At 47.2% G+C, this 132,206-nt stretch overlaps 25 protein-coding genes and 1 pseudogene across 36 annotated transcripts in view; 12 read left to right on the top strand and 14 right to left on the bottom strand.

Annotated features, from left to right (window-relative positions):
• Positions 1-1,092: 1,092 nt before the first annotated feature.
• Positions 1,093-5,257, bottom strand: LOC117836759 (uncharacterized). The gene is made up of 8 exons (XM_072290821.1): positions 4,682-5,257; positions 3,475-4,072; positions 3,281-3,363; positions 2,910-2,998; positions 2,688-2,761; positions 2,275-2,325; positions 1,921-1,997; positions 1,093-1,803 (listed from the first exon to the last, which is right to left on the bottom strand). The coding sequence occupies exons 1-8, from the start codon at positions 4,881-4,883 to the stop codon at positions 1,355-1,357; spliced, it is 1,623 nt and encodes a 540-aa protein (XP_072146922.1). The 5' UTR covers positions 4,884-5,257; the 3' UTR covers positions 1,093-1,354.
• Positions 5,258-11,558: 6,301 nt separating this feature from the next.
• Positions 11,559-13,532, bottom strand: LOC117835887 (uncharacterized). The gene is made up of 7 exons (XM_034715209.2): positions 13,197-13,532; positions 13,065-13,104; positions 12,868-12,938; positions 12,323-12,417; positions 12,084-12,151; positions 11,881-11,991; positions 11,559-11,794 (listed from the first exon to the last, which is right to left on the bottom strand). Exons 1-7 carry the CDS (start codon positions 13,387-13,389, stop codon positions 11,653-11,655), a joined length of 720 nt encoding a protein of 239 aa, XP_034571100.1. The 5' UTR covers positions 13,390-13,532; the 3' UTR covers positions 11,559-11,652.
• A 1,403-nt stretch (positions 13,533-14,935) lies between these two features.
• Positions 14,936-15,649, bottom strand: LOC117835888 (uncharacterized). The gene has a single exon (XM_034715210.2). It carries the CDS (start codon positions 15,489-15,491, stop codon positions 15,168-15,170), a length of 324 nt encoding a protein of 107 aa, XP_034571101.1. The 5' UTR covers positions 15,492-15,649; the 3' UTR covers positions 14,936-15,167.
• Positions 15,650-18,385: 2,736 nt separating this feature from the next.
• On the top strand, positions 18,386-21,561 carry LOC117835989 (GCN5-related N-acetyltransferase 6, chloroplastic). The gene is made up of 9 exons (XM_034715334.2): positions 18,386-18,714; positions 19,324-19,591; positions 19,815-19,867; positions 19,982-20,018; positions 20,247-20,312; positions 20,536-20,634; positions 20,709-20,868; positions 20,949-21,025; positions 21,118-21,561. Exons 1-9 carry the CDS (start codon positions 18,617-18,619, stop codon positions 21,178-21,180), a joined length of 921 nt encoding a protein of 306 aa, XP_034571225.1. The 5' UTR covers positions 18,386-18,616; the 3' UTR covers positions 21,181-21,561.
• Positions 21,562-22,078: 517 nt separating this feature from the next.
• Positions 22,079-25,629, top strand: LOC117835988 (E3 ubiquitin-protein ligase SPL2). Its single transcript, XM_034715333.2, has 7 exons — positions 22,079-22,450; positions 23,065-23,166; positions 23,253-23,423; positions 23,523-23,647; positions 23,827-23,946; positions 24,150-24,433; positions 25,333-25,629. The coding sequence occupies exons 1-6, from the start codon at positions 22,133-22,135 to the stop codon at positions 24,430-24,432; spliced, it is 1,119 nt and encodes a 372-aa protein (XP_034571224.1). The 5' UTR covers positions 22,079-22,132; the 3' UTR covers position 24,433; positions 25,333-25,629.
• A 134-nt stretch (positions 25,630-25,763) lies between these two features.
• LOC117835990 (uncharacterized) lies at positions 25,764-27,097 on the top strand. The gene has a single exon (XM_034715335.2). It carries the CDS (start codon positions 26,229-26,231, stop codon positions 26,883-26,885), a length of 657 nt encoding a protein of 218 aa, XP_034571226.1. The 5' UTR covers positions 25,764-26,228; the 3' UTR covers positions 26,886-27,097.
• A 1-nt stretch (position 27,098) lies between these two features.
• On the bottom strand, positions 27,099-33,460 carry LOC117835987 (copper-transporting ATPase PAA2, chloroplastic). The gene is made up of 17 exons (XM_034715332.2): positions 32,472-33,460; positions 32,279-32,356; positions 31,935-32,032; positions 31,805-31,858; positions 31,458-31,544; positions 31,094-31,258; positions 30,896-31,006; positions 30,348-30,416; positions 30,148-30,257; positions 29,943-30,048; positions 29,632-29,698; positions 29,336-29,415; positions 28,779-29,233; positions 28,343-28,517; positions 27,906-28,037; positions 27,673-27,823; positions 27,099-27,584 (listed from the first exon to the last, which is right to left on the bottom strand). The coding sequence occupies exons 1-17, from the start codon at positions 33,124-33,126 to the stop codon at positions 27,466-27,468; spliced, it is 2,712 nt and encodes a 903-aa protein (XP_034571223.1). The 5' UTR covers positions 33,127-33,460; the 3' UTR covers positions 27,099-27,465.
• A 2,179-nt stretch (positions 33,461-35,639) lies between these two features.
• Positions 35,640-37,272, top strand: LOC117838126 (ylmG homolog protein 2, chloroplastic). The gene is made up of 3 exons (XM_034718027.2): positions 35,640-35,916; positions 36,011-36,216; positions 36,651-37,272. Exons 1-3 carry the CDS (start codon positions 35,686-35,688, stop codon positions 36,934-36,936), a joined length of 723 nt encoding a protein of 240 aa, XP_034573918.1. The 5' UTR covers positions 35,640-35,685; the 3' UTR covers positions 36,937-37,272.
• On the bottom strand, positions 37,072-41,857 carry LOC117838127 (guanine nucleotide-binding protein alpha-1 subunit-like; annotated as a pseudogene).
• LOC117838124 (uncharacterized) lies at positions 41,099-48,727 on the bottom strand. Of its 4 annotated transcripts, XM_072291153.1 has the most exons (5): positions 47,635-48,727; positions 47,386-47,478; positions 47,140-47,207; positions 46,354-46,753; positions 45,833-45,973 (listed from the first exon to the last, which is right to left on the bottom strand). In XM_072291153.1, exons 1-4 carry the CDS (start codon positions 48,445-48,447, stop codon positions 46,357-46,359), a joined length of 1,371 nt encoding a protein of 456 aa, XP_072147254.1. In that variant the 5' UTR covers positions 48,448-48,727; the 3' UTR covers positions 45,833-45,973; positions 46,354-46,356. The 4 variants fall into 4 exon arrangements, with proteins under 4 accessions (XP_034573916.1, XP_034573917.1, XP_034573915.1 ...); XM_034718025.2 differs by lacking the exons at positions 45,833-45,973; positions 46,354-46,753 and adding an exon at positions 41,099-42,602 and having other exon boundaries at positions 47,635-48,722; XM_034718026.2 differs by lacking the exons at positions 45,833-45,973; positions 46,354-46,753 and adding an exon at positions 44,197-44,626 and having other exon boundaries at positions 47,635-48,721.
• Positions 48,728-49,368: 641 nt separating this feature from the next.
• LOC117836061 (uncharacterized) lies at positions 49,369-52,858 on the bottom strand. The gene is made up of 4 exons (XM_034715421.2): positions 51,944-52,858; positions 49,917-50,009; positions 49,751-49,818; positions 49,369-49,645 (listed from the first exon to the last, which is right to left on the bottom strand). The coding sequence occupies exons 1-4, from the start codon at positions 52,613-52,615 to the stop codon at positions 49,495-49,497; spliced, it is 984 nt and encodes a 327-aa protein (XP_034571312.1). The 5' UTR covers positions 52,616-52,858; the 3' UTR covers positions 49,369-49,494.
• Positions 52,859-54,397: 1,539 nt separating this feature from the next.
• LOC117836040 (uncharacterized) lies at positions 54,398-58,391 on the bottom strand. Of its 3 annotated transcripts, XM_034715392.2 has the most exons (5): positions 57,530-58,381; positions 55,567-55,662; positions 55,362-55,429; positions 55,136-55,282; positions 54,398-54,751 (listed from the first exon to the last, which is right to left on the bottom strand). In XM_034715392.2, the coding sequence occupies exons 1-5, from the start codon at positions 58,250-58,252 to the stop codon at positions 54,592-54,594; spliced, it is 1,194 nt and encodes a 397-aa protein (XP_034571283.1). In that variant the 5' UTR covers positions 58,253-58,381; the 3' UTR covers positions 54,398-54,591. The 3 variants fall into 3 exon arrangements, with proteins under 3 accessions (XP_034571283.1, XP_034571287.1, XP_034571284.1); XM_034715396.2 differs by lacking the exon at positions 54,398-54,751 and having other exon boundaries at positions 54,784-55,282; positions 55,567-55,729; positions 57,530-58,391; XM_034715393.2 differs by lacking the exon at positions 54,398-54,751 and having other exon boundaries at positions 54,784-55,282; positions 57,530-58,350.
• A 1,407-nt stretch (positions 58,392-59,798) lies between these two features.
• On the top strand, positions 59,799-66,354 carry LOC117839395 (uncharacterized). Its single transcript, XM_034719718.2, has 15 exons — positions 59,799-60,170; positions 60,703-60,960; positions 61,341-61,465; positions 62,128-62,329; positions 62,427-62,552; positions 62,832-63,088; positions 63,331-63,438; positions 63,515-63,656; positions 63,766-63,937; positions 64,548-64,705; positions 64,843-65,166; positions 65,263-65,337; positions 65,501-65,570; positions 65,639-65,796; positions 65,977-66,354. The coding sequence occupies exons 1-15, from the start codon at positions 59,877-59,879 to the stop codon at positions 66,124-66,126; spliced, it is 2,619 nt and encodes an 872-aa protein (XP_034575609.1). The 5' UTR covers positions 59,799-59,876; the 3' UTR covers positions 66,127-66,354.
• A 137-nt stretch (positions 66,355-66,491) lies between these two features.
• On the top strand, positions 66,492-67,590 carry LOC117839396 (germin-like protein 3-1). The gene has a single exon (XM_072290873.1). It carries the CDS (start codon positions 66,752-66,754, stop codon positions 67,436-67,438), a length of 687 nt encoding a protein of 228 aa, XP_072146974.1. The 5' UTR covers positions 66,492-66,751; the 3' UTR covers positions 67,439-67,590.
• A 7,348-nt stretch (positions 67,591-74,938) lies between these two features.
• LOC117837169 (serine/threonine-protein kinase RIPK) lies at positions 74,939-80,360 on the top strand. The gene is made up of 5 exons (XM_034716754.2): positions 74,939-75,439; positions 76,435-76,570; positions 78,498-78,634; positions 79,324-79,447; positions 79,550-80,360. Exons 1-5 carry the CDS (start codon positions 75,002-75,004, stop codon positions 79,990-79,992), a joined length of 1,278 nt encoding a protein of 425 aa, XP_034572645.1. The 5' UTR covers positions 74,939-75,001; the 3' UTR covers positions 79,993-80,360.
• Positions 80,361-80,517: 157 nt separating this feature from the next.
• On the bottom strand, positions 80,518-82,670 carry LOC117835806 (protein LURP-one-related 6). Its single transcript, XM_072290822.1, has 3 exons — positions 81,347-82,670; positions 80,958-81,200; positions 80,518-80,842 (listed from the first exon to the last, which is right to left on the bottom strand). The coding sequence occupies exons 1-3, from the start codon at positions 81,626-81,628 to the stop codon at positions 80,711-80,713; spliced, it is 657 nt and encodes a 218-aa protein (XP_072146923.1). The 5' UTR covers positions 81,629-82,670; the 3' UTR covers positions 80,518-80,710.
• Positions 82,671-83,157: 487 nt separating this feature from the next.
• LOC117837170 (uncharacterized) lies at positions 83,158-85,338 on the top strand. 3 transcript variants are annotated; one of them, XM_034716755.2, is made up of 4 exons: positions 83,158-83,404; positions 84,089-84,331; positions 84,507-84,662; positions 84,880-85,338. In XM_034716755.2, exons 1-3 carry the CDS (start codon positions 83,158-83,160, stop codon positions 84,524-84,526), a joined length of 510 nt encoding a protein of 169 aa, XP_034572646.1. In that variant the 3' UTR covers positions 84,527-84,662; positions 84,880-85,338. The 3 variants fall into 3 exon arrangements, 1 of the variants encoding a protein (XP_034572646.1); XR_011897100.1 differs by having other exon boundaries at positions 83,268-83,404; positions 83,777-84,331; positions 84,880-85,265; XR_011897099.1 differs by lacking the exon at positions 83,158-83,404 and adding an exon at positions 83,464-83,603 and having other exon boundaries at positions 83,777-84,331; positions 84,880-85,266.
• Positions 85,339-88,294: 2,956 nt separating this feature from the next.
• On the top strand, positions 88,295-94,747 carry LOC117837168 (probable lipoxygenase 6). The gene is made up of 9 exons (XM_034716753.2): positions 88,295-88,815; positions 89,640-89,923; positions 90,676-90,913; positions 91,933-92,256; positions 92,376-92,461; positions 92,561-92,668; positions 92,761-93,065; positions 93,189-93,455; positions 93,569-94,747. The coding sequence occupies exons 1-9, from the start codon at positions 88,434-88,436 to the stop codon at positions 94,326-94,328; spliced, it is 2,754 nt and encodes a 917-aa protein (XP_034572644.1). The 5' UTR covers positions 88,295-88,433; the 3' UTR covers positions 94,329-94,747.
• A 2,051-nt stretch (positions 94,748-96,798) lies between these two features.
• Positions 96,799-99,044, bottom strand: LOC117839346 (cation/calcium exchanger 4). Its single transcript, XM_034719656.2, has one exon. The coding sequence runs from the start codon at positions 98,819-98,821 to the stop codon at positions 96,905-96,907; it is 1,917 nt and encodes a 638-aa protein (XP_034575547.1). The 5' UTR covers positions 98,822-99,044; the 3' UTR covers positions 96,799-96,904.
• A 4,072-nt stretch (positions 99,045-103,116) lies between these two features.
• LOC117836247 (uncharacterized) lies at positions 103,117-104,170 on the bottom strand. Its single transcript, XM_034715637.2, has one exon. It carries the CDS (start codon positions 103,869-103,871, stop codon positions 103,485-103,487), a length of 387 nt encoding a protein of 128 aa, XP_034571528.1. The 5' UTR covers positions 103,872-104,170; the 3' UTR covers positions 103,117-103,484.
• A 3,449-nt stretch (positions 104,171-107,619) lies between these two features.
• Positions 107,620-113,114, top strand: LOC117837082 (polyadenylate-binding protein-interacting protein 7). Of its 5 annotated transcripts, none has more exons than XM_034716655.2 (8): positions 107,620-107,857; positions 108,022-108,149; positions 109,107-109,717; positions 109,793-109,878; positions 110,600-110,993; positions 111,091-111,161; positions 111,743-111,864; positions 112,568-113,114. In XM_034716655.2, the coding sequence occupies exons 3-8, from the start codon at positions 109,123-109,125 to the stop codon at positions 112,842-112,844; spliced, it is 1,545 nt and encodes a 514-aa protein (XP_034572546.1). In that variant the 5' UTR covers positions 107,620-107,857; positions 108,022-108,149; positions 109,107-109,122; the 3' UTR covers positions 112,845-113,114. The 5 variants fall into 5 exon arrangements, with proteins under 5 accessions (XP_034572546.1, XP_034572543.1, XP_034572544.1 ...); XM_034716652.2 differs by having other exon boundaries at positions 111,740-111,864; XM_034716656.2 differs by having other exon boundaries at positions 107,622-107,857; positions 110,603-110,993.
• Positions 113,115-113,509: 395 nt separating this feature from the next.
• Positions 113,510-117,040, bottom strand: LOC117837083 (proteasome subunit alpha type-6). The gene is made up of 8 exons (XM_034716657.1): positions 116,857-117,040; positions 116,652-116,746; positions 116,403-116,484; positions 115,650-115,746; positions 115,513-115,571; positions 115,301-115,383; positions 115,077-115,172; positions 113,510-113,861 (listed from the first exon to the last, which is right to left on the bottom strand). Exons 1-8 carry the CDS (start codon positions 116,930-116,932, stop codon positions 113,709-113,711), a joined length of 741 nt encoding a protein of 246 aa, XP_034572548.1. The 5' UTR covers positions 116,933-117,040; the 3' UTR covers positions 113,510-113,708.
• Positions 117,041-117,686: 646 nt separating this feature from the next.
• Positions 117,687-119,413, top strand: LOC117840630 (protein NEGATIVE GRAVITROPIC RESPONSE OF ROOTS). The gene is made up of 3 exons (XM_072291051.1): positions 117,687-118,913; positions 119,042-119,195; positions 119,276-119,413. Exons 1-3 carry the CDS (start codon positions 118,605-118,607, stop codon positions 119,293-119,295), a joined length of 483 nt encoding a protein of 160 aa, XP_072147152.1. The 5' UTR covers positions 117,687-118,604; the 3' UTR covers positions 119,296-119,413.
• Positions 119,399-123,498, bottom strand: LOC117840629 (UDP-glycosyltransferase TURAN). Its single transcript, XM_034721146.2, has 16 exons — positions 123,084-123,498; positions 122,756-122,789; positions 122,586-122,641; positions 122,372-122,506; positions 121,774-121,922; positions 121,555-121,644; positions 121,401-121,467; positions 121,272-121,335; positions 121,075-121,180; positions 120,789-120,955; positions 120,600-120,710; positions 120,462-120,523; positions 120,334-120,386; positions 120,165-120,240; positions 119,855-119,983; positions 119,399-119,770 (listed from the first exon to the last, which is right to left on the bottom strand). The coding sequence occupies exons 1-16, from the start codon at positions 123,189-123,191 to the stop codon at positions 119,759-119,761; spliced, it is 1,419 nt and encodes a 472-aa protein (XP_034577037.1). The 5' UTR covers positions 123,192-123,498; the 3' UTR covers positions 119,399-119,758.
• Positions 123,499-127,268: 3,770 nt separating this feature from the next.
• On the bottom strand, positions 127,269-128,262 carry LOC117836946 (protein TIFY 11a). Its single transcript, XM_034716476.2, has one exon. It carries the CDS (start codon positions 128,220-128,222, stop codon positions 127,602-127,604), a length of 621 nt encoding a protein of 206 aa, XP_034572367.2. The 5' UTR covers positions 128,223-128,262; the 3' UTR covers positions 127,269-127,601.
• A 2,648-nt stretch (positions 128,263-130,910) lies between these two features.
• LOC117836106 (protein TIFY 11c) overlaps positions 130,911-132,206 on the top strand; it is a 1,583-nt gene continuing 287 nt past the window's right edge. Inside the window, exons 1-3 of the mRNA XM_034715477.2 lie at positions 130,911-131,551; positions 131,681-131,850; positions 131,973-132,206. The exon at positions 131,973-132,206 is cut by the window's right edge and continues 287 nt beyond it. Of these exons, the coding sequence (XP_034571368.1) occupies positions 131,298-131,551; positions 131,681-131,850; positions 131,973-132,148 (600 nt within the window). The 5' untranslated portion in view covers positions 130,911-131,297 and the 3' untranslated portion in view covers positions 132,149-132,206. The remainder of the gene's footprint in view (positions 131,552-131,680; positions 131,851-131,972) is intronic.

The following is a 132,206-nucleotide window of genomic DNA, read 5'->3' as shown; positions in this document are numbered from 1 at the left end:
AGGTGCCGCGTGCTGCCACTTTTGGGCGCGCACATTGAAGCAGGCTGCAGCCTGCAGACGCCCAGCGCAGCCGCCGGATTCCCGCGTAGTACTACTACTCCAGCTGCGACTGCGAGCCCGTGTGACCTCTCGCTTTCGGCTCTGGCTCTTCAAGTCATTGCGTTGGGGCGGTGGCAGGGTCGGGCAACGGCGGCAGCCGTCAACGTTTTGTGTAATTGTGTTTGACGTCATCTGTTCTCGGGAAACGTTGTCCGCCTGCCAGCTCAGGCAATTTAAAGATGGCTAAGCAAGTCAAAATTTGACGCTCGACGGCACGAGTCAGGGCTAGACGTGGACTAGTTCGCCATTGCCGGCTCGCAAGCGACTCGCGTGCAGTATATCCTTTTCCTATCCAGCGACCCGCCGCCGCCGAGACGGCCAGCACCGGCTGCACCGCATCACCGCATGCGTGCTGCGGTGAGGTGGACGGAACGCCCCGCCGAGTCTGCCCGGCGCGCTGCATCCCCCGCGCGCAACCCGACCGGCCGTGCCCCCGCAGGAGGGACCAGCCGAACGATGTCGCGCACGCTCGGCGGCCTGAGGTTAACTTGGCGGTGCGCGACGGCACGCCAGGACGTACCCGCTTTCTCTGCACGCGAACGTGTTGGAGGCCAAAGTTACTAACGGTTCGATCGGTTAGAAGAGTCGAAGAAACTGCCAAAGAGCTGGCAAGATTAGTTAAGGTAGCGGTAGCGTACCTTGCCAGCGTCATCACAGAGAGATTCAGATAGCTACTCGTACGAAGGGTTCCACCCAACTAAAATTTAGCTAGCTAAAGTTTAGAAATTTTCTTTTAGCTAGCTAAAATTTAACTAAGGCTGTTTGGATCCTCTAGCTAAATGGCAGTTGAAAAGTTATTTGTCTATCCTATCCCTCACTCCTACTTTTACTTTTCCCGAGAAAAGTGGAGGGGCAGTTTAGTCTTTTATTACTTTAGTTGGATTTAACTATATAAGGAAATTTTTAGCCAGCTAAAATTTAGCTAGGTCATGTTTGTATCCATAGCAGTTAAACCAGATAACTGGTTGGTTCAGACAGGACTTTAGCAGGATGTTTCGGTGAACAAATAAGAAAGATGCATGCGTGTCGAGCCATTACATATCGCGGCAAAATTGTCGCCACCTCGCAAGGTAGACGGCGACCGTGCAACATGCATCTCGATCGGCTGCACCTGCACAGGGGTCCGGACTTCCACAACGCCATCTCCCACGCAGTCGCAGAAGACTGGCAATTCTTCACCACTACTGCAAAAGACGTTACGCTACACCTCATGCACGGACCCTAGCTAGCAGCGTGCGCGCGGGCTTGCTAACGATCAGTCGTTCCACAGCGCGAACACCGGGAGCTGGTGCACGCTGGGGACGCCGGCCACCGGCCGCGACGCGGCGGCGGCGGCGGCGGCAGCGGCCATCCAGCCGGTGCCACCGCCGCTGCTCTCCCCGGCCTCGAACTTCATGGGGTGCGGCTGCTGCTGCGCGTACTGGAGGCCGTGCAGCAGGTGCGCGCCGCGGTGGCCGTCGGAGGTGTCCGAGTTGTCGGACGCGGCGCCGCCGCCCTGAGACGACGGCAGCTCGGCGGGCGCCGGCGCGTCCGGCAGCGCGCGCGTCGGGGAGCGCCTGCACGCGGCGTCGTTGCCGATGAGGTGCGTGCTGGCGCAGATGCGCTTCACGTCGTACTTGCTGATGTCGAAGTTGGTCACCGCGTTCAGGCCCCGGAACTTGATCGCCGCGATGTCGTACGCCTCCGCCGCCTCCTCCTGCGTGCCTGCAGGTAATTACCGGAATACTTAAGAAAAATCACAGGCTCATGTTCACGATCGAGATGAATTCCCTTAGGCCTTCTGGGCCAAAGAAAATTACTGCACAAGTGACAAAAACTTACTGAACGTGCCGAGATACAGGTCCTTGTTGCCAGCGACCCTCCCAATCCTGGCCTGCCATCTCCCGTGCTGGTGATGCCTGCGTTTGCATGGGGAAAGCAAGCGCGACAAGAAAATGTTATTACACCATCCATCAGGCCGATGCGTGGGTGCGTGTCCGTGTTGGTGAGATCAGAAATTGAGGACTCCGAGGGAGCTCAGCTCAGGCTCAGGCCCTCAGCTCTGTTCACGCAGACGAGTGAGGTGCAGCTCAGGCTCAGTCCTCAGTGCTTCGGAAGTTTTGGGTGTTGGAAAAGGCAGCAGGTGGGGTGCAAATATGGGCGAGCAGAGCAGAGAGCACAGCACGGCACACGCACCTTGTCACTCCTCTGTACATGGATGCTCCCCTCGAGAAGCCGCTGCTGTTCCTGCAGGAATAAATTTGGCATTGTGAGAGAGGCTGGCGTTGGCGTTGGTGAGCGCGCCAGGTGTTTGATGCAGTTTTGGAAGCATGTGAAAAAGGATTCAGAAACAATAGCGTGCAGGCAGGGAGGACTTGTTTCTAGTGCTATGTTCCAGTACAAGGCTTCTGAAAATTTTGGCACGTGAAAGATTCCATTCAGAAAATTCAACGGGTTCTGGTAAGCTAAATTCGATATGCAGCATTTCTATTGAGTTTGTTCCGTGCATATCAACTCTTCTAACATGTGCTGAACTGTTGATTGTTCATTCAAACTTAACATTATTGCGTAGAAGTGCAAGTGCGAATAAGAACTGCATGATGCCGTACCTCCTCAAATGTGCAATGAACTCCTGCCTTGACATGTGCTTCATCTCCTCCAGCTCCTTCTCGTAGTGGCTCAACTGTACATGTGGCAGAGAGAGCTCAGCGGATCAGGAAGCTAGCATAGAATGCAAATTGTACTAACCATTCATCAAATGCAAAATAAAGAGACCAGGAATGAACCAGGCCGGCCCCCTACTTGGACTGACAGGGAAGCAGTAAACGTACCGGGAAATTTATGTGAGTTGAAGGACCCCAGTACTTGAGCGCTGCCAGATCGTAAGCCCTCGCAGCCTTCTCCTCCCTGTCATACCCGCCTACCAAGTAGCAACAGTGATAGCAGCAAGACACAGTGAGCATGTGGAGTAACAGCATTGGTCACAGTTCTACCCATGGAAATTCCAAAACTGCAGATGTTTTAGGCCAGGGAGGGTAGCTGTAGCTTACCTAAGTAAACTGCTCGTTGGTCAGCACGGCAATGCATTGCAAGAACAAAAGAGAGGTCTAGCTCAGTAAAAACTCGAATGCAGTTTAACATTCAGAGTAGACATTTGAAGGTTTCAGCAAAAAGTTCATGAATGGAATTGTCCCAAGCTCACCTTGACGTCCCTTCCTAGTCTGGCCTTCCTTCCTGCAAGTGTTGTCCCACAAGTGAGCCTCATACCTCCCAGTCCATCTGTGCCTGCGGCAGATCGTTTAACACATATCAGGATCAATCTAATCAACGGCAGGAACACGGCCAACCAAGCGCGAAATCTTGATCATGCATTGCATGCACAGTTACGACACCAACCTGGTGACGCCCCGGAACTGCGACGTCCGCTGCCCGAACGTCTGCGCGGGCTTGCGGGCGACCGGCATTGGCGCCGGCAGCAGCTGCGGCGGCTCGGCCGCCGGCACGTCCGCCACGGAGAGCGACAGCGCCGCCGACCGCTCCGGCGGCACGTACATCGCTTCCCGGAGCCAGGACTTGATGCCGGAGATGGACATCGATCCGCCGACAACGCCGCCAGCCGAGGCGGCGGCGGCGGCGGCGTTGTACATCGGCGGCATCGACTGCATCGCGCCAGGCGTCGGGCTCGGGTTCGCTGGGGTGCCCAGGAAGTACTCGCCGTGGTGGGGCAGGAACTGATGGTGGTGGTGGTCCGGGAAGCCGTTGCTGGGCGGCGCGTTCATGTTGATCCCCAGGCCAATGCCGTGGCCGTGGTCGTGGAAGTAGGAGCCGCCCGAGAAGGGTTGGAGGTCGTGGACCTCGTGGTACTTGGCCTGGTCGGCGGCGTGGTTGCAGCTGTCGTAGAGGCTGCTGCTGCTGCTGCTGCTCTTGTTGCTGCAAGTGATGCTCATGAAGTCCTCAAGCTTGGGGCCTTTGGCTTCTGCGGCGTGCTCCCAATCTGTACAGGAACGGTACAAAGAAGAGACAAACAGAAATGATGCGTCCTTTTTGGGAGGATGACAAAGAGAGAGTGCAAGTGCAATGGACCAACAAGGCAACAAGCAAGTGCAGTCTTGCATTCAGTAACGTTCTGAACTATGCAACTACTGGCCTGGATAGAATACTAGTGTTACAAGGTGAACAATGGAACATGAAGATCTCACTTCAATTAGCATGTTGGCAAGGAAACAGATGCCAAGCTAAGTGAATTCCATAATTCAGATTTTTAACCAGTCATGACTTGTATCAATACGGTATACGTGGAAGCATGATGATAATATAAGATAAGCATGATTTATAGGTCTCAATCTATGATTAGCCAAAAATTGGAAAACAAAAGCTACCTAAGCTCACAAAAGTCTACATGGAAAAATAGCGAGAACAAGAACAGTTATCTTCCTGTGTCTATAACATGAACGGCAATGATAGATTAAAAGAACATGCAAAATAGACAGCCTTACAGATGATTAGCAATCAAGAAAATTAGAAATAGAACTCGATCACCTGCCAAACCTAATTGAAAAACCAAGTTCCCTACAGATGATATGTGCAAGCACCAAGCAGTTACCTGGTGTAGTAGAGCTATACTGCAGAGGGACACCATCAGCCTGCAGCGGCATGGCCACGAGAGGCGAAGCTGCGGCCGGGGACGAGCAAGAGCCCTCTCCATCGCCGCTTCCGCTCCCTCCACCGCCGCCGCCATCGCCGTAGCCGCCTCTCCCCGCCGAAGGCGACAAGGAGAAGCCGAGCCACCCGTTGTTCATGTCCATCCCCCCCACCAGCTCACAGACAGAGAGAGATCAGAAGAAGATGGAAGGGACGATCAGGAATCGATGAGCTGCTGGTGATCTTTTCCTCTCCGGAGTCAAGAGAGGCTGTAACTTGCAAGCAACAAGAGAGCAAGCGAGGGGAAGAAGGTAAACTAGAGTGGTGCAGCCCCGGAGACCCAAAAAAAGACGCTCCTTTTGACGTTTATGCGAGCAAGCTATATATGGCTACGGTGGAATGATATGAATGCAATTTGCAAAGGGCTCAAGAGGCTGGCGTAGGCGAGGAGAGAGAGAGAGAGGGAGGGAGGGCCTGAGGCCATGCAAAACAAAAGTTTCGGTGGGCGACTATGCAGTGCATGTACATATGCGAGCGTGGACCGGTGTTTCCTTTTGTCTTGGGGGCCGTGCCATGTCCATGCCACCCATCAATAGATACGTCTTGCAGCGTGGCGGCTAGCAGCTGGGGTTTGGGGCCCGGCTGCCAGGGCACTGCGGCACGAGGAGCTACCAGCGATAGCCTCTAGTCTCTAGCTACAGCGTGTGTGTGGTTGTGTGACGACGCCTCTCATCGATCTCTCTCGCTCTATCGTTGGGCTTGGGTCTCTTGACCTCTTGTGCCTCGTCTCTCTCTCTCTCTCACGTGCCAAACTCGATCAGGGCCGCAGATGCATGCCAGGAAATGCGTGGAGATCTCTTCTCAGGTGATTTGGTGATCCAGAGATCAAGAACAACCACTCTCCCCGATTGACACATTTGATTGCGCATGGGGCTGCATCGTTGTTAGCATACGCATGGGTTAGCACCTCGCCCATGCATGTTTGATGTTTCATTGGTAACGCAATCGTTACTGACCAACATCCAATTCTTATGCTGCTCCCAACACACTTCTTTATTGGACCAAAAAGAAACAATTTTTAGTGTATGTTTAAGCAGTCTTGTCAACCATTTTTATCCGCTCGCAGTTGCGAGTTGACATTTGCTTTTTCGAGCCGCGCTTGACGACGGGCGATTCACGCGGATCGAGCCACAGGGAGTACGCGGCTCCATGCAAGTGCTCACGTGAAAAAAACCCGAGCCCGGATAGGGGGGAATCCCTTTGTCCTGCGAGCCTGCAGCAAGGCTGCCGAAAGCGTAGCAAGGCTACAAGAGCAAATGGTGTTGGTATTTTTGGAGGAACAATGGTGGTGGTATCTCGAGGCACATCCTGAGCAAAAATCTACGGAAGATACTCGATTGGACGGGCCTTCGTACCACGCACCTCATTCGGGTTCGATTCCCGTGTACTTGACGCCTCCAATTGGCCAGGTGATCGAGGTTTATTGCCACACTGAACAAGAAGGCGGTAGCCTTTTCTTTTCTTACTTACTCCTACTTTTGATATCATCGTGTTTCTATCCTTCCCTGTTGAGATAAAACACCTTCTCGTAAATTGCAGTTCACTCCATGTAAAAACACAACTAGCGACAAAACATTTATTTACTGGTGACAGCCTCTTTGATTCATCGTACTTTACGGTGCGTGATTTTTCATGGTCAGGCCAGCCAATTTGCAAATCCACTTCGCTGTCTCCACCGAAAAGAGCAAACGACTCGCAGGGACGGACGAACACCATGCGCCGAGGCTCGCGCATCTGAGGCGGTGCGGCGGATCGAGGCGAAGCAGTCCTGCACAGACGTGGGCACGGGTGCCGATGTGCGCTGCCCCTGCCGCTGCTGCGCCAACCAGCCGATGGGGAGGGGGGGACGGGGCGACCGTATAGAGTTTGCTCTTTTCCACCGTGCGCAGCGCACACAACCATACCAACAGTGACGCGCGCCTGGATTTCCTTGCTTTCGCGTTTCCCGAGAGCAAAAACAACAACACACAGCGCAGAAAGCCACGGAAACCGAGTTCACGGCCCGTCTCAAGTTGGGACTCTATTAAACTGTTTAAAATGGGCATTTTGTATTATCAAAATATCAACAGGATGTATATATTTCGGTTAATTTAATCTAATTTGGTACCCCAAGCATTATAATACAGTTGAGCAAGCAAGGTCATAGCTTTTGACCATCAATTTTAGTCAAATATACAATTTTAAATAGAAAAACCAACTGTAGTATTTTTGACAATAAATTTAGTGGCATCAACCTTTATGTTCTAAAATATTTGTATATTTATTTCTTTAGCGATCAAAGTAAACAAGTTTGATTTAGAAAAAAATCGTAGAACTAATAATTTTTGCGATCCGAAAATTAACAACGATGAGATACACCATTTTATTGTCGGCACGTGACCTTAGGGAACGACACAAGGTAGTAATATGCTTATTGGATTGTTGCACTGCTACTACTACTACATTTTTTCCCCAATGATTTAAACGAGAGGTGGCCAGGTGAGCTCGTTCGCTTCCGAGTTCCAACAAGATAGCGTGTACAGCTATACGGAGTATTTTTCCTACTACTAGTCTCTGTATGTAGTCTCGAGAGATAGGGGTGACGTACCCTACGCTACGGATTGGATGCACAGGTACGTGAGGTCCGGAGCCCGGACAAGGTCACAACTCGCAGGGGGAGGTGCCACGGTTTATCTCCCTCGGGGGATGTGCCGGTGCCACCCCCGTAATCTATCTGACCCTCTCTCTCTACGTACGCCTCGCCTCGTTTGTCCTGTTGCATGCACGCGACTTCCCGGAGTCACCTCACGTCGCCTCTCCCCCTCGCTTCCCTTCCATGCGGCCGGCGTCCCTGGTGCATGCCTTGGCTTTGCTGGTGCACGCGACTTCCCGGCGTCACCTCACGTCGCTCTCTGCGGATTCCAACGTAGGGGCACAGTCGTACCCTCGTAGGAGTAGAGCGGTGGTAGCAGCATAGCGTAGCGTAGCTGATGCGTCTGTTACGCTTTGTTTTCGCGTTGAAGGCTGCCGCGCTCGCCGTGACAACTGACAAGCATCAGGCCGAAGCCGAGGAGGTTGCGGCCGATTATTTTGGGGGAGGAGATGGATGGGTTCCCTTCCCTTCCCTCACGACTGCATTGATTGATTTGATTGAAAGGATTGCTTGGTATCCGTGCAACTTGGCTTCCGGTTCCCGAGGCTGCAGCATCTGCAATTGCGCGGCAACCAGACAAGCAGGTCGCGGAGGAGAGCTGGGCATGGTCCGCTCTGGAGAGGCTTCTTCGTCCGTGTTCCTTCTTCAGTTCTTCTGTTCTTCGTTCGTGGACTCGCTCCCTCGTCTTCAGGAAAAAAAATTCCTCTCTGTCTCTCCATCTCACGCACACACATGTCTGGAGCAAAATGACTCCGTCCTCATGTGTTTGTTCATGCGATCCTGGTCTGGGCCAAACATTTATTTTTTGAAACGGGCCAAACAGTTTGAGAGACCTGCCTGAGATGGCCCGAGAAAGCAAGGCCCAAATCTGAAAGTTCCACAAATAGAACCGCGGTGCTCCGAGCCCAGCCCAGCTCAGCGTAACAGACTACTACCAGCCAAGCACCCCCGAACTGAGGACTCTGGTTACCACATCAATTTCCTGGCGTACCACATGGACTCTGGTTCTGCAGTAGGCGCTCCTCTGCTCTACTTCACTGAGGCAATAATTCTTTCTTGTGATGAGACTGATATCCACCTGTGTGTGCCAGTTGATCTGGTCACGGATATTGGTAAACCCGCCGCCCCCTCCTCTGTGTGTGTTTGAAGGCTGCATTTCAATCTAATGCGTACATGAAAACACACTGCTGAATCAAAACATGGCTGGCAACCACCATCGTAGAGTTAAGTTAGATTGGTCTTTGTAGTTGTGTATTACAGATATGCCTGAAGGAAATATTCATTATCCTTATTAGAGTTGAAAGAAGCCATTGGGATAGTAAAACTACTGCATAATTATGCAATGCTCCACCTCAGTCTATTCCAAGTACCACCATAGTTTAATTTTGGTCATATCCTTGTTTCTGTACAAGTTGCCCACTTGTTCTTGCATGGGGATGAATACCCACCCATTTTCTCTGCTGCCTTAGAGGGTTTGTTGTTCCTTCTATTATTAAAGCCCGTATCACAATTTTGTTTGTACTACTCCCTCCAGTCATAAACGTAGCTTTGACAAGTGTTTGTTGTTCCTTTTATAATTAATGTCCGTATCATAACTTTATTTGCACTACACCCTCCAGTCACAAATGTGATGTTTTGGACAAGACAGTCGCCAAAACGTAGCTTTGACCAATATTTCTTTTAGAGTACATCCGTAAAAAGGATAATGATACTATGAAAGTTATTTTGAAGACTTACATTGTTTTGCACAAGACAGTTTAAGTTCAAAGAGTTTGACTGGATATTGCGTGAAGCCTTAAGTATTTGTGATTGCCTAATTGGAGAGAGTATGTATTTTTATTAATTGGTTATGGTTCTATCTATTTGAGTTGTCAGGAGCATTTACTGTCTGTAAAAAAATGATGTTCTTGGTTGTAAAATCGTAATTCACCATGAAGTGCTTTTCAGCGCGTCTATCTTACCGATGGAGCACACTGATATTTTTCTTTGTCCAGAATGTCCACAGTGAAGTGATGTTCTCTTATTCACTGAACACCTGAAAGCTTTCTGGTCTGAGTATTCAGTATTCACTCACCAATTAGCATATTTTCTGGCATGTAAAATTAGTTAAATGAGATCTCCTTCCATATTTCAGTCTTACTTTGGAGCAGCTGTGTTAAATGCTCTGATGCTGTCAACTGATTGACCCCACTAACAGCTTGCTATACCATCATTTTTCCAGCTACAAGTAATTCCCTTGAATATGATATATCCATTTGAATAGCACCACACTGTAAGCTTGCCTAAATATTACGCTACTATATTGTCTTCCCTTCCTGAGGTCCTTCTCCTTAAATTTTTTTTGTGTGCCTGTAAGATTGATTTGATCATGCACTTGCTGACAGTTCACACATCCACTTGACCGATGATCAGATTCTAATTTCATTCTCCATTTGATCGCTGCTACATATTCATATTGGCGGCACGTTTTGTACTTACCTTGTGCAAATATGGTTAAAGGATATTTTTCACCGCCGCTTCCTTTCCTGCTTTAACCCATGACTGAGAAGTTGTAACCAAACAACACTTACTACTTGCTGATCTTTCTTTGAAATTCTGCTTCAGGTTCCTGCTTTGCTTGCGAGATCAACAGGAAGAAGGTTGTGCACCCCACCTATGATGAATACCTTGGTGGCCGTGAATTTCAATTGGATGAAGTCAACTATGGCAGTGATTTTCCAAATCCCTTGGATGTGGACTACATCTTTTTTGATGCTGGCAGAGACAGGACCTTTGCAAATTACTTGTGGAGGGAGAGCACGGGTCATCGAGGTCGGCTGTGACCTGTGACATGCCGTGTCATGCTGTAAATCTGTTGAAACTTGGAAGACTAACCGTAGGGACTGGTCGGGAACTGTGTAAGCAAGCTTAGACTTACGGGGTTGTGTATACTGCAGCCAACACTGTGCTTATCTCTGTATGCCATGGCTACGTTGGTTATGCAGACTGTTGCTCCGATCATGTAGTAAGTAATGTTTGGTTCTGCGCCCAGTTTTCTGTTCCCCTTCTTTTGAGCCAACTTATCGTGAGTGAACTTGGTATATTCTCTAGCATGAGGTTGGTAAGCGTATGGATATGTCTTGCATGTTCCTTGGAATACATTCTGGCGTTCGTATCTTGTGGCGAAAATCGAAGCGTTCCTCTTAATATACATTCATTTTCTGACCCTTATTTTCTTTCCTTGCGAGAATTTGTATGCACAACCAGTAATTCGACCTGGTTGCCATTGCATAAAGCGCATGGCAAAAGATGGTGCAAAAGGCGTAGATGGATGTTTGGTCACCTTCATGTGACACTCGTTTCAAAATATACATCATTTTAGTTTTGTCCTACCTTCATATTAGAATATTTGATGTTGGTTAGTTCAACAACAAATATTTTAATACAAGGTAGTACTAAGTCAAAATTCTCTTATTTTAATCAAATTTATAGAAATATATATTGATAACATCTATAAAATCGAATAAATACACTAACAGAATATTTTCGTGGTGAACTTATAAAGAACTAATTTAATATTATAGGAAGACCGAAGGCTCTCGTGCAGCTGAAAGCCTCCCATTTGTTTTCATGGCTGGCCGGTGAAGTGTGACCACCACAGACTGAGGCAACCAGTTGCTCTGCTTGGCAAAATCTCACCGTGCAGGCTGTCTGGCTGGCTGTAGCTTGCATGAGCGATGGCCCGGAGACAGACTGATGATTTCAGCTAGTTAAGCTAGCTCTTGAGGTGATTTGTCATCTTTTTAACTGCACATGAAGCTAGGTTCTGAACTTCTGATAGAGTAAAACTCTATGGCCTCCAGCTTGTGCGCATTTGAATTGTTGTTGGATTCCGGTCTGCAGGACTAGTGCAGGATCCGTATCGATCAATCGTACGTCTCGCATCGGCATCGGCAGCGGTTGGTCAGTGCAAGGGCCGGCGCCTGGCAGGCTGGCAGGCAAATCAGCTTCATTTGATTCCATTTTTATTCAATTTGATTTGGTGACGGACGTGAACTAAAGCTACTAGGAGTGTAAATTTGCTGTTTTCTAGCCTGACAACTGGCGTGGCTCGAGGTATGAAGTAGTATAAACGTAAGGAAGTAAGTATTGCAGAAAGACAGTGATGTGCCAAAACTTTTCCTTCATTTCACTCTACAATATAGTCACGTTGTCAGACGTTACTAGTTAGTACATGAGGTTGACCTTAACAAAATTTAGCCTTAAAGAATATCCTCCAACTGTTTGAGCTTGGGATCCAACACGGTAGCATTTTCCTCGATATAATCATCTGCCGGAGTCCGGTATGCATCAGCAATCGCCTTTCCTTTATCCAGGACTGCAGATGGCACAGTTTGCAAGAGACTGGAAAGGCAGAAAAAAAGGGGTGAGATGTGAGTGATGATCCCTATTGATTACAAGATGTAGAAGGGCTTTTCATTTGCTAATACTTGTCTAATGCTCCAAGGGCGACAGTGATCTTGCTCCTCATGGTTTCAACGGATGCTGAGGGGTCATTCCGTGATGCATGTAGTAGCAGCGAGTCGAGATCTTCCAATGCTCTAGGAAATCATAGGCAACAAATCTCACAACCTCTCACAGTTTATTCAGAGAAGAAGTGCATTCAGGAAAAAAGAACAAGAATTATCTTTACCGTAAGCATTCGTCCACAGCGTCCGATGCAGCTTTGCCTTGACCATTGCTGGAAGCATATTGTGCCACCTGCAATTAAGTTTTTTCGTCACATGAATTCAGTTGGCATCATTTGGAATCAATAAATTGCACTATGGTGTACAGATGTTCTGTCAAGATATCAGCCCATCACCTTGGGCATGAAAGAACATGAATGGTTTATGATGATCTTGACTAACATTCACCAGAATAGAAACTTACTGCCCGAATGTTGATACGTAGAGATGATGCTGGTCCAGAGCGAAGTAATGATCTGGTCTCATCGTACCTTGGTTTCTCAAATTCTAAGGATTTCTCTGCAATGAATCATATATAGGAGAATCTCTCATGCATAGGTCGTATCATTTTAAATAACCTACTAAGATATTGGCAGACTTAATAAAAGTTAAACAAACGCAGAAGTATTTTTTTGAGTCAAAATAAATGTGCTCCCAATTTTAGTGGCAAATAAGAATGGTCTGCTTGTGTCAAGTTTCAACAGATCATTTGCACTATGAGAAACATTCAAGCAGATAAACAATCCCTGATGGGAAATTGAAATACTCGAAAGAGGAGACTTGTGTGACTGAATAGAGCTCGTATGTATGTGCTGACGGTTGTGCAAAAGATTCTGAACTTTCGTGTCAATGGTTGAGTGTAGTTTAATTTGGCTCCATGCACTTATTGTGCATCAGTCAAGGTTGCCAAAGTGCTAGTTAAGACGATATCTGGGATACTGATTACCCTACTTATCAGTTGTGAATTACCTAGATCAACGAACTGGTCTATCGTCAGCAGCACAGCCGGAACGTAGGTCTCCAGAGGCTCCAGCTTCTTCCTGGCAGATGCAATTCAAGGACAGCAAGAGGCAATGAGGCGTTCTGCAAATCTAATGTCAAAGACAGTGTGCAGCAATCCAATGCAAAATTTCCACGGTGAGAAAAGGGACACGGTTAGTTATTACCTCTTGACGTACTTGTCCAATGGACTGGCCGCGTCTGCCCCTGAAACAATTGGCAGTTCAGAGTTCAGACAAGCAAATCAGCCACACATGACACACCCGCACGGAACACATGAAATTGAATGGAGTACTCACGTCCGGCAGTAGTGGCGAGCCATGCGGCGACGCCGGCCAGGGAGACGGCGCGGCGGCCGACGCCGTCCGACGTCGGCGGGAGAGCGGCGGCCGTGATTACTTGGCAGCATCGGCGCCGGCGCGGCCGAGGCGGGGACGGGCAGACGTGAAGGTGAAGCCCGGCGGAGGTGGTGGGGAGGAGCGAGGAGGACATCTTTGGAGGAGGCGGCGGAGTGAGCTGCTGGGAACGGGCGCGCGACGGCGCGAGGCAATGCTGCTTGCGGCGGGCAGCGACCGCCGCGGTCAGTTGATTAGTTGGGTTCGTTGGCTCGGCGCTTCGAGCGACGCGATTGCACGAGAGCCACTGGTTCCGTGCCCCGCGAGCAATTTCTAGCGCCAGAGCCCAAGGGCCCGCCACGCGGGAACAGATTGACGTGGGCTCTCTTTTGCCAGTAGCGGAGCGAGAGGCTGAAGAAGGCTGAAGCGCACGTTGACCAATGGAAGAAAAAGTCCATCGTTCAAAAAAGAACGAACGATTTAAAAAAAAGGAAATGTACGTGGTCACTAGCATAAGTCCATGCAAAACTCAAAGAGTGGCAAAACTCTATAAATCCTCGGGATCCATACTCTACTTTCAAAAGTTTGTCCTCCCTTCATTTTCCGCTCATTCGCGTACTGTTTCCCGGCTGACCAAATACTACCGTACTAGGGAGACTTTTAGGTTCACTTAAACTTTCAGAGTCAACGCCCCGTTCTTTTAATTTTTTATTAAAAATGGCCGCTTCATGTAACCAATTACACATTAATTTGACATGTGACCAACAACTACACATCATTCGGACACACCCAATGATTCGTACTAATACAGTAGTACTCCTCCGATCCTGTTTTTTTTTTTTTGAGAATTCTTTTTTTTAGACTACGGCAGGCAAGTAGCCGGCTTGAACTTTGTATTAATATGCCAGGTTGTTGCATATAGGATTTGTGAAGGAGGGGGGTGAGGGGGAAACATAGCTAAGTGAGATTACATATTGATGAGCTCCACATCCTGAGGTAGATAGCATCTTGCTGGTTCCTTGCTCGATGAACCCAGAGTTCAACGTCTGTCACAATAGCAAGGAGGCAGTGCTTCTGTGGAACACCAAGTCGTTCCTCCTTTTCCAAATGGTCCAGGCGATGGCCGTGACAATGGTGGAGCGTGCTTTGAAGGAAGCGTCGTCGGGGAACTGTGGTATATGCCAGAGGTCGCGGAAGGACGCCAAGTGTGGGGCAGTCCCAGCCAATGACGCGCCAGATGATGCGGCTCACCTAGCTCCCTGCCAACACCTGAAGCATAGAAGCATTGAAACCATCGTTGCCACTTGGTCGATGGCGGCTGGTGCAGCTTTGCACTCCTCCTGTACCTGTATGTGTGTCAGTGGAGCACCAGTTGCGACTGATCAGACCGCAGGGATCGACATCAGCGCAGCAGCAGTAATACGATGAGTGCGTATCGTTTGATCGGAGGGACGAGCACGAAGTCCGAATGGCTAATGATGATGATAAGTTGATGACACTCGAGATCACGACGCGCGCGCTGGGTTCCGGTTGCCAGCGGCGAGAGAAGCCGAGGCCACGGGCTGACTGCCGAGCAGAGCAAGCTGCGGCGGCATGTTGCAATCGGCGCCCCGCGCACGGGTCCGGCATCATGGCAATCGTCTCTTTGCCGCCAAGGACCTCCGCGCCAGTGTCAAATCTTTCTTCGCTTTGGCACCGGAAGCTTGGTAACATCATAATCATCTCAGGTTACGCACTTCTTTTCAAGAGAGAGCGTAGCAGAAGCAAATTTTTACATGCGTATGTAGAGCCCGAACAAAGGCCAATACATGACTTGCTCAGGAGCCAAGATCACGGATACACTTGTGTGGCACAGCATGCGGTTCCGATCCTGACGCACCCCTCCGAACAAAAAAAAACCCCGAGCGAGAGACCACGGCGGCGGTGACCGATGAGCTAGCTGCTGAACAGGGAGGCCTTACACTTGAGCACGAAGCCGAGCAGCATGAGCATGGCCAGGAGGCCGCCGGAGGACCCCCACACGCGGTGGATCCAGTAGGGGTCGAACCTGACGACGCGCCGGTCCATGAAGCACGTCACGTTGATGGCCAGGATGAGCGTCACCAGCAGCGCCGGCAGCCACAGCGCCGACCCGGCGCCCTCCTCCTCATCATCATCGCTCTCCGCCGCCGGCCTCCGGTCGATGTACAGCGGCGACAGCACGGCCAGCACCGCCACCACCACGCACACCAGCTTCTCCGTGGAGGAAGACCTCCCCATGGCGAGCCGGTGAAGCCTGCCGCTGCGTCTCTGAAACTCTGAAGGCTATGTCTGTAGTGTGGCTTGGTTTCTTCAGAATATATCTCGAAGCTAACTGTTTGGCGGCCGAACCAATCTTCAGAGCCAAGGAGAGAAGGAACCTTTCGATCGATATATCTATCGCCAAAACTTTTGACTAGCTACCCACTGATTCCCTTCATGCAAAGGAACATGTTCAGATTGTCCTGCATTATCATCCAAGGATTGGTGGTGGGCATTGGACCGTGACGTAAAGGAGATTCTTCAGAGCTAGTGAGCACGGAATCAGATGCCGGGAGGATAAAGAGGGCTCAACAGCCAAGTCTCTCAATGTAGTGTGGCTACGGCCTACTACTACGGACGTTGCAGGAGGATCGAATTCGAATCGGACGGTTTGATCATGTTGCTGGAAATAAAGAAAGAGTAAAATTATCTCTATGATCGTGCGATCATATCATGCTGAACTTTATCGTTCTGGAAGCTGCAAAGCAGCAGCAATTCGACGTCATAGGTTCCGCGGGATTAGTACAGCGGATTTAGGAATCCGTACGGCGGCATGAGGATGCTTACGCGTGTTGGCGACTTGGCATTAGGGCAAGAAGTGGTAAAAGCAGGAGCATCACTTTTATCTTATCTGCTCGTTTGCTGTTTGGGGATGAGTAAACAAGCGTGAGGATTAAGGTTGGTATCCCAGTACGATTGGGTTGGTTTCTTATGAAATGGGAAGGCAAGCAGCTATGGAAAGCAAGTATGAGATGACGACTTCCTGAAAAAGAAGCGAAGGTGTGTCAAAGTCCTACAAGCTAGCTTAACGTGCTGCAGGAGGTACTTAACTGAGGTCCGCAAGCATTTGTGTGTGTGAGAGAGAGATTTTGATACTCGGGACTCAAACTACGTGCGGTCGCCGTGGGTGAGCTGATTCCCAACGTCACACGTTGACAGCTCCCATGGCAATAAAGCGAAAACACGTGTTCGTATATGAACATAGCCCTCTTTGGTTTCACGACCAAAATTTGCTAATGTCTACTTTGCCAAAATTTGATGGCGAGTTCAAAAAAACATTTCGCTTGTGAACAAACAAACTATAAAATTTTCATAAGTTCTGGCAAGCAATTTAGGAATCGAACCCACATTTTCATAAGTTTTATCAACATGAAAATCCAATTTTTCAAAGTTTTTTGAATTTATGTAAATCGACCTCACAATTTTGGAGACATACTACAATCCAGTGATTCACTTATTCACTCAAATAATCCAGTGCCCCTCCCCTAATGATGCAACGAGCCTTTAGAAGCTTGCTAATTACAACGTAAGTATTGTTCATTTAGGTCTTCTAGTGATAATGTTTTTCTAGGCCGTATCTTCTAACACCTATAAGGGTATCACTAACCTTTAGTGTTGGGGAGTGTTGATTACCACCAAATAGATTGAGTTCAGATGATTTTCCGATAGTATCGTGTTTCACAATCTTTTATATGATTATATGCATACATTATGCTATAAAAAGATGAAGATACCCAATTTATTCCTGTTTTGACCATTTGTTGATATCATTAAAATATTTTATCCGTTCTAAATTAAAGTGCAGACAAATGCTATTATTCTCTATACAGTTTTTCATGATACCACTATTGTCTATCGCTTTGGCTTTGCCTGCCCCCCAGTTTGATCATGAGCATTGCCCCTACATGCTATGCTACTATGCTACCACGCACACAAAAAGTGCCTCCAATAGCACATAACAAAAATCACCATGTGAAGTTGCAAGAGTCACGGGTCCAACACATAAATAGTAGCACCAGCAACATTTATACATCAATTTCACTTTTTTTCCTCCTCGTTGCATAAGCTTCCATTCCACTTGTCATGATGTTAGAAGTTTGCATGGTCTACTTATCTATATTTTATTGTCTGAATGCGATATCATGCATTGCTAGGAGTTTAGGTAGCACCATGTACGTTCTCTTATATATGCGCGTGGATCAAAATTACTCGTACATATTTGTAAACGAAGGGAAGTATTATTGAGAGCCAATATAAGGCCATGTTTAGTTACCCCCAACTCCCAACTTTGATACTATGCAAAAAGAAGATTTCCCATCACATCAAACTTGCGGTACGTGCATGGAGTACTAAATGTAGACGAAATTAAAAACTAATTGTACAGTTTTGTTGTACTTTGCGAGACGAATGTTTTGAGCCTAATTAGTCAATATTTGGACAATAATTCACAAATACAAACGAAACGCTACAGTGTGCTACAGTGCTGGCACAGTAATTTTGCATCTCCTAAATACGCTGAAAACTTTTCTTGACCCTTGTTTACTTCCCAAGTTGGGAGGTGCCAAATTGACATTTTGCCATAAATGCGACACTGTAGCGTTTCGTTTGTATTTGTGAATTATTGTCCAAATATTGACTAATTAGGCTCAAAAGATTCGTCTCGCAAAGTACAACAAAACTGTGCAATTAGTTTTTGATTTCATCTACATTTAGTACTCAATGCATGTACCGCAAGTTTGATGTGATGGGGAATCTTCTTTTTTATAGTGTCAAAGTTGGGAGTTTGGAGGGAAGTAAACAAGGGGATGAATACATTTTGCTACCTGTGAATTGTCGTACGGAGTACACTGAAAATTTATCCATATCTGGTAACACATGGCCCATCGTTTAGCCCAATCATGTAGCCAGCCTAGCCGCCGTATGGAAGTCGGCGGGACCAGAGCGAGCGTGACTGGACTGGGGCGCGTGCGGACGAAGCCTCGCCCTGTATGGAAAATTGGGAAGTGGCCATCCGCCCATCCGCCTCCGGCGAAACACGGCCATCAAACCACACCCGGCAGGCCCACAGATCAGGGCGAAGCGGATAGAGGAAAAAGAAACAGAAAAGGAAAAAAAATAGAGGAGTGGGAGGGAGACGCGGCCTGGAGGCAGGCAGGTAGACCACGCCGCGCGTCGGCATTTCCCCTCCCGTCCCCGCCGCCACTCCTGGCTCCTCCGTCCCATTCGCCACCGACCCGCGCTACCTGCCTCTTGTCTCGCGGACTCCAGGGCTGGTGCTGGCGTGCTGCCTCCACGTGTTCCCCGCGGGGGCTGCTGCCGCGACCATGGCAACCGGCGCCGTCACGCCGCCGCCCCTGGCCGCCGCGCGGCGTGGCATCCGTGGCCGGGGAGTCCTCCACCGGCGCCTCGCCGCCTCGCCTATGTGAGCGCTTCCTTCGGTTATTGTTGTGATTCGGTTAATTCTGTCTCTGGTTGCGGTTGCCAGAGGAATTTCCTGGTCTTAGTTGCTGATTGCAGTGAAGGAAAGGGAGATTCCTGTCGGGTCAAGTTAGAAAGGAATCAGGAGAATATTAGGGAATCGTTTGAGTATTTGTTAGTCAGATTGCGTTATGCTAGCTAGATTTTCATGACTAACCGATCAGTCCAATGCACGATCACAACTGCTATTGCTATCGTCCCTTTTTTGAAAATTTGGCTGGTACTGGTTTATTGTGCTGATCCTCATGACACGTGTTCCTTCAATCAACCAGAAGCAGAAACATAATATACTGTGGTGCTCTTTTTTTTTGTGTGTGGAAAGAACAGAGAAAATGTAATAAAGATGTCCATTGTGGTTCTAATAAACATACAAAATGAAGAGAATGGTCTTATGTGTTTTTGGTGATACTTATGACTAATTGGTATGGTGAAGTTAGAATGGGATACTGAACATTACTAATGATAGTCATAGAGCTAGGGTTGAGCATATCGTTCGTAGATCTTACGCCTGTTGTTCCTGTATTTTTCACGCACGGTCATTTCTTTCTCCCAGGAAAGATGAACCTGTGATTTCCACAAATGGCGGAAATGAGGAAACGGTCACTGACAGCCTCAATGTTGCCAGAGGATTGTCTCACCCTGGGCTTTCATCAAGTTTATCCAATAAGGCATCAGTGGTCCCAACTCCTTTGCTTCCTAACGAACCATCTGATCTCCGGTTCAATCGTCTTCGACCCTCAATTGATGAAAGTGATTGCAAATACAAAAGATTATTTGGCTGCTATGTTGCTCGTGAGGCTTTAATCGATGAGGAATACTGGGTATTGCTCTTTCTAGAACATATTAGACATTGGTTCTGATTAGCAGACATAGCTTCCACATGTATTTGCATTGGGCTGATTGCTAACTATTGATTACTAATGATAGTGACTGCAAGCTATTTAATGCTTGCATAACGACACCTTTTATTCAGTGACATGGAATTACATTTTACTCTACCACTATGCCTTACAAGTTACATCCCTCCTTACTAATGATTGGTAGATCGCTGCATGGTTAAGAGCAGAAGATCACTATGAAGATCAGTCAGGCAACCGGTAAGTCTTTTACTTTCAAGAGAAAACTGTTGCATTCTCTTCCTTATTGTACTGCTATATGTTTACTGTTAGCATGGTCCTTACAGCTACTTTATCATTATTTTTTTCCTGCAGCTATGTCGAAAGCTTTAAAAGAAAGTTTGCATCACAGGTAATTGCGTGAACAACTTAGTCATCTTTTTTATGTGCTTAAACACAACTAAGATAAAATGCACACCTTATTTCTAAAAGGTGAATGTTAAGAAATTATAATGACCACTGTTCAAATAGCTTTCTTTAGGCCATTATGTAAATTGTTCTAATTAATTTGTCATATGCTGATCATTCAATAGTTCCTTTTCTGGTTCACATGTAAACAAAGTTTGTCATTTCATTGCAGGAATTTCATGCATTAAAGAAGCGATGCAGCAAACAGCATGGAGAAAAGTATATATGTTTTGTTGCGGTATGAGATAAAAAGTTCTGCTATTTGTTCATCAAATTTGTTAGTAGATCTTGATTCCAGCATGCTTGGTTCATAAAATATGTTCCAGGGAATGATGAATAATCAAAATTAGCTCTCTTACAATTGGCTAATGATTCGTGAAAGCTTAATTGTCCAATTATTTCAGTTTACATTCCATTAAAGCTGTTTTACTGATATTTTCATCATATGATTAATATTGCAGGTGAAGAATGATGACCTGAGGCGGACTGTCCTGAATAGCGTTGTTGGTACCTTAGATGTATGTGTAAGGCATCCTCTACACGGAGAGAAATTTCCTGAGGTGGGGTATGATAGCATATTTATTATGTTTTTATGCTGCTGTCTCTAGAAGTTACATCTATAAGTTATTCACAGGAGCCTGGAAGTGGAAGGTCATCTCTTCACTGTAGAATCTATCAGCCAGATCAGCCAAAATTTGGGTATTTAACAAATGTATGCGTTGCTAAATATGCAAGGCGTCAAGGGATCGCCAGCAACATGTTGTTGTTGGCCATAGATGCTGCAAGACTCAATGGTAACAACAATGACCTATTCCGGATTAGCATGCCCTAGATGATAATGCATGATCCACTGATATCCTCAACCCTATTCCAGGTGCTGAAAATATTTACATTCATGTGCATAAAGATAATTTACCAGCGTGGAGGCTCTATAATCAGATAGGATTCAAGGTATACGCCTTATTTGTTTTTTCTTGAATCCTGAAAATTTTGTTAAGTTACAGAAGTCTAAATTGAATAACACCAACTGTTTTTACTTGTAGATGGTTGACCAGGATGGTGCTCGTCATTCATCAGATCTGTGCTTACTCTCCTTCAGTTCATAGGTCTAGCTGACTAGGATAGGAATAGAAGGACATGCTCTCACCAGTTCCATCTTGCTGCGCAGAGAAATGCCACTGGTCCTCGTGATTTGGAAAAGCAGGAGGGTGTGTGCCAACGATACCTTTACCATCTTGTACATGATGAAAGTTGTTTTCATAAGTTTCTGAGTTTCGAGATTGTCACTAGATCGGTGACAGTTCTGATGCCCCAGAATGTTGTGGTATCTGAATACTTCAAAAGGCTTCTGTCATTGTATAGTTTCCGGAGCCTTTTTTTTTTCCTTTTTTTTTCTTTTTGAGGTTGAAGCCTGCAAATGTTGTAGGTTGTTCCTGTGACACTGCAATGAAAATACAGTCTTGGCCTCTTGGGCACGGGGCACCTGATACCGTATCTGTGCTCTTGTTGCTGATGATACAATTGTCAGGTAATTGATCACCAAATGGACATCAATGAAAGCACTGCCGATAATCAAAATTCAAGATGGTATATACTATACTATATAAACCGAACCTTGCAGTTCCAGTGAGATGTGAGGTTTCTCTACTTGTCTGGAGCTGTGCCGAGTTCTTGTATCCTGGTAGGATTACAAAAAAAAAAGGAAAAAAAGAAAAGAAGATACTATGAATCCCTGGTACATTGTACGTGTTCGTGAAATCGAGAGTTTGACCGATTTGCAGGCGGTAATTGGCCCTATTCAACGGCCTACTTATATTTTTTCTCTGAAAATTCACAAATTTGAATCGAATTCGTACTCATGATGAAGAACGACTTTAACCTCGAAGGTTCCAAAGCCATACATTATTGTACTATACGTGTGGTTTTATTATACACGGCTGAGAACCAGCCTTATCTCCGGCTCGAACCCGAACCGACCCGCACCGCACCACGTGAACAAGACAAGAAGTCGCGTCGCCGGCGGAAGGCGACCCGACCCAACACAACCCAGCCACAGCCATGTCGGCGCGTGACCGCGAGACGGCCGAGGCGCTGGTGCGCCTCGCCGCGTCGCTGGACGGGGCGGTGCTCGGCCTCGGCACGGCGGCCGTCGCCGTCGCGTCGTGGGTCAAGTACCTCGCCGTCTCGGGGCAGCTGCGCCTTGTCGCCTCCGCGGCGACGGCCTCCATCGCCGACCTCCGCTCCCTCCTCCCTGGAGACGGCGGCGAGCCGCGGGTCGCGGCGGTGCGGGGCTACGTGCGCCCCAAGCCGGGGGGCAACATCCTCCGCGTCCCGTGGTCCGGGGAGCACGGCGTCGTCACCAAGCACACCCAGATGGTGAGTCGCGCCGTTGCATCCATTGATTAGATTAGGGTTTATGCCCTTAGGCGATAAGGATGCTTAGGTGCTAATTTTGTTTTTTGTCTTAAAAACACCCTTCAAGGATTGGGTGTGCTTTCGTGGATAATAAGCCGATGCATGGGGGCGATTTGACCATTGGAGCGGTCATGATACTCTGTTTTAGTGTAATTTCTGCAGCGCGAATTAGGTAGATGTCTCGAATTATTGTACGAATCTTAAACGCAGAGACCCCCCGTCTGTAATGCTATTAGCTTTGGCTACCATTAGGTGTAGTTTCCAGGAGTTAGAAGATAAGTTGGGAGTTTTACAACTCCCATCTGCCAGAATGTGTACTTTGGCTAATATTTGCTAATTTGCTAATTCCCCGATTGGCTTGTGTGTTCCAATCTCTGTGATTTGAGAATAGTTAAGAAAGCTTTGAGAACACCAAGTCTTTATATAAGTATCTGAGGTTTAAAGCTTCTTTAGAAAACCATTGAGAAGAATACTTAACCTTTTTTCCCTTGTTATTTAAATACACATATTATGCCTGTTTATTCTTCCTCTATGTTGATGTCTAATCAGTGTTAGGTGATCTTGTACTTATGTAGTGCTTGTTCACGGAATGGAGAGGCATCTTTGGATGGACCTTTGATCTGCATGCTCTTCTTTTCAGATCATGGAAAGAGCAGATTGTAACATATTTTAGATCGGTATTCCATCTGCACTCAATACTCATACACTGTTGTTACTAGGATCACTTTTACCTCAATTTTGACAATTCTTCTCTTTTCGCAAGGTTCCGTTTGTTCTTGCTAGTTCTGAGATTGGAAACCCTATTGGGATGGTTTACATCGATGTAGAGAAGGCGGCCCAACCATTACCTCTTACAACTGTGTTTCATAAACTTATCCCAATCGAGACGACTCCTTACACATTGTTTCAAACTATCATTGGCAATGGCTATCCTGTAAGTTCTCTCGATTACTAGATCGAGAACGAATACTAGTCTGTGCAATACTCAGCCCTGGAATTTATCTCTTAAGCTGTCTCATTGTTTATTCTATAGATCGCATTATTGGATGAAGAAAAGATACTACCTATTGGAAAGGAACTTACAGCAATAGGACTATGTCGAGCAAATGACGAAGGAAGTGTTGAGATCAGCTCGTGCCCAGAGCTCCCCTTTTTCTTGTAAGATGTTATGTGACCATATGTTTTTGCATTCTTTCTTTCTTGATGACGCCAAGCACCATGTTTTCCAGAAGTGTTCATGTCTAAGAAATTCCTCATGAATAAGGGAAGACGGACATGCACAGTGAGGTATTCTCTTGGTGCAGTTCCAAGCTTTTTAATGCTTTGCCTTTACTCAGATCTGAGCTGACCAAGGATGAGATGCAAGCTCAGCTGGCTTCGCGTGCTAGGATACTCTTTTGGGGTAGTGTTGTTTTGGGAACCTTGTCGGTTTGCTTAGTGGGGCATGCCATTTACAGGTAATTGTCATGAACTCATTGTTCAAAACAATGTACTGAGATACTTTGAAAATTCTTGCGTTCATCTATAAAATTATGTCATTTTCTCTATCACTTGAGTTATGCTGATTGATACTTGATTAGTTCTAGAGACCATCCTTTTGAGCAATTTCGGTTTCTTGCAGTCCTATGTGTTTGATTATTTGAAGTTTGTAACGTTGCAGGGGCTGGAAGAGAATCAAACTGCGGAGAGAGGCTAGGCAAGCACAACAGTTATTTGAGGAGGGTGAAGACGCTATTCAAGAAGATGACTCCAGTGATGAAGAAGTAGGAGATGGGCAGCTATGTGTTGTGTGCTTAAGGAAGAGAAGGAAAGCAGCTTTTATTCCTTGTGGGCATCTTGTTTGCTGTTGCAAATGTGCATTAAGAATGGAACGTGAGACTGAACCATTGTGCCCTATGTGTCGGCAAGACATCAGATACATGATGAGGATTTATGACTCTTGAGGTACGTGTAAGACTTCCTTTGGTATTTTGAAGAGGGTGACTCGTTCTTTTTGTCTCAGTGCTTTTCTTTTAATAAATGACTGCATACTATTTGGGACTGATACATTGAGGCCATGTTTGGATCTTCGGGCTAAAGTTTACCCCTTGTCATGTCGGATGTTCGGATGCTAATTAGAAGGACTAAACATGAGCTAATTATAAAACTAATTGCAGAAGCACTAGGCTAATTCGCGAGACGAATCTATTAAGCCTAATTAATCCATCATTAGCAAATGGTTACTGTAGCACCACATTGTCAAATCATGGACTAATTAGGCTTAATAGATTCGTCTCACGAATTAGCCTCCATCTGTGCAATTAGTTTTGTAATTACCTTATATTTAATACTCTTAATTAGTATCAAACATCCGATGTGATAGGGGCTAAAGTTTAGCCCCTGGTATCCAAACGGGGCCTGAATAAAATTGCTACCCTGTTTTTCTTGGTTGCATTAAGTAAGGATAGATTTGGTTCGGGACGCGGACATGAAAACTCGACTTTACAAGGTCATGTGACAAGTGAACTAAATTGTGTTTGCTTTAATTGGCAGAAAAAGTCAGCACCTCTTCAATCTAGGAACAGTTTGTATTAAGTAAATAAATACCTTGCAACCATCTTGAATAGTGTGGTTGTTGCAGTGATTGTTCAAATTATGCTTAGGATGGATTCTGTCCGATGGCTGCCTATGCAGTGCTTGTACTATGGATTACCCTGAGTCACTCTGTGTTTATTAATCTCTTCACGGACGGAGCACATATTCCTATCCAATTTGGCTGATTTGCAAAAAAATCGAAGTAACATCTGCCACAAATATTGGAGTTAGAACTTTGGGAGCTGATTGGTTTGTTCTTATGATTGCAGGTCCCTTGCTGATAAAATCTGACACTAGCAGATCCTTTTACTAGCTCTCCCTGCAAACATGAGGAGCACAACTGCTTATCCTCCATGGCATTTCCCCAGTCTAGACTACTAGCTAACTGGCTACCATGGATTTGTGAATATATAATGTCTTAACCCTTCCAAATCATGCTCTTGGTCGCTTGGGACTCTAGCTTAGTTGAACTCACCAAGAATTACATGTCTTTTTGTTAGCATTGCACATATGTTTGCCCTTCATGTAAGCATTGAGTTGGCTGTAAAGTACTAAAGATTTGGCTATTTGTTGTCCTGTGATCTTCCACGTCTAGTGGTGAAATGTGTGGGTTGCAAAAATTTATGGTGCTCGTCCTGGATGGATAGCTTATCGCTATTATTTATCCTTATGGACCTAGCAATATTTGATTGATCACGATTCGCTCGCAGCTCCAAGGTAACGTGACACCGAATGGCCAGAGGGCGTGCGGATTGGTTCGTTTCGGTGACCAGGCTCGTATTAAACGTAGCGCAGAATAAACCATTCTTCTACAAGTCAGGCAAAGCTGCAAATGTCATCTACAAGTCTACCTAGATTCACAAACTTTCTTGTTTGAGTCGTTAGCTGCCTGGATGCTTTAAAATTTGAACGCCAGTGAGCCCAAAGAGAAGCCAAAGCTAGCTGTAGCGTCCAGGCTGATGGCAGAAGCGCTCTCCTCCACCACGGGGAACTGGAGAGCAGATACAGTAATCCCGCTCAACGGTCACTCCCGCTATGTATTTAAACCTCCCCCACGCGCCACGCCGTCCCCCTACTCTGCTCAGCTCAACGCCACCTCACTCGCTCGATCACTGTCGCAAGCACAGAGAACAAGCACACCGCGCCACACGAGTCACAAAGGCAAATGGCGTCGGCCGCCGGCAACTCGAGCCTGCGGAGCGGCTGCTCCCTCCCCAACCTCCTCGTCTGGCTTCTCAACCTCTCCCTCCTCGCCCTCGCCGCCGCGGCGCTCGGCCCGGTCCTCCTCCTCCTCCTCCGCCCGCGCCCGACGCCCTTCGGCTGGGCGCTCGTCTCCGTGCACGCCGCCACCCTGCTCTCCGCGCTCGCCGCGCTCGGCGCCCAGCTCACCACCCACCTCTGCCTCGCCACCGCCCACGCGGCGCTCGCGCTCGCCGCGCTGTCCGGCCACGCGCTGGCGTCCGCGGCCTTCCTCCTCCGCCGCGACCGTACCCTCGCGCTCCTCGGGTCCGCCAGGGACCGCCGGGAGCAGCTCGTGCTGACGTTCCTCGAGGAGGTGCTGCTGCTGGGCATGCTCCTGGCGCAGGCCGTGGCGCTGGCGGCCGCGTGCGTGGTGAGCCGGCGGTGGAAGCGGGAGTACCAGGCGGCCGAGACGGAGAAGGCGGCCGTCGCGAGGAAGAGGGGGAGGAAGATGGCGCGGGTGCAGGCGGAGTCGGCGGCGGCAGCGGAGGCAGGGGTGAAGGCCGTCGACGAGAAGGTGATGAGGAGCAGCAGTGGCAAGAAGGTGCATTGGGCCAACAACGACGGACTCGAAGAGTGCTAGAGAAACAAGGCAATTGGACGCAAGAAAGTAGAAGGATCAGTGATAATCTCATGTGTTATTGTTCACAGATATGATGGCCATTATAGTGTGGCCAGATGCAACTAGAGTTGCTATTTGTTCTTTGGGGTTACTATATGTACTAGTATGAGAGAGTAGTTCTGTTTACTTAACTTTCTTCCAGTGTGAAATAAAGCTTAGCTCGTTGCACACTGCTAGACCATGAACACTAATCATACATTCATAGGCCCCAGTGATCTCAGTTAATGAACAATAATCCAATTTGTTTACAAATTTACAATGATATGTTCGAGGGTTATGGCAAAGGCAATGGCTAACCTTATAGGCCTTCTGGGCGACTAGTATAGTTGCTACTCTAGTTGGCTATATAAACTGTACACGCACCAACATGCTACAACTGGCAAGAATTGCTTGCTACTAGTTTTAGTTCGACTAGTTTCAGGCTTTCAGCCCGTCTGTCTTGAGCCGGAGCTGGAAAACCAGTACCAGCGTCCTCTATCATCCAGCAGTACCATCTTGTGGTACTATCCTACGGCTGGGGGGTAAAACTGAACCGAACAATTTAATTTAATCTTGAACTCAAATCACTCTGCCGTTTCTCTGTGTTCTGGAACGACCCATGCAGCTGCAGAAGCAAAGAATTGCAGACAACAAAGATGGAGCTCAGGGCCATCAACCCCCCTGCACCATACACCACCAAGATAGTGTCATTATCAAAGCTGAACGCACAAATATTTGGGAGAGTATGGTAGTCCTGGATCAACATTACCTGAGAGAGATGGCGTCATGGCAAAATCAAATTGAGGCAGCAACACACCGGCGGCAATGGGAATGGCTACGATGTTATATGCCACTGCCCAGGCCAGATTTTGTTGAACTTTTGCCATAGTTGCTTTCGACAGGGATAGTGCATCTACAACCTGAGCACAGAGAATGTTCCTGATCACAATCCATACCATTTGAGTTCCTCTGATAAAATAATCATAAAGGGCAGAACCTTACCTGAGAAAGTCTGTTGCCTAACAGAACAACTGAAGCTGCATCAGAGGCAGCATTCTCTTTTGAATGAGTTCGCATAGCTATTCCAACATCTGCAGCTGCCAAAGACGGCGCATCATTTATTCCATCACCAACCTGGACAAGTAGTACAAGTCAATGCTGTTAGGAACCAATGCAGGTTAAAAATACATTAACAAATACTTTCTATTATCTCAATAATGTTAGCAAGCAACTTGAAACTACATTTTTTTTGTCATAAATGATGAGTTTGTCAGGCTTCTATTTTTGGAGCCCACAACACTTATTTTACCATAATTCAAAACAAGAGGGACAACTAGATAGAACAATTTTACGGTGCCCATTTTGGAGGTCTATGAATCACAAATGACTAGATAATTGCACTATGCATTATACATCAATAAAGCATCGAAATACATTACCATTGCAACTCTGTGCCCTTCCCCTTGCAAAGTTGATATAATGCTTGCTTTGTCCTGCGGAGTTAGGGAAGACTTTATGTTTTCGTTCCTGATTCCTACAATTCTTCCAATGCTTGTCACTGCTTCTTCCCTATCCCCTGATAGTAGAAATGTTGTAATGCTTTCCTGCTGCAACCTGATGATTAACAAGAGAAGACAAGTTTAATATGCTGCACTGCTTGAACTATACAGATAAGGCAGCAATAGTTGCAAAACTTGCATGATACTTCAAAAATAGCATTAGCAATATACAAGGATCTTTTTTTTTTCTCTCGAGCACGCAGGAATATACAAGGATCTAGCAGCAGCATTTCTGGCACCTCTGAGGATAATCCTATTAGATAAGAGAAATATATCTGTATACCATGGAAACACAGTTAAAATGAAAAGAAAGCACCTGTCCACGGTTAATTTTGCATCTTCTCGCAAAATATCTGATATAGCAATAGCACCTATAATTCCTTCTCCTTCACGACCAACATAAGCAATTGACTTCGATTGATTTGATGATGATGCTTCACTAGACAACATAAACTCCAGATGGTTTCTAAGATCTCTCAGTTCAGTTGGTGATGCTTTAGTTTCAAAACGGTTGTGTACCCAATCCAAAGTGCCTACTGCAACCAAACACCCATCTACTTCTGCCAAACAGCCAAATCCAGGCTCTGTAAGCTGACCACTTGTGATTGGAATATCCAACTTGAGCAGTTCAGCCTTGTTCATTATAGCATTTGCAATTGGGTGCAATGCTGTTTTCTCCACTGCAGCAGCGAGACGAAGAACCTCTGCCTCCTCATATGCCAGAGAAGCAATAGAAGTAACTACTGGTTTTCCTTCTGTAAGTGTCCCTGTCTAGAATTGGAATACTGTCATTGTTTGCAATAACAAAAGCGTAACTTTAAGAAATAATATTTTACCATGAAAAATAAAAATGATAAATGAAGACACGCATACCTTATCAAGCACAAGAGCATCTATTCCAGCCAAACGCTCTAAAACATCACCTCCTCTAATAAGTAATCCTCTTTTAGCTCCTAGTAAAAGGAAAAGGAAGTAACAGGAAGTTAGGACTTTGGACTAACAAAATATACAATCAGGAAAAGTTGCTTTACAGAAGTATAGTGAGCAACTGGATTTTAGAATAGTGAACCAAATTTGCTCATCAAAGAGTCTAAAAATGTAGCTAAATTCCTCATTGTTTGATCAAACATCAGAACAAATGGATTGAAACGGATAGTATAGAAAGTTACCCAGGGAAGTTCCTATTAAGATAGCTGTAGGTGTAGCTAATCCGAGTGCACAAGGGCAGGAAACAACCTGCAGGTTTAAGTTCACAAAATTAGCCCAAACAAACACTTCAGGAGTGGTTTTATGAAAGAAAACTATTCAACAGCTTTGCAATGAAATTTTAGGTCTTGCATGTGCAATGACCACACCATACTAAGGTTTACTCGTTAGTTGACAAATGGTGAAATTAATCAATGTGATAAGTTTCCAAGCATTAGGATGAAACGCTAAATTTTTTCTTCTGATAAAGAATAACTATAGCAGGACCACTTACTAGTACGTCAACAGCAAGCTTTATACTCAAAAGTAATGAATCCCCATCCGGGCCAGCAATATCATTCAGAAGAACCTCCGGAAATAAGTGTGTGCCAATGTAATACCTAAGGGAGGGAGAGGGTTAGAAAAGCAATATTTACTAGTCACAACAAGGTTTTCATGTATATTTCATTGAATAGAAGAAAATAAAAATAAGAGCACACCAGAAGGAAAAGGTTGCCGCAGCCAATGTCATAACAGTATACACAAATGGTCCTGCAATGGAATCTGCGAGTCTTTGAACAGGAGCTTCACGTGCTTGGGCATCCTCAACCTGTTCGAGGATAAAACATATACAGTCAAACATCCTTTCCCCCATTCGTTTTACTGCCAACAGCAAAGGACAAAGGGTGTGTTTCACAACCATGCGGACTATCTTAGCAATTGTTGATGACGGTCCAGTACATGTTGCTCTGATCTTTAGCGGCCCATCCTTCAAAACAGGTCAGATAATGGGTTGTTAGATTATCCAGATAAGAAGACTGAAAGGCATTGGAACTTATGAAGGTAGGGAAGTATCAAAGTTGAAGGGAGATAATGTACTGTGCAGAATTTTGTGAAGTGTATCTAATTAAAGCATCCTTTGGACATCAATCAAGACATGACGCAATGAGTGAAGAATTTATGAAAACTCCAGTGACAAGTAACTTTGAATTGATGAAATAAATATGGATGAGGAAAATACATGGCATAGAAGGCAACATTTTAAAGTAACGTTACATTTATTTTTTTAAGCACTGAAAACAAAGCTGATTAGAAACATCTTGTTTAATTACATAGCATGAAAATTGACCAAACTTTCAGGCAAGAAGTTATATTTTTTTTTAGAAAAGGGAATATGTATTAATATTCCAGCCTCTGTATCGATTGATACATGTAGCTGTCCATTATTACAAGAAGTTATATACATACCCAGTTCACAGTTCCTGCAAATACAGGAAGCCCTGTCTCCTTGGCTACAGGCAAGGATTCTCCGGTAAGCATTGATTCGTCAACAAAACTTGATCCACCAATGACATTGCCCTGCAAGAATGGGTGCCAGATGCTTCAATGGATTCGTCAGATAATACTAGCAAATAAGAAAAATGAAACTATGGAATGGCTCCATACATCTACAGGTATAGTTTCTCCTGGTAGGACCAGTATTGAGTCTCCAACACGGACATCATCAACAGGAACTTCAACTGTGATTGCATCAGAATTCAAAATAGTGTCTGAAGAAGGGTCATCACTTGATGAAGTAACAATTAACCTCGATTGAGGTGATAACAGTGACTGCCATAGAACACCAGACATCATTAGTTTTCAATGAACAATAATCTTGCATGAAAGGATATATGTCATTTCAAAACAATCATTTCTGTATAGGGTTCACGGAAAATGGAAGTAAAGATTATCCATGTTATCCGGCGCCTCCAGCAATGTAAGGTAAAAAAACTTGCTTCTCATTAGTTAGGTATAAATCAATACTTACAATGAGCTCATTCATATCGCTGGATGCCTTAAGCCTTGCACTTTCTTCAAGAGATCGTCCAAGAAGTACAAATCCAAGAAGCATGACCTGCATGCTACAAGAAAACTTTCTTTAACAAAATTTTGCCATGCAAAGCAGAACTCACAAGTCAACTGTTACTCAATCAACTACCAAGTTGGTTTGATAATGTGTGAAAAGCAAATTAAGTTTCTAAGTTCAGTGAATTGACACAGGTTTCATCAAAAGTATTGCAAGATCCAAGAGTAAAGCAACAGTAATCATAAAAAAACAAGAGCCAAAGATAAAAGTTGCAATTCAATTAATAGGAATTAAAAAAATTGACTCACCGGTTCGTCAAAAAAGGTTGAATTCCACTCCAACTCAGGGTTCAGCAAGGACATCTTAAGAAATGAAAAGCTAAATCAGCATATACATATATGGCTGGACAGAAAAGTTGAGCACTACAGACCCACTTACTGCACTGATAGCAAATGCAGCTGCAGAGCCGAATCCTACTAGAGAGTTCATGTTGGGGGAACCTTGCTTGAATGCTCTGAAGCCATCAAACAGTATATCTGGAGGCGCATTGAAATGATGTGAGGAAGGGAGAATGGAATAACTGGGGAAGCAAAGGTGCTGAAAATGTGATAAGTTTCATTCAACTTCAGTTTTGATTCTTAATTCTGAGAAATCGGCGCTGTTGAGATTCCTAACATTTTAACTTATGTGAAATTGATTGCATATAGAAAAACTAGTAGTCATTATCAGGTTGGTACACGATTAAACAAACAAATGAGGAAATGTGTTGGAGCCAATTATACCTCTTCCAGGCCCAAACAAAGCCGTGGTAGCAACGCCACATTTCACATATGAATTATGCAACAAATCCAAAAACGTTCCTGCACATGCACAGACCGATCGTAGGACACTTTCACGCCAAATCAAATTAAGCTTGACTTTTGCCTTAGCTGCAAAATCAGATCACGCTCTGATCTCTCATGGTTTCCAACTCACCATGGGCGACATGGATACCGAGCGAGTGGAGGATGTGGGAGGCGTGCGAGCCGCAGCAGAGCGCGACGAGCGTCCACGCGAACGCCACGCGCCCCCGGCTCCGCGCCAGGAGCTCCTCCTTCCTGGCCGCCATCTCCCTCCACTTGCGCGCGCTCTCCCCGGCCCCCGCGGCCGCGCCCCCTCGGCGCGCCGCGGCCGGGAACCCGCACTCGGTGAGCCTCGCCGCGAGCGCCTCCCCGGCACCGGGCGGCGCCGGCGCACGCAGCCGCACCGCCGCGGACTCGGCGAGGAGGTTGACGGCCGCTGTCTCCACCCGCGCGTCCGCCGCCAGGATTGCCCGCACCCGCGCCGCGCAGCCGCCGCACATCATGCCGCTCACGTCGAGCAGGACGGCGGAGCCGGCGCCGCCGCCGGCTCCCTCATCCTCCGCCGCCGCGTCGACCGCGCTCGAGGCGGATGGCGGGTCGGCCGTGGCGCGGGTAAGGCCAGCAGCTGGGCCGCGCGCGGGGAGGTGGATATGGAGGCGGCGCTGGGAGTGGGAGGTTGGTGCCGTGCGGCGGAAGTGAATCGGGGGGAGACGCTGCAGGGATAGAGGCCTACAGCCCGAAGCCGGAGGCCGCATGTGTAGGAGGGAGTAGGTGCCCGCGGTGGCCATGGAGAGGCCGGAATCAGAGCAGGAAGTGATCCACCGCTTAGCTTAGGGTCTGGCGCCGAGAAGGGAGGAGGCTGCCATGGGTGGGGCGCGCCCAGCTGTGGTGATGCGAGATGAGGAGGGGTGGTCAGTGGTGGTGGTGGTGGAAGCCGGAAGAGGGAGGTGGTGAACTGGTGGTTGCTGCGCGCCGGGATTTTCACTCGAAGAGGGAGGACGATGGCGACGCGTCGGACGGATTTCTTCTGGACATCAGCATTTCAGCCAGTTGGTGGCGAAGCTTTTGCCGTGATTGGGAGAGAGAGAGCTCTGCGGATCAAGGATCCGTATCGGTTGCACGCATTGAATAGAGGCGTAGAGCCAACTGCCAAGGAGTACTAGTGGTCACATGTTCTAGCTTCAGCAAAAGTCAATTTGGGTAGGCATTCCCACAATCCCAATCAATTGGCCTCCTACCAATATCAAATAGCATATCTAATTGATTTCACGTCTCATTTCCGTACCCCTTGCCCTAGATAGATTAGGCTTATCGTACACCGAGTCAACAGTATGCTCGATTTCTCTTGATAGAACTTGATCGGCCATCCCGTTATACATGGACACAGGGAGTAACCTAAAATTTGTGGGCACATTATCCACCTGCTCGTGCCCCGAGCGAGTCAATCTATCCTACCATGTACCGTGGCGGAACTGGGGGCCGGCGGGGGCCATGACCTCCCCCAACAAAGGAAAAAATTTCTACTGCTCGTTGCCAATTGCCAGCCCAGCACTTAGCAGGTCAAAGACAGCAGGGCCAAACCCAATTGGCATTCTGGCAATGTTACGTAGTGCTCAACAACGCACGTATGCAGTGCCTGTTCACGTACCTAATCACGTGACGTTGTATTCCAATCTCGCAACGCGTCGATGCCACCAAAACCTCACCGATGCCCGGTCGCTCACCGCCTGTGGTCCGCGGACTGCCGGAATCTTGCACTGCCATTGCACCATCGACGACGAGCAAGCCAGTGACCGCGGTGGCATGGCTGCAATGGAGGGCAACATCACGGGCGACCCTCTTGCTTCTGATGTTTCTCCTCCAACTCAAACCAATGTAAGAAAACCCTATTTCCCTAAGCCATATCGGTATATCCCCTAAATTGTTTTTAATTTTATTCCTGGTCTCATAATATCATAGGATCTTTTTGATGAAATTAGGCCAAAGTCTTGTTCTTACTCTACTAGTTTCAACTGCAACTACAGAGCGCACATTTTCTGCAATGAAATTGGTTAAGATTAGGCTACGAAACAAAATGGAAGATGGATTTTTAAGAGATTGCTTGTTACTCTACGTCGAGAGAGATTACGATGAAGGTCACGATAGATTCAATTATTGATCATTTTAATATAGTGAAGAATCGCACAGTCAAATTGAAATAATAAGGTATCTTTTGCAAACTATTCGCTTTATGTATTGCCATTGCATAATTAACTACAATAATCATAGCTAGCTATGGCTCGTTGAACCGGTAAATGTTTGTCTAGCCCCCTTTATTTTCTCTCTAGTTACGCTACTGACCATGTAGTTCTACAAATTCCAACGTGAAAAATGTATTACATGATCGACGTGTGATTTCCTTCTAGATTCTTCTGCTTGTCTTTTGACCATCGTCTATTTATCTATCTATCAAGCTTATGCAAATTGTCTTTCCTTGAAATTCATTTGAGTTTATCTTTCGAGAAAAAGAAATTCATTTGAGTTTTCTTGGGTCCACTAGGTGCATAGTTGTGATATTGATTTTTTTTTCACTCAAATGTTGCATGGACAATATCTTTTGCTTATGTTAGTTACGCCATGTAAACCAGGTCGGAATTATTGCAAATTCAATACCGCTGCAAAAACATCTAACAAGAACCGCATTGTTAACCATAAGTCGATTAACGACTTTTTGAGAAGGTTCTTTAATACTACTCCCTCCGTTCCAAATTATAAGTCATTCCAACTTTCTTGGAGAGTCAAACATTTTTATGTTTGACTAAAATTATAGAGAAAATCATAAAAATTTATGGCACCGAATAGATATACTATGAAAATATATTTAATGAAGAAACTAATGGTACCTATTTGATATCATGAATGTTAGCACTTTATTGTATAAATTTGGTCAAACTTGAGATGCTTTGACTCTCCAAGAAAATTACAATGACTTATAATTTGGAACGGAGGGAATACATGATACAGTTATCTGGTGAAAGAAATTCGTAAAGGGTTCCGTTGTCAACGCTGTCACCTCCCGAAGTTATTACAAGCTTACAACGCACTCTAGTCATGCTGCTTGTGTTGGTGTCATCGTGGTTTAGAAGTTGAATTGCTCTTGGAAGTACGGGATGCAGTTTGACATTGGTCGAAATCCTATCAGCAATCAACAATTTCTTAATAGCTTTTGCTAATTTCCGAATACTCCATGGACCAATCTAAAAAATAACACCATGCCATCTGATCTGTCTCGAAACGTTATCTGAAATCTGAAACCTCTCGTCTGCCATCCGCCTCGACCCGCTTGAGCGCCGCACCGCACCGCACCAATGGCCTCCCCCAACGCCGACCCGCCTCAACACCACGTCTCGACGCCGCCACTCCTCCTCGCCGTACGCCACATCCCCTTCCCCGGCGTCCACCGGCCACGCGCGCTCCCCGCCCCCGACGTCCTCACCCCTATCGCCCGCCGCCTCGAGGAGCTCGCGTCCGCGGCCGCCGCGCACCCGCTCCTGAAGCCGCTCTTCGCCGTCCACTCCCACCTCTCTTCCTTCTCCCAGGTAGGGCAAACACATGCACGCCGTCTTTGTTGAGCTCGATCGCGATACATGGTTGACGAAAGCTAACGCCGTTGTGGTCTGATGGAATGAGCAGAGCAGGAGGCTGCTGGTGGCGGCACGGCGGGACGCGCTGCTGTCCGGGGAGCACTGCTTCGCGGCGGTGCTGGGGGACTCGGTGGCCGGCGTGGTGGTGGCCAATGGCATCAACAACTTCCTCAGCCTCTACAACACCGTGCTCGTCGTCAGGCTCGTGCTCACCTGGTTCCCCAACACGCCGCCCGCCATCGTCGCGCCTCTCAGGTAACAAACACCACTGCAGCTGCACGTACCGTATCGTCCACACTACAATTCTTATCGATGTTGTACAATATTTAAAATTTGCTCCTGGATCGCTAGAAAACTATATGATTTGACAGTAACCCACATTTCCTAAACTAGCTACCACATTTGAGACTACGATGTGCCATTCCCCATCAAAAGATTGAAAGTAAGGTCAGTACTGCAGTGATTTCTGCTCAGCAATTTCACGCAATTTCGCTTGCTCCAGTAAGGGCCAATGAAAATCAATACCGCAAGACAGAAAAGCTTCTGCCTTGCACGTTTCTTCAGATAAAAGAAGAGGTTGAGCATGACGAACCAATAGCTGGATTTGGATGCTAATGCATTGACCCCCAAAGTCTCAGAATATGCAGCTTTCCTGATGTGTATATGACCATGATGCTAATGCAATGCAGCACGATCTGTGACCCGTACCTGAACATCTTCCGGGGCATCATCCCGCCGCTGGGGGGAACGCTGGACCTGTCGCCCATCCTCGCCTTCCTGGTCCTCAACGCCTTCACCAGCACCGCCGCCGCGCTTCCGGCAGAGCTCCCCGACTCTGCGGCAGCTCCAGAGCATCATCGCCATAGCAGCGCTGCTACGTCCAGCTGCTCCGCGCCCCTTGACCTGACGGCCAACCAGAGGAAATGGATGCAGAGAATGCAGTCCCGGAAATCGCAGGGAGATGGTGATCACTAGGCGTTGTGTTCGTCAGTGCCTTGTTACCGGCTGGACAGAACATAGCTCGGATCGGACGCTCGCATAATCTGCACTCCAACTTGAGCATGAAAAAGCAGTTCTGCATGCAGGCCCTGTAACCATCGAATCACAAACTTCTGGCAATGTAGCATGCAGAATTATTTTGGTAGATCACGTCGCTTCAAATGTTTTTTTTTTGGTGTTGTAATGCGTTGAGGAACTCCTTCCTTGAGGGCTGTGCTTTCTGCATGTATGTAGAGGAACCTGCTTGACTGTTCGTATTACAGTTTATCTTTCAGACACCCGATGCAAACGAATGCAAATTTTCAGCCATAACACCTGAATCGAACTTTCAGCTATTTCTGGTCAACAAATTCAGGATCACAATCTGCACTAATGAACCTGACTGCGACATGGTAGAGAGGAACCAATTTTTCCACAGGCCACAATGCGCAGCAGGTATCTTTACCAGCTTGTGGAAGAACAAAATGATCAATAAATGTTCCCCATGCAAAAAGAATTACAATAGGCAAAGTTGTGACACTGTAAACTCTCTGTTCCTCTCACCATCCTAATTACTTTTCTTGTGACTTACAACAACACATACTCGTTCAAGTTCCTTCTCTGGAGCGCCTCATACTCTCATCGATCAATTTAAATGTCTTCTTTACAAGTTTCTGATCCAGGGCAGTTGTTCTGTAAATCTTGAACACTCGGTCTACACGGTCTGGCTTGCTGCTCTGGAAGTAGAGCTCCTCAAACTTCTTTTTCACAAACCTGTAAATTGACCCTCTAGAGCATAAGCAGCAGTTTTGCACATGCAGGTGTAAGATAGCAAAGTGGAAAAGTTATTTTTTGGCATGTATGTGCACATATACATCTTTATCTGACATTAATAGAGTGATAGGGAGACAGGAGCACACTCACTCGTAGGCATGTTCAACCTCCTGTTTGCCAGGCACAGTAGGCTGGTAGTCTTTAAACCACTCGCACACACTCAAAGGAACCTACATAAGGATGACAAGTCAAACAATGTTGGCACTCCAGCGGATTTAGTATTACTCAGCTCTTGATAGGTTTCAAAAGGTGACCCTTACCTTTTGTATTTTCCTCTCAAATATGTCGAATTTGTTGAGAAACAACATAAATGAGGTTTTCTGGAAGTCAGAATGGCATCAGGGTGGGTTCAAGATGACAATATATTAACATGAGAACAAAAAATTCTGATGAAGTCTAATACAAACCTCAAAACATCTTTGCTTTAGCACCCAGTCAAAGAGTCCTTTGGTCTCCATCATTCTGTTCTTCGTCTCATCCTCGAATAGCATCTGATCATACCTGAAATTAACAGCCTGGGCTCAATTTTTGTTCAAAATATTTCAAAACTATATTCAATAGAAATAGAATTAATGTCAGGAACACCCCAACTAAACATAAAGAACACATAAATATCAAAACATTGATCAGATTGTACATGGCAACTTATAAACCAAACTTTTGGTGGTGCTGTGCATCTTGACAAAATCTAAAGGAACAGCTTCCGAGTACAATTCAGCAGTTTAGGATAAGTTCAAGTCAATGAAGTGTAAACAATGAAAATGTACTTACTCGCTAATGGCAGCACAAAAGATTACAGCATTAACACCTCAAAAAGATGAATCCACTTCCTTCTATCATTTCTTTGGCCTCCTACGTCGTACAACCTATAGACCTCTCCACCTATTTTGCTCTCTCCAAGAGGGCTGTAGGAAAATAAAAACTTACTAATTAGAAGATTAAAGTTATCTGTTACTCAATAATACCAATTTAGTTCGTGACCCAGACAGAGTGTAGCAAAAGAAATATGCAAATACCATGTCAGCAGTTACCTAAACTGAACTTCTACCGCACCATTCGTCTGTACTCTTGCATAAAGCATGTCCTCCTGCAAAAATCAGCCCAGATAAGTACAATAGATAAAATGCAAACCCTTAAGACCTATTATCAAATAACCATGTACAGAAACCAAAATTATATGACGGAACATTCACATAAAAGGAAATTAAAACAAAAGATAGGTTGTAGTTCCTATACACCATCAGGGTGCTTGACCATAACTAGATGATTCCATGGTATCTACTTTAGAGGCTGCTTCACCATGCACAACTATAATGATTCAAACAAATAGATATAATTTAACATATTTTTTTGCTTAGGAGGAGACATCATTACAAAAACTGAAACATAGTCTGGGTAATGTAGTCATGCTAATGTTTTGGAAGTTGTGAAAGGAACCAAAGGTCTTTTCAGCAAAAGGTTCTGGTTGAGCATTGAGCAACACATCGAAACTCAAAAGGTTGGGGGACTCAGATAAGACTATGCCTCATTTAGTCTAGTAGAATTTTCACTCACTTCACTGCAATTGTGAATGGGGATTCTATTCAAGATTGATATATGCAAGGTATAATATTTAGCCACTTCCTGCATACTTGAACTAATTGCCTCCTAACTCCTAAGGTCTTCAAGAGGAAAGGGATATCTGTATATCTCACATTTAACCCAACCTCTTATGCAATTCGGCAACCTCAAACACAATCAACAGGAAATGGTATGCTAATATCAGAAAACCTGTAAATAAGGCTTAAAAGATTCTAGATTGGGCATAATTACATACCTTTGGTGGTACATAATCTACTTCAGCTAATCTGTCCAAATTGCTCATGAAGTACTGTGCACAGTCAGGGACTTGCAGAATACTTCCACGTGAATAAGTTTCCTACAAATGCATTTCTCAGTAATCAAGCTTTCTGTTCATCTGTCTATACAATTTCTTTAAACAAAATAGCAATATTTTTCACCTGAATGGCTGGATCTTGCCATAGTTTTCTTACATCCTGTACAAGCTCTTTGTTCAGCAATGGGTAATCCAATTTTGCACCAATTTCTGATAGTTTCTCCCCGATCTCCTGAAGTTAGGACAAGGTGGACGATGAGAAGCTTCTATGAGCTAGCAAAGGCATCGCAATGCCTACAAAGGTGACATATAATTGTTTAGCCTCAGAACTACAAACCAAAAAAAAATGTTTAATACCTCATGATAGATGAATTCTGTATACCCAACATTTCAAACAACAATTAGTCAAGCATACTAATGTTAGCCTTTTTCCCTCAAGCAATCGAATATATCAGCAAGGTTTCCAGTTATAAAGACATAAATGATTTTCTGGAAAATCTAAGGAGAAATAGATAAAAATGAATGGCTGCACATTGTTTCTCCCCTTTTCCATTGGGTTCAATTTAATGTTCAAGGGATGTCATTTCATTAGCAAATGACAATGCAAAGCATAATAATGCATTTGAGATCAGCACAGTTCCAGACTGATTCAACCATTGCAATCATCTCAGCCGTACCACATTAGAATCATTACATTTCAGAATAACCAAGTTTCTATATTCCAAAAAGTAACTCTAATTACTGAAGAAAACAAGGGCACAAACCTGATTATCTGGGGATAGAACATATTTTGAGGAATCTGATTCCACTTGGGCTAGCTCTTTAGCTCCGTCATATAGAATCTGTGCACATTAACTCATTACTGAGGCAAAAGATGTGCAAATACACCCCCATAGGAGCAGCATACCAATCTACAATCAAATTTTTTCTACATAATACCCACTACGCTGTTAGTGAAAAAAAATGACAAACCCTTTCTAGTATAGCATACTTTAATTGTCTGATACACGTTCGCGTGGATGACTGAAGTATAGCTCCTAAGTTCTCCCTCATCGAAACCAGTTTGGAAAATGAGCTTTATCTGCAAATGAGCAATCAGAAATATAAGTGACCTGCTGATGGTATAGGAATTATGATCCACAAAGGAATGACATGAGCCTTGCCTGTTTAAATATTGTAGACTTTCCCAATTCTCCAGCACCTTACAAAGGCCCTGTTTGGAACCGCGGCCGGGAGAAGCGCAGCTCAGATAAGATGTATAAATATTGAAATAGCGCTTATTTGAGAAGCGGATCTGAACTAGCTTCTGCGTTTTAGTACAAATGAAGGTGGTGGGGAGAAGCGCGGCCAAAAAAAGCTGCAAAAAAGCACGCCGTTTGGCTTCTAGTTTCAGCTTATTTTGACCATAAGCTAGATTTAAGCTGTTCCAAACAGGGCCAAAGAAAGACAGACAGGCAAAGAAATTTATTGATGACCAGCATGCAAAGATAGCATTTACAAGTCTGAATGATACACAAAGACAATTGACTAGGGAGAAACTATAGAGATAGCTCTTTTGGTTCAGCCAGCAAACTATCGAGACAAAAGTCTACACAACAACAGATAGGAGTACTTCACATGACAAAATACCTCTTCAGTTCAAGTAAGTTGGCATTACCGAGAAGTAAGAGCTTGTGGATGTGTTGCTCTGCCTTTGTCTGTTGCAAAATCTGCCGGTCGATGTCAGCAGACTGTACACACACACCATGAGTACCAGAAGGAATCAAATGCAGTTGCTTAGTGCTAACCAGCTCAAAATCAAAACCTACTAATAGCATTTACTTGGTCTATACGACAAGTTACCCTTGCATTTTCAGCTGCTTCAGCCTCGTTTAAGGAATGAGGTCTACTACAGGATGAGCCCATGCTTTCAATCACGCAGGTAAGCACAGACATTATTCTAGAGGCGCACTCTCATATCTGAGCCTCTTCTGGAGTAGTGCATCTAGGCCAGTCCATAAGCTTTAGCCAGCAGCAGACTTGCTGTGGGGGAACGGGGTTTAATTGAACCCTCTGCAATTTCAGAATAAAAACGAGCGACACCTGCAGCTCAACTCCTGGCGGGCGGAGCCCAATCCCTGCAGTGCGCCTCGCTCCTCGCGCGCCCCTCCCTGCAGAGCCTGGTCCCCCCGGCACGCGGCTCCAGGTGGCTGGGACGCTCGATCCCCGCGGCGCTGCCTGCTCAAGGCGGCTGCGACGCTCGATCCCCGGCGGCGCGGCCTGCTCCAAGCGGCCGCGGCTCTCGATCTCGGCGGCGCGGCCTGCTCAAGGCGGCTGCGACGCTCGATCGCCGGCGGCGCGGCCTGCTCCAAGCGGCCGCGGCTCTCGATCCCGGCGGCTGCGGCGCTCGACCCAGGCGACTGCGCCCACTTACGGCGACGCGGCACTCGATTCCGGCGACTGCGCCCACTTCCGACGATGGGCCCGCTCCAGCTAATGCCGGCGGTGGCGATGAAGATGGAGCAGGAGCTTGCCCAAATAGGGGACGATGCTCGCGGTAGACGCTCCCGAACGTGCTCGAGGTAGGGGCCGACGCGGAGGAGCTTGCGAAGGCGGGACTTAAGAGGAACCAGAGCGTGCTCCCAGGTGCGAGCAATGTAAGCAAGGGTGGAGCAGTACATTTGACAAGTCGTTGGCGCTAAAATCGATCCAACACACGAACAAACACATTTTAACGACTTTGTTGGAGAAGAAAAGATAATTCTATGATTAGTGAGTCCAATATTGTCAGGTTGGATCTAAAAAATATTGCAGCCGACGAACACAAGGCTCTTGAAGAAGAGCTCAGAAAGAATTGTAGAAGATGCGGTACAATAATTGGAGGGATGCAAGGAAAAAATCTTGTCGCGCTTCGAGGAGGATCGTCACGGCAACATCACAAAGACCAAGAACGTCACCTTCGGCACTCCACCACCTGAGGTACAAACTAACGTGAGCACATCATCATCACCATCTCTTTTTATTATCATGGATGATCTTACATTGTAATAGATAATTTGCGCTTATCGGTAGCTAAAAATATGCAAGATATGGTAGATAAGAGCAATGGTAAATGAGTTGAGGGGGTAATAATGTTGCATCTATTTCTAATACTGTAGAATCTCAAATCCCATCTTGTAGTGCATCGGCAGCACCCATAGTGGAGCCTCGGTATGGCATGGCGTTGAACTATTTCGTGGGACAAACACCTCCACCTCAATCTGATCAGATTACACCGGTCAGACCGCATGGTTCAACCGGTCAGACCGGTCTAGGTGCCATGGTTCTATATGCGTCATCTCCAGAGCCTATAGCTACTCTACCTCCCATTCAGGTTGGCTCTGGTCGATCTAGTGAGGTTCCTGATTTTGTAGTTCCATATACTACAGTAGCTCATGGCACTCTGCCCGCGGTTCCTGTTGGAGTGGGTGTTTCATATGGTTCCATGCCTAATCCACAATTAAATAGTCGTTTGCAACATAATGCTCCAAATCCACTTGTACAATAGAATGTGTTGCAATCGAATGCTTCTACATTACAATCATCTAGGCCAACCACTATTTAAGAAATTATTGATAGGTTTAATACCAATCTTGCTAAACAAATGAAGGAGGATTATGGAATAGAGGTGAAACATAAAACCCGTACATATCAAAATCCGTATCCATTGAGCTTTGATTCGGTTTCTTATACTTCTGGTTGGTGTTGTCCTGATTTTGTGAAATTTAGCGGGGATGATAGCAAAACTACTTGGGAGCACATTAGCCAATATCTAGCTCAATTAGGAGAAGCTAGTTCCATAGAAGAAGTGAAAGTGCGATTATTTTCTTTGTCTTTAACTGGAACTACTTTTTCATGGTTTGCTTCATTACTTGTTAATTCTATTCATACTTGGGAGCAATTAGAGCAAAAAATTCATGATCACTTTTATAGTGGAGATAATGAGTTAAAGATTGAGTCATTTAACATCGGTTAGGCAAATTTATGATGAATCTATTGTTGATTATATTAGAAGATTTAGAGATAAACAATTGTTGTTATAGTCTTGTTATCTCCGAGAGGGATCTTGCTAAATTAGCTTTTAATGGATTGCGGTCCCATATTAGAGAAAGATTGGAAGGTCATGAATTTGCTAATATTACCTAAGTTTTGCAAAGAGCTTTGGCTTAAGAAAGCTGAAGTAAAGATACTCGGCTCAAATCTAATTGTTGTAATATGTATATGATAAATTATGAAACCTCGAACGATGAGAGTAAGGATGTTTATGCTGCTGAATTTGTATGGTCACTAAAAGATATACCAAACAGTTGTGTTTCTATCAAGCCGATCCATAAAAATCAGCAAGATGAGGTGAAATTCATTCACTTTTGATGTGTTTAAATATGATAGAATCTTTGATGAACTAACAAAGGCTGGAAAGATTAAGTTGTGCCTCCAGTTGATGATTTAAAGCAGCATACTTATTGCAAGTGGTATAATTCTTTTTCTCATGGTACTATGCCTCCAGTTGATGATTTAAAGCAGCATGCTTATTGCAAGTGGTATAATTCTTTTTCTCATGGTACTAATGACTGTAATGTTTTCCGTAGACAAATACAATCGGTCATCAATGAAGGACGATTGCATTTTCACGGAATGCAGATCGATCAAAATGAATTTTCTATAAACATTCTTGAGTTAACAAATCCCAAAGTGCTCATTCGGCCAGATCAGGCTGAAAAGGCTAAAGGGGAAAATGTACTCATAGGTGAGGAGAGGCCTGAGAAGAAGGTGCCAATGAAGGAAACCCCTCAAGTTGCAGCAAAGGCTTCAATGCTCGGGGGGCAAGACAAGAATAAGAAGGTCGGCAGCACACCAACTGGTCTGACCGGTTCTCAGGCCGATCTGACCGGTGCCTCCAGTAGGCCAGGAAATGCCTTCAAGTCCAAGAATAGAGTAAGGCCGAGCTTTGAAGAACTCCTGGCCAAGTAAAAGATGAAAGGAGCTGCTCAGAGGCGAAGGAGTCAGCCATACAGTACTAGAGATGCAAAATCACCACCAAGACATGAAACACAACAAGGTACGCACCAACAACAAGATAATTTTGCTATTGCACTATATTCTTTTGTTGGATCAATTATGCCATGGTCTTGGTCTTATCCTTGCTATTACTCACCTGCTGATTATAGTAGTATGTACATGCAACCATATATGATTAAATATCCTACTTCATATCCAAACTATGGTGCATTATATAGACCGGTAGCTTGCAATAACAATTTGGTAAAAAATAATGTGTGTGCTACTGTTAGGCAATGTGAAGGTAGCAACAAGCAAAATTCTAAGTGTGTACAGTTGAGGTGGTGTCCCTTGGGCTTATCCCACACCCAAAAAAGGAAAATTACAAAGCATGCGCAAGCGAGGAGCGATGGAGCAACAAACTGAAGAGAAGCCGGCTAAGCTAACACGAATCAGGAAGGAGTGGAGGCCGAAGCATGTAAATACTGCGTCGACTTGAGCAAATCAAGTATTATGGCCGATAGGATGTTATCGCCCTTAGAAAAAATATATATGGTCGATATTTTGTTCATCATCATTCTTAGGCAATTTTGGTTTAGGAGAATATTTTTTGGCACATATCCTTTGCCAAAAAACAGGGAGTATTTAATTTTCATTAAAATTTAAATATAACAATGGGTATAGTGTCCAGGAAATTACCACAGTTCTACAATGCCTTCTAGCAAAGCAAAGTGTTTTTAGTGGTTTGTAACAAAAGTCATCTTTCAACGGTGTCCAGTAGCCAATTTTGCCAATATCAAGTGACAAATGTTATTTTTATTTTTGGATGATAGGACTAAGATACCTTGGTAAACAGGTAGCAGAAGCAGTTGTGTTTCACCGAATGAACTGGCGGGAAACACTTCCTTATTTTCCACATCAGTGGAATAAATAATGTACAAGTACAGTATAACTAATTCACAGGCCACAACTACAGGTTTACACTAGAGCATTTTGCTGGAACTATCATCCTTCATTCAAAATCAAAAGAGAGGGGAACAATGGCTTGAGGCGTTTGCATGGAGTGGTGGGGACAACTTCATATGCATGCAGCATGCTGAACTTTCTCAACTTGCTCCACGCCACCGTTTCAGATTCGCTCAACTGAACCAATTTGGCCGTTTGAACCGCTACTGCTGAATCGAAGGAGGCTTTTGTGATGCTAGTAAGAAATCCAATATAAGCTTGTTGAACCGGGCCGGGTCCTCCATCTGAGGCACATGGCCTGTTTTCTCGAAGATTTCCATTCTAACACTCTCTCCCAAGCACCTGCCACACGCGCGAGTGCAAATCAAAATAAATAAATAAATAAAAAGATTGCCACGGCGGTTTGCAATGCGATACGGCCATAATTTGGCAGCGCATTATACAGTAAGCAGAGCCATGGCCCATGGCTCAATTGTTCCACAAGTGAAGGACCGGCCATTCATGTCATCCCTCTCCAATTGCATCAGGATGGCTATGCGATTCATGTATTGTAGCTCCAAGGGTGCTTTTAGTTAGTTTTTTCAACCTGTTTTTTGCTTTTGCAACCAAAGGGCCTAAAAGCTATATGTGCTTTTCCTAAAAGCTGATTTTACTTTAGTACAAAACCAAAAGCACCTTCCCTACTTTCAAATACTTTTGGAGAAAAAATTAGAAACAATTACCCTTTACGAACATATCGGTTCGTTTCCACCCCGTTCTATTCCTTCTCCCGCACGCGCAATCCGTCCGCCTCCTCCCCTGCACACCAGAACAGTCCGCCTCCTCCCGCCGCCCGCCGCCCCCAGCCGCCGGCCCACCGTCTGCCGCCACCGGACGCTGGCCCGCCGCCCGCCGCACCCCGCCGGCGCGCGCGGTCGCGGCATGGGCCACAGTATGGCCGGGCGGAGCATGTGGCAATGCGACGCCGAGCAATAGGCGGAGCAGGTGGTGATGCGACGCCGAGCAATGGGCAAGGACGGTGAGGATGGGCGAGCAGTGGCGGTCAGCGGACTTCGGCGTGGCCATCGACGAATTCTCTCGTGATTTCGTGATTTCCCCCACCGCCGTTGTGGACTGTGAAAACTGGATTTAGAGTGTCAGAGCTGGAAATCTCTCGTGATTTCGTGATTTCCCCCACCGCCGCTTTGGACTGTGAAAGCTGAAATTCTGTCAGTGGACGGCGAGGACAGGCGAGCAAAGGCTGAGCGCTCGCCGACCGTGGGCGAGAGCTCCGCCGTGGGGTGGACTAGCCAGCTCGTTAGTGAGATAGGGAGAGAGTTGAGTGGGGTGAACTGTGGATGACATGTAAGGTCCACTCAATAGTTTATTCAAAAGCCACAGCTACTCTAACCAAACGACCTTTTACTTTTACCACAGCTGATTTTCCACAGCCCACAGCTCACAGCAATTTTTCCAAAAGCCACCGCCCAACCAAACATACTAAAACAACATATGGTCTAGTGAGGTACCTCTTGACAGCAAAGGCCTTTTCCAAGGGAAATATCTGATCATGGTCACCCCAGATGAGCAAAACGTCCTGCCATAAATAACATCAAATAATTGCAGAATTATAATTAGAGCTCAAACGCACTTGGATTGAAGCAAAATTCAGTGTAGCTGGCTTGAATTCTCTGTTCATATTGTTCAAGCAAGCATGCATGGTGAATCTGCTCTCCTGTTCAGAACGCCAGCCAGCAAAAGACAGCAGGAGATACCTGAGGCAATGGTGTCAACTTGAACTCGTCTGTGCCAACAGTTATAGCCTTCATCAGCTCAATCTTCCCATCCCTTTTATCCATAAAAAGTTGCTGCGAAATTGTTGCATTGACAAGAACTATTCTTTCAACCTCAATTATTCCCGAAAAAAACTGAATAATACACTCGTGGGACGTGGGCAATCATTTTTTCCTGCGATCCAGAGATGCAGCGCGGCTGGATCGAGCACGAGGAATCCGTTCCGTTACCTGCACGGCCTGTCGGAGCACGAAGTCCGGCAGCAAGGTAATGGCCTGCCTCCGGTAGAAGGAGAGCTCCATGAGCCGCCGCGCGCCGCGCGCGTCCAGCGGCATGAGCAGGTCGGCCGTGCGCGCGAGCCCGCCGCCGGCGCGCTCGAGGAGCGCCCTGTCGTCCTCGGCGGTCTTGAGCAGGTCGGAGTTGGACATCACCACGGGGCCGACCCTGCCGGGTCCCGCTGCGCGCGCCAGGGCGTAGGCCACGAAGCCGCCGTAGCTGGTGCCGATCGCGGCGACGCGCGCGTCCGCGGTGAGGCCCGGGAGCGCGTCCAGTAGCGCGGCGAGCGCGGCGGCCTGCGCCAACTCAGAGGGCGCCGCCGGGGAGCCGCGGGAGGAGGCGCCGAAGCCGAGGAGGTCCGGGACGATGACGTGGAAGTGGCGGGACAGAGGGCCCACCTGCCGGCGCCACTGCCACGTGGCCATGGGCCCGAAGCCGTGGATGAGCAGCAGCGGCGGGAGGCGCGGCTCCCCCGGGGGCGCCCAGTAGTGGATGACGGTGCGCGGTTGCCCGCCATCGCTGCCGTCGTCGGACGGGAGAGCGGCGGTGTGGGGCTGGAGGCCAGCGCCGAGGAACGCGCGGCGCGCGATGAATTCCATCAGCGGGAGGATGCTGAAGCCCATGGCGGCGAGAGAGCGGTGGCTCGGAGACGGTCGCGTTCGCGTCACGGCTTCTTGACCGGCGGGGGCACGTGGAAGTGCAAGCGGAGAAAAGCGGCTGGTTAGATTAGATGCTGATGCGGCAGACAGGGCGGTGCAGTTGGCCATCGTCTCATCGACATCGACTGCGGTGACGTCGAAGCAAAGAACAATCTGTCCGGATGCGTGTGCAACGTCACTACTCACTCGGTTCTGATTTCTGAGTGCAGTGACTGCATGTTATAACTCTCTGCACAATGCAGTTTCAAATCGCAATGCTAACGACCGACCGGACGTTCCCGACCTTACGGTCGATCCGACCGGCGCAGAGCGCTTCCTCCCAGACTCCCCACCTGCACTCCCTTTTCCCTTTTCACCCTTCCGACCTGCTCTCATCCCTCTCCGGTTCTTCCTCTTCTCCCCATTTTCATTCTCTTCCTCTCTCACCTAGGTTTCTTGGCGTGCTGAAGGCGGCTCGGTCGGCCCGAGCCCGACCCTCCCCCACTGGCGGCGGCAGCACGCGGGCCCCACGACGGGTTCCCCCGCCGCCAGGAGCGTCAGCGCGGCCTCGAGGTGGTGCGCAGGCCCCCGCGGTGGGCTCCCCCGCCGCCGGAGTGCCGGTGCAGACCCGAGGCGAGCTCGCCCACCACCGACGCCGGGGCATTTGTTTTTTTCCTTTTTTCTTTTTTCCGAAAACTTTTCTCTAAATTTTGTTCCTTTTTCATGAACCTTTGTGACAAAATTTTGCTCACAAATTTTTATTTAATTTTTTTATTTTCGGATCATATCCCTCCTAAATTTTCTTCAAAACTTTTTGTCCATATTTTTCCTAAAGTTTTGTTCCATTTTTTTCGCGAAGTTCGATCAGAAACTTTTGTATGCAAATAATTTTGTAAAAAAAATTGTGTATAAATTTTATGTGCATAAATGTTTATATTTTTTTTCTGGGTGAGGGAGGGAGATGCACGTGGGCCTGTACCGATAGGTTGTCGGATCCGGTCGCCCGGAAATTAGCGGTGCCCGTTTCAAATCTTCGTATGGCTGAGGAAATTGAGAATGTACAGATATATTTCATGAGATGTTCTCAAATAGAGTGAAAATGGGTACCATTGAATGGACTTAACCGTCTAACCATCTTATTACAAGCAATCGAGGTCTACCAATCACCAACGCATCTTACTGCGAGCCGCCATTAACCGAGGGATCAGGCTTGTGAGCGGCCAGCAAGAAGTCCAGCATGACCTTGTTGAACCGAGCCGGGTCCTCCAGCTGCGGAGCGTGGCCCGTGTTCTTGATGACCTCCATTCTAGCGCTCCCGTTCAGAGACCTGAAGAACACGGCAACGTTTGCACAGGACAAAGCCGATCAGTGTTTGCATGGACCGATGACCGACGGGAGTTACAGAGCGTGCGTGCGGAAATCGTCGGAGTACCTCTGAACTGCGAACGCTTTCTCCAGCGGGAACAGCTGATCGTGGTCTCCCCAGACAATCAACACGTCCTGCACAGGCACAGCACAGCGTTGGACCATGGCTCATTTGGTTACAGCATGGCGTTATCTGGGAGTGTAAAGTAACGCATGGGATGAACAAACAGTACCTGAGATATTGGAGTCACTTGGAATTTATCCGTGCCGACCGTAATCCCCTTGAGGAGATGAACAAGACGCTCTCTGTTGTCCGTGAAGAGTTTCTGACAGATGATGGTAAAAAGAAAAACCGTTCAGTACTTTAGTCAGTTACTCTGAACCTACTCTGACTGACCTAAAGGACAGGTGAAAATTGAAATCAAGACCAATCCCAGGAAGTGCACATACAGACTATTCCAACCGTATCAGGAAAGGACGACTCCTGCTGGGGTCAAGCTAAGCTGTTGGGCATTATTGCCGAGTTGCACGGTTTGTCTCTGCCCGAAGTAAATGCAAGGTTGGCACTTGGCAGGTTGTTGCTGGCAATGTGCAGACTACAGCAGTAGCAGCAGTGCTGGGGATCACGTCAGTCTGAATCTGACTGAAGAAGCTGCTGCTGTTACGAAGGCCCCGTTGGCACGGCTCTCCGTTTGGTAGCTCTAGCTCAGGCCAAGGCTCATATGGAAAAGCAGGCTCATCGAAAAAACAAAAACACAGCTTTTTTTTCTAATTCTGATTTATTTTGTAGAAAAATATTTGGCAAAACGGTTTCTCCTAACTTTTAAGAATGCGTAGAAGATGTTAATTATCCATTATACCCTTGCATGTCTATATTGTTGGTATATATGAGTTTTATATATTGTCTTTATTAATAATATGATTTGTGTGAAAAAATAATAATAATATAAAATATAGTTAAGCTAATAATTAGACGTTCGTCGTAGAGTCCTGTTGACAAAATAATATTTTTCTTCTTTTTTTCTTCCTATTTCTTTTTCTTTTTTCTCCTTCTATTCCACCCTTATCCGCTCCTGCCAAGCACCGTTGACCCATCCATCTTTCCTTCGCGGAAAACAAATCACCGCTTTTTCCTACCCAGTAGTCTCGCCATGGCCGCCGCCGCCGATGCGCCCTACTTGGCCACGCCGTCTCGCGGCTGATCCACCCGGTCCCAGCCCGCACCGACGTGGGTGCGCTACGCGCGGCCGTGTTGTCTCGCCGCCACTCTGCCCGCATGCTACCACCAGCGCCAGCAAAGGGAGAAGGTAGGAAGAGTGGCATTTCTGCTGTAATTTTGAACGATTTGAGGAGCAATGTGATAGCACATGGCTGTGGGAAGGGGGAGATGCCGGGGCAAGCCATTTTTTTTCTCTCGCCTCCCAGTGCAAGCCGCACAACGGCTTCTCCCGGACTTTTGTGTTGAAGCCATTTTCATTGCCACCGTTTGGTACAGCTTAAGTATAAGCGGCTCATGCGGTCTATAAGCTGTGCCAAAATGGCTGGGCTTCAGATTCATGATACAGGAACACGTACTATTTAGCATTGTACGTTACTGTAGTACGAAGCTGGAGCGGATACTGAGACCTTAAAATGAACTTGGAAGGAGATGAAGCTCAAAAAGTGTCTCCCGCGGTTTAGTTCCGCTTGCTACAGTACTGCTACAGTTGCAAAGCTGAAACTCCCTAAGCCATACCAAACGAGCTTCAAGTTAGGCCATCTTCAATTATTTAGCTTAGAGCTAGCTCAATCAATATTTTACTAGTTAAATAGTGTGGAGTGAAGAACTAGTCCTGCTCACTTTTCGATGCAGCTCTTTCTCGCAATACATCTTCAAAGCTGCCATATATATGAAACTACATATGGAACCTATATCAAATAAGCTATCAGAATTGGAGACGCCCTTGCTCCCAACCAAAGCTGTTACTTTCTTCGAAATGCATCATTCACCAATCACCGCGCCAATTTGAATTTGTTTAAGAATTTCACAAAAAAAAATTGTTTGAGAACTGGAGTACGTAGCCACGTAGGTATCTCGCACGACGATGAGACGGGGATGCCCACGTTATTTTGACTTTTATTTTATAATGCGATGCAATTGAAAAGACAAGCAACTCTAATCTAGGATCATCTCGAAAAAAAAAGGACTCTAATCTAGAATCCATGTGTTGTTGACTTCCGGGCCAAAGAAAAGGTCGGAGCGAAAAATTCCGATTCGCACCTGGATGAAGTCCCGGAGCATGAAGTCCGGCATCATCGCCCGCGGCGGCGGGCGGTATGACGCCAGCTCGATGAGCTTCCGCATCGCGGCGGGCTCGGCGGGGAGGAGGATCTCGTCGACGCCGCCCCACCCTTCGCCGGCGCGCTTCAGGAAGCCCCTGTCGTCGGCCGCCGTCTTGAGCAGGTCGGAGCTCGCGATCACCACGGGGCCGACCCGGCCGGCCCCCGCCGCGCGCGCCAGCCAGTAGGTCACGAACCCGCCGTAGCTCGTGCCTGCCGCGGCCACGCGCCTCCCCTCCAACCCGGGGAGCGCGTCCAGCAGCGCCGCCAGCGTCGCGGCCTGCGTGGCCTCCGACGGCGGCGGCGCCGTCTCGAACGGGTACGCGCTGCCGCCGAAGCCCAGGAGGTCGGGCACGATGACGTGGAAGTGGCGCGAGAGGGGGCCCACCTGGCACCGCCACTGCCAGGTGGCCCGGGGCCCGAAGCCGTGGACAAGCAGGAGCGGCGGGAGCCGCGGCTCCCCCGGCGGCGCCCAGTAGTGGACGGTGCACGTCGCCCCGGCGCCGCCGTCCGGGTACGGGAGCGTGGCGGCGTTCGGGCGGAGGCCGGCGGCGAGGAACTCGCGCCGGGCGAAGTAGTCGAGCACCGGCACGAGGCTCAGGCTGGCCCCCATGGATGGCTAGCTGGTTGGTGGCGCCGAGCAGTCTGAGCTACCAAGCGAAAGGTACCAGCAGCTAGCAGCCTAGCACTAGGCTACGAGCAGCGCCAGCAGGCAGTGTGCAAGTATATGCATGCCAAGGAAGAGTGGAGGCGATGCGTTGGCAGGCGCGAGTGCTTAGCTTAAATGGAGCCAGGTTGGTGGGGGAAATGGAGGGCTCGCAGGCCATTGCGGATTTGCAAGGGAAGGGTGGCTCAGTGGTTGAGTGGACCAGATATTTTGTTAAGCTGAAAAGTGAAATCGTAAAGGATGAACAGTCAGTTGGGAGGGGGCTTTGATTGGGGTTTGGGGACGGTGATGATGTTGACAGGCATCAAGGAGACGCATCTGTTAAAGATATAACCCCAGCTTTCAGCCTTTTTATAGGTGTGTCACCGCGTCACCGATGTGATACTATACAAGAGCGTAGCGATCAAGGGAAGGTTCATGCACTTTCTTTTTCTGTCCCTGAAACCGGGGATTGTTTAGCAGAAAGAACAGAAAGAATAAATATACAAAGGTAGATCAAAGATTCTGATCGATGTGGCGAGTTCGAAGCCTGTGTGCTCTCCTCTTTAAGACGAGATCAGGGGCATCTCTCCCTTTGGTCGAGTGCTTTTCAATATGCAAAGGGAGGGCAGTACGCTGTTGCTATCGGAACCGGATTATAGAATACTAAGTCGTACTAAATACTGCAAAACTGGGAAAACAGAAATAAATAGCACATCAAGTTCACGAGAATAAATTTGCTCTATAAAAAACCCTCAAAAGAATAATTAAGTGTCATTAGTGATACGGCTTTGCACGAGCCAGAAGAAGAATCAGAAACAATCTGTGAGCACCAGGCAAACCATGTAGAGAGGGTTCCATGTATTTTTCATATATCGTAGTACAGGTGGTTCCGAGCAACATTTCTTTCATGCCCTCGTGTTGCATGTTTGCGGCTTGCACTTGAAAGAACTCAGGGCACCTGAGATGCAGAGCTCTCTGAAGTCTGAACTTCAGCTACTACTGCAGAAAAGTTGTTATCGATCACTTGATCAGACACTATTGTGCAACTGGTTCAGAACAACACTTCCTAACTTCTTGTAGCTCCCTAGAAGGCTGTCTTCCGGGGCTCCTATCCGGCTTGTGGAAGCCAGATAGGAGCTATGGCTTCCAAGCCCAATAAGGCTCAACACGAGCTCATCTTCTTCCTCCAGCTTTCGGCCGTCCTCCGCCTCCACCATCACCCCCGCCGGCGGTGACCTCACCGCCAGCCGCTCCCCCCACCTCCCACCCCTCCGGCGAGCGATGCAGCGCTCGCTAGCGGTGTCGGCGCGTGAGCGAGCGAGAGAGAGGCAGAGGAAGAAAAGATCGTGCGGCCCTTGAGGGCCGTACGAATCTCAAACACCGAATGCCATCTAGCTTCCGAGCTTCAAGCCATCTAGCTTCCGACCTTAGGTTTTCCAGGCCGTGGCGGCGTATGCAGATGCAGGGCTTTACTGCTTACTTCATGGCTACGCCGAGGCCCGGCCCATTTCGTTAACGCAGGAGGAAAGAATCGATAAATTTCGTTCGCTTGGTCGGCACCTAGCTCCCCACATATTCCTCCACTTCCCTTTGTTTTCTTCTCTGAAAGAGAGGATTGCTCACCAAAAGGATGATTGATATGTAAAGGGAGGACAGTATGATATCGCAATCAGAATTGGATTACAACTATTAGGTTTCTATATGCATCACAAGTGGGCTGTCAGCAAGACAGCAACAAATAGTCCATTCAGCATCGCAAGAATACATCTGGAATATAAAAGAACATTGGCGGGTCACAGTACAAATAGTACCTGGCATTCCAGGGAGAAGTTACAAGGTGAGAGTGGAGGAGATAGATTACAGACGAGAGTGTAGGTAGTCTCGCCAACTCTGTATCTGAGGCTTACTTCCTGTACCTACATTTCCAAGCATCGAGATTGTCAAGAACCCGTCGAAGCACATCGCGCACCGAAGATGTCTTGTTGTCGAAGATGAGGGCGTTGCGTGCCTTCTAAATTTGCCACAGCACGATCATGATTACATCCATGTGAACTTGAGGTGGAAGGAGTCCTTTGCCTAAGATCCATGGTCGTTTGTATTCTTCAGTTTGGGAATATAAACGAACATGAACATTGTGAAAAGGGCAGTTAGTTCAGTAATATAGCTCGCACTTGAGCCAGAAGAAAAGACAGACACAGACTGTGACTGAAAGCATCAGAGCACCCCGCAGACAGAGGTCTCTGAATTTCAGCTACAAAAGTTCAGACATTATAGTACAAGATGTTCAGACTTCAGAGCAACAATTCTTTGGGGCTCCCACATTGCATGATTGCGGACTTTTCGAATCAGATCATAGCCGCTCTCCTATTTTTAATTACAGTTACATCCTGTCGGATCATATCATATACTCCGTAGAAGCCTTATTTTCTGGCATTTAGAGACAAATTCGTGTCGGTTGGCGTTGGCGAAAGGAAAAGGCCTTACTTCTGGGCCACGGCGACGCCCGGCCCAATTCGTCGTTCGTCCAGGAGGAACGACTTGATGAATTTGTTGACATGCTCGGCCCCCTCCAGCTGCAGCGCGTGCCCTGCGTCCTTGACGATCTCTAGCCTGGATCTATCTCCCAGATGCCTGCGTTCAGCCACGACAAAAATGCTCAGCGATCAGAAGAAATAGTTCAGCACAGTGCTGCGCTGTTAGCCGTCTATACCTGTGCAGCCGGTGGCCAAGATCGACGGGGAACACCCGGTCTTTGTCTCCCCAGATGATCAGTGTTTCCTGGTGAGTGGAAGCTGAAGCTTGTTAAACACTCGCAGGAACGTTATCCCTGGTTTTAATTTGAGAGTACGTGCAAGTACATTTTTGTGCAGGCGCAATATAATACTGTGACGTGGTGCCGTGGTAGAACTAGTTACCTGGGTAAGAACCGGGAGGGGATCGAAGCCAGCGCCGTTCTTGAGCAATTCCTGGAGCAACTCTGCCCTCTCCTTCCTTTGATCCACGCACATGAGCTGCAGCCGAAGAAAAGGAGCTTAAACGTGGTAGGTGCTTCCGACGTACACGTAACGATCTGTCGATCTGGTAGGGGCGGAACGTCAGAAACTGAAGCAAAAGCCTCGACGATATAGAATTGGCCTCAACAGACAGGTTCGCGTTCGCTGATGGAGATGGGCACAGCATGGCTGCCCGAAATGGCCGGGGACAGGCAACTACGGATCCAATCAAAAACATTTCCGGATCGAGCTAATGCTAGCTAGCACGTTCAACCAGATCGTAGATGATTCATCGTACCGAGCGTGCAAAGGAGACAACCGGGTAGAATGGAAACCGCACCGAAACGAAGAGAAACAAACACAACCCAGAAAGCAAAGGTAAGATGAAAAGAAAAGGCAGGACGACGCGAGCCACGAACTTGCCGGGTCGATCGGCGCCTTCGATCGATCGAGCCAACAAAGTTGGAGTACGTGCTGGATCGGCCAAGGGCTCCACAAGGAACGTGTCGAGTGGCGACTCCTGCCAGCAATTTGGATTAGAGGGACACCAAGGAACGTGGCCGTGTGAGTCCTGACAGTGTTTTTGGATCAGAGAATCTTGCAGGGTTTTTTTAACTACTGGCGGGGCCACGTAGCGACCAAAGGAATCGACAAGATCCGGCCGCATCCGAGACACGTCGGACCAGATCTACCACGTCCCATGCCCTTCTCCCCGCTATCTGGAAACCACTACTGCCACGTTGCTTCAGCATTACGTACACGTACACACATGGTCGAAGTGGGGTTTTTCCCCGTAAACTGGTGAAAACTTGTACAACCTTTGATGCCTACTTCTACTTAGTACTACATTGCATTTTGCATTGCACACGAGTGCGCCTGACTCAGTTATGCGTGCCCAAAGGTTAACCAGAAGTTCATGATAAGAGCTACTCGTACTTTTTAACCTCCACCCAATCATCATAACTCTTAAGCCCTAATCGATTACGAGGTTTACGTAGTATCAGTATGGCCGTACGGGAGCGGTTGAGAAAATGGCTCTAAAAATGGGGGAAATGCACGGATGCAAATCGCAGCCCTCCACATAACACGTGGAGATTTCAAGAGAAAAGGCCGATAGTACTCGTAACAGGTGAATGAAATCGAAAGTTTCCTTCTTTTCTTTTTTCGAGGGCGACACTATTTTGAAGATACTCACCGTCCTAACTAGTCCTGCGAGTGTGAGCAAATGACGTACTACACGCACTAGTTGTACTCGATAAAACAAACACAGTAAATGACAAAAACACCAACATATATACAATGCGCACATCGCAACTGCCCCTGTTCCAAACTATAAGTTCAATTTAGCCTATTTTTTCTAAGCTAAACTTTTCTAACTTAATTGGTAACTTTCACACCAATTCACATAAAAAAAAGTGCCGAATATTTACAACACATCGATTAGTTTCATTTAATCCACCGTAAGCATGGTCAAAGCTATTACTTTGAAACAAAACTAACCTTGAACATATGACTTTGAACAACTTAGAGGGAGCGGTGTATTAAACTTTGGTTAGTTCGGCCAGAATTTGCCTTTAAGTTGTGCATTTTCGAACGGTTTGGCAAGACGTGGCTAATGATTTAAATGCATGTACAATCTGGTACGCCATCTAGTTTCGTGTATCACTAACCCTTACCTAGCTTAGCTAAACATAATCTCAATTCTCAAGTAAGGCCGGCGATCGATACGCGAACCGGCAATGTACTGACTAGTGGGAGTAGACATGCATGCAAACACCACCACCACATATGCATCGAAAGCTAACATGCACCTGAAAAAACAATGAAAAGAGAAACATGGGAAAAATATCAAGAAGCAGACAAAAAACGGGAGCAATTTGCTAACCTGGATGAAGTCGTCAAGCACGAAGTCCGGCATCCACGGCGGCGGGCGGTGCATGGAGCGGCGCACGAGGAAGCGCAGCCCCTCGGCGGTCTTGGGGAGCAGCGCCTCCTCGACGGTCCGCTCCTCCCGCGCCGCCATCTCCCGCATCTCCCCTGGCGCGGCCGCGACGCCGCTGGTCATGACCACGACCCTCCCGACGGCGCCCCTGGCCTCGGCGGCGGCCATCCGGTACGCGACGAAGCCGCCGTAGCTGATCCCGGCGACGTCGTAGCGGTGCACGCCGAGGAGGCGCATGGCGTCGGCGGCGCAGCGGGCCTGGAACGCCACGGAGCGGAGCGGCGAGGCGGAGCGGGAGTGCGCGCCGAAGAAGACGAGGTCCGGGGCGTAGACGTGGAAGTGGCGGGACAGGAGCGGGAGGTTGCGCGCCCACGTCCACTTGGCGTCCCCGCCGAAGCCGTGGAGGAGGAGCAGCGGCGGCTTGGAGGACGGCGAGGACGGGCACCAGACGCGGAGCGTGGTGGCGCCGCCCGGGAGGCGGAGGTGGACGGGGCGGAGGCGGAGGCGCGCGAGGAGGTGGAGCGAGAGCGCGGCGTCGCGGAAGGCGGCCAGGCGGAGGCGGAGGAGAAGGCGCAGCAGGAGCAGCGAGAGGGAGAGCAGCGCGAGCACGGTCGAGGTGCCGTGCGGCGGCGGCTTCATGTTCGTGGCCGCCGCCGTCGTGCGCATGTGGAGGAGGATGCGAATTGCGAACCAAGGGCAGTGACGGAAAGTGCAAGACGCCTTCTTCACAGATCGGGGGATCGGAGCAGAGGCGCAGCGCAGTGTGTGTATAAATAGGCTGCCCGGCCTGCTCGTAATTAACGAAGTTAGTTGATACTCCTAGGCTGTTCGCTCCTAGGCTGTTCGCTTCAGCTTATAAGTCGGTTGAAAAGCTGAAACGGCTGATTTGTTGTGAGAGAAAAACACTGTTTGATGGCTGATAAGCTGGCTGAATAAGCTGAAGCGAACAGGCTCCTGTGGTTGATTGGAATTTGGACTGGAACATACGGGCGAAAGATGATGGGAGAAAGGGACTGATCGTGTGTCGAGACTCGAGAGTATGGCCGTGACACAATGACAGGTCGCTGAGACTCACTGGGCGTGCAAGAAGGTAGAGTGTCAGTGCACATGGATCTGCAGGAACCGCCCATGCTCCGAGCAACCATGCACGCCACCGTGGCTCTGGCTGCACGTTCTTGCCTCGTACCGGTACCAGGGTCGGCCGTCGGAGACCATGACGAACTGGCGCAGCTACAGCGATGTTTTGAATTGGCACTGCTATACGATGCAGGCGCCCGTCAGCGGACGAGCCGTGAACAGCGCGCAGCTCCATGTTGCGTGTGGCCTGCAAATCTGAGGGGAAGATTCAATCCCATCTCGCCGGCTAAGGGCCTGGTTACATGGTTACAAGCCCTATCACCTCGAATATTTAGGTACTAATTAGAAGTATTAAATATAAGTTAATTATAAAACTAATTGCATAAATGAAGGTTAATTCTCGAGACTAATTTATTAAGCCTAATTAGTTTGACCATGTGATGCTACAATGCTAATCATGAATTAATTAGGTTTAATAGATTTATCTCGCGAATTATCCACGACTTATGCAATTAGTTTTATAATTAGTTCATGTTTAGTCCTTCTAATTAGCATCCAAATATCCAATATGATTTGAATTAAAAATTAGTTCATGGATCCGAACACTCGGAAGAAGTGTGAACTTCTGTGTCGTTGGCCGGCGAGCATCGGCACGGCAAACAGGCGGCTGTACGCCGGTCAGCACGCGCCAATGCACCTAGGGCAACGAGCCAACAACCGTGACTCCTTGAGCGCGCACGGACATTTGCGACTGTACTGATGGTGCCCGCCGCGTCGCGCCACCATGTGGCGGCGGGAGCTTAGACGCGCATGCGCTTGCTTCTGAACCACTAGCTGTCTAGCTCGTCGCTCCTTGCGCGCATTATCGATAAGCATAAATTTATAATCATAAATAATATAATATAAAATAAATAAATAATTAAAATATAATTTGAAAAATGGTGTGGCGAAGGGAGTAGTATGATTAGAAGTGTTGCCACTCGTGAGGTGGCCTCAAACCCATTTCCTAATTTCCATGGGAAAAACTGACAGCGACCAGACAACCGGTGAGCATTCACCGCGGATCTCTGGGAGCACATCCAGCACGAATCCTAAAGCGGTAAAGCAGACTCGCACTTTCTCTATACACGCCGCCGTTTCTGGAGGCCTCTAAACCCTTCTTCTCCCCCCGACCCCTACACGCCGCCGCCGCCGCTTGCCGGAGGCTACCGCTATGTCGCCGGCGCCCGCCGCAACCGACGGCCGCATCCGGAGTTATGAGGACTTCGCGCGGGTGCACGCGTACCTGCTGGCCGCGTCCGGTGTCCCGCCGTCGCTGCACGAGCGGCTGTACCGCAAGCTCGCGGACGAGGTCTTCGACGGCGGGGAGGTCTTCGCCGTCGAGCCCTGCGAGGACGGGAGGCAGAGGCGCCTCGTTCTCGCGGCGGAGGACCCGCTCGGGAGGGAGTCCGACGTCTTCCTCGTCGACCACGCGTGGTCCTTCCGCCTCCCCGATGCGCTCAAGCAGGTAGGCGTGGTGAATTACTGAACTTTGTGTGTGACGTTAGGAATGACTTGGGTTAGTTCATTCAGGAACGAAGCCAAGTGTTTCGATTCGGTACAGTACGTTTTTCTGGCGCCTTGTTGAATGATAACAACGAATTTGAAATTTCTCATGACATCATTCAGATTAACCATTTGCCTCCAGCAGCGTCCATAATCATCTAGTATTTTCCATTTCGTTCGACATTGGCTAAATTGGAACGATTAGAAATAATACATGATGAAGGTGCGTATTGTTGGTGATTCTACACTGTAATTAGTAGTTATTTTGAAGTGGCAGCTAGAATTTCAGATACCTTAAACTGTTATATTTAACTCGGACTACAATTATCATTACATCACTGGTTTGAAAATAGAAAATGAATGTCTTATCTGCTTCTTCTGTTATCATCTAATGCATGGTCAACAATTAACAACCAAGAATCATACCATTATTCACTTGCAGGATTGTGTCATATTATGGGTGATTTCATGCTTGTATACTGATGATTTTGTAGTTGCGGGAAGTGCCAGGATTGGCCGAAAGGATGGCAGCATTGATGTGTGTGGATCTGGACCGGAGGCTTGAAACTGAAGAGTTGGATGAACATGATAGTGATAGGAGTGGGAGCTTGGAGCATGTCTTGCAAATAGTAGAGAAAGAAAAGGCTAGAATCCAGGAGAGGGGAAGTGATTCTGCAGCATGGCTGGAACTTGAGGAACTTGGAATTGATGATGACATGCTAGTAGCCTTGGATCTATCTACAAAGTTTCCGGTCTGATTCTTTGTTCTGTCTAAAATCGGTCTGACTTTTTTCTGGTGTACATGTTCTTAATTGCTCTTGTAGTATACATAGGGAAAGCGGTTATGTGCTTGATCTCACCTTCCGCGTGAAAATAAATTGAAAGGTTTTTATGATAGGTTTCGTCTGTGAATTTTGGTGCTTGCCTAATAGTCGAATTTAACCTAGTGGTGACATCAAGAAAGTATATTTTTTTAAAAAAATAGTGCTTGTCTAGCACTTGAATTTAACCTAGCGGTGACTTCAAGAAAGTATTTTTTACCAAGTTTTGTGTTAGTTGTCAGAAGAACTGTTTTTGACACCCTATTCTTAGTACACAATTTACTGAAACTATTTCCTTTGCATGTCACTAGAATATGGTAGCTCTCAATCTATGGGGAAACAAGCTGCAGGATACAGAGAAAGTTATGCAAGAAATCAGGAAGTGTCCAAAGCTAAAGGCACTTTGGTTGAATGAGAATCCTGTTCTTGGCAAAGGGTTAGAGCTGGACTTTATCTTTTTCTTCTGTTGCCTGCTTAACAAATTCTTCTGTGCATGGTAATTCGAGGGCCAAACAGAACACAAATTGAGGAAAAGCTTCAGATATTACTCTGATGGAAGTTAGGAAGATACTTTGATGTGCATTAATCATAGCTTTCATGCAAAATCTGGGCCCAAAATTTTGTGCTTCATGGCTATTCAAATGATTTATTGAAATGTGGATGGATTATAGCTGCCAAAAGCAGGGTTGGGACAGAAAAGAAGTAAACCCGCTTGCCACCTCTTTGGCATCCATGTATTTCAAGCTGTTATGTTATCATGTAGTCCTCAGTACAGCACAAGGGTGGTTTTGGGTCTTCTGTTTTCACAAGGGCTAACAAATGCATGCTCAAATTTGGGGCACATAAATCTAATTTATCTCAATTACAGATAGTCTACTGCTTTACAATTTGGTCAGCGTACATGTTTTTTTGGTAAACAGCAATGCCATGGAAGGAAAATTTTGTCTCCCTGCCTGAATAAGGATCAAGGAATCAGTATTTCCTGGATATAATTAAAGTCTTCTAGAATTTCACTGTCATGTGTATTCAGTCAGTAGAGTCTTTTAATAGCCTATGTTATCATGATCTCACAGTCTGTTGTCCTTTTCGTTTTGCCAGTATTGACAAGGCTATTCTAGATGGTCTCTCTGAATTAGAAATATACAATTCACATTTTACGAGTAAAGCTGGAGAGTGGGCATTAAGTTTTTGCGCAGACATTGTTGGAGCAGATAACCCCTGTTCCTCTGTGGAAAGCACATTGTTGGAGAGTGCTGTGACTATTGATCTTTCTGATAGGTGCATTCACAAGCTACCAGAGGTATTCAATGTCCTCAACTGATCTTCTGTAAATAATAACACAATTCTCGGAACACTTTTACTGACAATTTCCCTTTCTGATGCATTTAACTTCCCAGGCTTTCTCTCCTAGTAAATTGCCATCTTTGTCAAAATTGAACATCCGTGGTAATCCTCTGGATCAAATCTCTGGTGACAATATCCTTAAGCTATTTAGTGGATTTACTCAGTTACAAGAGCTGGAGGTACTATGCACCAGCCTAAATATATTTCTTTGACATATCTTCCTGTGTCATTTTTAGAGCAATCCCCCTATGTTCCACTGAATAGGTTGATATGCCTGCGATGCGCCACTGATGTCCTGCTGACATGCCCAAGATGATGTCAGCTTCACAACGAGTGGCATGTTGCAGAACATGCACTTATTCAATAGCATATGTTGGATTCTTTCATTTTCTTTTGCCCCCTAGATTCTTGACTAGGATTACTATAATCAAGTTTTACATGGCAAACCCATTTCACAGGTTGACATTCCTGGCCCTCTGGGAAACAGTGCAATTTCCATTCTTGAGGCTCTTCCTAATTTATCTTTGCTAAATGGTGTGAATTCTTCAAGTATAATAGAGAGCGGGAAGCACATAGTTGACTCTGCACTTGAACCACGGCTTCCAGAATGGTCACCAGAAGAATCCCTTGCTGAAAGAGTTATTGGTGCAATGTGGTTGTATCTTATGACATACCGACTTGCAGATGAAGAAAAGATTGATGAAACACCTGTTTGGTATGCTTTTCTTTCCAATCTTCGTTCATCATTTTTTTGAAGCATTACTGCCTCGCTGTTAGTAACTTAATTGTGGTCTCTGCAAAAATTTGTCAAAAGATCATTGTTTAACTAGAGTTAGACTAGGACTTATCTAAGAGATCTACCTCCGTATGATTGTAAACAAGAAAGCCTGTACTGCCAGTTGAGGATAATTTTATTGATCCATGATGTTATCATTTGATGGTTGGTTATTTCTGCAGGTATGTCATGGATGAGTTGGGCTCAGCCATGCGCCACAGTGATAATGCAAACTTCAGAATAGCTCCGTTCTTGTTCATGCCAGAAGGGAAACTAGCCACTGCTATAAGGCATTGACCTTCGAAATTCCAATTTGCTCTAACTTAATTAACACTATATCGTTTGCTAATATTCAATATTTTTCAGTTACACAATTCTGTGGCCCACTCATGATGTTCATACTGGAGAAGAGTGTACCCGGGATTTCTTGTTTGGTATTGGCGAGGAGAAGCAACGTTCAGCTAGGCTTACAGCTTGGTTTCACACACCAGAGAACTACTTTATTCAGGCAATTTTAATTATCTGCTTTTTCACATGACTATACTTTTTGGGAGTGGAGGCTGGGGGTAGCCTTACGCTAATTCCATATTTTTCTCTTTTTTTCTTTGACATTATAGGAATTCAGGAAGTACCAGGAACAACTTCAAACAAATAGCATTTGTTCTTCAACAAAAACTAAAGAGACACCATCAACCAAAAGTGTTCGTCCAAGTGATGGCCGTGCACTTCGAGTATATACTGACATACCTCACGTAGAGGAGTTTTTAACACGGCCAGAGTTTGTTCTCAGTAAGTAACGTCCATTCTTGTCTTATGCTTTGTCATCCTTTTCTTGGAAGGATTGGCTTGTTTTAGGATGGAAATGGATTCTAGCTATCGTTCACCAAACTTTTAACCCATCCTTGCAGTCCCTTTCCCTCTTCTTTAGTGCCTTTTCTCCTCATCAGAACTTATGTTAACTTGAAAAGCAATGATTAGCTTATCTACAACAAGAGTATTTATTTATATGGGTAATCTTAACCTTTCTGTAGCCATTCACTTCACTCAAAATTCTTCACATGTTTTCTAGTATTTTATCCAGAACTCTAATAAATATTATGTTACTTCTCTTGTACACCCAGTGATAATACTCTGCGATATGTTTCATGCGATGATAATATGTAATTTGTAGCTTGTGGTTTTGTCGTTCTATCTTGTAAAATTGTCAGCAACCAAACCAAAATTAATGTGAGCTAATTTATGTAGTATTCACTTCCGTAAGATTATTTCACACCATTTGACCAGATTGTTTCCTTTAATACCTTCTATAGTCATGACAATTTAGTTGGGCCTCTTCCATTGTTTCTGCAAATATATGATTCGAAGGCTACTCTTTGACATCTCTTCGCTTTAACTGCAGCGACTGATCCAAAGGAGGCGGACATCATCTGGGTAAGCATGCAAGTGGATTCAGAAGTAAAGAATGCACTAGGGCTTACAGACAAACAATACACGAATCAATTTCCTTTTGAAGCTTGCCTGGTCATGAAGCACCATCTTGCGGAGACCATCCACAAGGTGAGCTACCAACATGTTCAGTTCGCGCCTCTCCTCCTGGGTGGGGTCCTTGTACGGCTTACTAAATGCATATAGAACTGCTTGAGTTTGGCAGCATAGACACTAGTGGCATCTGAAACTAAGATCAACTCGTGCAGGCATGGGGCTCACCTGAATGGCTTCAACCTACATATAACCTAGAGACCCATTTGTCTCCACTGATTGGTGATTATTGTACGAGGAAACGAGATGGCGTGGACAACTTATGGATCATGAAGCCTTGGAACATGGCAAGAACAATTGATACCACAGTTACTGGTGATTTATCTGCTATCATCAGACTTATGGAGACAGGTCCCAAGATATGCCAAAAGTATATTGAATGCCCTGCACTTTTCCAAGGAAGGAAGTTTGATCTTCGTTACATTGTTTTGGTCCGCAGTATACGCCCTTTGGAGATATTTCTTTCCGATGTTTTTTGGGTATGCCCTGAAAGTCTTGTGATACTTGATAAATCCATTAGTCCTTTGTGGTTCCTTGTCAGCCTATAACTCTGGTTTATGTTTATTTTATTGCAGGTTAGGTTAGCAAACAATCAGTACACTCTGGAGAAGACTAGCTTTTTTGAGTATGAGACCCATTTCACTGTGATGGTAAGATCCAACTCATTGCCACTTCTATGGGATCTCATGAACTAGTTGCTGACTTGATGTTGATGTACCAAGTCGGATGATATCTTCTAGCTTTATACTTCTATTGCAATCGGTTTTTTCATATTAAATGTAACCAGTTACCTAACTGTTCTCCTCGATCTAGAATTACATTGGAAGGATGAACCATATGAACACGCCAGAATTCATCAAGGAGTTCGAGAAGGAGCACCAAGGTAAACATCCTGCTTTCTATCCTCTTTATATAGCGTCTTACATTGCTGACTTGCAATTAAACTTTTAGTTAAATGGCTGGAGATCCACGAAAGCATACGGTCTATGATACGGTGCGTCTTCGAGTCGGCCACCGCTGTTCATCCTGAGATGCAGAACCCTTTCTCCAGGGCCATCTATGGGGTAGACGTTATGCTTGATAACAGATTCAAGCCAAAGATTTTAGAGGTATGTCTCAAGTGCTTCCTATCCTAAAATTGTAGCTTGTTTTTCTTCTTGAGATATTTTTAAGAAACCTGCTTTGATCTTGAATTTATGAACATCAATTATTCAATGATAGTGAAGGAGCTAGAAAAAGCTTTTAGTATTACCATTTTGTGCCCTGCTCAGTAGAAAATACATATGCAGGTGACGTACTGTCCAGATTGCGGGAGGGCGTGCAAATATGACACACAAGCTCTCGTGGGAAACCAGAATACCATCAAGGGCAGTGATTTTTTCAACAGGGTGTTTGGCTGCCTCTTTCTCGACGAGCAAACAAATGTGTCGCCGTTGTAATCATCACCCGGAAGGCCGGAAGGCTGTTGTAACTTGTAATATCAAGGTTATCACAACATGACACGTATAAGCTGTCAGGCCTGTTGCCAATGCGAAAGGAATGATGGATTGTCTCTTTCTTTGCCTGTTTCTAGTCGTAGTTTGTTGAAGCTTTCCGAGACAGAGTATTCTCTGAAAGTCTGAACCATGCTCGTTACTGAATGTGTTGCTGTGGTGGTTTGGATGATATGTCTTACGTAGTACTAGCATACTTTATTCTGCACAGCGCCGTTCTTGATGAGATTCTGATGCTGCTTATGCTCTTCAGGGCATGCTAACAGGTTCTGTTTGCTGGACAGAAACGCTGCGGACTTCGATCAAAAGAAACATAGCGCAAGCTCTGCTCCAAGAAAAGCACCCAAGAGCACGTCCTGAAGGCAAGCTAGCCCTTACCTCTCTGCTACGCGTACCCACAGTAACTTGAAAGCATCGTCACGATACAAATTTTGCATGGTCGCTTGTCATCAACTCGCTTCATCTATACTGCTATTTATACGCAGCTACACGGATCACTGAACCTCAACAAAGAAATGCTAGCTCGCTCTTTCCCCGCCAAAATTCGGAGCAAGCGAATCGTGGAGCAGCCATGAGAGCAGCAGCTGCTCGTGCCGCCAGCACCACCCATCGAATCCTCCTCCCTCTCTTCCTCTTCGCCGCCCTCTGCGAGTCCGACCCCGACCTCCTCCTCGACTACTGCGTCGCCGACACGGCGGCGGCCGCGTCGCTCCACCTCAACGGTCTTCCCTGCATCGACCCGGCGCGCGCCCGCGCGGAGCACTTCGCCACGTCGGCGCTCTCCCGGGCGACGAACCCGTCATCCGCCACGCCGTTCGGGTTCAACGCGACGGTGACGAGCCCCGCGGCGTCCCTCCCCGGCGCGAACGCGCAGGGGCTCGCCATGGCGCGCGTCGACCTGGCCCCGGGCGGCGTGGCGCCGCCGCACTCCCACCCGCGCGCGTCGGAGGTGGCACTGGTGCTCGCCGGGAGCGTCCTCGTCGGGTTTGCGGACACGTCGTACCGGCTGTACACGCAGCTGCTGCGCGCCGGGGAGGCGTTCGTGTTCCCGAGGGGGATGGTGCACTTCATGTACAACGTGGACGTGGCGGCGCCGGCCGTGGTGCTGTCGGGGCTCAACAGCCAGAGCCCCGGCGCGCAGCTCGTGCCGCTCTCGGCATTCCTGACGGAGCCCCGGATGCCGGAGGAGATACTCGAGAAGGCGTTCAAGATCAACGGCCAGGACGTGCACAGGATCCAAAGAAACCTCGGCGGATAGTCTTAGCAGTCATAAGAAGGAAGAAAACTGACCTTTATCTGATTTTGCATAAGGCCATGCCATTCTGTGGATTAATAAAGTTTGACCATGGAACGACTAGAAAAATAAAATGACACCGGAAACGGGCCGAAACTAAAGTTTGGGCCCATCAATATCTGTCTCTCTTTTGCATGTCCATGGCCCAGTAGAAATGTAGAATACCCTGGAGAGAAATATGAACAGGTAAGAAAAGGTTTTCATGAAAAAGAAAACAAGACATTGCCGTATATGTGTATCACCAGGAGCCATGAGTGACATGACATCGCATCATGTTCATGTCATGCTGATGCACACAAAGGCGATACAAAAAGGTTTGATGATCTCTACATCTGACTTGTGAAGGTTTCTCGACGGTATTCCGGCGCAAGTTTCCGGCCGGTTAATTTGCGTGCGTATGAGGCGTTGGAAAAACCTGCTGCACGTGGCGGGGACGCCGGGCAGCAAGGATGAACAAGAACACGGGCTCATCTCAGTAGAAATTTAAAACCATTCTGCTTTTGCTAGCGAGAAAAAGATCGATCTCTTTTCTATCCCTCTTGACGTAAAGGAAGAAGAGATCGACGTCCCAGATACCACTTTCTACTCTCCTTTTAGGGGACACCGCTGAATTCTCACGGCCATGGCAATGCTCCGATCCATAGATATCAATCTTTATCTTGTCCGTCGTCTCCTTCTACGTGAATCTTCCATTGACAAGCAAGCATTCATGACCCTGATTTTCCTCTTGTGTGGCCATCGTTTGTCCTTGCAGAGCAGAAGCAGTGTACTCTTCTGCGTCTCGTACGTCCACGGTCTACTCCTGACGTGGGGATCCGTGGTGGTTGGCGGCTTGGCGCGAGCTCTTCCTTCCTCCGTCGTCGCCGACGAACTCCGGACGCGATATGAAAGGAGAGTCAAGGCGCCTCTGCTTTCTACGCCCCCGGTCGAGCCTTTTCCGATTCCGTCTTTTGGGGAGCAACGACATCGATCGGTAAAGGCGAAGAGTGCTGGCGACATGGCGACGGTAGCCGCCATGCCGGGCATGTCGTTTCCTGCACAGATGTTCTGCTCGTTTCTGGAAGACGACTACGGCTCGTGTGATTTTCGACGCGGCTGTCAGAAGAATTCATAAGTATGAACGAACCGTCAAACAAGACAATCTAAACGCGATCCACTTGCTCACCGCAGGTGAAAACACGTCAGATCGACAAGCGGCTTACATGATTTTCTTACGAGATGTGAGGTCGCGAACACAAGATTTCTCTCTCATTTGGCTTCTGCCGCCTTTTTTTTTACTGCGTGGTAAGCTACCTGATACCAAACCTGATAAGAATACATAATCCAAGGCAGGCATGAAATTTGGCAGGATTTGAGTCATATAAGCTGCCATAGCCTAGCATACCAAAGCAGGTGTGGTGTTTAAACTTCAAACGGCACGGCATGGTATTCTCTATTCTGCAGCAAGTAGAAAAACGAAACCTGAATGGCTGGATGATTTGATATCTGAAGACTCTGTCAGGAACCACAATGGTTCAGATCAGAATTCAGGAAGCACGAGTCGTGCACAACTACTCTAGAAAGGAGACTAGACTGACAACATACAATTCATCTGGTTTTGAAACGAATTGCAACCTCAAAATAGAACAATCCTGACTCTTGTACATGTATCCTTTTCCAGCTTCATATTTCCAAAGAGCAGGCAAGACGTACAGGCACTTCTTCAAACATGTGCCGCACACGCCGCAGTGTACAAGCCATTCCAATGGGCCCATCGATCGTTTTCGGTTGTTCTAGGTAAGGACCGATTCGTCTACCTCCTAGAGCCTGTCTTCGTCTCAAGTCATGTAGGACTGGAAATGTGTTCTCCTGGTGAAGTTCAGATATGATCGATGTCTCCCAAAAACTATTCTGCAGACGCAATCCGGTTTCTGCTGATACGAAGTGTTCAATCCTGCACCTAATCCCTGACATGGACATGGCATACTATACACTGATAGGTCGTCTGACAGAGATAGAATCAAAAGAGCGTTTAAAAGAGTGGTGGCTGCTGCCTCTGAATTGAAAGTTTTTCCCAGAGAAAATTGGAAAGACAGTAGACTTTACCCATCCCTGTACATGAACAATTCTAAAGGCGGCGTGGTTTATCTTGCTTGCTTCTTCCGGCGTTGACACTTGACAGTAGGCCGGCTAGGTTAACTTAGAATCATTAACTTGGTGGAAAAATGACTAGTTCTCACTATCGATTGTTGTTGACAAATACTCTATTTGCTCTAAATCAGTGTGTTTCAAATTTCAATCCGGTTAAATCATGTCTCGTTGAAATCTGAAGGATTCAGCTCTAGTAGATCACCGAATTCATCATTTCTTTGAATTATGCAATGGAAAAAATGGCTTGTTCATGATTGTGATGAGCGGACAAGGGTTTACACGATCAAATCTGGATCTTAATAAGCCAGCATGATACATTTCTATCTTGAAATTAACTGTATATTTCTGTCTAGAAAGACTATTAGTCGGCAGCATACCCTTCTTTTTCTTAAAAAAAAAACTGATTACTCGGCATGTTTCCAGGATATATGTATCATGCTAGTCACTTAGTCATCTCTCAGAGATAAAGTAAACCTGAAGTATTAGCTGTGGTTGCACCCGACTCTGAGTCAATAGGGGAGAATAGCTCATAGGCACTCTCTCTAGGTTGTCTTGTCCATCTCGATCAAGATGTTCTTGTCGCTCCTTGACTTGTTACACCATACAAGCAATTTGTTCATATCAAGTTGCTCCTGTGTGCACTTCCAATGCGTGTAAAATACTCTGATGCTTTCAAATAGTTTCTTGGTTGTCGTCGTTTTTTCCCTCTGCCTAGTGTTGTGTGGATCAGGATAAGCACCTGCGTCCAAGTGTGTGTCGGGATCATTGAGACGTTGATACACTTGATTAATTTAAGACGCCCTTGGCCCTGTTTGTATCTGTTTATTTTCCACTTATCGGTAGAATAAGCTATAAGCCCATCCAAACGTCTTGCTTATTTTTCGCGTACCACCCAAACCGCTTCCCACAATCCAGAATACTACTAGCAGTTCGTTTTTCCTCTAAGCGGTCTTGGAGGCGCTTCTCCTGCAAGTCATCCGATTTTTCCCGATACCCCTCACCCCCGCGCCATCTACCGCGTCCGCCGCCGGCCCCGTCCGCCGCCCACCACCCTCCACCGGCTCCCCTCCCTCCGACGGGCGGCTCCGTCCTCCCTGCCACCCACCGGCCATCTTCCCCAAGAAGGCCGGCCATGCCGCCGCAGCTCCCGCCGGCCCCCTCCGCGGCCAGCTCCTTCCGCAGCCGGCCACGCCGCCGCCACTCCCGTCGGCCCCCTCCGCGGTCGGTAGCTTTCGCGGCCGCCCACGCTGCCGGCCCCCTCCGCGGCTGTCTTCTTCCGCGTCGCGGCTGGCCACGCCGCCGTAGCTCCCTCCGGCCCCCTCTGCGGTCGGCAGCTTCCGCGACCGCCCACGGTGCCGCAGCCCCGGCAGGCCCATCTGTAGCTGTCCCACGCCACCACAGGCGTTGGTTCACGAACAAGCAACTCTACCAACTCTACCGAGAAATTCATTGAGAGAAGATAAACCTGAAAAAAAATAAAGGAAAAGAAAAAATAAGTGGATGACATTAGAATTCACTTACTATCAGCCTAAAATAAGTGGATGATATAGAATTATTATCTTCTCCTCATATTCATAATAAAAAATAAGCTATTATCAGCCTCAGGGGCATTCATGTCATTTTATCAGTCAGGGCACACAATCGACACATAATAAACAGGATTGCCAAACACCCAGCTTATTTAGACAGCAGATCCTCCAGACAGCAGGCTTATCAGATAAGCCTACTTCAGATAAGCGAGTTCCAGAAAAACGTATACAAACAGGACCCTTGTCTCTTGGCTGCATACACCACGCACTACCGAAACAGGATCAAAAATGTCCTTTGCGTTAGGGTCAAAAGGCCACTGTACCTGCCTCGATCGCGTTACCCTCGCGCCGTCTGATCACAGGAATCGGACGGTGGAGACATAGCAAGAGGTTAAAGCTAGGAGCAGCGGAAATCTCTGTGCATCAGTCACTAGAGCTGCTGCGTGATCAACGCAGACATGCCATGTTAAACATCCGCGGTCACACACGACACGCGATGGGTCATGACGACGACAACAGGTGCCAGGAGATGTAAAAATCTCCGTCTTAGAATTCGACACGATCGCTAATTAATTCCAAGCGCGTTGCGTTAATTAATGGATGTTTTCCAAGGGGGAAAAATAAAAGAAGGAACGCATTGATTTTAACATCAGCTCACCAACCCCCATTTAAGATTTTTAACCTTTTGGCCCGAAGCCAGACTGTTGCTTCCAGATCCATATGATAAGTATCCATCGACGTCCAGTATGTCACACCAAGTACGACGTACCATCGATTTGGTTGCATCCATGAACTTGGGCAGTCTAGCAGTACTAGCAGCCGGCGGCGCCGCCCGGCCCGACCGTGGCCATTGCCAACCAATCCTTGGATCCTCCGGTGCTCCGATCCTTGGGGTTTATTTCCCCGTGCGCTGCCGGTGGTCTGCGCGCGGCGCTTTGCTTCGGTCCTGGCTTGGCTTGGGTTGCGGCGGCCGCCGGGGGATGTATCGAGTCATGGAGCCCGAGACGGGGTGAGCGGCGAAGCCGCGTGCAGTGCCCGCGTCCGCGTCCGTGTCGCGTCACCCGTGTGAAGCGCACGACCGGATCGCGCGCATGCACGATAGGCACGTACTAGTAGTAAGGGTCTCGGATCACGGGGATCAGCGATCCGGCTCGTCCTGCAGCTCGGAAGCCTCGGATGACGGTGGGGTTTGCTCACCACTCGGGCGGCCGGCCGTGCCCGGCTCCGGCTGGGTCAAGCATGCAACGTCACAGTACGGCCGCAACAACCTGCTGCTTGCAGCTCCGTCGCTCTGGCCACCCTCCTGGGCCGGCACTTACCCACCGGAATTGCGCTGTAAATGTAAACTGGTGGTGTGGCCAGTGGATGTTTTTGATAAGGTCGCTGGGAGTTGGAACGTGGATTGCGTGCACCTAGGTCAATCAACTGGGCGAGACTAGGCAAAAACAACGGTTATGCGACGTGGAATGAAACAGCTTGCTGCATGTAGATCGATGCATGGCAATTGTCATGGCCTTTATTTTTCAAAACAAAAAAACACCATGACGAATGTCGAATGGTAGCTTTTAATTCAAAGCAGGAAGGCATGAAGTCGATCCACCTGGACCGGTTTCCTGGCTCCTGTCCTTTTACTTTGCAAAGAAATTCCCCGTACAATACGTCTGCCTCGATCTAGCATGCAAGAAAAACAGGACAATAAGGAACCTTCACGCTCATGCCGTCCATCGTCCCTATTCATGCATACGTAGGCGCGATCACGATCCTCCATTCCTCCCTACCTGCAACGCATTGACCGTACGTACACATTTCCATCTCTCGCTCGCTACAGCCACACCAGGCACAGGGTCATCGAGTTTCTAGAAGCACCACCACATCCATGTCAAGTGCAACTAACACCACGCATGATACTCTGCTGATAGCTTTTTTACTTGTTTAATCTCTGCATGATTGAATTGAGTAGTATATCATGTGCCCTGTGCGTGCTTTTATTTAGTAGCCCACCTAACCACCGTCCCTTGGAAACAATCTGATTTACGAGTACTTATCTGAGGTGTTGCTTTCCTAAGCAGGCTCATCGTCTTTTCATCTGTGTGTTTCATTCATGGCCAGCTTTGGAGGAAACTTTCTGAAATCTGGTGATCTATCTGTCCTGTTCCTGAGTTGGACAAGCATCGCATGGTAATTTTTTTTTTGGTAGATAGCTAGAGAGAGAAGGTATCTTTCTTCTAGATAACCTGTTATGATGTGATGGGATATTAAAATGGCACGCACTTTGTGCACCTTTATATAGCACGGAAAGCATGCATATACACGTATTGAATTTTTTTTAAAATTTACTCTATGTTTGATGTTTTTTTTTCAATATATAGAACAGCAGCACGATCAAAGCTACTAAATGGATTATTTGTTTCGATATATATGTTCCAAAGCTATATATATACATACACTGCCTTGATTTATATAAGACTCTGTTTGACCTCTGCACTCTACTCACCTTATAGCAAGGAGCTTGTGCAAATAGTTTTTAATATGATGTGTTTTTATTGATGTGGAAAATAGTTTTAAATATGCTTCAAAGTAAGTAAAAAGTTGCAATAAAACAAAACATCACCTTTCACTCTCCCGGACTTTGGACCTACTGTGGTTTTCTTAAGGGTAGGGGCCGGTTTGCACGCATGGGACTGTTCGATCAAATAAACACTACCGATCGATCGTTGAGTGCATCACTCTCGAGTTAGAAAATGAAGAAATTAAAGAAATGGCATCCACCAACTGGTCCAAACTCTATATACTATGAACCGAAGCAACACGAAGTGGACCGGACGAACCCCACAGAAGCCCAGGCTATCCGAATCAAAATTGGAGCCTAATCGCAGAGAAGCCCAGTGATACGTGGCCCAGCTCCCGCCAATTAGCGTGTGCGAGTAACATACGGTTCGCCGGATTTGCTCGATCTCGTTGCTGTTTGAAGGTCACCTTTGCACGTACGTGCGCGTCCCCGGTGGCCGGCAGGTAAGGTAGGCAGCTTGCGTCGCAGAGTATTCTGAAGCTAGCGGTTCTTGTTGCTTTAGCGCAAGCATGAGAATTGAACAACTTCCCTGGCACGTTTGGTGCAGTACATGCTCTCGAAAGCACAAGTTGCGTTGTACAACAGTACAGTAAGCGACTAATAAGAGTACACTCGAATACTCGATCGATCGTGTCATCAACTTGGTGCAAACTACAAAGCTTAATTAATTTCCCCCAAGCACACACGTGCTGCATACACTTGGGCTTCATCTAAAAGTTCAGGTCATACGTACGTCTGCGCCATCTGAAATGAACCCAAAAGGCACGTCTAAACACCCCCCAAAAGTGGTCATTTTGCATCCACATACGTCTCCGTCCTCGTGGCTCCATCCCAGCCATCCAATCGGCCTCGTGTACATCCGACGCGCCAACCAGATGACCCTGTCCTGGTGAGAACGGCCTTCTCTTCTCTATCGGCCCCTCGCCGTTCTGGCACGCGCGGACCCTTCGACCCCGCCGAGTCGTGACACCACCCCGTCTCCCTGCGGGGTTTTCCGCCGTGTCGAGCGCAACCCGGCAACGAAGTCAGAAGCCACCCGTCCGTGTCCGTCCCCAGACCCCAGTTCAGTCTCCGCCCTACCAAACCACGGCCCGGTCCCGGCCCGCCGCTAATCACCACCAGTTAATCTCACCCACAACCACTCCGCCTCAGCTCTCCTCCAGGATTAAGCGATTATAACCCACCCCGCAAGCAACCAAACGCCGCGACCGCCCCGTATATATACCTCGATGCGTCCAGCCAAAGCAGCTGGTGAGCGGCCGGGAACCCGACCGGGGCGGGACACCAAGCGAACGCGGCATGGCGAGGGCGGGGTGGGGCTCGCTCTTCGGCTGCTTCGGCTCCTCCTCCCACGGGAGCAAGAGCAAGAGGAGCAGCAGGAAGAAGAAGAAGAAGAGCAAGCAGCCCAAGGTGGCGGCGGCGGCGGGTGGGAGCGGCAGCGGGAGCGGGAAGCCGAGGTCGCTGCAGAGCCGGCTGTCGTTCACGGAGCTGAGCGGGATGGTGTCGCCCGAGGACCTGTCGCTCTCGCTCGTCGGCTCCAACCTCCACGTCTTCAGCATCGCCGAGCTCCGCGCCGTCACCCGGGACTTCTCCATGACCAACTTCATCGGCGAGGGCGGGTTCGGCCCCGTCTACAAGGGCTACGTCGACGACAAGACCAAGCCGGGACTGCGCGCGCAGCCCGTCGCCGTCAAGCTGCTCGACCTCGAGGGCGGCCAGGGGCACACCGAATGGCTGGTAATTTGCTCATTTGATTGCACCACTTCCTGGTTAGCCATTTAAGTATTTAACCAACGTGTACTACTTCACCACGATTGGCCTCTCGATTCGGATAGTACAGTCATGTACTGCCATATTAATTGGTCCGGATAATAGCACGGCAGGTTTAACTGAGGAGGAGGAATTTTGCTGATGAAACAGTGTCAGCGATGTTGTGTTTAGCGTCCACCAGAGCTTTCTCCTGCTTTAATTAGTCATGAGAATTTGCTTCTTCTCTTCCAAGTTAGTTGAGCTGCTCCGCTGATCCTCAAGTTTGAGTCAGTCAGTTACCTCAGAAATTTTCATCATCAACTCATATAGTACTTATATGTATAGGCCCTTCAAACCATTTAAGTTGAAATTTGAAATCTATTTGCTCATGCTAGATTATTGGCATTAGCAAGCTGTACTATATATTACCTCCGATGCAAAAACACAAGATGCTGTTTAATTTAGAGTTTCCCCAAAGGCAACATTCCCAAACCAAATTACTATCCAGTGCTTGTTAGGGACTTGGGTGTGATATCACAAATGTTTGTAGCTAGGTAGTAGAGTACTTGGTAATAGATTCCAGAACCAAAAGGGTGAAGTAAAAGTGCATCTTTGACAAATTAAATCGTCTCAACATGCACGTTTCTTTTCTTTTCTTGAAGTATTATAAACATGTACTTGTGTTTAGTTTCAAAATTATTTGTCAATAAGACAATAATATTCAAACAGGTTGTCTTTTCTTAGCTAGAAGTAGAAGTTCCCTGGCTTGAGGTTTTATGACACGTACTGAACTTGCTCCCGAAAGCTGCTTGCCGCAGTTGCCAGCATGGGAGAGTAGATGTTCAATGCAATAGTGTTTGCTTAGTTTAAAGACTTTCCTCGGCTAGTTGTTATATACACCTCAGCCTAAAGCAAAGCAGTAGAGTAATGAGAAAGATTCAGTTAACTGACATAGCCATCAAATGTGTGCCAACACTGTGCAGACCGAAGTCATCTTCCTGGGGCAGCTGCGGCACCCTCACCTCGCGAAACTGATCGGCTACTGCTACGAGGAAGAGCACAGGCTGCTCGTCTACGAGTTCATGACCAGGGGCAGCCTGGAGAAACATCTCTTCAAAAGTAAGCACTCCAAATACAATTACAGTTAACGTTTCGAACCTTTTCACTGCTCGCTTGTCAATTTCCTACAGCGACACTTCATGCATGCCACGTCATTTTCCTATGGCTGCAAGAGTGAAACACACACATACGGTAGAGCCTAGAAAGACACTGTAGCGGCAAGAGCCAGCGAGATCAGCATCGAGTTTGCAGGCGACAAGAAAGGGATATCCCTTGCACGTTGTTGTCAGGCTCCTTTTCTCCTCGCTGCATCACTAAGCTAGGAAAAGATTCGAATCTCGAGGTGCACATCAGTCTCGAAACCGGACGGCTCGTTTCGCCTCACCAACTTCTTTTCTCGCATGATAAACTTTATTTTTTTCTTCGGCGAAAAATTTGTGGCCGAACGGGATCGATCGAGAGCAGCTAGTAGCTTTCCGTTCCGTGCTCCACACCCTTCGATTTTTTTTTTCTCCTCTCCCGTTTTCCGTGATGGTTCAAACTGCCTTTCGGACCTGTCGTTGCCGCGTCAATTTGCAGCCGTGTTACATCATCTCTCACTTGGTCTCCTCTCCTCCCAGTCATTTTCTCTTAACCACTTTGGTATTTTTCACACCCATCTTGATGATCATGCCTCCAAATGTCAAGCTGGATTCTAAGGTTTGTAGGAGCAGGACACCTGCGCCACTTGCTGCGTATCCGGTGCTTGCTATTTTCGCTGCTTTAATTAATCTCTATGCAAATTAAAGTAAAACCGCTAGCTCACACTGTATGTGATTAGAATCAGTCGGCAGAGCATCTGCCGTTCTAGATTGCAAGTCAAAAGGTTTGTGAATTGTGTTACCACTACATACGATTCATCTCGATCGTTACAGGCACTCAAATTAAAGGGCCTAATTAACTAGCAAGATGCTACGTGATTGCTTTTAACAGAACATGGTGCAACTTCCGTTCATTCTCCATCATGGTTTTATGCGAGTGCCTGTAAAAAATTTATGCTTCGAAACAGTGCCTCAATTTTTTTAAGATTGCAAACTATCACTGTAAACAGTTAAGGTGTATTTGGTTGCATACACCACATGGTGCACGCATGGATGATCCTGGATGGGGTGGTTCAGGGTGTGTTTGGCTGGTTGTATCATTTGATTCATGTATGAGATGATTCAAAATAATAATGATCCTTTTGTTTGGTTGGGTGAATTGGACCAACTCATCCAGGATGAGGCCATCCCACTTAATACATTATTCTACTAATCAGAGTGAACCATATGGTACAAGTAAATTGGTTGAACCATCCCATCCAGGATCATCCATGCATGCATCATGTGGTGCATGCAACCAAACACACCCTCAACCAATTTGCTTGTACCGTATGGTTCACTCTAATTAGTAGAATAATATATTAAGTGGGATGGCCTCATCCTGGATGAGTTGGTCCAATTCACCCAACCAAACAAAATGATCATTGTTATTTTGAATCATTTCATACATGAATCAAATGATACAACCAACCAAACACACCATTAGTCACTGACGTGGACGCTAGCCCTAGCTAATCTGTAGGCAAGTGAATTGCTTGTTCAGTTGTTCGATCTTATATATATGTTGTGTATGTCGGAGGCACATGCCATAGACCTGAATATAGCTGCACGTGGTTTGAAATACAAATATACAATAGATTCGTACCATATACTACTGCAGATGAGTACGTCAAGAATTAGGTGAAGTTCATTTCACCCATTCTAAACAAGAGGATGGTGTTGTCGATCGGAAATGGACATCTTCCGAACATTTGGCACACAGCCAGCCGTGTTTTAACTCGATCTCATCATGAAATGTCTTGACAGCTTCCGTCAAATTCGATGCACATCATCTAGCTGTGCTAACTTTGATTACCTCAGCTGATCAAAACCCAATACCTCATCACTCGATGTACGCGTGTGTGCAGAGTACGCGGCGTCGTTGCCATGGTCAACACGGCTGAAGATCGCCATTGGCGCTGCCAAAGGGTTGGCCTTCCTCCATGAAGCCGAGAAGCCGGTCATCTACCGGGACTTCAAGACCTCCAACATCCTGCTCGACTCGGTGAGTTCAAATGCGGCGTAACACCACACGCTATCCATCCATCCACGTCTACTTACCTACCGCTTCCCCTCCATCGAAAGGTCAGGCTCATCTCATCTAGCTGCTAGTCATCGATCTGTGGTGGGGTTTGTTTGGTTTGGTTTGGTCTGATGGGGCGAGTGAAATATCCGCAAGAAACTATAGCTATCTTATCCAGCGATCGATGGCACCCGGGGTTGGTTGCAGGCTTGCATTCTCGCAAGTCAGTCGCGTCGAGTAAACTGCTGCTGAAATCTCGTCAGGTCGCCAAACCAAATGCCAACTGCTGAACGGCAAAATCTTGACCTGACCTGGACGTACTGGCTTCGTTGTTCATTTTCAGGCCTGTGAACCAGAACGGGTCAAGTGTCAACCATTGCAACGCCGCTAGCTCCCGTATTGCATCGGCCTGTCATGCTCATGCTCATGCTGTCATGCATGCGTGCCACGGGAAAAAAGATTACCTTTTTTTTTCATGGAGGGAAAAGAAAACGAAAAAGCATCGCTCATTGGCAACGATAAAGTAGTACGATAAATCCTTTTAAATTCCGGCTGGCTGCTGCTAAAATGAACGGAGTTGTTGGGGTTAACTGCTCTACGAGAGGCAGCGGCTGACGTCCGCGTCCATTTGCTACAGTGCTAATCACTTATCGCCTGTTATCTTCTTTTAGGATTACAAGGCCAAGCTGTCGGATTTCGGGCTCGCCAAGGACGGGCCGGAGGACGACGAGACGCACGTCTCGACGCGAGTCATGGGCACGCAGGGCTACGCCGCGCCGGAGTACATCATGACCGGTACGTATACTACAAACAACACAAAATCTCACCACCAGAGCTACGAAAAATTGTCTGACGACGACGACTAACCTCACTGAGCATCTGCATTTGCCACGGCAGGCCACCTGACGGCGAAGAGCGACGTGTACGGCTTCGGCGTGGTGCTGCTGGAGCTGCTGACGGGGCGGCGGTCGGTGGACAAGAGCCGGCCGCCGCGGGAGCAGAGCCTGGTGGAGTGGGCCCGGCCCTACCTGACGGACGCGCGGCGGCTGGACCGCGTCATGGACCCCAACCTGGCAGGCCAGTACTCGGCCCGCGCCGCGCAGAAGGCCGCCGCGGTGGCGCACCAGTGCGTCAGCCTCAACCCAAAGTCCCGCCCCCACATGTCCGCCGTCGTCGACGCGCTCGAGCCGCTCCTCGCGCTCGACGACTGCCCCGTCGGGCCCTTCGTCTACGTCGCGCCGCCGGAGGATAACAGCAACAACGACAAGGGGAGCTCCGGCAGACGAGGCCGGAGGAAGTCCAGCGATGGTGCGGCGGCGGCTGTCGTGCGGCCGGAGTAGCTAGCTAGGGAGAAATCCATGGAAGTGCAGCAGATGATTTGGGTTTGCTTTGCTCGCCCCTCCTCCTGTCTCTGGATTGTTGCAGCTGGCTGAGCTGCCGATCAAGCAGCGCTAGTGGGTCGGTGTAACACTTGTGTGTAATCGAAGCAGGTTGAGTTTGGCATGAAGATGGAGTACCTCCAAGAGGGGTTTTGAAGAGCGTGCACTGTACATAGGATAGGAGTAGAGTGTATCACACTTACATGTTCACTTTTGTCAGGGTTTGGGGAGATATGGCTATGGATGATGGAGTATAAAATAGTTAAATATATAGTGGAAAAAATAATGTTGGAGGAGTTGAGGCCCACTCCGATCCAAGTGTACTGACATATTCCTTCCACTTTTGTATGTATGGTCCAGAAGCTAGTATGGGCCTAGTTTGTCTCAGGCCCGAGGAGAACTCATCTGGGCCGAAATCTGGTGCGGCCTTCCTTTCAAGGAGTAAAATTCAGAGCACTTGAAACCACTTGCAAAACTCAAAGATCCTTTGCAAGCAAACTACTTGAAACCACTTCACAACAGAACACACATCCAAATCATACATATCATGTACATGGTAACCTATCAACAAAAGGGAAATATTCGAAAAACAATCACAGCTATGCAATTGTATCCTAACAGATTGCTAATGTAATGAATCTTATCGACAGATGAGCAGCTCTCGTCTCTACTAACATCATTAACACCTTGTGGACTCTCCATGAATGTTGTCAAGGATGGCAATCACGCCGACCACAAAGGCCTGGTCATAACCTGGTTGCACCACCACTTGGTAGAAGTCCCTCCCCGCCAACATCCCCTTCACACCAATCTGTGACACACGCCAACAAAGAACAAACAAAAAATTTGCATCACCCATTGGATCATGATGTAATTGTACTCCTAAGTTCCTCCGAACTTCATTGTCCTGGCTGTGGAGCTTTTACCTGTGCTGCAACATGGCCTGCTCGGTTTTTGATGGCACAAGATCTCTGAACAAAGGATCCAGTCACCTCATAGTCCCAGTGTCTGTTTCTCCCCTTCGGTTCCACGGTAACCTGAACATCACCCTTCATGCAGAGGACAGGCTTAGGATCCTGCAAGCTGAAAACCAGCTTGCTCGGCTCACCATAGTCGGTCAGATATCCTCTCCACCAGTTGCTAACACTCAATGCTTGAACAACGCCTCCCTGTGAGATCAAGTTCGATCAGTTTTTCAGAAACTTGGAGTAGCTGAAGATCTTTTTGCATTAGAAAAAGCTGCATTTCAGAAAGTTTATTCGAACATTCAGAAAAGAAAATAGAAACTTTCAGACTAGCTCTGAATTTCTTTCACCTTCTTGTGAATGAAAAGGATCGCATTGCCATCACCATCCCTGACAATCAGCTGCCCACTAGCACCTATGATCCCACAGCCATCGACGCTGAAAACAGCCCTTTGATCCTGGTCCGTGACAACAAAGCCTCCACCGTTCACAGTGGGAGGGCGCCTGCGCACCATCAGCACAGCTTGCGAGGAACTACAGAAGATCTTGCTGACAACAGGAGCTATTGTTGTATATGCGCCCATGGTATGCAACGTGTGTAGCTCTTTCTTACAGTTGAGATAAATGAACATATAATCCTTTCCAGAGTCGTAGGAGAGCTATATATGTGCTATGCTTCTAGGTAGCACCAGTAGCTTCGCAATGGAAGCAAGGAATATATAGAGTCGTTTGAGTATGGATGTGTCTCGTGACACATCTAACTGCCTAACAAGGAGCCCTCAAAAAAAAAACTGCCTAACAAGGATAGCCACAGAGGTTGCGAACTCGCTGATCATTGTGAGCCAAACAACTGGATGAAGTATGACATTTGAAGCAACTACACACAGCAACGTTAAGTATGCTGGTCTGCTGGATCTCACAAGAAGAATCTTTGAACAATTGCTTTAGGCTACCAAACTACTTTATCTTTACCTTTTTGTTGGAGTGTTTGTGTTTACCTGAGGACCGATAATTTGGCTAATCATGGGCCTAAGCCCTAATCATGTGTCAATGTTACTTTGCTGAATGCTATACGGCAATGCAAAATGCCTTGTGATGGACAGGTTCAGGAGATCCAACCATGCTTATCCATCCTTCCCATAAGTGGTATCTAATCACGGCACAGATCGAATATACAACATTAATTCTTCCTTCCCTCCAAAATAGGACATTGATCTCTTCCACACTAAGCAAACTCCTCTTTCATATGGGAAACACGAAACAAGCCGGATGTTTTCTCAGCAAGCCACAATGTTCCAAACAACTATTACCAAGTGGATTTATTTCAGAAGACTCAAGCTGCAAGCATAAGGTGGCGTCTTGGCCAAACTGAATGCAATTTTCCATCAATGATATGGATCCAATTTTAGATATATACCATCAATGATATGGATCCAATTTTCCCAAGCAATTTCCGCAATACAATGACCAAACCAACTTGGGTGGCGTCTTGGCCAAACTGAATGCAAAATGTGCAGTGTTTACCTCAGCTTGCGAAGGATCTCCACGGCGTCGTCCAGACGGCGGCCCTCGAGCGCAGCCGGGTCGTCGACCCTGAACTTGGGGGTAGCTCCAGCGTACGGTGGTGTGGTGGTCGAGCACGGGTCGCACGACGATGGTGCGGTTGAGCAGAGCGACGACCACCCTGGCGTTCCAGAGCTCACCCACTAAACTGCAGATCCTGATGTACGGCCTACACCTGGAGGATCACTCTCCGTAGAGATCCCTTACCGCATCGCCTGCCCGCCGCCGCCCCGGGCGGAGAAAGGGAGGAGAGGAGGGCGCCGAGCATGGAGTAGGCGGAGGAGAGGAGGAAGGTTGGGAGTAACATGAGTACGGCCACGACGAGGAGAAGGTGCGACTGGACACTCCGAATGTGCCACCGGGCGCAGCTTGACAGCCAATCTATCTCGCCGGCGGCGGACGGGAAAGCGAGCGCTGCGTCGCCGTGGGGAGAGAAGAGAACAGAACTGCAGAAGGGACTAGGTTATAAAATATAGGTCCACAAATAGGGTGTTTCATGTAAATAATCGGATCGCGAATATTAATCGCGATCCGATTTAGGGGGTTTGGGTGTCTTGTGGGCTAAATTGCAAATTTTGTGACCGCCGTCCACTCTGCGATGCCGATGCGACCTCCCCCGCTCCCCTTCGGGCGCCGGCGGCGGACGCCCGGCGTCTACAACAAGCCCGTGGAGCCGCATTGGCTTCCGCCGTATCTCTTCCGGTTCCGATTGGATAACCTGTTCGGCGCGAAGGTGCTCCAGGTATTCGCCGTCTTCGGCAGAGGACGGCAGCCGGTGGCAGCGACGGGAGGCTGGTCCGGTGGTGGTAGTCAGCATCCGAAGAGGAGAGGATGCATACGATCTGGTAACGCCCGCCTCCTCCCCTTGCCATCGATGCCGTCTACTATTTGATTCTTTCCACATGTTCAGTCATGGATGGGTGTCCGAATTTGGTTTTGTTGGCTGCCGTTTCACGGTCGCAAATGGATGCTGAGGAGGAGAAAACGGGTTAGGAAGTGAATATCCTGACCATAAGCACATGTTTGTTGGTAATGATTTCACAGGTATTCGCTTTTTAAAGAACGATGAACTTTGTCATGGGAATATCTTTTGCCCCCCCTAAATGTTGATAGGCATAGTTCGAGCAATCAATTGCTGCTTATTTAGCAGTGAGTGTGAGACTAATATTTAAGCTCATACACGCCAGATCATTTGATTTCGTTCTTATGCTGCACAGAAATAGGGAAATTTTGAACTTTCAACAGTTGGTGACTGAACTAGTGAAACTAGCTAGGTTCTGTTCGGCACAAGGTCTAGCAACCTAAAGCAACTGGCAGAAGTACTGTTTGCCATGTAAGGTTTGCTGAGAACTACAGAATGTACCCCAGAAGCCATTTTGTGAAAGGACTTCAGCTGATGTTACTGCTAGTGGTCTCTCAGTTGTATGGTGATGCTGCTACGGATTCAACTGCTTGTATACTTCTGACATCATCAATGTGATTCTTGGTTATTGCTTGGCTATTCGCTCCATTCCTCTTCAATCCATCAGGATTTGAGCGGCAGATAATAGTAGATGACTGGGATGAATGGACCAAGTGGATTAGCAGTCGAGGTGGCATCGGAGTTCCTGCTAACAAAGCTTGGGAATCCTGGTGGACAGGAGAGCAGGAACAATTACATTCTGCAGATCTACTGGGCTGTTTCTGGGAGATCATACTCTCTCAGATTCTTCATATTCCAATATGGTATCATGTATCACCCGAATATCTCTGCTGGCAACAAAAGCATCTATGTAAGTTATTTATTTCATTTGAGATTCCTTCTTCAAACAGTTCATAGGAAACAAGGCTTGGTGGATAAAGATAAACCACTTGAATACTGTTCACATAATTCTTTTTGTTGTTTAGAAGCACTATCTAGCGCTATTATTGTGGCTGTTCACTAAAAATATTATTGTGGATTTGCAGCTTATGTTCTGGCTTCTTAAGTTGCTCCTTTGCATTGGATCTGTTGAAACGCTGGCAGTTCTTTACACCGTTCTGCATCTTACAGTCTGTGACATATTCGCAAGCATCCTTGCTGACCTTTCACTTGCTGCACCCACAAGATGAGCCAGTCTACAGGTACGGCCATCAGCATTGCCCGTCTAATTTCATTTCTCAAGCCCATAATTGCCATCTACTGGGCCTAGTATCAAGCCAAGAAAATTGTCAGATGAAAATGCTTTTGGACTATTGGGCCACCTGGAATGTACCTCTGCAAGTATTCAATGTTTTCTGTAAAAATGTTAATATTGCTACAGAAACATTTCACAGGCTCCATTTGTTATCTTTACAACAGACATCACAAGCAAGTAAACCGGTGGTCAAGGCATTTGGGCTGTGGGGGTCTGTCAAGGTTCTGTCGATGGGGATCGGATCTTCATCCTGGTGGCGGTGCTAGCATGGTTCCCATCTGTCTCGGAGTTACAGATGAGATTGCTATTCAATCAGGCCTTCAGCCGAGGGCTTCCAATCACTCGTGTCTTGGCTGGCGGCAAGAAGCAAAGATGATGCTAGTACAGATTACAGGAGACATTTGTAAACACAGGTTATGTTGGGAATATGTGCCTAAAAAAACATTCCAGATTTAATTTGGAGAAAAAATACATTGATAAAAAATGATGCAAACAAATAAAACAAGTAAGCAGGCGACATATTGTCTAGAACAAGATTGCGCAAGAAAATTAGTTAATAATCCCGCGCAGAACATAGTCGAACGTGTTGAAGCAGATGTTGCAGAATCACCAAGCGGTCGCGTGAAGGCACTGCCCAAAAACCTGATTGCCGCTGCGTGCAGGAGTCTCGCGACAGTGGTTTCGGAGATCCCACTTTCCTTCAAGCTCGGTGCACGCCGAATTCGAAGGTCGACGAGGCGCAACGGCAAGAGATTCAGCACCGCGAGTGGGAAGATGAGCGTGTAACAGCGTCCATTCAACATGACGTCTCCTGGTGTTATAGACCTTCGTAGTGCATCAGTTTTCCTATTAAACAGCCTCATCAAGCAGTAGAAACTGCCAATTTAAATGACAGAAATTGCTGCCATCAAATTGTTGAAACTGACACACCTTATTGCTGTTTAAAATGGCAGTTTCAATCACATTGAATCGCCATTAGGCTCAGCATAAAAAAATAGTAACTGAACAAACAACTGCGCGTGAGCTACATGTGTGTGTAGCAACAGTCTTCTTCTCTCACATTTGCACCTATTTTGCATAGAGAGGAAACTCCCATATTTAGGCAAGGCAACCTCTCCTTGAATTAGCAATATGGAACTAAAGGTTGTGCATGCTTTGGAATTTTCAGATTGGGCTACATATGAGCCTAAATCCAACAGGTTATGCGAGGAATTAGCTCCAGGATTGCTGTACATGGGTGACTGGGTGTTGTTGGAGGAATCCTAAGGTTGCTGACATGCTGACGCTTTCAGAGTTTTCGTTGCACGCACAAGGCGTCTTTTTTCCCTCCTTTTTGGCATTTTCCTTGTAAATAAATCTCATACGACAGTCTTACGTCTTGGTACAATAGGTTGCATATTCTATATTGTGCTTGTATAGATAGATGTAGGCATTTACCCCGGTGCATCTGAACATTACCGTTCTTTTAAATGCAAAGGGTAGATTAATTAATTTCTATATAGGAAGCTCTTTATGTAAATGTCAGTTCAGATTGCCTTATATTTTCATGGCTGGAATTCTATGGGTGATAAATGTGTAATGGGAAGTGGACTATCTGGCCGCAAAGAATGAAGGAAAAGCTTATCTTCCTTTTTTTGGCTTTTCCGGCTATGGTCCATGGGTCTTGCCACCGGTGATCCACGTGTGAGATGACACCATACAGATTCACAACCTCCATCCTATTGTAGCACTGAATTAGAACATTGGTCAACAAAAGTACAATCAGACCTGTCACCAGCCTCATCCGGTGAGCCGGTGAGGGATCAGCTGCGTCGGCTTTCCCTAGTGGTAAGATTCATAAGGTCTTTACTCTTTTAGAGGTCGTTCGGAGGATGGTGCAATGCAACGCAGTCCAGGACTCGGCGCCTCGGCGGAGACATGACAGGCTTTTCTGAGCAGAGGAACTGGTAGCGCCGCTAGCCATTTCACCAAGCGGACCGGAATTGGCCCATGTGGCCATGTGGGTGGCGCGAGAGGCAGGCAGGCCACGAAAACTCTCGAGGGGCCGAGGCAAACAAGCCGTGGTGCCCTGCGATCCGCGCACCACGCGCGCGCTAGTGCTCGTGTGGCGCCCACGGCTTTGATGCCTCTTTGTCTTTGAGATGCTGACACGCCGGCAGCGGCTGCCGGCCAACCAACCCACCCCAGCTTCCCTTTTCACCACCGCCATTATTGAGAGAAGACTGTCTACCGTCGACGTCGTGCGTGCGTGAGAGACGTACCGTCCGGCGAGACGATCGGCGGCGCCGCCGTCGGCCGTCAGCCAGCCCAGAGCTACCCGCCATTGATCAGCCCAGAAAAATCCTGGATTCCTGAACCCCTCTAATAAATAGGGTAGTTGCCTTTTTATGCCGTGGAAAAACCTCCTGCACGTACGTGCAATCTGTAATCTGCCAACACGAGATCAAGATGGCTCCAGCTGTCCCAGTAGCCACGTGCGCACATGCCATGCGGTTGCTTCTGTTATTAACAATTTACCAGTGAACGGTCGGGTAGATGACAAAAATTGAAGAAAAATAAGATCTTGTCTTATACAATACCACATGCCAGTATACCACCACCACGCAATGACGCAATGATGATCGGTCAAGCACTGGTCTCCTGCCAACTCCGACTTTCTTGAATTAATAATAAACAAGAACCGAAAGAAAAAAGGAACGTGCCGAAATGAGCCCAGTACACACGATGCAACATGCTGCAACGTTTTTTTTAAAAAAAAAAATCTTAAAAGGGTTTTACAGGAATTTTGCTGCGCCAAGATTTCAGATCACAACGTGAATTTCGTAGCTTTCGGCAGGTTGAAAACCGTGGGCAGGTTCACGGTCCCAAGGTGAAGAGCACGCGGTCTATTGCCAGTTCGTCGAATAAGCACATGCATTTCTGACTGTGTAACACACAACTACTTCTTCCGTCTCAAAAATAAAATTATTCTAAAAAATCTCAGATAAATTAACAAAGATGTAAAATAACTTACTTACCCCTATTTATTAGCTATCGTTGATGCTAACTGACACTCGGATGCTAATGCACATTCCAAATAATGGATAATAACTTGTTTTGTGGGATAAATTTTGAGAGTGATTTTTTTGGGACATATAAGGAGTAGGTGTGGTTAATTCCTACGGATCGTTGCAATTTTGATCGGAACTCTTCTCAGAGACTGATTGCGGTCTTCCTGGTCTGAAACTCCAAGCTGTTCCAATTTTGAATTCAAAATGGCTATTCTCTTTGTCTCTTTGCGAGAAACTGGCTATTCCTTCTGCTTTGAAGATGACTGTCCTGTGCCGCAGAACAAGCATGGGTTCACAAAGAAATTCAGAGCCCGGCTGTTGCTATTGCACAGGACTAGTTGCTTGCTGGGAATGCCGGCATCAGGTCAACAGGAAACCAAGCAGCTTCCGTGCAATGGCACCGCCTCACCGTACTCACCCGGACCTGCCGACTGCCAAAAACGCAAATATAAAAATGGCAGGAGCGCACGAGGCTGGACCCTCAGATGACACGGCTCCTCACCTAAATCCTACTGCTGCAGCGTGGAGCGCTGGCGACTCACTGCTCCATCACAACGACGCCAACCACCTCACCTCACTAGCTCAGCTCCCACCCGCGCAGAGCCAAGACCAAAGATCCCCGACCGCGCGGCAGGTGCCGAGCCGAGAGCGAGCGAGCGTGCCGCAGCATGGCCGCGCCCGCGCCATGCAGGGAGCTCACCGGCCTCCGGCGGGCGACAGCCGCGGCGAGGCTGCTGCCGGGGCGCCCGGGCGCGAGCGAGCTCTGCCTCGCGCCGTTCCACCACGCGGCGCCGCGGCGGCAGCAGCGGCGGGGCGTCAAGGTGGTGGCGGCTATCAGCGAGGACCTGCCGAGGCTCGCGGCGCCCGGGAAGAAGGGCGCGGCGGAGGGCGGTGGGCGGCCGGAGAAGGTGCTGATGCGGGCGGCGCTGACGGTGCGCCGGAAGCAGAAGGAGGACCTCAAGGAGGCCATGGCCGGCCACCTCGACGCGCTCTGGGACATGGTCGGCCGGAGCGTCGCGCTCGAGCTCATCAGCACCAAGATCCACCCCAGTAAGCACCGCACCCCATTCCCCCCTTGCTTGCTCCTCGTCCAATTCACCATCTTTTTCTTTCTTGGAACCAGTTCTCCTCCGTCAGAGTTGACTTTGCTCTCTCAAGCTTGAACCTTTCGGAGCTGTTAGATTTTTTTCCCTCCCTTTCGATCGCTGCTAGAACTGTAGGGAGCTGGATATGCAAAGTTGATGCCTTTTTGGGCAGCTCCGTTTGTTCTTGACCGCCCTAATCGGTAGGTGGCACCAGCAACCACAGGAAGATGCTAACTAGATGCACATGATCATCAGATCTTCAATAATGGTGACATGATAAGGCCGTGTGTGCGATTTTCTGCATTAGTATATTCGCTCTGCATTTTCCAACAAATTGTTTAATCATAAAAAAAGAGAGAAGAACTAAACAATAGAGCAGTTCAACTTTTAACCACTGGCATCTTTCACTAGACCATGACTTCCAAGATTCTGCAAGAAGTGAACAAATGGAGCAGAGTTTTTACAGGACTTCCTCCCAGTCTTCTGAGCACTGCAAGCCTGCAAACCATTATAGCTTCCCCTTTAGCAGTAGTCCCGTCATGATCACTGCAGAATAATTCAAGCTCAAATGAGTCACGATGCAATACTTCAAGTTACTGTTCATGATGGCAGTGCTCCTGCCGGTTAAAGTTTCAAAAAAAGTTACTGTTCATGTTTCCCCGTCTCTCCATTCTCTCCATGTGATCGCTACCCAAAGATGATGCAGTCGCTTTCCATGTCTCCATATTTGACTTTTCTTCTCAAAGTCGTTCTAACTTTCCCGGCTCGTGCCACGTGAATCTTTGCCAGGGACCAAGAAGCCGATGCAGAGCGGCCAGGCATCGATCAAGGACTGGTGCCAGAAGAGGGGCGTCAAGGGAGAGCACGTCGTGTACACAGCAGAGTTCATGGTGGATTCGGACTTCGGCGAGCCGGGTGCCATCACCGTGGCCAACCGGCACCACCGGGAGTTCTTCCTGGAGAGCATCGTCGTCGAGGGCGGGCTTCCGTGTGGGCCGGTGCACTTCGCCTGCAACTCCTGGGTGCAGACCACCAGGGAACTGCCGACCAAGAGGGTGTTCTTCAGCAACAAGGTAAACAAGCATATCTGTTAAAGAGAAAAAGGCAGCATGCATTTTAATTTTTTTACTGGTTCAAGAAAAACGTGTTGTGGGCCAATGGCTAGACGTTTTTTTTAGATTAAAGATTAAAACATCCGGCCTCAACCTAGACGTGGACTTTCTAGTACTCGATTGTCATCATAAGTATGTGCGTACTACATCACTCCTGTGCTAAATAATCGAGCAGGCTGGTCATGCATCCTTTTCTTCAATGTTGATAGCAAAAGGTGGTCATTAACTGTAAAACGAGGAGCCCGGTCTAAAGGCATGATTAATTGATATGTCATTGTCTGCTAGCTGTTTAAGTGTCCAGTTTTTAAGTAGGCCTCAGTAGAACATATCTATGGCCCTTTCCAGAAAAAAAAAGTGCTCTTGCAACTAAGGCACTGATTAATTGAGCTCTGTGGGACATCGATCCTTGGTTGATGTGTATTTCAGTTAATTTCCAAATTCTACCAGAACTGTCAAATCTGATATTCTGCCTATCTGTTACAGTTTACAGATAATAAATCAAGAACCATTGAAGATACATAAATATAAGTAGTTGCAGCATATAGCCAGATTTATGTTGTCATCCACATATGCTGCCTTTTTTTCTGAAGGGCCATATGCTGCCTTAAAGCATCAAACAGATTACCTTTGCTATTCGAGTCTGGTACTAATGATCTACCCATTAGGAATTAGTACCATCAGTTTCCTGATAAGTCCTGGATAATCTTATGCAGCCATATTTACCATCTGAAACACCACCTGGGCTTAGAGAACTAAGGGATAAGGAGCTGAAGGACCTGAGAGGAGATGGCACAGGAGTGCGAAAGTTATCTGACAGAATATATGATTATGCGACATACAATGATTTGGGCAATCCGGATCGGGGGAAAGAGTTCATCAGGCCGATCCTTGGAGGCGAGAAGATCCCTTACCCACGGCGGTGCCGAACTGGTCGTCCACCAACCGATACCAGTAAGTTCTGTTACACTTACAAAATTGTTGGCAGATAATGGAAATTAGAATTTGGCCAAAGGCAAAAGAGTGCATGTTATTTTCCAACTGTAGCCACAATGACATATGTGCTTGTCCAATTCTACTTTGATCAAATGCTATGTCACTTTCAGACTTGACAGCTTGACTCATCAGACAGCTTGACTCATCAGCCACCTTCACCACGTGGGTTGATGGTGTCCAAATTTTGAACAAAAAAAGATATGACTTCTCAATTTTGTTTGACACCTAACTTGAGCAAAGACCTATATTGAGATCTGGTCAGATGCTTGCAAAATCTATTCAACGTGCTCCATGGAGGAGAGAAAAACTGAGTTGTCACATTGCAGCAGAAGAAGAATTCAACACGCTCAAATCAGGATCATGGAAATTCCTTCTTGGTCAATAGTCTTGAAAAGTACTGAACATTTCCGTTTGTTAGGTTGCGTGCATATGACCAAATGGTAGTAGCAGCCAGGAACACCTACAGATTGTAGGCATCACGTTTTGGTTTTGTTCTTTCGGTGTGCTATTGCTCTCGGGTTCTTTGTATTTTCCATTCTGAGGCAAACTGTCTCTTGATGCTCTCCATGCTATCAATTACAAAGTCTACAATAAAGTACAGAAAAAGTGGCCCTCGTCATTTCTCTCCATTGATTTTCTGTAATCCTTTGCATGACAAGTTTCCAGTTTGTAATTGTGCCCACAACCACGTGCTTTCCTATAAACATATGTGAGTCGATATAATATGCCAGAAAAAAAGTGGAACTAGTTTGCATAATTTGGTTCTATTCCTAGGAATTATTAGACTTTCCATAGGATTTATCACTGGAGTATTTTTTTGAATTTTGTGAACCATCTCTTCATGGTAAATTATGGCATCTAAGATGGGCAATCAATCAGTTTACTACAAGGCTGCACTAAATTTTGAAGATTAAGCATATCTGCCTTTCACCTCATAGAAACAATATGGCTAATTTGTGCATTCCCCTGTGGTGTAGACATGACGGCTGAGAGCAGAGTAGAGAAACCGCATCGGATATATGTACCCCGGGATGAAGCATTTGAGGAGCTGAAGCAGGGAGCCTTCTCAGCTGGGAGGCTCCGGGCAGTACTTCACACCCTTATCCCATCGATGATTGCAACCATCTCAGCTGATACCCACAACTTCCAAGGCTTCCACCACGTTGATAATCTCTACAAGGAGGGCCTCAGGCTGAAGTTGGGTCTCCAAGAGCACCTATTCCAGAAGATACCCCTTGTTCAGAAGATTCAGGAATCGAGTGAGGGGATGCTTCGCTATGATACACCTAGCATCCTTTCCAGTAAGTAAAATTCATTAGACCTTTGCTTTACACTAGTGTGCCAACGCCAGATGTTCTTCGATCCAAGTACCTTCATGCCAGAAAACTGCTGCTTTAATACTCATACATCGATTCTACAGAGGACAAGTTTGCATGGCTCCGTGATGACGAGTTTGCTCGGCAGACTGTGGCAGGAATAAACCCAGTTAACATCGCGAGGCTCACGGTAATGAACTGAAAACATGATTTAAATGTTGAGCAATAACAGCAGTAATCTGTAGCCTTCTTCTAGAGTAGTACTTTACTAGCGGTTATTTGGAAATAGGTTTTCCCACCAGTGAGCAAGCTGGATCCTGCAAGATATGGCTCACCAGAATCATCAATTACAGAAGCAGACATTGCTTGTCAGCTCAATGGACTCACAGTACAACAGGTACCGTCGATACGAAGAAGTCTGAAATTATGCTCAGTTATGTACCAATGTTTTTTTCTTCTGCTGGTTCTGATCACATATCATGAGTGTAGGCAATGGACGAGGCAAAGCTGTTCATATTGGACTATCATGATGCCTACCTGCCATTCTTGGACCAGATTAATGCGATAGAGGGACGGAAGGCATATGCAACCCGGACAATCTTGTTCCTTACCCAAGCTGGCACACTGAAACCAATTGCTATTGAACTTAGTCTTCCTCCAAGCCAGCCAGGCGAGCCTCGGCTAAGCAAGGTCCTCACCCCTCCCTCTGATGCTACCACCAACTGGCTCTGGATGCTTGCCAAAGCTCATGTCAGCTCCAACGACGCTGGTGTTCATCAGCTCGTAAATCACTGGTACGGATCCCATAATTAACTATTGATATGGCGAACACAAATTTGAGTACATTACAAATGCCAGTCCAGACAATTTCTGAAAAAATATGAAACCTGAAATGCTTACCTGGAAAATTCTTTCAGGCTGAGGACACATGCTATGATGGAGCCATTCATCTTGGCAGCGCACCGGCGAATGAGCGCTATGCACCCGATCTTCAAGCTCCTGCACCCCCACATGCGGTACACGCTGGAGATCAATGCGCTTGCACGGCAGAGCCTGATCAGCGCGGACGGCGTCATCGAGTCCTGCTTCACCCCTGGCCCTGTCTCAGGCGAGATCAGCGCCGCGTACTACCGCAACCACTGGCGGTTCGACCTTGAGGGCCTCCCTTCCGACCTCGTCCGCAGGCATGACATTGCCCCTTCCATTACCACACGCCATTGCTTGATTTTGCATATCACAAAGCTTTGCACCACCATGTTCACTGACATCCTCCCGCTTTGGGGGTCATCCTTCTCAGGGGAGTGGCCGTGGAGGACGCGTCGCAGCCTCACGGCATCAGGCTCCTCATCGAGGACTACCCTTATGCCAACGACGGGCTTCTGCTGTGGTCGGCCATCCGCAACTGGGTCGAGTCGTACGTGCAGCTCTACTACCCGGACGCCGGCACGGTGCAGAACGACGACGAGCTCCAGGGGTGGTACCACGAGACGGTCCACGTCGGCCACGCCGACATCCGGGACGCGCCGTGGTGGCCGTCGCTCTCGACGCCGAGCGACCTCGCGTCCATCCTCACGACGCTTATCTGGCTGGCGTCGGCGCAGCACGCGGCGCTCAACTTCGGGCAGTACCCGCTGGGCGGGTACGTCCCGAACCGGCCGCCGCTGATGCGGCGGCTGCTGCCGGACCCGGAGCGCGACGCCGCCGATTACGCGGCGTTCCTGGCGGATCCGCACCGGTTCTTCCTGAACGCGATGCCGGGGGTGCTGGAGGCCACCAAGTTTATGGCGGTGGTGGACACGCTGTCGACGCACTCGCCCGACGAGGAGTACCTCGGCGAGGGCCGCGACGAGCCGTGGACGGGGGACGCGGCCGCCGTCGCGGCGCACGCCATGTTCGCGGCCGACGTGCGCCGCGCCGAGGAGACCATCGAGCGGCGCAACGCGGACCAGGGAAGGAAGAACCGGTGCGGCGCCGGCGTGCTGCCGTACGAGCTGCTGGCGCCCAGCTCGCCGCCGGGGGTCACGTGCCGCGGCGTGCCCAACAGCATCTCCATATGATGCATCGTACAAGAAGAGACCCCTTGATTTTTTTTTCCCTTCATTTTTCTACGGGTAAATGCAGTATAATCATTTTGAGGAAATGTACTGTTTTTCAAGCAAAAATACGGGAGTTTCACTCCTGAATTAAACTGAATCTTCACATTTTGGAGAGTCAGTGATCAGGCAGACGGGAGGGTACAGAGAACAACAACGCCGGAACAGCGCATCTGCCAAGCTTGAGGTTTGAAACTGAATGTTGCCTCCATGTCGGTGCTTGACTTGAACTTGAGCAGCTGTACTCCCAAGAGCGTGAAATTTCTCGAAAAGTAGAAGGGTGTGTAAAAAGTCTGAGAATTATCGAGTATGAAGTGGGGAAAAAGTGTGCTTGCAAAATGTGTGGGAAATTGAGTTGAATGAAATCGTAGAATTTCGAGTTACTACCTTATGAGTCAAATGATTCTGAAACTTGGTGTTCTTATGCTCTCAAGATCTCAAATATATTCGAGTTGTCAGACAATGGTCGTTGAAGTTATCTTTTTGGATGAGCACCAGTCGAGGTGTGGATGAGGAACCTGCCTACTGCCTGCAGGCTGCAGTTCCACCAACATGGCAGCTGCTTCCTGGATCAAGGACTCAGCTCTCTTCAATCCATTGAAAAGCTAACCCCGCCTGTGTTTCCTAGCCCCTTCAATCCGACGCATCGCCATGAAACTGCCGCAGCGATTCGCCATCGCCACGAAACTGCCGCAGCGATTCGAGGCGCCGGTGAACTTGTCGGAGCTCCGCGGCTGGGACCACCTCCCGGAGCTCAGCGACGTCCTCCGCTGCCATTGGTGGCACACACGAGGCTCCCCGGGTGGGTGTCGAAGGTGGCCGCGCACGCGCTCGACGTGGCGGGAGGGACGACGAGGTGGGAGGAGACGGGCGCCATTGGTGAGTGTGAGTACAGCTTGTTCGTGGACTGCGGCTGTGTTTGGTTCATAGCCGAACCGTGCCAGAACTCGCCACAGCATCCGCGCCGCAGTTTAGGTACGTGTTTGGCTTGTGGCCGGAGCTACGGCGTCGCCACAACTTGCCGAAGCTCTCCAGTTGATTTTGCGCGCCCCAACTAGCCAAAAGTGCGGCCGACGAATCGTCCGCCGCACCTGCGGCACGGCCACAGCGTCGGCGTGGCGTTCTCTGGCGCCGGGAGGAGCGCCGTGGCGTGCGCGGACGCCGGAGGCTGCGACGCGGAGGGCAACGGGATTACTTCGCCGACAACTGCTATTCCTCGGCGACCCGGTGGCCGGTGTTACTGGTTTGGCGCCTTCTGGTACTCGCACCAGCCGGGGTGGGAGCCGGACGCCGCCAACATGGGGCAGTGGCTGCACAACTCCGGCGGCGGGCGGCCATCACCGATATGGGTGTACCCAAGACTCTTCTTCGGATTCTAAATGGAACTTTGATTGGACGGTCAAATTTCAAGAGTCAAGGGCACCAGGTTCTTGTTTGAAATAGTTGAAATTAAACGTCAGGCCAGTAAAATGAACTTCGAGAAGTGCCAGCTCCTACAGCATGGGAGGAGGTATACTGTCCAATGCAAATATGTAACAGGAAGATTATGGTGATGTTTACTGTGAATGAAGAGAATTCTACAAATAGATACGCCAATTGCAGGCGTGTTTATATTTAAATGTCAAACCCAAAAACGTACACAGCTTGACACACAAGGGCATAAAAGAACACTGTATACCTCCATTTCATCTGTATAAAATGACGACCACGAGCAACTGAGCAAGTACTTTGATGCGCATCCAAACTTTTACGGTGCAAGTAATTATCTAACTCAAGCCAGGTACTGGCAATATGCCCATAGCATCGCTTAATTTCAGCTTCAAAAACCTCAATGCATCGATTTTACATAGTCTACCTGTGTTCCTTGATTTCTGAAAAAGAAAAACATATGGAAATGCAGACATGGCGATGAGTCGATGTGGTCATGTGCAGACATGACTCTCGACAGCATTTTGATTGGACCGTTAGGTAGACCTGCTTCATTCTTGAATCTTGACAGGTTGTTTAACTTTTGACTATTTGCAAAGGTTCCCATTTTCAGGTTTCAACTTTCAAGGTTTTTACTATAGCTGCACATCTCAGTATTTTTCTTCTCAGAGCTAATAATTTGGGAAAATATCCTGATGAGTTAAAAGCAACATATGAACAATCAGGCTATATGGTCCTAGAAAAACAATAGGTTAGAAATGATGCATTTTATTCTGAGTGGCATTAAAAAGCAACATGGGAAAAACGAGATGATGTTGTGCAGTATGCATTGATAAGCTAGTTCATGGAAGACCAACACCACAAATGTGTACCAGGAAAATCATGGCAGTGTTTACAATATTAAAATTTACAAATAGATACACCAGTTGCAGCCAAGTTTTTGTTCAGACGGACTGAACCCAAGAACATACAACTTGACACACGAGGACGAAACGGAACGGCGACAAAACAGAACGGCACCATATAACTCCATTTCATTTGTATAAATGACAATAAAGGGCAAGTAGTCTGATATGCATCTGCATCTCATCTTTACAGTACAAGTAAATATACTAACTCAAGCCAGGTAGTGGCAATATCCCCATAGCACTGCTTACTCTAATAAAAAGAAAAACTGAGTAAAGAGCAACGAGGCCAACTCCAAGTATCTTGTTAGGTCGCATGTCACCTCTTGGCAGCATAACAAGAGCCCAGATCAATCCAGCCACAAGAAAGCTCATTGTGTAAATAAGAGAGCGATCTTGTGGAAGGACATATGAATTGGGTGCTGTTGACCAAGCTCCAAGCAGCATTGATAGTCCCAAACCAGCAAGTGTGTTGAACATAGGTCCAGCATAACATCCAGACATAGCAATCTGCACTCCATCACCTCCATTCATCGCCAGAGCAACATTTGACATTAAGTCACCCATCGAATTCCCCCATGCTAGAACTGTTAACCCAAGAATTGAAGGATTGATCCCCAATATCGCACCCAAAGCAACCAAAAGTGCGACCAGTTCATTAGCAATGATGTAGAACCAAATGATGCTCATCACAAACCCTCCGAAAACCCAAGGGAACAAATATCTCCGTGGAGGGCGTTCACTACTGGTGAACAGAAAAGCCAGAGCAGCAAATCCAATCCCAAAAATGCTAGCTATCACATATGCTGCTATGCTAGCTTTTGTGGATACTCCATCCTGACTGCTCCACAGAAACGCCAAAAGAACAGGTGCCAAGCAAGCACTTGCAACAGCATATTCTTTCGACCAGCGGTCTTCCTCGACTATTGGAATCGTCAACCTTCTTGGTATAGTCAAGGGCAGCTCCATAAACAAAAACAGCTTGGAGATGTTATGCGTGGAGGTATCTGCTTCTCCTTCACTCCAACCCCACAATGGTCTTGAGCTATCAGGGGAACCAACTCTAGTCCCATGATTTGAGTAGATGGCCACATGAGAAGCCCACATCCACTGAGGCAAGGATGTGTTAATTTGGGCGGTTTCACCATCTGCATCCTCCTCCAGAAGTGAACTGTACATCGACTCATCCTCCTCTGCTCCTTGTTCAAAGATACTTCCCCTCACAGGCAGCAACGGTGTGACCACATCAAACTTCAGCCTACGGGCATGTTTCCTCAATACTTCGTTTGCAGCCACCACAAATGCATAGATTGCATAAATTGACACAAACATCATAGCTCCCCAAACAGTCACCTTCCCAACGATCAACACTACAGACAGCGCGAACAGAGTCACAAGAAAGAACCCAATATCCCTCATGAAGCACCTCCTGTCAATCTGCACATTCTTCTCCGCGACACACAGCGACACTGCCCCGACCACAACACAAGTCACAAATACAGCTCCGCCCAACACGCTGTTCAGTCCCACATCACCTGCGCCGCTCCCCATAAATGCTGCAATGCTTGCAAACACGTCAGGAGCACCATTACCAAAGGGGAGCAGTGTCACCCCGGCCACAGTCGGCGGGAGCCGCAGCAGTGCTGACATCTTCTCGAGGCTGCAGCAGAAGTAGTCGGCCGCCGTGTTACCCAGCATATAGAACAGCGCCACCAGGCACACCCCGAGCACGGCGTAGCCCAGCAACCTGAACCTCTCGCATCTGCAGTAGAAGAAGCCTAGGTAGTCCACGAACCCGCCGGAGCTGCACTGCGGGTGGGCCCGGAGGTAGTCGCACTGTGTCTCGAACCCCTCGTGCCGCGCGATGCCAGCGCACGCGACGGAAGGATCCTCCGGCTGCTCGCCTTTCAGCGTAGCGACCTCCGAAAGGTTCGCGCCGCTGGGTGCGGGGCCGGCAGGATCGGCATCGGAGAGGAACCTGCGGTGCACCGGGCGCAATCCGGAGACCAGGAGCCGTGGAGCGCGCGCCGAGCCCCCATCGGAGCGTCTGTACAGGAGGAGGAGGAACAGCACCAGGGAAACGGCGGCGAGGGGCCGGACCCGGCGCGGCTGCGACGCGATCATCTCCGGCGAGGTCAGGGGAAGGGGTTTCCGTGGACGGGCATGTCAAATTGGCGGTTGGATTTGTGGGATTTGACCGGTAGGACGGTGATTCAGGGGGTTGGGCCCGGGGTTAGGGTTTGCCGCGGAGGTGGGGCGTGGTTTGGGATTGGGAATCGGGATTTGACGTCGGGAGGAAGGAGACGACGGTTTCCGTTCGCTTGCCTTGCCGAGTTGGGACGCCGCGCGAAGGAACGGTAGTTGTTAGATGGGCCAGGCTTTGTTTACAGAGTGGGATGCTTTTTCAACTTAGATTGGGCCGATGTACCTAAAAAAAAACCTTAGACGATGGTGGTAGAGTTGATGAAGTGTTTGGCTGTTTTTCCTTGTTCCGAGGCTTTGCTCATTTACCATTCCCACCGGAGAAAAATGACACTTGGATGTGAGAACGACTAAAGACTACAGTAACTCTCATCCTTCCAAAGCTTTTTTTGAAAACTATTCATCCTTCCAAAGCTTATTGTGGTTCTCAAAATTATTGGATATTTTTCTAGGGTACATGCAGCTCTCTGCTGTTAGTAGTGGTATCTTGTCATATTTTCTGTTTGCACTGACTTTATATTATGAGAATCAGTGAAATATTTCTCAGGAGACTTGCAGGTTTGTAAAAATCCGAGGAAGGACCTGCTGCCCTGCTCCATCCATGGTAATACTATTGGAGCTCTTTTACAGTACACAATACTACTTATTGGTATATAATATAGAGAAGGTCTAACCGCCTGTCCATTGGTAAAAGTAATTTAGTCTGAATTCCTCGGAGCAGCTTTGCGAATAGGTTAAAGACCAGGGTTAAACATGCAAAAAGGTGGGCTTGGACTTAATTGCTGTAGGTGGAATTATAATAGGGGGTTATGTGCAAACTTTACAAGACACATAAATTATGGTTTTGTTTATGAGTTCCATCAGGGGCCTTCATGCAAAATATCAGGATCTTCTTCCTCGTCGGGCTGCCGGCAGCTGTGTTACTCGTTGGCTACCGGCGGCTCTGGTGGTCGGCCTCGTCAGCGCTCCGGCGAGCCAAGGCTCTGGTAAGAACAGCGAATGGAGAGAGTAGGCCGTGGGGATTCCGTTTGTTGGTCTTCAGGCGCTCATTATGCGGTGTTGACGGAGCAGTTGAGGGTGGCGGCGCTGCCTAGTTCGGCCATGGCAACGCATGGTGGTGCAAGTGCCAGGTCTCGGCACAGGAGAGGGGCATCTTGGGATGAACATTGAGGGACCGACGATAAGACCTTTATATTTATACTACCATAAAAGTTTTTAGTAGTATATAATTAATCTTGACGGTCGGAACCTTTTATACTAGTCATTCTCGAATATTAGTATAGCATAGTATTGTATAACGTAAAAGAGCTCTACTATTGTCTAGCCTGCCCTAATCAAAGCTATTTTGGAGCAAATGTCCTTCTTAATCCCCAGATCTTGCCCAGTGGGGAAAGATAACTTAAATTTATCAGGCAAGTTGCCACAACTAATCTGTCAATGCGGCTCGACCTTATATGTACACGTTTGTCGGTGTTTCGTACCGTCGACTGGTGATTATATGCCGCATTCTTCTTACTTTCGATGGCTAGTACACAAGAATAAGGGTTTATATTGGTTCAGGAAAGCCCCTACGTCCAGTTTCAGTAGAAATCGTGATCCTTGGATCAAGATCAAGTACACTAGAACTTACAACAAGGTGCTTGCCACAGCTAATCTGTCAATGCGGCTCGACCTTATATATGCACATCGACGGTTGCTTTCTCTCCTTGTCAGGAAAAGAATACTTGTAAACAATGATCCCTGGATTCATTTCCACAATTAATCAGATATGGCATATTTTGGAACATTCCAAATAGATGCAGAGTTCAGACTAATGATTTTTTGCCAGTCATATCATAAGTTCACAACACTACTACTGAGTATCTTTTCCTTAAAAAATCATTGCAGGTATAACCATGATCAAGACAGCTCGACCTAATATATGCAAAACTAATGTATAACCAGTCCTAGTAAAAAAAATGGTGCTAGTGTCCTTAATTATGGTTGTGTTGCCCAGGAAAAAAAATCAGTAAATGTCGTCCTTGTTAACATAAATTTATCAGGCAACTTGCGACATCAAAAGCTACCAGTGGTTGCTTTCTCCTTGCCAGGAAAATAACGCTTGTGAACAATGATCAATGGCTTCCTTTGTATAATTATCAAGCATGGAATATTTTAGAACATTCCATGCTTCCAACAACACTCAATAATGGATTGATTGCTATGATTTCACAACACTACTATTGAGTACTTTTCATTGAAATATAAAAACATTACTACTGAGTAGTGAATACATCCATGACCAAGGCAGCACTCTCAAATACTACCAAACAAACAGCTAAGATCATCTCAAGAAAGATGCTAAACAACAGCTAAGATCATCATAAGAAAGATGTTAAACAACATCTAAGTGGAGAAAGTGTCCAATGCGACCGACGCATTAGCTGATGCTTTGATGCATAATCTGGAGCAGAAAACATGACAAGTGAGCCGCCAAGTCATTACAATTTTTCCTTTTCTGAAAATTGGAGGCAGGTTATCATGAGAATGCGAATATGCCAGGAACACTGGCAGGAAAGATCTATGCATGATAGGATCGAAAGCTACACGTATATTGGTTCTAATCCAGTGGTCCAGATTCCTGATGTAATAGGCCTATAAAATTTCATGGTCAAGACAAAAACTTGTATGAAATTGCGTTTTAAATCCGGGGAAAGGAGATGATAATTGGTGGCCACATCATGATCTCCACGTAATTCAATATGCACTTGTCTAGTGCTCCGGAAAGACGCGATCGATGATCACGTCGCGCATGGAAGTTTCGTCTTCACCAAAACTCTCATGAACTCTGACCGGCTGACCGCGAACACTCTGAGCTGAAAACACAGCAAATAGACCCTGAATTATTTCACCCAAATTTGAAATTGAACAGCATAGAATCTGAATTTCTGATGAAATATGTTTCCTCAGCAAGAATCTGAACTTCTGAGAAATTTTTTTCATACGTTCCGTTCCCGCAGCAAGAGATTGATGTCCAGTAAAACATATAACTGGGAAAAAATAACTGGAAATTTCGTAGATCTTGAAAGCACGCCGACAAAATCAGTGCATAGGATCCGGCAGTTTATCAGCACTCACTCAATCGCATGCGTATGTGATAACGACCGCTGTCTGATTGCTCAATGGACGGACCGGAGCCCTGAATCCTCACTAAAATCACAGGAATGGATTCTTCATGTCGGCCGCGACGAAAATTTTGCTGAAGAAACCAGGATCCTTGAACCTTGATTGGGGATGGTTTTCAGCTCATTTTGACGCACGTGAAGATGAGCATCACAGCCATGATTGGTACACACACCATTCAGCCCAGAAAAACCATGGAAGATTGGCATCTCCTTGAGCCAATCAACAACCATTGGTTCAACATCAGAAGCCCCTAAAAATCCTTGCAATTATTGCCTGGTAGCTTCCGATCAGTTGCAAGCTTGCCTCTCCAAATTTTTAATAAGAAAGGTGATTCTCAGAGTTTATTTTATGCTTCAGCAGAGTTGACTTCATCAATCTTACTTCTCTTCTGGCTAAAGAATCAGTTGCAAGTGGTAGCAAGGAACATTAACATGGTTTCCCTTGCAGGCCAGCAGATAAGAACAAATCTTACCTGGAAAGGCCAAGCATATCACTAACAATGGCTATACTTTGTGTTCAGTAGCTTACCTTAAAATCTGGATAATTTTGTATTCAGTAACTTAACTTTATTGCAATGCGCTATCTCAATCCTTGCTTTGCACTACACTTTAGTGGCTGGCATCTGCAAATTGCATTACGTGATGCTACCAAATGAGTAAAAAAAACTGTTATATGCAATGCAACTATCTGATTCTTTGCTCAAAGTGATCCTCTGACACTCGTGTGATCTGGACGATTGCTCCACATGACTATTGTATTATCCTCCATACTCTGTTACTAAAAAAACAATTCACAGCGTCTAACCAACACTTACAATAGCTGCTTAATTTTGGAACCTAAGATACTTTGTACTCCCTTGCACGAATGTTTGTCGTGTGCTGGAAGCCTGCTAGATTTGACGAAGTCTCAGTAGCATATATCTGAAAATAGCTCGTGATTTGTCTTAAAAAGAAAAGTATGTCTGTGCCTCTGACTCTGCACCTTACATTTCTCTAAACATTCAGCAAACAAAATGTATACGCTAATTGCTCAGATTTGTTCCATCCTTACCCTGAACCAAAACATGATTCTCACCTTCAATCTTCAGCAGTGCTAATGCATATGAAATATACAAGTTGGGGTGAATTTGAACTAAATAACATGTAAGATGGAATTCTCCCATCTTGTAGCTTTTATATACTCGTATGCAAATATGCAATCTCCCACAGCCCTTGTCTTTTCCAAAATTTCTGATCTTCCACACCTCCTCGGACTTGTGCAAGGGCTGGAAAGATTGCAGCATTTTTGTTGCGAATTAAGCATGCAAATATTCAGAACTAAGATGTAAATTATCAAAACAAAAAAAAAGCCAGCACTATTGCTAGCTAGCTAGCTAGCTCCGCCTGCAAGAACAAATCTTCGATCCGTCTCAGGCAGGCGGTCATGAGGCCTCCTGGATCTCCACCACCACCACAGCCTTCTCCTCCTTGCCGCCGGCGTTGCGGAGCAGCCGCCGCACCGCCGCGATGAGCCGCTCGGCAGCGACCGGCGTCCGGCGCCCGTCGAGCGACCGGCAGAAGGCGGCGTGCCTCGCGATCGCCGCCTCCACCTCCAGAACCGACCCGCCCCGGGCGGCGACCTCCTCGCTCACGGCGTCGCCGCAGAGCCCGCACAGCCAGCGCCCGCCGTACCGCGCGCGCACCCCGGCGGCGTACGCCGGCGTGCACTCCTCCCTCAGGCCGCAGCACGCGCACACCTCCCACTCCTCCACCTCGACCGCCGCCACGATGGCCGGCGCCACCTCTTGCCCGGTTGCCGCCGCGGACATGAGGGAGAAGCCCAAAGAATCCGGTGGATAATAGATTAAAAGAAGCTGCTTGGTGGGAAGGAGGGATCAGAACTTTTTGCTCTTCAAATCTGAATCCGGCAAGGAAACATGGAGGCGCTACTCGCCGGTGGTGAGGGCGTCGGGGAAGAGTGGTGTATGGAGAGGTGGTTCGTCCATGGAGGTGGAGGTGGAGGGCAGCGGAGCTGCGATTGGTGGAGCAGCTTGCTCTGTGGGGGGTGCGGCTTTTGTATTCGGCGAGGTGGAACTGGAATTTGGGGAGTCAGTGAGGCGGGGCAGCGTCGGTTAAAATGGCGGGAGGAGGGATGGTGTGGTGAGGGGTTGGAGTGGGGCCCACAAACAATGATTGAGGTGGGATTTGCTTGGGGGGTTTTGACGAGATGATTTAGAAACTGTGGCTGCTGAGCTGGCAGTGACAGCAATGCATATCGGATGATTAGGACCTTATTGTTCATGGGTAAATGTGATGCAAATCCCTTAACTAATTAAGCATAGTTTCTACAATGCTATGGTCCATCTAGCCAGCTTCTAGAATGGTTTACTTGTTCATTTGCTGTCATATATTATTCTAAATTCTTTATTATAAGCTTTAAATGTAGAGGTATTAGACAATCATAAAAAACACAAAATGATTTTTACATAGTACCAAATCAGCAATCAAATTGTGATACATTTCATGCAGCCCAATGAAAATCTTCGAACCGGTTTTGTGTACAAAATGACTTTCGACTTTACGGCTGGCTGGGAACTTGGAACACCCCTTGCTGCCCCAACACCACGTCAAAGGCATTTTATTTGGTGCACGTTGTTGTGTACACTTAGCTCGCACTTTTCAGCATGGAACCATAGAATTAGACGAGGACCTACGGTGGGAACACTAGTTGGTGGTGCCACGTCAGGGGATAAGCTGGCATTAGATGCCAGCACTGGACAGATATATGTGCTCCACCACAGCACTGTGGTACGGAGACGTGCACCGGTGCCGATCTGGACGGCCACGGGCCTACTTGCTGCCTTGCCTTTTTTTTTTAACGGCTGCCTTGCTCTTTTATGCCCTTATCAAGTGATTGTATACGCCAAAAATATGAAGATTATAACATCTTCTCTCTCAGGGTGACTCCTATGATGAGTGATGATTTTTTAAGGTGATTTTATATTAATTTTCTAATAATAGATTATATGGGAGCAGTGACTTGAGCTCATTTCTCCTTCTTCCTTCTCTCTTTCTCTTCTTCTCCTCCATCCTTTTCTTCTTCCTCATCTTCATCCATGAGTAGAGGGCCCCAGCCCTCACGCTGAATCTATCCCTATATGGGAGAAGTTCCTAGACAGGAAAGCGAATCAACAAAAATCTAGTGCTTTCAATTTCTACCATCTTAGAGTTAAGTTGAACCACTTCACAAAGCACTTTGAAGAATGGTTTTATGCAAACCGCCATTTGATATAGCTTCCCTAAATTACCCTACGAGTTGCTTAAGAAGCTCAGCTAAACAACCTTTTAGTGTTCCATTTTGACTAAGGATGACTTCGAAACTGTACTATTCAGGATAGCTTTTAGCCATAGTAAATCAAGGGTACAGATAAAACAAGGGAATAACTCATGTTATTGTGCAGGTTCAATGTGAATCTAATCCCTCCTATTTGTACAATCATCCCTCCTATTTGTACAATCTGATTTTATGTATAGTAGCACTCGATAAACAAACACCTCTAATTATTTTATGGTTGCACTGTTGCAGAAATATTTTAAAATGTTCTACATTTTAACATAACAATAGTAGATAGAATTACGTTCGACATATATATATATATATATATATATATATATATATATATATATATATTTCCTCACATATGACCGCAATATAGTGTTGCGTCACCTATTCGCCCCATCTCCAATCAGTTAAGACGAGTGGGATAGCTTGATTATGCTGATTGCAAAGTGGCGGTACTATCACCATAAAATTATAAACAAAACCGTCAACTCAACTCATCTCTTGAGCGGGAAGCAACATAAGACCATTTTATTTACATTTATGAGACTCTCCAACAAATGCAAGCTAGCAAGGCAAGACCTTTTCTACGAATTGTAATAGAAAAACGCATCAGATCGAAAAGGACACAAGGTCAGAAGCCCCTATTCGTTTGTGTTCGTCCTCACAAGCACAGTTGTAACGAGGACCATGTACATCACCAATTCACCGTACCGTGCAAAGCAACCAAAGAATAATTCATTCGCTGTGCAAAGGTACAACAGGTGGATTGGGATGAATTATTCGGCCCACGGAACAAGGAGATAGTGCGACGCTGCTGCTCGACGGAAAAAAGTGGCACCACTATGTGGGACCCACGAGTCAGACTAGAGAGCTTCAACAACCCGGCTGGTGGTCCCCACTCCCCAGGTCCGTCTCATCACAGGATGGGTCCAAGTCTCCAAGACAATGCACGACGAACAGGAGACACCTCTGTATCTTTTGCGATGGTATTTTGAGTGCCCATGCTACACCTCATCTTTACTTTTTAAAAAAGGATCTGGAGACTAGATTCATTTTCCAATTTGTATTCGAGTCTTTTTTTTATGTACGCATGCTTTGTGTACTCTAAACAGTTAAGAAGGGTCTATTTAAATCGAAGAGATTAGGCCATTGGAGCAAGATAGTCTAGATTGGGATCATAGATATATAAGATAATTGTTTGTTGGTAGGATCGGATTGTAAATCATGTTTATGCAAAAAAAAATTCATATTTCTAGCATATTTTGAAAATGCATGTATGTTGTATAATGTATAGTTGATTGTTTTTTTTCAAAACACGTAACATAGGCACTGTCATATATGCTTGCACACATAGCCATATGAACGTCTCCCCGATGGACCATCAAGCAGATCTTCAGGTGGGTGAATCATTTTGGGTATCTCATCATCAATCCGTCAAGCAAAAATATGAGCACATGTGTTGAGCCGTCACTCGAACATAAATGCGCAGGTTGCACATTGTGAAAACATAACCGATTGAAATCTATATCATCCAAACATGCTAATAAGGTAATCTAGTTAGGATCCTATGATCCTATGTATAACGCCACTAAATATGAGCACGTGTTGAGCTGTCACTCGAACTTAAATGCCCAAGTTCCACATTATGAAATATGATTGTTTGAAATATAATCCAAACATGCTGATAAGGTAATACTAGTTAGGATCGTATGATCCTATGTATAATGCCGCTGATCCTATATGTTTTTTTTTACAAAACACGACTGAGACTCACATACACTTACATGCATACTTGTCCCTATGAAAATGATATCGACGGATACGTCATCTATCACTAAAAGACTATTGACTTTATTAAATAATAAATTTAGAAAAATACAAACACTCAGCATGTTGATGACTCAAACTAAAATGAAAAAAATCTATCAATATATCATAAGTTATCTTACCAACTAAGTTATCTTGCCTATCCAATTTACAGTATCGTGAAAACCTTTTATGGAGGCAAGGCATCACAAAAATTGCAAAGTACTACATACCGTACTATGTTTAAAGATAAATTTCAATTTGCTAGATATTTGTTGCCAGCCATAATCCTGGGGTGATGCAAATTTGGTTGCCAATCAGTTTGGCAACTTTAGTGTTTGAAATGTAAAAAAAATGTGCACCCCACCGTGATTACATTGCAAATTGCAAACTAGAGTACAAAAGAAACAGGTGCCACAGAAAATCAAAGTGGGCGTAGGGCGAAGGCAACAGGTGAAGTGTCAACGTGTGGCTGCAATCCGCCTCCGCACTCACTCCACGCACACGCCGCTATACGCTACGCCGCCGAGCGCAGCGCCGCCGGCCCCCTTCTCCCTCTCCCTCCGCCCGATCCTCAGTCCACTACTGCCGCCGGGCCGCCGCTCCTCTCTCGGCCTACTGGGGTGGAGATCCCTCCGGGTGGGGATTAGCTTCGCTTTCGTCTTGGTAAGCAATCATATCCGAGCTTGCTTCGACGGATTCCCCAGTACAAGCGGGCTTTGTTCGCAACCGAACCCTAAAATCCTTCTTCCGGTTCATCCAGTTAGTCGTAGATTTGCGTTCTGCGTGGTATCCAGCTAATCCAATCCATCAATCCGTCGTCTGTCTAGGTTCTTGTTCTTCTCCTTGAGCGGCAAAATCACTGTGGGACTTCTTGCTTTCTTGGTACCCAATCAAGGTGTGGGTGCAGTTTGTTTTCCACAATTTAGGGGGTCACGTGAAGTCTGCCCCTGCTTCGGTAGGTGTTCCTCTTGGGTCACACCTGTGCTAGCTTTTATATTTAGTAAAAGATGCTGGTTTTGGATGTTCCGTTCTCTTTCAAATTTCCGATTCATCATGTTATTTTGCTTATGGATGGTTAATGGATGTAGTAGCTGGTGCTGAATGCTTTTTGATTACAGCAGTGGTGGGCATATACTTCAATAGTTCAATTATCGTTTGATACACGGTGATGATTGTTGGATCCTTCTGCTTAGTCAACAGACAACATTGAGGAGTTTGGCGGCACATGTTTTCTTCTTTCGTGGGGTTGTTTTGTGATCAGAATATTACATTTCTAAACATTTCATGCTTAAATAGAACATCCTTTTGATTGTACTTGATATCCAATATACTAGTGGTAGAACAAAACGCATTTGCTCATAATTGGATCCCTGAGGCAGTAATAGTTCTTGATCTGCTACCTTTGTTTACTGAAATGTCAAATATGAACCATGCTTGTGCTTGTTCGAAAACAAATCCATCTGGAGTGATCAGGGATGTTCAGCCTGGCAGCATAGTTTCTTTGCTTTGTGTATGGCTGGTATCTTGTGTCCAATTTCTTATGCACAAATCTCAGTCTTTGCGATATACTTTTTCCAATGGTGTCGTAAAGTCAAATTCTGTTTGACATGGACCCTATCCTCACATTCCTACTATCCCTGCTTCTTTCTGATTTGGGTTTATGGTTTATCTGACAGTTATTTCCTTTGACTTTATGGTTCAGTTATGCTGAAGGATGTAGTGCCCATGGTAGCACGGCCTTAGGAAGGCAGTGATTTTGAGCTTTCGAGTTCTTTAGTTTATTAGTTAATTCCGCTTGAATGTATTGTGGTGAAAGCCATTTGCTTTATTTTTTGAAACAGCTTGTGCTCCTGCTAATTTTCTATGTGGAGAAATCTAACTTTTCCTACCTTTGCATAATTCTATCTAATAGGCACTTTCCCAACAGCATGTCCACAGAAGATAAGAAACTGAGTATGCTAAACAAGGGCACTGCATTGAATCCAAATGCAGAGGAATTTGTTCCTTCATCCCTTAGAACTGTCAATGACGCCTCCAGGAGATCAGATGCAGCTTTGGTTGTCTCAGGGCCATCTAAAGAAACTAGCACAGACCAGCCAGAGTCCATTATACGGAGTAATTCTGATGAAGAAGCGCATCAGTATTGGCAACAGCAGCTCCCTGATGACATCACCCCTGATTTCAAAGTCCTGGGACAAGATGAGACTTCTGGACCTGACAGTCTTACACTCACAGGCCTGTCTATAAATGACGGTATTGGTGCGTCAATGTTTTCTCCAAACCAGACACTGAGCATGCAGCACCGTGCATCCCCTTTTATCAGGGACAGACTGGGTACACGTCCAAAGATTGAGTTTTCTGGCCCAGCTTATCTGGACGAGCGTTCTCAGGCTACAATTATGAGTCCAACTGCAGGTTCCATGAGTCCAACTGCTGCTCCATGGGTTAAGACAGTAAGGAATGGGGGACAGTATAACTCAAGCAGAAGGGATGCTGGTCACTACAATGGAGATTCTAGCATTGGTATGGTAACGATTTCTGAACTTTTCTTTCATGAAGGTGGTCCTTTAAACCTAAGGTTTTTACTTGCAATATCAGGAGCTTCATTGCACAACATTACTGATGCGTATCATGGAAGCAAGCGCAGCTTAAGCTCAACTATGGATATCATGAGTCACCTGGAGGTCAGTTGCTCTGTCTTTAAGTGTCTTCATTTATCCACTATGCTGTTTGTCTCAATTCTCAAGTCATTCTGTCTTAAGTGCCTTAATTTATCCACTATACTGTTTGTCCCAGGCTGCTCGGTTCAAAAGTTGCATACTTGCATATCTCTTGTTCAGTAACATCATATCGCCAACAAATTTACTATCTATGTGCAACTAATGTATCACTTATGGGTCCAGTAACCTATTTTATCTTGGTTGATTAGATCTGAATTCTGGAAACATCACTTAAGATTCATTTAGTGTTCGAAGAACAACATAAACTGATTCTTTTTAGAGCAGATCAATCATAGATATGGACTGACAATTCATGTATCATGCTGTTAGATCTATGTTTAGGTGTAGTGGCACTAGTAGTTTGAATGTGGCAAATTGGTTATATCCTAGGAGGAACAGAACATCTTCTCCCTCCTTGATCTCTCTCTTCTTTTTCTCAAACCGGTCCGAGAGCTGTCTGTCATTATATCCCCACTCTTGATCTCTCGACGGAACTCTTCATTGTGACTCGATATAATAACAGGACGACTCTTGTTTTGATCTTCTGCTAACAAAATTGCATATGCCTTTTTGCTGATGTATATTATTCTACCTTTGAGCATGCTTCGTGGAAATGGCTATTACCTGTGTTTACTGTACGAAATCTCCATCAAATATTCGCTAAGTATTATTGTATCATTAATAGCAGAATAAAGTTGATGGACGTCTCAGTCAGAACCTCAGGTCACTGTCATTTGGACATTCAAGTCCTCCATCACCAGCATCATATGGCCAAAATGGTCTTGGGAACTATAATAAAGAAGCTTTTGGCCTGCCAAACAGTCCATATAGATCTCATTCAGCTATACTCACAGAAGATGTTGTTTCACCCTCAACTGGACGTGAACATGTATCCCTGGATGCTCCTAGAGGAAGGTACAAGACGGCTAATGTGCCTATTTCTGGTTTTGGTTCAAGCAGAGGTTCTCAGTTGTTGGGTGGCTCGTATAATGGTCATCATGATATGATCTCAACCAATACCCTACAAAACATAGCTGGAATTCAGACAGGACCAGCTTGGCTTGAAAATGATGCTGCGGGTAGTGCTCTCGAATTACAATATGCTTTTTATGAACCGTTACCAAATCACATGGCTTGCATATTTGCCTTATGATTTAAACTTGTTTGTGATGACAGCAAGCGCATATTTGGAACCAAAGGATGAAGTTCATGATCTTGCAAGCCTGCGGCATGCATTTCTGGAACAGGTAGATAAGCCACTGTGACATACTACACTAATAGAATATTTCAAGCAAAATTTTTTTTGTGCATGCTATTTTTAATATGACTTGTAAGAGAATGCACGCTATCATCCGGAACAGTTCCGTCAAGAAAATCTGGAACAGTCCTGCATAGTGTTTAACATTGAAATTTAGTTGCCTTAGTATTTCACAGATTCTCAGTTCAATTATGATCAGTCCCACTTTTCCACCTAAAAATGGTTATACTGCTGAAAAAGGTGATATGTTTTGCCACATGGTAAATTTTGGAATTGCGGGACAACTAGAGTTGAATAGTTGTTTGTGCTAAGTAGAACAATCGACTACCAGTATTGTTCACTTTTAAAAAAAAACAATTATAAATAATGTTACCTTGCATTGACTTTAGACAATATGAGGTTACCTTGCAATGTGGTTTGCAGCTACTTTTTTGGACTAACTTGGTATGGACATTACATTGTTTTTTATGGAGGTAGAACAATTCTAGGTTCACATATGTAGACTGATGTTCAATCTAGTGGCTTACCGACCAGTGAGAACTTTTCTCTATGTGATTAAAATTTTAGCAGGATAGGCAGGCTTTTCTGACTGGCAACAACCCATTAGCAAAGGATCTGACGTTGAAGGAGCTATACAATATGCAAAGCAGGTTGGCTCAGGAGAAGGCTAGAGAAACATCATATCGACAAAGGTCAGCTATAAAATTTTTAGTTGATGGCATCTATATAATTAAATATACGGTGTAGGCACATATATCTTCAAAAGAATGCAGTGCATGTGCTTTGAACACATCTATAATGCTTTTCTGTGGACTTCCAAAAACTGAATTAGGTAGGCTTCTTGGGTACACAACTGAACATGTAGTTCTCAGTCCCAATCACCAGTGATGATTAAAAGATCCGTATGCACAGTATCTATTTGGATGTAAGTTTCACTCTGTTTTTTTATTCATGTCATTAGGGTAAGGATAGCTGCCTGTTCACTATTAAATTTGTTAAAATGTGTATGACATTGCAACTTTCATACATAATACTCCCTCCATTTCAAATTGTAAATCGTTTTTGGTTTTCTAGATACATAGTTTTTCCTATGTATCTAGACATCTAGATGCATAGCAAAACCTATAGATCTAGAAAAACCAAGACGACTTACAATTTGGAATGGAGGGAGTAGCTCACTGGCCGAGCCTTTTGCAGTTATTGGATAGTGACTTCCTTTAAAACTGTATAAACAGTGTCCATGCTAATTGCCATTCTATGTCATGTTTTATAAATGGATCAAGCATGCTATCTTCAACTACAACAGGACTTCAACACATGTGAACTTCCGTAGTCGATCAGCTCAAGATGTTTAGTACTGCATTTATAGTAATCAATTTCCTGTGTTCCCACCAGGTTCCAGATGCCAGAGCTGCAAGGCCTCATCCAGGAGCAAAACCCCCCAATTGACCTGTGCGGCCTTCACGTCAGTGAGGCGCTACACGTCCTCAACTACGAGCTCAACAACCGGAGGAAGATCGTGCGGTCCACCGGTCGCCGGTTCCAGGCCATCATCATATCAAGCGCCCGCACCCCAGCGAGGCTGAACGCTGCCGTGGAGCAGTACCTCCTGGAGCACGGCCTACACTACACGCAGGCGCAGCCAGGCCTCTTCCGTGTCCTGCTGCAGTGATGAAACGGGACGGGAAGGTCTAGGTGATGTTCGCGAACAGGATCTGATGAAAAGGGAAAAAAAAAGTTTGACTTGTACTTTTGTATATGGCAGAGGTGGCTAGCAGAATAGAAGCGTTAAGATAGCTCCTGTAATATTCGTATATCAGGCTTTTTGTCAGCAAATGTATACATCGTAAAATTTGCGGTAAAATTTGCGGAGTTAGGGGATATGTTCGTTCACAATCGTTTCAACCCCAAAATCTTGGATGCATAGCGTGCGGTATGCTCATGATCTGTCTGCCTGTGATGCTTATCGGGAGACGGGAGGTCATATCTACCGTTGTCTCACTACTTTTTTTTAACTGAAAAACAAATCCACTAAACCTCCAATGTTGCAAAATCGTCAGCAACCATCATCTGAATACAATGCGGTAGACTGTCCTGAACATGAGGTGGCAAGAGCATGTGCTATTTTGTTGCATCTAGGAACTAGGATTGAACTAATTGGAGTACTATAAAATGTCATGCCGGAGAAGATCCTTTGGCTGGAAGAACAAATATTGAGGAGAGCACTGCTTGTTTCGCCATCAGGGCTACAAGCAAAACGAGTTTTTCTGAATACATGGGACTAAAAGCTATAAACGCGTTCAGTACGTACCAAATAATCAACGTTCAGGCACGCTATTAGAAAAGCATAATCAAACCATTGCAAATTCAACCACATAGAAAGATGAAGCAACGAGTACATTTGGGAGGGGCTTGTTTTCAGTGTTAGACATAAAATGGTCCACTCAGTGTTCCTTTCCTGGCTATGAAATGAAATGACAGTATCGAAGCACAATGGCACGTCGCGGTGTGACTGACATGTCCAACATATGGCAGCTCAGTCCCGTTCACTAATGGCCGTCAGGTGCTGATCGATCTCCTCTGTTGTGAGCGCTCTGAAAACACGGTCTTCTTTTCTCACAACACCAACCTCGATCTCAGTGGCCTTGAAATCTTCCTGGAGAACTGATTGCAACGCAGAGATTGCAATCTAAAAAAACATAGGACATAAGTTAGCAAAGAATCACCACATCAACTTCTACATGATAGTTTGAAAACAGAAAAGCGAACAACAGGGGGGCTGGATTGACAAGCAACTGAAGAATGAAGTATCAATAGCATGTAGCTTCAGAAACTATAGCACAGCTACATCAATGAGCTGCATTACCAGCTCAATATACAACCGCGCTGTGGAACAATTGGCTATATTTACAGATAGGGTTGGATATCGAGCCAGCTCGGCTCGGCTCAGCTCAGCTTGAGCTGGCTCATTAAGATAACGAGCTGGCGGTCAGGCTCGGCTCGGCTCGTTTGCCAGCTCGAGCTGGCTCGTTTGGCTCGTGAGCCAGCTCGATAACATAGGAGCGCACATCTCCAGGCCAAGCAAGTATAAGCACCAGCATTTCAGCAACAACGCAAAATCAAATTAGAATCGTCTGTATATTTAGTATAGATTGTCAATAGTCAATCCAAACAACAACAGATATTGGAAAAGAATCAAATCCGAAATGTTTGCTAATCCCCGAAAATTCCAACGCAAATCAGTCTAGGTTCACTGGATCCTTGGCCTCCGATTCCCTGCAAGCTGCAGCTCCCGGTAATTGAGCTGTTCGTGTGTTCCCACGGCCACAAAAGTAAAAGAAAGAGAGAAGCAGGGAAATAAAAGAAAAAGAAAAATTGGACTGGGCCAACCGGAGCAAGAGAGGGTCATGGGAGAGAGGGAGGGCCTTGGCGCTCTTGGGGGCAGACCGTGGACAGGGCGAGGACGAGCGGCCGTTGCCGCCGCACGCGCCCAGCAGAGAGAGGTGAGGAGAGAGGATTGTGCGTGTAGGGTTTGAGGAGTTGAGGGCATCATAATATACCATGGACGAGTTGGGCTGGGCTGTGGGGTGTTTCGTGGGCCTATGTCGCTGCTATTTTCTTATTGGGCCATTACAAACTCTAGCTCATTTTGGCTCGCGAGTAGCTCGCGAGCAGGCTCGAGTTGGCTTGTTATAGGTACCGAGCTAAAATCTTGGCTCAGCTCGTTAAAAATTCCCAACGAGCCGAGCCGAGTCGAGCGAGCTAGCGAGCTTTGAGTTTTTTGTCCAGCCTTATTTACAACTCTTAAGTGCATGCTAATGTCCGTACAATTAGTTGTTTGGACAATTGGTTGCAGCATGTATAATATTTTTAAACAAAAAAAGAACGCTTTGTTCAACATTACCTGAACAGTTTCGTCATAGGTGAATTGTGGATCATCTTTCATTTTCTTCTCCAGAAAATTTATTGCTTCCTGCTCCTTGAGGCCTGCACTAGTTGCCTGAAAGAAAATGTCAGCATATTGATTAATTGTTAATAAATATCCAGTAGAGACAAGGTAACTCGACATTCAGCAATATTCATTATTAAGAAACAAATGCAAGGCAGTGTAGCAAAAAACCCATATACCTTATGCCCAAAAAAGTGACCAGCAGGGTCGCACTTGAAGAGTTGAGCATTTTTCTCTTCGTCATAGCCCAAGACCATAGCAACTGAAGAATGTAGCAAAAGAAAATGAACATGATGGGCAAGCCATAAGCTGACTGAACACTAGAACACTATATAGTAGAATGACAAAAGCTTGATGGAATAGCAAGCATGTATTGTGTGATGATACTAACCTACTCCAAGGGGTCTCATGTAGGCATGCTGCGTGTAAACTTGTGCTTTGTCAGCAATCCTGAAAAATCAGATAAATAATGTTGGCTTATAGCTACTGCTGCACAAAGCACGAGCTTGAATAAGGAAAGCCCAGTACCATTTTGCTAACACATCTACAGGCATCTCATAACCCCATTTGAAACGAAACTCAGCTGCTTCGTTCCTTGCTTGGTAAACCAATGACCTTGCGTCAGCTGGGAATAAAACAACAAATTGCACTATCAGTCAGATAAAAAAAATGTGTTCTATTACTATTAAACAGGGCAACATGCGAAAGCAGCAAGGTGGTAACCAGTGCTCTGAGTAACTAGATGAGTGTCCTTAAGGTGAAATACACAGTAACAGATTAATTGAGATTTTGCAGAAGACCATTGCTTTACAAAATTGCTAAGGATAAACAGATGTGGCATGAAATCAATTGTTTCCACATTTACAAGTGACTGAACCTCACAAAATCATAACACACACTCTAGCCTAAAGTTTCAAATTAGCAGTTGTATATGCAATTAAAAAGCCTTAAACTCCTAAATTGGAGCTTCAGCCATATGATCATAATGCGGCTAAAAATAACTGTAATTTTGACAATGAACTCCCAGAGATGCAGCTTAATTTAATAAAACAAAAAACATGGATAAGCAAATTATAAATCCAACTTATGCTGACCTATCTATTTAGAGACAGCAATATTAACAGCCAAGCTCCACTGGCTTGTCACAAAATTGATATCTAGAACCCCCACGATTCGATGAACTTAGGGCAACTTTTCATTGCTGACGGCATCAAAATAAATTCCGCACCTAACAGCACTACTAACCAAGTAATGATGTGCACCAGAGCACAATAACCATACCTGTAAGGCCAGTGGCAAGCAATCCGATGTACTTGGTGATTGGGAACAGGTGGGTCACGCTCGTCTGATCCAGCAACTTATCCTGCACACATAAGAAGTTAGGGTCAGGCCACATGAAACAATCAATCCAACCGAGTCCGCAGAGAGCTGCAATCTTTTTCAGTGCAGAACCGCGCATCAGGGTATAGAAACGACAGGATCAGGCGCAAAGCCCCGATCGATCGAGGCTAGCGTCGCTTAACAACTCACCGGCACTTTCTTCTGGGTGACGACGCAGACGGAGTCCGCGCCGCGGACGCCGATCGACGTGACCCCCGCCGACTTCACCGCCTTGAACGCGTACTCTGCGCAAACCGAACGACACAGCTCAGGCGCCGTCGAACTCCCACGAGTTCCCCCCAGATCTAAGCAAGTATAAAGAAAAAGAAGGAGCTAGGGTTTTGGGGTCACGCACCGACTTGGTAGAGGCGGCCCTCGGGGGAGAAGATGGTGATGTGGCGGTCGTAGCCCGCGCCCGTGCCGCGGCTCATCTCGCCGGCCGCCGGAAGATCTCGCCGGAGCTGGGTGTGGTGAGCGGCGAGGGTGTGCTTTTATGTGCTGCTCTCTCTTGGGACCTTCTTCGGGTACACGACTATACGCCGCCCGGCGGCTCGCTCTTCTTATTCCGCAAGAAGAAGAGAGCCCGTTCGGGTCCAACCCAGACCCGACCCGGACGATAGCGTGGGCCCCTTCGCACCAGCCCGTTCGGCTCGGAATGGGCCAATAATAGCCAGGGCTGTCAAGGCCGAGGCCCAACGAGCCAAGCCGAGCTGGAATCGAGCCAGCCCAACCAGTTCGATATACCGCGAGCTCTGGGTTTTTCGACGGCTCTTTTGGATGCACCCGGACGACGAACGATCAGCACATTAACGTGCAGGGAAGACAAATCATCTTCCCACTTGTGTTTAGCGCCTGTGATCGAAACGGGCCTTCGATTCTTGACAGTAGTCTTAAGTCCTTAACAGTAGGCATAATCAATTGTTGAGGAGAATCCTGCAGTTCTGGCAGCAGAACGTCCAGTCTGTTTAACTTTCAGAGTTTCAGTTTCAGTTATGGCTTGCAACTTCCATTTATGCAACGGCTCAAATTTGTCGGTGGCGCCTGAATTTTTTTCTTTTTTCTTTACCAGTGGCGATTTCTGACTAGCAGAGCAGGGCGATTTTATATTTCAACAGAATCAACATGCAGTGACAGGATGAGTTTACAGTTCTTGCAACTTGACAGTGAGTCATGCTGACCTCCTGCTACTTGCCGACAACCGGAGGACACTTGGAGAGAGCTCCATGCCTCCATCGACGCATCGATAACACAAAATATGGCTGCAGGGAGCTTCACAAAACCTGCGGCCAAGTTTGTCACACGCCAATGTTCCTTGCAGACTTCGAAAACGCATGGGATCTATCTTTTTTTGCTCGACTCTCTACGCATCCGTCCATCTACTTTTCTGGCTAATATCAAGTTTCCATTAAACGGGATAGATCTTCCTCGATGCAAGCGTTTGCTTCCAATGGAGTCAAAGTTGGGAATGTGTGCGGATGGGCTACAAAATTGCTCCCAGTTTGCTGGACACATCACTGGCCATGAGCTTCTGCTGAGGTGCAGGTGCAGTCCTTAACCAGATTTTCCTGAGCTCTGAGCAAAGTTCGTGCCCCTATATATACACCTGCATCATTCATGCGCCTGCTATCAAGCTCATTCACCTACATTTCTCCAAGCTTCCGCCTTCTTGTACAAGAGGGGTAGAGGGCAGTAGTAATCATGGGGGTACGCGTTCATTCTCTGTTTCATCTGAACTTCTCTTATGGCTGGATGATGGGTGTAAATTCTGGCTGCTGCTGGTGCAGGTTCTCAACTGGATGCAGACCAAGCTTCATGGATCGCATCGCAGCAGAAGGAAATCGGAGTTCAGCGCAGACTCGGCTCGGCGTAAGTGACAGGCTGCGATGGCAGCGAGGAACTGAGGGCTGTAATTTCAGTCTCCAAAAGAGGAAAACAAAAAAGTTCCTGAGTTTCAGCGTATCTAATAAGCTGGAAGTCTGAAACAGCATTCTTTCAAGTTCAGTACAGCTGAAACTCACACTTACACTCCCCTGTCTTGCAGCTGCTGATACCTCCAGTGGCCTTCCTCAGACCGACAAGCTCAACGACGGCTGGAGTGCAGCAATGCTGTCGATCGGGACTTTCGGGATGAAGGAAGGGCACAGACTGAAAAGCTGTGGACGTTTTGACGAACTCAACAAGCTGCAGGAGGAGCTGAAATCGCTCGTCAGAGCCAGAGGAGCCGACACAGCAGACGAACTGGGCAGGGTACATCACCTGCAACTCGAGAGGCTTCTGAGCTGCTCTTCCAGTTCCAAGAATGGAGGCATTGTTCGGCAGAGATCGTTTAGGAAACTTACAAGAAGAACCCTCGGTGGTTTCCTGCCCAGGCCGAGCTTCAGGGAAACTGTACCACAAACGAGATTTAACGAGGTGCTTCTTCTTTTTTTAAGAAAAAATTTTAACGAGGTGCTATGGAGTTCAAATTCTCTGGGCATTCAGAACCGACCGAATTGATTCAGGATTCAGAGTTACTCATGTATGGTTTTCGTGTTTGACAGATTATCTGGGGATTGCTCCTCAAGAACGCGCACCCTCAGAGCTCGTCGTTCAACAATCCTGTAATGAGGGATGATCGAGCAGTCCAGATGGGCCGGAAAGGCGAGGCGGAGGTCGAGGATGAAGCGGGCAAATGGATCAGAACAGATTCAGAGTGTAAGTTCTTTTGATATAAAAGGAGAATGTTTGTAGCAGGGTTTGCAAGGAAACACTGACATATCCTTTCGATTCTCCAGACATCGTGTTAGAGATCTGAACTTCCAGGATGGAAGCATAGAGGAGAGAACCGGTTCCTTGTACAATTTTGTTTGGTACAAGCCTGCCTGCAAATGATCTTACCAGATGGCCTTCAACGCAAGGAAAACAATACGGTTTTCTATGTTTTTGCTTGTATCATGGAACAGGCTAGAGATATTCCAATATGGTACAGTATCAAACAATCTATTGTAATATACATCCCGAAACAATTTAGTCACGTGCTCAGCAAAGAGTACATTTTTCCAGTCTAAAACGGAAAGAGCTTTTTAGCTCTAAAATTGACCAAATACATGGTCACTGAATTAGATTTGCTATGGAGATGCACATCGTAGCAACTCATCCTGGCAGCAGCTGCTGAAAGCAAAGAGTACCCTTTTAGCGCACCTCTGGTGCACCTATATCTGTTTTTCTGGAATCAAACAACTGTCTTTTTTATACTATGTTAGCACACATCTGGCATCTCATCCACAGACCTGCAAATTTGGATATGAAATAAGATAAGGACTAAGTTGATGAGTGTACACCACAAATCTAGTAAGCGATGTTTGAGCACTTGCCTGGTTCACCAAAGGTAGTGCGCTAGTTTCCCATTCTGTTGACCATTTCGAAGATGATGCTGTATCCATGGCACCTTCTTTGAGGGATTTCAAGGCAACGCATTCTTCTGGAAACCCCTTAAAGAGCATCTGCATTGTTTCAAAACCGCAAACATTAGCATCAGCTTTGATGACAAAATATAAGTCATGCAAATATGGTCCTACTTTTTCTTAAGAAAAGAGTAAGTTGTCATAAATTCATATTCCACACAAGTTAAAGCAATCATTCAGTGAAATGACATGAAAACTTATAAATGCAAGTGATCCTGACCATAAGTTCATCGGCAAGCTCCGAAGATGTTGAGAAAAGAAGACCATTTTTGTTTACTTTTACAAGCTCCTCGATGCTGCAAACAGAACAGGAAGCTTAATGCTTCAGTGAAAAACTGAAAACTATTCAAAGCAAAATTTGCAAATCAAATAACTAAGAACTGGGTTACCAGGAGAAAGAAGCAGCACAAACTGGCAATCCACATCCAAACATATCAACCACCTAAAACACTCAGGTTATAATCAGGCTAACAAAAACTCTTCATCCTTTTAGCTAAAACAAGTATTTAAGAGTAACCTTCATAGGTAGGTCCAGCCCTGACGAAGATGTATGCAACGATACTCCTAGATCAGCTGACCCTGCAATATTAAAAATGTCAAGTCTTAAATGCTTAGAATGCCTTCAGGTTGTGGTAGGCTGTAACAGCTGGCATACCAAGCAATAGAGGGTAGTCCTCTATTGCGAGCCACATCGTCCGGAAGGCAACACGTCGCAACTTCAACCTTTTTATCTGATTCTCATATTTCTTCCTATCAGGTCCTTTACCTAGAAAATTGTAAAACATGGAAAATCAAACAATGCATAAACTTTGGTTATTCAAGTTCATAGTAGAATGGATTATACCAGTGATAATGAACAGTAATCTTGGGTAGACAAATTGCTTTCCCTTCTTGATATCAGTCCAAAGTTGCCCCTCATCCATTGAATCATCTTCACCTAAAGTTGCAGCAACACGCCTATCATACATCAGTGCTGCTTCCAGAAGTATGCTGAAATCTTCGTCCGGTGTCCTATAAACAAATGTGGTAAAGATTTAGCCTTTCTCATATTTGAACTATCCATTTGATAATCACATGCAGAGAACATAAAGAAGAATATAGCAATGACTGCACAGTTCAAGAGAACGGACCAGCTTGTGCTGCTCACGACAAGTGCGGGTCTGTTAGGCTTCAAAACAATTTCACCATCAATCTTACTGATAAAGACATTAGTGTTGATGTCTTCCACTTCTTTCTCTGTAATATACAATCAGGCAACACGAAATGAACCAAAGAAAAATAAGCTTAAAACATAAAAAATGCTCTGATTGATTGAGGAAAAACATACCCACAGATATGCAATCAGCATTGCCCATAGCACTACAAATGGCATTCCCTAACCTGCTAAACAACTATTACGTGTCTTAAGGTCACATGTGGTACGGCAAGGAGGAGAAAACTCAAAATAGATGCTCACCCCATGTTTCTCCATCATCGAAGCAGGGTGGAAAAATTCAGGAGATTGATCATAAAGAACCGTCGCTCTGGAATTGAAAACTATGTTAGTACAAATTACAAAAAAAAAAGCCATTCGTATATATAAGGAAAACTATGTTGAAGTTTGACTGAACCTGATTCCCCAATTTTGGGCAAGCTCATGCTGCATTGCTTTTGTAACACAAAGAGCGCCATCAGCCATCTGTCCAAAGTGCTTCTCAAACCTAGAATACAGAATACATTACTATAGTAACACATATATTCAAGTACAGGAACAAATTTCTAGAACACCATGTTCAATATGCTATGTTAATGTTAACAACAGATCAACCAAACAGGGCAAGATGGATTACCAGAAATAGATTTTGACTACAATGTGACTTCTGCCATGAGATAATCCCAGCAATGTATATCCGAAGTTATGCCAATCCACAATAAATTTAGCACCTCTTAGCCAGCTTGCCAGTTTTACAGCAGCAAGCGTTGGAACAGAGGGTGGATTCTATTGGAGAAAAGATAAACAGATAACTGAATAAGGTATCCCATTGTATCACAAAGCATGCAGTTGAGAACTTTGAGGCTATGTCAAACAAAAAGGAAATTAAGTAAATATCAAACAAAAAAAATACTCTAGGCGACTAAAACCTACATCCCTCATGGTACAAAACTACAATATAATCTGCTAGAAGATGAGACAGGAGCATCTTCTGCAACAACAGAGGTATGAGTTGGATTAAACAACTTCACAAATGTACTACACAAAGCATAGCCAGCGAAAAATGTCAGAAACAGGGCAGCATAATTACTGCATAGCATGATCTCCAACTTAAGCCAGGCATGAAGACATAAGTTTACTTCGCATGAAGGGTGGATGTGATGTTTAAATTGATAGTGATTGTGCATGGTGTCCGTGGTATTTTCATACACATAGATAAGGAATTTGAAAATAACCTGAACAAGAAGGACATCAGGCCGAGGAATCTTAAAACAAAGGAACCAAACCAGCAAAACAAACTGGACAGCAGCTTTAAGTAGAAGTGCCAGGGCACCAGATATCTTTGAAATTCCTGTTAACTTCACTGTTTTCTGAAGATAGAAAAAATCAAGTTAATGCAGCAATAGAAAATACAATGCACGGCAGCAGAATAATCTCCAACATCAATACCATCTCATGGATGTGAATTGATGGATTCTCTCTCAATGACAGGTGAGGATCACTTCCTGTTCATTTACACAATGTCAGATCTCTACAACAGAGGCCAGCATAAATAGATTCCAACTACAGAATTCGAATAGACTATTGAATGTGAAACGAAATTGTGAAGAAAACAGTACCTCCATTTGCAACAATGTCCACTTCCATGCCAGCCTGTGAAGAAGGTGAACAAAGGATCAACGATGATAAAATGGGGAAGATAACATATGTTACCGCACTAGAATTGAATGCTTAATGTTCTGAATAGCAAGGGATATGTAACTATAAATACTCTTTCTCCCACCCCGTCGCTCCAAAATCTTTCACGGCTAATACAATATGCATATACCACTTGTCTTGAGGAACGGAAACAACCTCACGTATGAAGCTGGAGAGATCACTCCCGTCCAATCCAACATTCCAAAGGGAACAGAGCTAAAACTAGATGGTGGATTTAGGAGGGTTTACCTGGTTGGCGAGTGAGAGGGAGTGGTACTGCATGCGCGGGCTGCGGCCGATGTCGCCCAGCACCACTACTGCCGCGCGCTTCCTCCTCCCCGCCGCCGACGCCGCCATCGCCGTCCCCGTCGGCCTACGGATCCGCGATTGGAACCGAAAAGAGCTTGTCACCGATCCAAGGGCCCCACGCCCAGCCCACCCCCGCCGCCGGTGGGCCTAGTACAGGGGACGCAGTTAGAGCTTGGAGCGGGCAAGATCACGGGGAGAGGGGGGGAAGAGGAGTTGGACTCCCAGCAGCGGAGGCGGAGCACAGCGACGAGCCGGCGGAGCGGCGGGCGAGGCCCGTGTTTCCCTGGCTGGAGGATAGAGGAACGCCGAGGTTGCGGATCTGCTGATGATCGGACGGCTCCTGTGCATCCTGTCCTGACTTGACGGCAGATCTTGCAGGGTGATTGTGCCATAAGTAACAAAACTTGATTTGGGGTTAGATTTTTCAAGACACTGGTTATAATTTTGGAGTTATCTTAAGTCCTCCAAACTATAAGTTGTTTTAGAGTTATCTTAAGTCAAACTTTTTTATATTTGAAAAAAATTATAGAAAATGTACAACCAAACATTGATTACAGTTCTCTCAAAAAGGAAAGCTACGAACCCACCAAGGCACCAACAAAATCACACTTTGATGTCACCGTCTCGGTAGCAGGCAGTGTGCCAGCCGGAGGGGAGGTCGGAACGCGCGTTTGGACCTGTTTGGTTTGAGTTGATTATGCATAAGCAACTTAAAATAATCAAATAAGTTGCTTATGAAATCAATCACTCTGGTTTATAGGGTTGCTTATTATAAGTAAATAAGCAACTCTTGGGTTGCTTATGGTTGCTTATGGGGACTAAAAGGTGCACTTTACACCTCCTGCCCTCATTCAATGCACCCTACCCCTCTCTCTCCCCTCCCCATCACCACTGACCAGCTCACCAGCCGTCGCGCCACCCGCCGCCGCTCCCGCCTGCCGCCGCCGCTCCTGGCCGCCGCCCGCCCCCGCGCAGACCCGCCGCCACCCGCCGCCGGCCCCCGGGATCAGGCGTGTGCAGGAAGAAGAAGGGTGAGAGGCAAATTGGAGGGGTAGCAACACAAGGAGCAAATATAACAATGTCCATCTCATAAGCAAGGGTATCCAAACAGCTAGACTAAAAATAAGCAACTTTTAAGCAACTTTAAGTTGCTTACTCAAACCAACCAAACAGTCCCTTTATCCGGCCGGGTGGCGCTTTACGGGAACCATGGGGCTCCGCTGCGCTCTCTACTGCTGCAGCTACGCGGGTCACGAGTTCACACCACACCAACCAGCAGAGACCATCAGTCTCAGAACCGGGGGCACATGAACGTTGCCGTCCCCGCTTTACCCCCGGCTTCACGGGATATGATGTCAGAATATATGTCCGGCATTTTCTATCTGGATCTTTTGGAGGCGACGACGCACGCAGGCGTGCTTGATGTGCACACTTGTTGTTGGTTTCATACCTCGTGAGACGGTACTGCGTTTCGGTGAGACAGCTGGGTGGCCTCGGGTTGGGTCACACGGAGCACGGCGCCTATTTTATCGCTTTACATGAATCACAAGAAGCTCGCCGCGTCATGAATCACAAGAAGTTTCTCTCCCTCTTTTGAGCAACAGAAATATTTGTTTTTTTTTCTGGTGCAACATGTGGTGAGGATTCATACTCGGTGGGTCGTGCAAAATGCGCCATGGATCGATCACGCACTCCTGGTAAAACAAAAACAGGCCGTCCTGTAGATTCTTAAATCGGAGTAGCTTGCCCGTGCAAAGCCGATGCAGTACTGAACTCCGCGTGACATCAGTTCGTGCACTAGGCACTAGCACTGTCCGTTGGCCCCAAGTTGCGTTGCGTCACGATCCGATCGAGCCCTCCGATTCATCACCAGCCACCAGTTGCGCTGCCGCGTGCTCCTTCCCTTCGCTGGGCTCACACGAAGCTCGCCTGGCAACTAACCCCCGCGCATTAGGGGGCACACGCTTTCCTTTCTCCTCCGAGGAGGCAGCAAAGCCATCAAAGCGTAGCCAAAAGCAGGACACGGCGATTTTCCTTTCCATCCCCGGCTGCTAGCTGCCTCTCCCCTCCCTCCTTTACTACCCGTGTCACGTCCGCGTGCGCGCCGGGTAGGGCTGCCAATGAATTGAAACTCGCCCCAACCTGTAATAACCCCGCTCCGCTCCATAATTCTATTGTCTAAACCCAACTCGATCCACCTCACCAATTGATACAATTTATAGGTTTGGTATATGAACCTATAAGTTTATATAAACCTTGTGTTCACACCTTAAAAGTTTAGAGAAATCGACTGAAATTTGTTGCACATGAATCAATTTGACACTCCACTACTTTGTGCAAGGTAGTGCAGCTGGACTTACATGTAGACCCCGCCTTAAGAGCCAGACCCTAAAACTAAAATTGCGATAAATCAGTTTGACAATCCGCTACATTTTGCAAATTAGTGCGGCTGGACTTATATATGTGCCCCGCGTTAAGAGCCGGATCCTAAAACTAAAACCTCACATTCACACCTTAAAATTTTAGAGAAATTGATCAAATCTGTTGGAGATGAATCAGTTTGACAGTTCGCTATTTTGTGCAAAATATTGTGACTAAATCTATATATGGATCCCACATCAAGAGCCGAAACCTGAAACTTAAACTTATATGTTAAACCATACAAACTGAAAAAACACTTCTAACCCGCCTCAACTCGCATTAACGTCCTAACCCATTAGATACTAAAATCCATTTTAATCCATTCTAACGTAACGTATCGGAACCCGCTCCATAAAATCCATTTCCACCCGCCCGCAGGCCTACGCGCCGGCGCGCCTCTCCGGTTGGTTGCCGCCAGCCCCGTGCCGTGCCGCGTCGCGAGCGCGGATAGATAGATGCGATTCGCCCCGGATCACGCGGAACGCGCCGCGCGGGCTACACGAATCCTTTGGCTTTCGCTGCTCCCCGCCGGTGCGGCCTGGCCTGTGCGCGTGCGCCCCCAGCCCGCGCCGTGCCGCGTGAGACGATGGGTGTGCGATGGCGCCGACGAGCGCGTGGCCGGCCGTGGCCGAGACGCGGCGCGCGCCGGCCCGGCTTTGTTAGGCGCGCGGCGCGGCCGGGGGGCGGGCGATTGGGCGAGTTGGCCCGGCCGGCTCCTGCTGCACCATCACGCGTTGCGCGCGCGCCGATGCAACGCCTAACAATAATTAGGCGTAACGGAATCGCACTATGCGTTGAGCTAGCCGTATGTATGCGGGGCTAGTCCCGAAAGCGATGCACGGTTTAACACGTTGCGATCGAGCTGCATTGTGCGTGCCGATGACTGCATATACCAGTTAGTTACACGTCTTGTCCCGGTTGATTTGGGTGATCACGTCAGGGTTGGCGACGGGAAATTAGCTTGGACCGATTATCATTGTGCGTCGCGTCTGGCAACTACGTATAAACGCCCGCACCTTACGGTACGGCACTGTGTTTGTGCGCCCATTTCCGTAAACGATGCAGGGTATATATAGTAGGAGTTCGTAGTAGTTTGCTGGCTTGTTGTTTAACATGTCGACCACATAGATAGTATTCGAGTGTAAGTAGTACGAAGTATGCAGCAGGATAATATCGGCATTACTAACACTGCAGTTACAATCAGATTTACAATAGGAGGGGTACTCAACATTTAACAAAGTACTAGTACTTACGTATTATGTGGGGCTAATGTACGTACTAGCTAGGTGGCTGGAAGTTGAAGGCTGACGATCGTACAGTGAACACATGAAAGTTCCCAACTATTGCCATGTAGAGCCTTTTCCTAAAGGAAATTAAATGTCATGTCATGTGATACATGGCGATTTATGTCGATTATCTCCATATATGTTTAACGTGCGCTCCGCCGTCACCAGATCAGCGGAAACACACAAATTAAAACATTAAGAATATTGGCACTCATCCAGTCATCCCAAACTCAGTTTATGTCCCATCCCTTCCGTACAGATCCTACTGTTCGTCACGCAGTGCACAACACAAGAAGAATTTCTTCAATCAAGTCCATATATTTTATTCATAGCACATGATTTATTCCATACATGCATGACAAATGGACCGTAACATATGTAGAACATAAGAACGTATAGAGCAATACAAACACACAAATTAAATAAAGGGACGAACAACAATTCACACTAGCTGCTGAAAATATTGTTCAGGTCCATACACATTTGGTTAATCGGATTAGATGATACACCTCTAACGAGGAACGATACGAATGAATAGTGGCGTTGCTCTCTGGTGCCAATCTGCGCGGAGCACGCATGCCATGATATAGCTGGCCTGATTGATCATAGCTAGCAGTTGTTAATAGCACAACCGTAAGTAGTTAATTAAATTGCTACGAACGCGGCGCCCCAAATGGCCGGGTCGGTGGAGGGGGCCGAGCGAGCCAGCGATCGAGCTCTTCTCTTCCAACTCCCGGCGGTGAGCCGGTGATCAACGCCCGAGCATGCCGCCCAGCCCCAGCGCGAGCCAAGAAGAAGAAGGGGAAGCCTCCTCGCGCGTCGCCACCACCTTGCCCTTCTTCGCGGCCGGCTGCTGCTGCTCCGGCTCCTCGTCGTCCTGGCGGTCGTAGCCCGCCGCGGAGCTGGTGGAGGAGGACCTGTTCTTGCGCTTGGCGAGGAAGCGCCGCAGCGAGGCCTTCCTGGCGATGGGCATGTCCACCAGCGCCGGCGCCTCGGGTGCCGGCGCGCCCTGCGCGACCGCGGCGAGGCGGATCAGCTCCGCCGCCTTCTCGGGCGGGCAGGCGTCCAGCACCACCACCCTCCCGGCGTAGAACATGGTCAGCTGCTGCGGCGCCACGTTGGCGGTGGTGCCCGCCTCAAGCTGCAGGGAGGCGGCTCCGGCCGGCGGCGCCAGGAATAAGGGCGCCGCAGCGGTGGGCATCGTCGCCGTCGCGGGCGCGCCGGCCCTGACGTACTGGCTGAGCACGCCGCACGCGACGGCGAAGCGGCGCGTGATGCTGTCCGTCGGCGCGGCCGCCATTGGCGCCGTGTGTTCACGGCGAGGGTCGATCGACGGTGTTCCTGGGCTGCGCACGCACGAGCCGTGACTCATCGATGAATGGTCCGTGGTGGTTGTGGCGGAGGCGGGTTTTATATAGGAGCCAGCGGGAGGGGAAGCGAACGAGAGGCTCGCAGGACTTGGCGACCCAGGAGAGCTAGGGGCCCCGTAGCCCCCCCGATGGAAAACGTGGCCGCCGCAAGTGGGGGAGACGAGACGAGGACGAGAGGAGAGGAGGGAGAGGGAAACGGTGCGTTTGAAAAGGTCCTTTACGGTTGCGGGAGCAACTGCCTTCTCGTTCATGGAAAGAAACCACGCGCGCAGCTGCACACAGCACACCTCGTATCCGTTTCTTTCGCCCGTAGCTGACCGGCCGGCCGGACGAGACGGTTTCCTAGCTAAAGGCTATCGCGTCGTACTGGATGGATACCTGTCTATTCGTAATGCCGTATCGGCAGCCTAGTGGATGGCACCAAGTGAAAAGCATGCGTCGCGCGTACTCCGATCCCCCCAGTGGCAAGCTAGGATCGCGTGGAGACGACCGACCGATCGGTCGACCGGTCTTGTCGACATAGTACCGGTACATGTGACCCATCGACACGCCGCATCTCTGCCCGCTTTGACTGCTTCTTCTTCTTCAATTCATCTCGTGCATGATGTGCATGTGTGCAAATCAGTCGTGTCAAAAGAACGTGCACTCTCTCGATATTGCAGGAGCTCGATGGAGCCTAAACCGCAACCGAACGCGGCCTAACCATCCCGCTCCGGGCAATCCGGCCGTTTCAGATAAGATACTTCCGGCACAAAAAAGGCGAGTTGCGGTTTCCGGCACGGACCAGGAGGAGGAAGCACGCTGCAACTACCCGCCACATATGCCTCGAGCTCGCTGTTAGCACTGGCGTGCATGCACCCGTTCCCCAACCCGACCCGGCCGGAAGATACACGGAACAGCACGCCGCCTCCGAGTTGCCACGGAAAGCGCCGAGCCAGCCAAGCCCAGCAATGGAAAGCAGGACGCGAGGACCGGGCGACGACGGCGACACGCAACCGCCGCTGGCCTCCCCGCCTCGGGGTCGGGGGGCCTAACCTAACTAGCTTTATTTAGCGTCGATCGAGACGTCTTGCTCTGTCTAACTGATCCATGCTTACCTTAACATAACGGGGCCAGACCAATGGATGGACGGGTATGTAAGCTATGGCTTAGTCTAACTGATCAAGTTGCTATTGCGTTGGTATACAAGTACTACAGTGCAAGGCGTGCACGCGGGTGGTCAATCGAGCTGTTTGATTGGCTAGCTCGTCTTGTTCTGTATATTTCTTCCCAACCACCGATCGAAAGCGGGAGCAGCTGGGAGACTGACCGAGCGTCAAGAGGAACTTTCTCTCCTGGTTCATGGTATAGCTCGATGCCGTGTGTCGTCGCCCGTGAAATGCCGCGTGGACCCACATGCCAGCCACGTAAGCGTCGCCGGTAGTGCTCCCGCCGCTGCTCCCCGATAGCCTGGAGGAGTTGGTTCATCGGATTTTTCCTGGGAATTTCCCGCCCGTACGTCGACTTGGCAGCGTGCTGCAGTTTTCTTCGCCAAAGTGTGCTGCAGGGTAGTGGTACCATCCTTGTCCCACCACCTTGGCACGTACCAAGCATGGCACTGGCCCGTTCTATGTGCTGATAGCGAGAAGAAAGACGGGGTTTGAAAAGTCACCGACGTCGGAAGCCAAGACAGATTAGCTTTTGTAAAGAGACAGAGAGGGCCGAACTTTGCAACAAGTACGATTATTGTACGATCGACAATGCAAATTGTGTCGTGTACTAGAAACTTTTGGTCACTTTTTGTGCTCAATGATATATCCAGTGTACTTACTCCGTTCCGCTCTAAATTATAGGTCGTTTTGACTTCTAGGTTCTTAGATATTATTATCCACCTAGACATAGACTATATCTAGACGCAATGAAAAAGCTAAAATGATCTACAATTTGAAGCTTCCTAACCAAATCATGCTCCTAGGCACACCGCGTATATAGTGGGCGCTTCATACGCACGCACGCTATTGTACTATTCTTTCCGGAAGCATGTATGATGTATCGGGCTGAATCCTAATTAAATGTTAGAAAATGTCAGCAAAGAAAGAAAGAAAAAGATTACAGTACTAGAGACGCTTGCATCTCGGTAGCCACCGCTAGAGACGTACTATTTCCAGCGTCCAACCTAATCTTAGACCCGCATTCGCAGTGCATTTCGCATGTATTGAACACATGCATGCTTGGTATCTGCACAACCACAAATCGGTCTGTGCCGCGACTCGACTAGGACTATAGGAGCAGGCTGACAGGCTGACACGGACTTGCGGCCAAGTAGTAGCTGCCCCCCGGCGCCGCGCTTCCACGGCCGAACCATGTGCGCGCGCGAACCAGAATTTAGCCGGAAACCGAGCAGAAACCCCCATGCGCGCGTTCGTTTCCCCTTACTCGGCAGGGCTCGGTCCACACTCCACGCCACGTACGCGCACCGCCCGCCAATCCGCTCCACCGCGCCCCGTCCCATCCCATCCAACATGACCCCGGGCCGAGGAGACTCCCACCACTCCACCGCCAAGGCGCCAACCCCCCACGCGCCTGCCTGCCTGATACCATAGCAGAAACGAAGAGGAAGCCAGCCATGGAGACCACCGCGGCCGGGTCACAGAGACGTGCGGGTGCGGTGCCGGCATTTCTCCGCGCGCGCCCGACCCCGGCCCCGACCCCAACCTTTCCGCTAGGCGCTAGCCTATTCCGTACCCCGTCGCGTCACCGGCTCGCCTTTCACGTGCTGCTTTCCCCGCCCAAGGCACGAAACTTGGGAGGAGGCCCGGCCGTCTACCTGTCCCAACCCCAAGTGTCAACACCTCTTCCAGCTGTGCTGCTATAAATCCAGGGGCAGCCAAACATAGTACTCCCTCCTGCTCCCGCATCCGCATCTCCTCTACTCTCTAGCTTCCGTGAAGTTTCCGGAAAGCAACCAACTTCCGTCCGAGGGAGGAAGAGGCGGCCGGCCGACGACCTCGGGTCACCTGTCAGAGTTCCATGTGAGCTGGTTCGTCTCGTGCTGCACTTCTTCTTCCTCGATCAAAGCCGGTGGTGATTTCAGAGGCATGGCCGCCGAGCATCAGCAGCAGCCCGTCGTGGTCGCCGGCGGTAGCAGGTTCGCGGTCACGTGCGGCCTGCTGAGGCAGTACATGAAAGAGCAGGGCGGGAACGGCGCCAGGCGCCTCGCGCCAGCCGTGGCCATGGGCCTCGTGCCGGGAGCCGACGCGGCGGCGGCGGTGGCGGAGGAGCCGGAGGAGAGGAAGCCCGTGCTGGAGCTCTTCCCGCAGCAGGCTGGCACGCTCAAAGACGAGCAGCAGAGGTGTGTATTTGCAGCGTTCATTGCTAACTCATCGTGCATATACTTCGTGTTGTCGACTTCTTGTGATCGTATCTTTGGAAGGTTTTGACGCTGAAGCCATGAACTTTTTTTTACTGTCCCCTTAATTAGGAAGATGAAGGAGCCTGCGGAGAGGGCGCCTCTGACCATCTTCTACGGCGGCAAGATGGTGGTGTTCGACGACTTCCCCGCCGAGAAGGCCGAGGAGCTCATGCACCTCGCCGGCTCCGGCAACGCGGCGGCCGCTGGCCAGAATGCGCTGGGACAGCCCAGCCTCACAGGTAGGAACGCGTACACCCAGAGTTCAGTGTTCACACACATACCTGCACATGACAAAAGGAAAAAAAAAACCCTTAGCGTTCATACAGCGAGCTGACAGCATTTGTTGCGTGCGTTTGTTCAGACATGCCCATCGCCAGGAAGGCGTCGCTCAAGAGGTTCCTCGAGAAGAGGAAGAACAGGCTCACCGCCGGAGATCCGTATCCGGTGGCGGCAACTGAGTCGATGTCGAGCAAGGCTGCAGTGAAAGAAGAGGGGGCGCCGTGGCTCGGCGTGAACTCCGCGCTCGGCCTGAGCTGAAGAATCTGATCGAGGACGCATCTAGAGAGACCACACAAGGGAAACTGTTACGTATTAT

The sequence above is a fragment of the Setaria viridis genome, chromosome 9 (assembly GCF_005286985.2).
Source record: "Setaria viridis chromosome 9, Setaria_viridis_v4.0, whole genome shotgun sequence".
Taxonomy (NCBI): domain Eukaryota; kingdom Viridiplantae; phylum Streptophyta; class Magnoliopsida; order Poales; family Poaceae; genus Setaria; species Setaria viridis.
The sequence above is the reverse complement of the archived record's forward strand: the minus strand, read 5'-3'. Positions and strand labels throughout refer to the sequence as shown.

Coding starts and splice junctions, on each gene's coding strand:
- LOC117840629 (XM_034721146.2), bottom strand. CDS start 123,191: ATGGCGGCGTCGGCGGCGGGGAGGAGGAAGCGCGCGGCAGTAGTGGTG. Junction 121,923..122,371: donor CTGATGTCCTTCTTGTTCAG/GTTATTTTCAAA, acceptor TTTCTCCAATAG/AATCCACCCTCTGTTCCAAC. Junction 120,711..120,788: donor ATTACTGTTCATTATCACTG/GTATAATCCATT, acceptor ACAATTTTCTAG/GTAAAGGACCTGATAGGAAG.
- LOC117837082 (XM_034716653.2), top strand. CDS start 109,123: ATGTCCACAGAAGATAAGAAACTGAGTATGCTAAACAAGGGCACTGCA. Junction 110,994..111,090: donor GCTTGAAAATGATGCTGCGG/GTAGTGCTCTCG, acceptor TTGTGATGACAG/CAAGCGCATATTTGGAACCA. Junction 111,162..111,739: donor GGCATGCATTTCTGGAACAG/GTAGATAAGCCA, acceptor TTAAAATTTTAG/CAGGATAGGCAGGCTTTTCT.
- LOC117835887 (XM_034715209.2), bottom strand. CDS start 13,389: ATGTCCTCCTCGCTCCTCCCCACCACCTCCGCCGGGCTTCACCTTCAC. Junction 13,105..13,196: donor GCTCGCCACTACTGCCGGAC/GTGAGTACTCCA, acceptor CAATTGTTTCAG/GGGCAGACGCGGCCAGTCCA. Junction 12,939..13,064: donor TTGGACAAGTACGTCAAGAG/GTAATAACTAAC, acceptor TGCATCTGCCAG/GAAGAAGCTGGAGCCTCTGG.
- LOC117836061 (XM_034715421.2), bottom strand. CDS start 52,615: ATGGGGGCCAGCCTGAGCCTCGTGCCGGTGCTCGACTACTTCGCCCGG. Junction 50,010..51,943: donor TGCTCCGGGACTTCATCCAG/GTGCGAATCGGA, acceptor ATCATCTGTCAG/AAACTCTTCACGGACAACAG. Junction 49,646..49,750: donor AAAGCGTTCGCAGTTCAGAG/GTACTCCGACGA, acceptor CGTGTTCTTCAG/GTCTCTGAACGGGAGCGCTA.
- LOC117836946 (XM_034716476.2), bottom strand. CDS start 128,222: ATGAGTCACGGCTCGTGCGTGCGCAGCCCAGGAACACCGTCGATCGAC.
- LOC117835988 (XM_034715333.2), top strand. CDS start 22,133: ATGTCGGCGCGTGACCGCGAGACGGCCGAGGCGCTGGTGCGCCTCGCC. Junction 22,451..23,064: donor TCACCAAGCACACCCAGATG/GTGAGTCGCGCC, acceptor GTACTTATGTAG/TGCTTGTTCACGGAATGGAG. Junction 23,947..24,149: donor GTGGGGCATGCCATTTACAG/GTAATTGTCATG, acceptor GTAACGTTGCAG/GGGCTGGAAGAGAATCAAAC.
- LOC117835806 (XM_072290822.1), bottom strand. CDS start 81,628: ATGTTCATTTATCTCAACTGTAAGAAAGAGCTACACACGTTGCATACC. Junction 81,201..81,346: donor TCCTTTTCATTCACAAGAAG/GTGAAAGAAATT, acceptor TTGATCTCACAG/GGAGGCGTTGTTCAAGCATT. Junction 80,843..80,957: donor CAGGCCATGTTGCAGCACAG/GTAAAAGCTCCA, acceptor CGTGTGTCACAG/ATTGGTGTGAAGGGGATGTT.
- LOC117835990 (XM_034715335.2), top strand. CDS start 26,229: ATGGCGTCGGCCGCCGGCAACTCGAGCCTGCGGAGCGGCTGCTCCCTC.
- LOC117835989 (XM_034715334.2), top strand. CDS start 18,617: ATGGCAACCGGCGCCGTCACGCCGCCGCCCCTGGCCGCCGCGCGGCGT. Junction 20,019..20,246: donor AAAGAAAGTTTGCATCACAG/GTAATTGCGTGA, acceptor ATTTCATTGCAG/GAATTTCATGCATTAAAGAA. Junction 20,313..20,535: donor AGTATATATGTTTTGTTGCG/GTATGAGATAAA, acceptor TTAATATTGCAG/GTGAAGAATGATGACCTGAG.
- LOC117839395 (XM_034719718.2), top strand. CDS start 59,877: ATGTCGCCGGCGCCCGCCGCAACCGACGGCCGCATCCGGAGTTATGAG. Junction 63,089..63,330: donor ATTGATGAAACACCTGTTTG/GTATGCTTTTCT, acceptor TTATTTCTGCAG/GTATGTCATGGATGAGTTGG. Junction 65,797..65,976: donor TCAAGCCAAAGATTTTAGAG/GTATGTCTCAAG, acceptor ATACATATGCAG/GTGACGTACTGTCCAGATTG.
- LOC117839346 (XM_034719656.2), bottom strand. CDS start 98,821: ATGATCGCGTCGCAGCCGCGCCGGGTCCGGCCCCTCGCCGCCGTTTCC.
- LOC117840630 (XM_072291051.1), top strand. CDS start 118,605: ATGCTGTCGATCGGGACTTTCGGGATGAAGGAAGGGCACAGACTGAAA. Junction 118,914..119,041: donor CACAAACGAGATTTAACGAG/GTGCTTCTTCTT, acceptor CGTGTTTGACAG/ATTATCTGGGGATTGCTCCT. Junction 119,196..119,275: donor GATCAGAACAGATTCAGAGT/GTAAGTTCTTTT, acceptor TCGATTCTCCAG/ACATCGTGTTAGAGATCTGA.
- LOC117836247 (XM_034715637.2), bottom strand. CDS start 103,871: ATGTCCGCGGCGGCAACCGGGCAAGAGGTGGCGCCGGCCATCGTGGCG.
- LOC117835987 (XM_034715332.2), bottom strand. CDS start 33,126: ATGGCCACCGCGGGCACCTACTCCCTCCTACACATGCGGCCTCCGGCT. Junction 29,699..29,942: donor AGCTTGCTGTTGACGTACTA/GTAAGTGGTCCT, acceptor TTAAACCTGCAG/GTTGTTTCCTGCCCTTGTGC. Junction 28,038..28,342: donor AAGGGCACAGAGTTGCAATG/GTAATGTATTTC, acceptor CTACTTGTCCAG/GTTGGTGATGGAATAAATGA.
- LOC117837083 (XM_034716657.1), bottom strand. CDS start 116,932: ATGAGCCGCGGCACGGGCGCGGGCTACGACCGCCACATCACCATCTTC. Junction 116,747..116,856: donor GGGCCGCCTCTACCAAGTCG/GTGCGTGACCCC, acceptor CGGTTTGCGCAG/AGTACGCGTTCAAGGCGGTG. Junction 115,572..115,649: donor GTAGATGTGTTAGCAAAATG/GTACTGGGCTTT, acceptor CTGATTTTTCAG/GATTGCTGACAAAGCACAAG.
- LOC117837168 (XM_034716753.2), top strand. CDS start 88,434: ATGGCCGCGCCCGCGCCATGCAGGGAGCTCACCGGCCTCCGGCGGGCG. Junction 90,914..91,932: donor TCGTCCACCAACCGATACCA/GTAAGTTCTGTT, acceptor CCTGTGGTGTAG/ACATGACGGCTGAGAGCAGA. Junction 93,066..93,188: donor CATCAGCTCGTAAATCACTG/GTACGGATCCCA, acceptor AAATTCTTTCAG/GCTGAGGACACATGCTATGA.
- LOC117836040 (XM_034715392.2), bottom strand. CDS start 58,252: ATGCGCACGACGGCGGCGGCCACGAACATGAAGCCGCCGCCGCACGGC. Junction 55,430..55,566: donor CCCTCCCGGTTCTTACCCAG/GTAACTAGTTCT, acceptor TCCACTCACCAG/GAAACACTGATCATCTGGGG. Junction 55,283..55,361: donor CTTGGCCACCGGCTGCACAG/GTATAGACGGCT, acceptor GGCTGAACGCAG/GCATCTGGGAGATAGATCCA.
- LOC117838124 (XM_072291153.1), bottom strand. CDS start 48,447: ATGGCCAACTGCACCGCCCTGTCTGCCGCATCAGCATCTAATCTAACC. Junction 47,479..47,634: donor TGCTCCGACAGGCCGTGCAG/GTAACGGAACGG, acceptor ACAATTTCGCAG/CAACTTTTTATGGATAAAAG. Junction 46,754..47,139: donor AAGGCCTTTGCTGTCAAGAG/GTACCTCACTAG, acceptor CTCTAAATCCAG/TTTTCACAGTCCACAACGGC.
- LOC117836759 (XM_072290821.1), bottom strand. CDS start 4,883: ATGGACATGAACAACGGGTGGCTCGGCTTCTCCTTGTCGCCTTCGGCG. Junction 3,364..3,474: donor CAGTTCCGGGGCGTCACCAG/GTTGGTGTCGTA, acceptor GATCTGCCGCAG/GCACAGATGGACTGGGAGGT. Junction 2,999..3,280: donor GACTAGGAAGGGACGTCAAG/GTGAGCTTGGGA, acceptor GCTACTTGGTAG/GCGGGTATGACAGGGAGGAG.
- LOC117835888 (XM_034715210.2), bottom strand. CDS start 15,491: ATGGGGAGGTCTTCCTCCACGGAGAAGCTGGTGTGCGTGGTGGTGGCG.
- LOC117838126 (XM_034718027.2), top strand. CDS start 35,686: ATGGCCTCCCCCAACGCCGACCCGCCTCAACACCACGTCTCGACGCCG. Junction 35,917..36,010: donor ACCTCTCTTCCTTCTCCCAG/GTAGGGCAAACA, acceptor TGGAATGAGCAG/AGCAGGAGGCTGCTGGTGGC. Junction 36,217..36,650: donor GCCATCGTCGCGCCTCTCAG/GTAACAAACACC, acceptor AATGCAATGCAG/CACGATCTGTGACCCGTACC.
- LOC117839396 (XM_072290873.1), top strand. CDS start 66,752: ATGAGAGCAGCAGCTGCTCGTGCCGCCAGCACCACCCATCGAATCCTC.
- LOC117837169 (XM_034716754.2), top strand. CDS start 75,002: ATGGCGAGGGCGGGGTGGGGCTCGCTCTTCGGCTGCTTCGGCTCCTCC. Junction 75,440..76,434: donor AGGGGCACACCGAATGGCTG/GTAATTTGCTCA, acceptor AACACTGTGCAG/ACCGAAGTCATCTTCCTGGG. Junction 76,571..78,497: donor GGAGAAACATCTCTTCAAAA/GTAAGCACTCCA, acceptor GCGTGTGTGCAG/AGTACGCGGCGTCGTTGCCA.
- LOC117837170 (XM_034716755.2), top strand. CDS start 83,158: ATGCCGATGCGACCTCCCCCGCTCCCCTTCGGGCGCCGGCGGCGGACG. Junction 83,405..84,088: donor GAGAGGATGCATACGATCTG/GTAACGCCCGCC, acceptor TCAATCCATCAG/GATTTGAGCGGCAGATAATA. Junction 84,332..84,506: donor CTGGCAACAAAAGCATCTAT/GTAAGTTATTTA, acceptor GTGGATTTGCAG/CTTATGTTCTGGCTTCTTAA.